At 46.1% G+C, this 131,272-nt stretch overlaps 3 protein-coding genes across 4 annotated transcripts in view; 1 reads left to right on the top strand and 2 right to left on the bottom strand.

The window, feature by feature from the left end:
- LOC119466345 (D-amino-acid oxidase) overlaps positions 1–8,929 on the bottom strand; it is a 43,175-nt gene extending 34,246 nt beyond the window's left edge. The window contains exon 1 of one of the 2 annotated variants that reach the window (XM_049657288.1): positions 8,721–8,929. The gene's annotated coding sequence lies outside the window, so the exon portion shown is untranslated. The remainder of the gene's footprint in view (positions 1–8,720) is intronic. The other variant, XM_037726852.2, reaches the window with a different exon arrangement.
- Positions 8,930–18,074: 9,145 nt separating this feature from the next.
- LOC119466346 (protein aveugle-like) lies at positions 18,075–40,077 on the top strand. The gene is made up of 6 exons (XM_037726855.2): positions 18,075–18,327; positions 18,413–18,481; positions 22,462–22,629; positions 26,682–26,748; positions 31,908–31,984; positions 39,979–40,077. Exons 2-6 carry the CDS (start codon positions 18,454–18,456, stop codon positions 40,008–40,010), a joined length of 372 nt encoding a protein of 123 aa, XP_037582783.1. The 5' UTR covers positions 18,075–18,327; positions 18,413–18,453; the 3' UTR covers positions 40,011–40,077.
- A 4,285-nt stretch (positions 40,078–44,362) lies between these two features.
- On the bottom strand, positions 44,363–96,685 carry LOC119466348 (uncharacterized peptidase C1-like protein F26E4.3). The gene is given in 13 exon segments (XM_037726856.2): positions 44,363–45,634; positions 46,323–46,365; positions 47,670–47,793; positions 50,600–50,645; positions 52,962–53,124; positions 59,612–59,765; positions 61,613–61,754; positions 69,676–69,693; positions 69,695–69,767; positions 72,798–72,902; positions 74,675–74,738; positions 93,417–93,717; positions 96,547–96,685. Coding segments are annotated over 12 exon segments (1,440 nt in total). The 5' UTR covers positions 93,709–93,717; positions 96,547–96,685; the 3' UTR covers positions 44,363–45,418.
- Positions 96,686–131,272: the final 34,587 nt, after the last annotated feature.

Below are 131,272 nucleotides of genomic sequence, written 5' to 3' on the forward strand. Positions count from 1 at the left end.
GTGGAAACTTTTCCTATGATAAAGACAGCTTTTGGTGATAATTGTTTATCAGAACGTCAAGTTTACTGGGGGCACAAGGTCTTTTTAGAAGGCTGTGAAGAGGTCAGCGATGAAGCCCGCGATGTACCGCCATCAATGACCATCACCGACGAAAATGTGACGCGCGCGAGATATCTTTTGTACTTAGACCCTCGTTTGAGTGTCCGTTTACTGGCACAGACAGTAAACATTCCAAAAAGTACCGTTCACGAGATTTTGACGAAAAATTTTCAGATGCGAAAAGTGTGCACGAGGATCTTGCGCAAAATGTCAATAGACGACCAACAATCGAGCCGAGTTGAAACGTGCCAGGAGGTTTAGGACTTGTGCGAAAGTGACCCCCACGTTTTGGACAATGTCATCACATGCAGGTGACAAGACTTGGGTGTTTGAATACGACCCCGAAACAAAAAGGCAAAGTGCCAAGTGGCACAGCTCGGCGTCCCCTCGCCCCAAGAAGGCCAGAATTAGCAAGTCAAAGGTCAAGACCATGCTGATTGTGTTCTTTGACATCAGTGGCCTTGTCCACCATGAGTTTGTACCCCATGGCACAACCGTGAACGCCAAATTCTACGTGAAAGTGCTCAAGCGACTCAAACGAAGGATTCATCGCACCCGGCCTGATATCGGGGGCGATTGGAAACTTCACCATGACAACGCACCATGCAGCCTGCACCGCCTTCCTCGTGACCCGCTTCCTGGCCGATTGAAAGATGCCAACGGTTCCCCAGCCATCCTACAGTCCTGACGTGGCTCTCCCAGGCTTCTTCTTCTTTCTGCACTTGAAAATTCTCATGAAAGGACGTCATTTTGCGACAGTTGGCAAAGTCGAAAAGGCTTGCACCAAGGCTCTAAAGGACATTCCTAAGGAGGCCTGCCGTGACGCCTTCGATGGTTGGAAATCTCGCTAGAGGCAATGTAACGACGCAGGAGGAGCCTATTTTGAAACATTTTGTTGTGTTGTACCGATCTGATCAATAATTTCTTTTTAATTGACTCACTGACATTACGTTTCGGACAAACCCTGTATAAATAATAAAAACCAACAGATATAGTAAGAACTACGCACTGGCAACATTTTTTAACTGTAGCACTCATTGTGATCACAGTTACACGTTGACATTATCCAGTACGATCACAGTACCGTTCGTACACTACAAGTTTTTCATTGTAACTTCGCAGTTTTATTGCCGTACATTAAGCATAGTAAGGTCAAAGCCGCTGGAGCCGTTTATCTGAGTGGGCGTTCTCGCGGAGCGGGGCGAAATCTCGAGCAGCGGCTGCGAAGTGGGGAGCGTAACGTCAGCGGCCAACGCCAGCGCGCGGGCCAAGGATGGCGTCGCGTGGGAAACAAAACATGAAGACGCTGGCTCGCGCTCTCGTCTACTACACCACATAGTTCTTCTTGTAGGTGGCATCGTGAGTCTTCATACACGGTGATTCGCATATCGTAAACAACCAGCGTAGTGGTTGCCGCGTTGGAGCTCCAAAGCAAACGAAGGTGTCTCAGCCGAACACAAAAAATCTCCTTAAGGAAAACACGGTGTCCTAATAGAACTCCAAAGACGGGCCCGTGCCTACGCATTTATAACGAACCTGCAACAGATCATACCAAATTTTATTTTAAGAAACAATACAGGCTAGATATACCGGGTGTTCAAAATTAAGCATTATGGTTTTCTTAAAATTAGGCTCTGGCAGGCACGCGAAGGCCACCTGCGCATATAAGTTATGTGGCGAACCACATCGCCAGCGCAGTTATGAAGAAGAGAAGACGACGAAGAGGTTAGAGGGAAGAATGTAGTAATAAATGGGTTCTACGTACAGTACCCTAGTGAAATCTTTACATTGGCGCAGTCGAAAGCAGGAACCTGTGAAGAAGAAGATGAACGTCGTGTTCAACGAGGGACGAACCACCATCAACGGCTACAGAGCAAGTGACGAACAACATGTCAGGCCACTGGAGGACGTCACCACGCCTGATGTTCTGCGGAGCGTTCCAAGTGCCTCCGGGTTTACGGCTGACGACCCCGTCACTAAAGGTATCGTTCCTGCCTGCAATGAACAAGACGAGTCCGAAACTTGTTTTAAAGGAGCCATCTCAGCTCGCGAAACTGAACCAGCTGTAGTGCCGCTGGACAATGATATAACTGTTACGAACGCACTACTTGAGCTTCAGCAATGCCAGATGAGGCAACAGCAGCAGCTGGTAGATCTTCTTGTTGCGCTATCAAGATCTAGAAGCAAGAGAGAACAGCCTTTCTTGAAACCAGACATATTTGATGGAAATTCGTCCGGTGTACATACCTGGCTTCGTTTTTATGAGTACGCTTGCTCCAGGAACCAATGGTTGACTGACGAGGATCGCATACAGAACATGCGGATATTTCTGTGTGGCAATGCGCGGAAATGGTACGATCTTCGGTTCACTTCACAGTTGAGCGAATCGTGGGATGAATGGAAAGAAAGTTTCTCTCGAGCATTTAAAAAGAATCCCGTGGAACTTTGGAATAACGCCATATTCTACAGACAGAAGGCAGTTAACATCAGAGAATATGTGTTTGAAAAATGGCATTTAATTTGTACAGCCGAGCCGAAACTTCCAGAATCGTCTGTTATCGCCCTCATTATACACGGTATGACAAGAGAGTGCCAGAAACAAGTTCTAGCTAGGTCGCCAAGCACAATGGACCAATTGCTTGAGTCACTGGCGTACATTATGACCCCAGATTTTAATGTACCATCAAATAAGACAAGGGTAACAACTCGAGACCAAGCGATAACTACACATGATGCTCGGTACCCCTTCAGCAGTCATACCTCCGAAAGTCAAGGCACCACCGAACCTCACCATTACGCTGAAGAAACGGTGTTCCTTGTTAAATCAGGCGTTTTAATAGTGCCGATGCTTATAAACAGCAGAAACATGTCAGTATTAATTGACACTGGTGCTTCCGTAAGCCTAATTAATGAAAATATTGTGGATTCCTCCAGCATCATTTCCGGGAAGTCTATTCGTGTGTGTAGCTACGATGGTTCATCTCGGGAATATCATAAATGGACAAAAACAGCTCTTGAGTTCCAAGGTCAGAAGTTCAAGGTGGAAGCACTCGTCGTGTCAGCTGTGGACTTCGACTTTCTTTTATCGCGGCCCGATATGAGGAGCATGAAGATTAACATATTATGGAATGACGAGGTGACCATTGGACAACGTGAGCAAGATACGTCTTGGACTGAAACACCCGACGAACGAAAGCTATCTTGCGCGGAAGACGTGCCGTTGAAGTTCCCCGAGCTAATATGCATTGGGCCATATCCCGAAGCCACAACAGCGATTGAGGTGCCGTTCTTGTTGCGCGACAGCACAGTCGTCAGAAAAAAGCCATATAGCCTCAGCCATGAAAAGAAAGTATGGTTAAGGCAAGAACTTCAAGGCATGTTAGAGGCAGGGATCATTAGGCCATCGACATCATCTTTTGCTTCCCCTATTACCATTGTACCGAAGGAAGATGGATCATTCCGACTGTGCACTGATTACCGAATGATAAACAAGCAGACTGATCTTTTTCCATACCCGATGCCTAGGATAGATGATATCATTGATGAGACTGGAGGATGCGAATGGTTTTCACGTATAGACTTATGCAAGGGGTACTGGCAAGTGCCATTAAAAGAAGAAACTAAGAAAGTCACTGCCTTTGTCACACCATTCGACATCTACGAGTATAATCAGTTACCATTTGGCTGGAAGAATTCTGGGTCGTGGTTCCAAAAGATGATGAACGAAACACTGAGCAAATTCATTGGAAACTTTTGCAATGTGTATGTGGATGATATCATCGTCTACTCCAGGACAAAGGAAAACCATGAGGAGCATTTGTGTAAAGTACTTCAGGCTCTAGGCGCCGCAAGACTTAAAATTAACATGAAGAAAAGTGAGTTTTTTTGCAATAAGGTGGTTTTCCTCGGTAGGGTGTTTGACGGTAAAACAAAAAGCACCAAGGAAGAGAGTGTGCAACGCATCAAGAAGATGGTGAAGCCGTATGATGTTCATTCCCTCCGAGTGTTTTTGGGACTGGCGGGCCATTTCCGCGCATTCATAAGAGACTATGCCAGAAAGACGAAATGTCTCACTGCACTGACCCAAAAGGGCGTGCCATTTATGTGGTCAGAAGAATGCGAGAATTGCTACACCGAGCTTGTCCGCATCATTTCATCAGACCCTGTATTAATGCTCCCTGACTTTAAGTTGCCCTTTGAGCTATATACCGACGCATCTTATTATGGAGCAGGTGCCATACTCTATCAGCGTGATGCAACAGAACGCCAAGGAAAAGAACTGAGGGTGGTAGGTTACTACTCTTGCACTTTTACGAAAACACAAGAAAATTATGCAACTACGGAGAAGGAAGCACTGGCAGTGGTGATGGCCTTGCGATATTTCAGAAGCTACTTGGAAGGAAACCACTTCAAGCTGTTCACAGACAACCAGGCGTTGACGTACCTGTTAGAGCTATCGCAGCCGAAGGGCAGAATAGCTCGATGGGTTAGCGAAGTAAAATTCAGCTTTGACGTCATACATCGCCCGGGACAGAAACATCAAGATGCCGATGCCCTATCTCGACTCCACGTGCCGCACGAAACCCCAACTAGAAATGTAAACCTGTTACAGCTTTGGGAAGGCACCCAGGAGATGGAAGTAAGAAATGGAAAATTGCACGTTCCGGAGACCAAAGTGCCGACAGTCCTGAAGCTTTACCACACCAGTCCAGAGTCAGGAGGGCACGACGGATTTTGGAAGACATACCACAAAATAGCCCAGCGATTCACTTGGAAAAACATGAAAGAAGACATCACAAATTATGTGAAGACTTGTCATCAGTGCCAGCTTGTTAAAGCCAAGTACAAGCCTAGAGGCAACAGGATGGTCTTGCCAGAGTATTCCGATATCCCATTCGAGGTTGTTCATCTTGATTTCGCTGAAGTCAAAAAGAAGGGGGAGGGAGTTAAGAAGACGCAAGCATTCCTTGTCGCCGTAGACGAGTGCACGCGTTTTGTCGCCGCCAAAGCTGGGAAAGAGGACGCAAACTGCGTGATATCATTGCTGGAACGAGAACTCTTCAAGAACGTCAGAGTCGTCGTCGCAGACAATGGCCCAGCCTTTAAAAGCGAGAAAGTAAGACTTTGGGCTGAGAAAAGAAATATCACCCTTCGTTTCCCAGCACCTTACCATCCGGAAGCGAATTCCCTTGCAGAGCGAATGATAAGGGACTTGAAGATGTACATACGATTATACCCCGAATTCAAAGGCGGCTGGAAATGCGCCTTAGAAGGAGCCGTAGCGCATCACAACAGATCGTATACAGCGGGCCTGGGATGCAGCCCACATTTTGCGGCGTTTGGCACGAGTTCATGGCTGCCAGCTGATCACGAATTGGGTTTAGTGAAACTAATTGATCTGAAGGAACATCCCAAGACTTCTCAGCAGCGACAAAGATATAGAGTGACAATGAAAAAGAATTTTGACCGCAGACACAGCACAAAAATGCCGGAGATTGAACCAGATTCCTGGGTTCTGGTTCGAAAGGGACTTGATTCGAAAACGCCCTTTACAGGACCTTACTATGTCGTCAAGACAGCCAGACAGCAAGGACTCCTGAAGACAATATACTACCAAGGACCCAGTAAAAAAGTTGAAAAGGCTTCAATTGGGAATGTGCTGCCGTATTATCCTCGTGGGGACCAAGATAGCCGATTGGGAGTGTGTGGCGAACCACATCGCCAGCGCAGTTATGAAGAAGAGAAGACGACGAAGAGGTTAGAGGGAAGAATGTAGTAATAAATGGGTTCTACGTACAGTACCCTAGTGAAATCTTTACAAGTTATGTGGCCAGGGGGACACAAAGTGAGATGATAATTATCGCTGTCAGCAGCCGAATTGACTAAAATTGAATAATTAACTTTTTATTCACTGCAGTAAGAAACACGACTGCCTCTAAGTTTTCAATACAAACATACCCACTTACTGCAGTCGACAAAAAATAATTGTTCAATTTTAGTTAATTGGGCTGCTCACAGTGATTATTATCATCTCACTTTGTGCCCCCCTGGCTACATAATTTATTTGCAAAGGAGGTCTTCGCGTGCCTCGCCGTGCCTAATTTTAAGAAAAACATAAAGCTTAGTTTTGAACACCATGTATTATCAGGTACAGCCGCCAAGCAAATGGCTGTATTGGGTAACATCCTTTTCCTATAAGCTCGGAGAAACCGATATCTGGCTTCGCCACAGGTCTTCTTCCTCTTTCTGGGGTTTTACGTGCCAAAACCAGTTCTGATTATGAGGCACGCCGTAGTGGAAGGCTCCGAATTAATTTTGGCCACCTGGGGTTCTTTAACGTGCACTACAACGCAAGCACACGGGCGTTTTTGCATTTCGCCTCCATCGAAATGCGGCCGCCGCGGCCGGGATTTGATCCCGCGATCTCGTGCTCAGCAGCGCAACGCCTGAGCTGACTGAGCCACCACGGTGGGCTACAGGTGTTGCTCTAGACGTATAAAACGCGGGTTTATCGTGAGCAGAAACGGTGAATTTAGGTAAGAAAGGCTACTATCATCATCATCATCATCATCATTGACAGAAGCTGACCCCCCCCCTCAGAAAAAACCTGGATCCGCCCCTGGAACCCCCCCCCCTTCTATCCAGTGCCTTGCGTGCGGTGGAAGACGGCGCGCTAACTCCCTTGCACGCGCGAGATTGAGCCACCATCCTCGACTCACCCTCGCACGCTTTCACAGGCACCCGCATCATACGGGGAGTGAGCGTGGAGTGGGCTGGTCGTCACCGTCGAACATGGTGTCGGTACCAATGTGGCATCCGCGCCGTGTGCTCGCGAGATCCAGCGCCGTGTACTCGCGAGCTGAACCTGCAACCTCCACCAAAAATCTTACGGGGAGATTAAATTTATAAACACGGACTGGAAAGACGGCACAGCCCTGCAGCTAACGCCAAGGTCGTTGTAGTCGCCTTCAACAAGGTAAGCATGAGCACAGCGCCTGCCAACACCGTTGTCATCGTCTTTGGGTCGTCCCAATATGTCAGTATTCACTTAATTGAGGAAACGCAAGAGTGTCTCCGTAAATTTTTTTTTCGCTGCAATAGAACGCAATAGGACCAAAGGCCGCCGTCTGACTAGTGTCAACGTACTCGACGGCACGCGTTTCGCCATCATCGTCCTTTTGTCACCCTTTGTCGTTAAGCTCTGATGCCCACGCTAGGGTGGCTAGAAGGCCACGCCGTGTTTGGTCGTTCGATGCCCACAGTGTTGCCGATGTCGGCTTGCACATTCTCTTAATCGACCTTAGGTGCATGCGCGTGTTGAGCATCTTCTTGCGGCTTTATTTTTCATCCCGGCGTTTTGACGTAAGTGGTGTTCCACTTCAGAGGCATCAGAAGTTCGTCGTGTCCATTGTTATAAGCTCGCGCTGGCACAGGTAATTGCGGTTGGGTCGGCATCAATTCGTGTGATGAACTGAAATCGAAGCTCTTCGCTAACTTCATCGAACAGAACTATTTGCACCGTGTTTGCAGAAAATTAACCGAATAGCGCCATTATACGTTCACAAAATGACATTTACACTTAGTGATTCGACATGTGTGCGTTTCTTCTAATGAATGCTCATCTCACTCTGGTGACATATTTAAATTAATTCACTTTAATAAGTGCCGCGCGTATTATGCACATTATCTGGGGCAGTTTCCCGTATACATTTTGCTTGATTGAACACCGAACACAAACCAACAAAATAGAGTGAGCATGTTTAGGTGAACAAAAAACATCGTTTCCTCATGATCAGCGCTTCCACGAAAATCACTTTCCTTTCTTCGAAGTCAACCATCGAAATTTTAGATTGCGACATTTCCTCAATTGCGTGCATTGGAGTTAGATACATGATCGTCGTTTGCACGTGGCAATCGTAAACAAAGAACGCGCCAGGGCTCCTATAAGCGGCATTGAAGAAAGAAACCGTCGGCGTTCGTTGACCTCAGCCTCAATTCTCGGTGGAGAGGAAAAAAGAGTAGGGCGATAGCGGCGCTCCGCCAGTTGGTGTTGCCTTCTTGAAAAATGTTATACAGATGCAAAGACAGGGTTCGAAATAAAGAATATGCACATACAAAACAGGATGTTGTTGAACTCTCACTTTCAGAAACAAGGCGCCTGTCTGTGTCAGTCACGACGCAGTCACGCGCGTATGCAGGCGCGACAGATTAGCCCTTCGCCTACATTTAAACTATATTCCCACCAACAATTGCAAACGACATGCGTCGTCTTAGTCGACAATGTCAGGCGAAAAGCCATCTCCAGCATCTCCGACTATGTCAGGCGAAAAACATTTCCAGCATCTCATTAAAGCATGTTTCTCTCTCTCTCTCTGTTTGACGTTGCAATGCTAGCAATGGTGCGACGGTGGCTATAATTGCGGTGGAACATGCAGGCTAAATGCGCAGCTTAATTCGTAGCATGTGCAAGAAACAACATGTAAATAACAATGAGGTGTCACCTCGCTTCTTATACCGCTCCTTTGTTATACGCTACGAAACAGCGGTCACAATGTTAAAGCACTATATATAGCTGTTCTAGTGCTAGAACAGTGGCCCATTGCGAGGCGGCATGCGTGCACGTATACCTGTCTCGAAGTGCGTTGCAGTAATAGGGCCTCCTCGTCTCGTCCCCGGGAACCAGGCCTTTGTGCTGCGTATGTGTATGCAAACGAGATAGCTGGACGCGCAGCACGGCGCGTGCTTGGTCGTTGGCGATCTCCCAAGAGAAGCGTTGCTGTCTGAGAGAACGAACGGCCAAGCGGTTGCCCACTGTTTGGGGTGAAGGAAGAGAGTGTCGGCTTTCCTCGGAGAGAGAGATATACAATCGCCAGATTCAGCGGAGTCTGCGAAATTCTTGCTCGCCCTCTTATCACCCCCCCCCCCCCCCCGCCATGCCTCTTGAACGCTATCTTTTCTTCATCTCACGTTTTGTTCCCTTTGCTACCTGGCACAGCTCTTCTGAAATGCTCTTCATTTGACGCTCTCTCTTTCTCTCTCTCGACCTACGTCAAGAACGGCTCTTGTTCTCTTCTCGCCTCTTTTATTTTGTTCTATCTCTTCCCCTATCTGTGCGCGTCCACACAGCGATCACGTTCGTGTAGCACTGCGAACAGACTGGAGAGCTAGACGCTGGAATTTGATATCGTGGCTCTCAATAGACAACAGATGCGCGGAGGAGATGACAGAGTGATCAGAGCGTCGAAGAGCGCCTCTCAAAGTGCAAAGGAAGAACAGTTGTAAGTCGTATGCCGAAAACTTACTAGGAGAAGTTAGGCATTATTCGCTAGTGAAAACAGAGACGATTATACTCTGTGATATTAAAAATATAACCTCGCGCTGAAGTGTGATATTACGTACTCCTCTATTTTATTTTTCGTTTTTTTTTTTTCGTGTCATTTGCATCACTCATGGCAGCTTATCTCATATAAAGTCCAAAGTACGATAAAAGCACGTCAGGCGAGGGTGATAGATTGTCGAAATAAGACAGGCAATTTCCTGAGGTTTAACAGGAAATAAAACATATAATGACGTTTCGGGACCACTGCTCGTCCCTTGTTCACAAGGACGCTAAGCGTGAAAGGGGGATGCTTATTTATGCGTAAGGTGGCACAGAGTGCGTGTGTTTATCTCGGCGTGATAACCCCACGTCCGGTACGTTAATCGCGTGTTTAATCGATCAGATAAGGGAAGATTCTAAGAGAAGCCGCGATGATAGGCGCTTCTCCTTCACGATTGCACTCGTAGCATTACAATAAGTGATGTGGTTAGTAATGGGACGATCCGCCAAGGCGCTCGAGTTTGCATTGCCTTTTTTGACATCGCTGCGCTGCTATAAATCCTTCTTTTTAAATTACTTTTTTCATATAAAATGTATATGCACAGCCAGAAGGAAGCACTTCCTTCCAACTCCTCCACCTGATCTCAAAAACCAAGTATAATGATAAATGTATACAGGAATAGGCCTGCTAAACGGTCGCGGGATCAAATCCCGACCACGGCGGCCGCATTTCGATGGGGGCGAAATGCGAAAACACCTGTGTACTTAAATTTAGGTTCACGTTGAAGAAACCCAGGTGGTCCAAATTTCCGGAGTCCCCCAGTACGGCGTGCCTCATTATCAGATCGTGGTTTTGGCACGTAAAACCCCATAATTTAATTTTTTAGGCCTGCTAAGCGCTTGGAATGCAGGATATAAGCAATAACAAAAGCACATAGATATTTATTTATTTAAAATTTCTTTACAGGCCTCGTATGAGCCATTGGGTAATAGGGCGTCACAGTAAGGACTAAATAAGTGTAACAAATTTAATATACATTCATGATTATAGACTGTATAATAATGTATGCACAACTTCTTATGCAACTATTACAGCATCGCATAAAGATAATAGGAGAGGGTAATGTACATATTAGAGAAAAGGCAAAAGATACAGTTCATTCAGCAAACAAAATAACAATTTACACAAATAGCCCTTCCAACGCCATAGGAATATCTAACTCTAATGGTCAACCGTTTATCCTTCCTGCGCATTACGTGGCCTGCCCAGCTCCATTTTTTTCGCTTAATGTCAACTAGAATACCGGTTATCCCTGTTCGTTCTCTGATCCACACCTCTCTCTTCCTATGTCTTAACGTTGGGCCTAACATTTTTCATTCGATCGCTCTTTGTGCGGTTCTTAACTTCTCGAGCTTCGTTGTTAACCTCCAAGTTTCGGCCCCATATGTTAGCACCGGTAGAATTCAATGATTGTACCCTTTTCTTTTCAACGACAGTGGTAAGGTCCCAGTCAGGATTTGGCAATGCCTGCCGTATGCACTCCGAACTCAATTTTATTCTTCTGTAAATTTCTTTCTCGTGATCAGGGTCCCCTGTCAGTAATTGACCTAGATATACGTACTCCTTTACAGACTCAAGAGGCTGACTGGCGATCCTGAACTCTTCTTCCCTTGCCAGGCTATTGAACATCATGTTTGTCTTCTGCATGTTAATCTTCAACCCCACTCTTACACTTTCTTGGTTAAGGTCCTCGATCATTTGCTGTAATTCGTCTCCATTGTTGCTGAATAGGACAATGTCATCAGCAAATCGGAGGTTGCTGAGATATTCACCGTTGATCCTCATTCCTAAGATTTCCCAGTCTAAGAGCTTGAATACTTCTTCTAAGCATGCAGTGAATAGCATTGGAGATATTGTCTCCTTGCCTTACTCCTTTCTTGATAGGTAAATTTCTACTTTTCTTGTGGAGCACCAAGGTAGCTGTGGAATCCGTGTAGATATTTTCCAAGATATCCATGTATGCCTCCTGTATTCCTTGATTACGCAATGTCTCTATGACTGCTGCTATCTCTACTGAATAAATGCATTTTCATAATCTATGAAAGCCATATAGAGAGGTTGATTGTAGTTCGCGGATTTCTCGATTACCTGATTGATGACATGGATATGATCCATCGTAGAATATCCCTTCCTGAACTTGACCAGCCTGTTCTCTTGGCTGTCTGAAGTCAAGTGTTGCCCTGATTCTATTGGAAATTATCTTGGTGAATATTTTATATAATACTGAAAGCAAGCTAATGGGTCTATAATTCTTCATTTCTATCACGTCTCCCTTCTCATGGATTAGTATAATGTTGGCGTTCTTCCAGCTCTTTGGTACACATGAAGTTGTGAGGCATTGCGTATAAAGGGCCGCAAGCTTTTCAAGCATGATATCTCCTCCATCTTTAATATAATCGACTGTTATTCCATCTTCTCCAGCAGCTTTTCCCCTGGTCATGTCTTGCAAGGCCCTTCTAACTTCATCGCTAGTTATTCTTCTTCTTTCTAAGGTTTTACGTGCCAAAGCCAGTTCCGATTATGAGGCACACCGTAGTGGAGGGCTGCGGATTAATTTTGACCACATAGGGTTCCTTAACGTGCACTACAACGCAAACACACGGGCGTTTTTGCATTTAGCCTCCATCGAAATGCGGCCGCCGCGGCCGAGATTCGATCCCGCGACCTCGTGCTCAGCAGCGCAACGCCTAGCGGAATGAGCTACCGCGGCGGGTATCGCTAGTTATAGAAGGAGCCTCTGTATCCTGTTCATCACTACTTCGAATGAAACTAGCTTGGCTGCTTTCATAAACGCACTGGTGAAGTAAAGATAGGAGTGAAAAATGAGAAGGCATTTTGAAGCATTAGCACATACATTCTATATTGTAGTAACGTGATGGTTTCAGGAAAGTTTTGGTACGAGATTAGTGCCTAAGTACTTGTATGAAGTAACTGGAAAGATGAGATTATTATTAATGTGATAAAGGAAATTAGATATGAGTGTTTACGACTGAAAGTCATTACTTTGCATTTAGAGGAATTTAGATTCATTAACCAAGTGTTTCACCAATCCAAAATAAGCTGAAGGTCGTTTTGAAGGAGGTGGTAGTCATCGAGACTGGTTACAGCGCGGTAAATAGTGCACTCGTGTGCGAACATTCGCACTCTCGTTGCTAAGTTATTAGGAACATCATCAACGTATATTAAAAAGAGTAGCGGCCCAAGAACGCTACCTTGTGGCACGCTGGAGGTGACATAGGAAGGGTATGAAGAAATATTGTTAACCATTGTAAAATGTCGGTGATTAGAAAGAAAGCTTGAGCCAAGTTAGAGGTCAGTGAATGTAATCTTAGGGCGGTTAACTTTGAAATCAGGTGACAATGCGCTACGCGATCAAGCGCTTTGGAAAAGTCAAAGAAGGTGCTATCAATCCGCAGATTGCGGTACATGTCAAAATGTAAGTCAGTTGTGAGTTCTAAAAAGCTGTGTCGCACATGACAAACCTTTCCTGAACCCGTGCTGAATAGTGAAAAAAAAAAAAGTTGTTTGATTCCAGATGGTTGTATATATGAGAGGCAATTTCTAACATTTTACAACAAATGCATGTTAGTGAGATTGACCGGTAGTTATCTGGTGAATACCTGTCGTCGTTTTTGAATATGGGAACTACATTCGCAGTCTTCCAATCTGACGGGAGCTGTCTTGAAGTTAGTGACTGTCCGCGGATGTGATATAATATTTTGCTAGAAGTCCTAACGGTATCCTTTATATAGTATTTTGGAATTGATCTCATCGACGTCCCAAGAATTAGACAACTTAAGATGGTTTACAGGAGATACAATGCTGTCTATGGTAATGTCGATGGGTGTCATGTACTGATAGTCCAAGTCGGGAACATCAGGTAGGGCTGAGTGATCTTCTGTACTAAAGATAATGAAAAAATTGGAGGACGCTTAAGATTCGCTTTTAAGAGTGCAACGCGATAGCATTCTAATATCCCTGACTGCTTCTCACGCTTCCCGACAACTGCAGCTTGTGCAACCGTAACACTGCATTGCGATTCGTGCTGTTGGAAGCGATTCTTCAAATGGGCGGCTGCTCCACCGCTCACGTATGTTCATAGTCCTCAATGTGCGCCTTGATTTTTCTCGAAGCCAAGCAAGCATGTGCGGAGTCGTGGCAGATGCCGTCGCTAAACAGGGCATAGTACCGTGTCGACTTTCTTGACGATGCAGAGCAAGCGAAGAATGCTAATTTGAGCGCTTTGCCAATGTTACGATTGTACTTCATCCCGGCGTACGAAGGACCAATTTTCCGCAAAGTAGAAGTGGAAAACAATGGAATCCTTTTCACAACACTGTTTTTCTTCGCGTTTGGAATTCGCTTACGTGCGCCTTATGTAGTTATGAGGAACCCATTTCATGGTCACATTTTGAAACTCCTTTGGGAATGCTAGAGGCATTTTAAAGTCTCAGTTAAGATTTCTTGTGTGTGAAAAAAGAAATGTTTTGGAAATGTTGTCGCAGTTCCACGGTGTGTAAGGATTTTTATGCCTAATATAAAAATTTCTGTTAAAATTAAAAGTAATCGCTACCCGTTTTGCGACTCTCCCCATCTGAACATAATCAGCTGGCTCATCCACTGGAGTGGCATTATCGCGCTTTCCCACTAGGCTGGTGCATCGTTCATATACACGGGGAGCATTCCAGATAGCAGATGCAATTAGAGATCAATGTCATAAATAGCTTCCCCCGACTAGTCTTAAAAAATTTGCTGTGCGCGCTCTTGTATGATTGCTGCCTCAACGTACCGGTATGTAGTAGGAATACGGATGCAGGAGCCCTGAAAACTCAAGCTCAACTCAGTTTATGGCTAAAGAGAGGCAAGAAAGACACAATCTGAGTCGCTCTTCTTTACCACAACACAAAGAATGAGTTCAGAGCTCAATATGAGTGTGATTTTATTTTATTGTTAGAACGAAACACATCGTTGGGATGACCATGCATTGGTTTTATTTAAAGTAAGGTCAATTTTCTCACTTAAAATGAAAGTAACGCAACATGTTTTTGCAGTACTAGGCTTACCAGTACTGGGTGTGTATTCAGGCGCGGATCCAGGGGGGATGTCCGGATGTCCTGACCCCCCCCCTCAGATTTCTGCATAGCCCACTCGCTGACAGGGGGATAACCCTGTCACAAAAAAGTATGGCCACCAGCATTCTCAAAATTATTTTTCGTGAGTACCAGTGGTATCAGCCATGTAGACGTAAAGCTAGCTCGCTCACAAGCTTAGTTGTACTCCGTAGGGGTGTGGTGTCGCGAAGTTGCCGCAGTTACGTTTTTCTCATGAACACCTTGGACCTCCTGGCGCCTGGATGTCCGCGCGAGCGCCTTCGCGCCTGATCAACTTAGTTCCCCATTGGGGTGTCATCGGTTGCCTCATTGGCTGTCATCAATTCCGCGACCAACTTGCTTAATGAAAGAGATCTCTCGCTGAAGTGTTCATATATAAATAATAACAACTAACAGCTAAACTAAGAACTACGCATAGGCAACTTATTTTTAACTGTAGCACTCATTGTGATCACAGTTACACGTTGACAATATCCAGTACGAGCACAGTACCGTTCGTACGCTACAAGTTTTTCATTGTAACTTCGCAGTTTTATTGTCGTACATTAAGCATAGGAGGCTCAAGCCCACCGGATCCGTTTATCTGAGTGGGCGTTCTCGCGGAGCGGGGCGAAGCCTCGAGCAGCGGCTGCGAAGTGGGGGAGCGTGACGTCAGCGGCCACCGCCAGCGCGCGGGCCTAGGATGGCGTCGCGTGATTAGAGAAACGGGAGCAGATGCGCGCCTTGTGTAAAAGGATGACGTCGCGTGGGAAACAAAACATGAAGACGCTGGCTCGCGCTCTCGGCTACTATGCCACATCGTTCTTCTTGTAGGTGGCGTCGTGAGTCTTCATACGCGGTAATTCGCATATCGTAAACAACCAGCGTAGTGGTTGCCGCATTGGAGCGCAGTCCTCCAATGCAAACTAAGGTGTCTCAGCCGAACACAAAGAATCTTCTTAAGGAAATCAAGGTGTCCCAACAGAACTCCAAAGACGGACCCGTGCTTACGCATTTATAACGAACCTGCGACAGATCATCCCAAATTTTATTTTAAGAAACAATACAGGCTAGATATACCTGGTGTTCAAAATTAAGCTTTATGGTTTTCTTAAAATTAGGCACTGGGAGGCACGTGGAGACCAGCTGCGCAAATAAGTTGTGTGGCCAGGGGGACACAAAGTGAGATAATTATCGCTGTCAGCAGCCGAATTAACCAAAATTGAATAATTAACTTTTTATTGACTGCAGTAAGTGTGTATGTTTGTATTCAAAAGTTAGAGGCAGTCGTGTTTCTACACAGTTTCACTTGGAAGAATTCTTCTAGTATGTCTATGCTCTGAGATATCGAACTCCAAATTTTAATTGTCGTTCGCATGATTACGCATGCAAGAGAGCGAGGATCGGCGCAAAGCTCCTCCCTGATGTGACGCGGCTGTTGGGTGCGGCGTTAAGTCTGACAACGCGGCGGAGGCATTGGCAAAGACAATAACTGCCCCCCATCCCCTCACGGCTGGCGAAAAAAAAAAAAAATATCGAGGAACCTCTAACCGCTGTCGTAACACGCCACCGCGCAGCCTGTAAAGATGGCGGCAGCTGCCATGCCGAGATAATGGCGCGAGCGGAGAAGCCAGAGGGCAGTGCGCGTGCGTAATGGTGACTAGACGACCGGGCATGGTCCTTGTTTGGGCTACGCAAATAAAGTGACTGCTGATTTCCAAGTATTGTAAGTTTTATTGAAATCAAAAGCAACAACTGCATCATCAACAGCAGAAACCTTTTTAGCTATGCTAACGAATATTTAATACTGCCGCTTTAAGTTTGGTGTTGTCATGCACAAATATCATGACGACACTTCACCCATCAAGATGTCAATGCCCTAAAAATGTTCGAAATGCCTCCCTTCCACAGCAACGCAAAGCATAAACCGCTCTCGCGTCGGACTCGATAACTCTGCGCAGTACGACAATTGAAATTTGGAGTCGGATGTCTCGGAGAACGAACACGCTAGAATAATTCTTCCGACTGATACTGTGTAGAAACACGACTGCCTCTAAGTTTTCAATACAAACATACCCACTTACTGCAGTCGACAAAAATAATTGTTCAATTTTAGTTAATTGGGCTGCTCACAGCGATAATTATCATCTCACTTTGTGCCCCCCTGGCCACATAACTTATTTGCACAGGTGGTCTTCGCGTGCCTCCCAGTGCCTAATTTTAAGAAAACCATAAAGCTTAGTTTTGAACACCCTGTATTATCAGGCACAGCCGCCAAGCACATGGCTGTATTGGGTAACGTCCTTTTCCTATAAGCTCGGAGAAACCGATACCTGGCTTCGCTATAGGGCTTCTTCCTCTTTGTGGGGTTTTACGTGACAAAACCAGTTCTGATTATGAGGCACGCCGTAGTGGACGACTCTGGATTAATTTTGACCCCCTGGGGTTCTTTAACGGGCACTACAACGCAAGCACACGGGCGTTTTTGCATTTCGCCTCCATCGAAATGCGGCCGCCACGGCCGGGATTCGATCGCGCGATCTCGTGCTCAGCAGCGCAACGCCTGAGCTGACTGAGGCACCACGGCGGGCTACAGGTGTTGCTCGAGCCGTATAAAACGCGGGTTTATGGTGAGCAGAAACGGTAAATTTCGGTAAATGAGAAAGCCTACTATCATCATCATTGACAGAAGCTGACCCCCCCCTCAGAAAAAACCTGGATCCGCCCCTGTGTGTATTATATATAAAATTTTCATAAAGATTGGTGATGTTTATTTTTTAAACGTATCGAAAAAGTTCTAAATTACGCTGTTTTTGCAATTGTGGCTTTCTTTATTTTATAACGAAATAAATACGTGGTGTAGTCCCATTTCTTTTTTTGTTTGCGAGAAACCTTTTGAAAATTTGTCACAAATATTTTTCAGCTTCATCGCCTTAGCTAAATTGCCCCCCCCCCCCCCCCCCCGCCCCCAATAAAAAGAAAAGAAAAAGAAACTGATTTCGGGGTCAGGCAGAGGCAGTTGATCAAAAGCCACTTTGGAAATTTTTCAAAAACATACTGTGAGTGACATAAGTTTAGCTTCCCGTGAGCCAATAGTACTAGTGGTGTAAATTTACCGAAAAAAATTGGCGGGGTACAATGCGTTAATTTTAGAGTGTTTCGAATCTGTAAAATCCACCTGTAGTGAAATAAGAATCATTTTCAAGACATCCGTGCAAATTTTCACAAAACGAAGGTTGATTCCTTCCTATAGAGACATTTTCGCACTTTATATAAATATTTCGCTTTATATAAATATATATATATATTTATATATTATGTAAATATATAGCCGGGACCACTGATCTCCAGATCAGTGGCCGGGACCCCGTTTCTATGCCCAACGCCTCCTAAATAGACTTTTAGGAGGCGTTGCTGTGCCCTGAACACCCTGCTGGCGCTTCGGTCACCATGTTTTAATATGTCGACTTGAGCCCTCTGTTTTCGTGCATGCCCTCATATGCCTCATAACCAGCACTTTTTTCCGCCTCGCAACAATATTTTACCAGCTCGAGTTGAATATATCCCGTACAAAGTGCGCGGCGAAAGGCGCAACCAAAGATTTAACTAAACTTCATGTTCAAAAATGGCGCTCTCGGCGTCAAAATAACGTGAACGCTCTCGTCTCCCGTCACAATAGCTTCGGCTCCCTTTTGTTTACAAGCTGACAGTCCTCGGCCGCTTGTTGCTGTGCCGCTGTTTCGTGAGTTTTCGTCACGGTAAGTGGGTCAAAATTTGAGCGCCGTCGTCGCCAGCGTGTGCGCTACCAGTTGTGCATAGCCAACCAGCTTGCCATTTTTGCAGCGAACCTCCATATGCTCAAGTAGCTTCCCCGGGAGGGAGTCATGGCGAAACATCGGCAGCCCGAGCCGAGTAAGTACGCGGTGTCGTTTGTGGTTGAAGGCGTGCAAGTGTTCTCGGCTGGAGAGAACCTGTTTAACTATAGAGGCTCTCTAGTTTTCTAAGCGATAAACTTGTTGTTGAGTTGGTTCTGCAAGTAGTTACCGCTTAGGGGGCATCGTAAAACTGGCCGAGCCGGCAATAATACACAAATTGTTGTGTTTGCTTGGATACGACGACTCGCGTACACCGATAACGTCACTCATTTCTGCTCTTCCTGAATATATACACCGCCCGGCTTAAGCAGCGTGATTAGGATCGATGTATTTCCAAGAGTCGGCCCAATTTATGTGTTTTTTGGGCTGTTTTCATCCTCTTCTGACCTACGTACGTGTGAACAGGTAGTGGTGACAACTTGTTATTTGTACTTCAAACAAAGCGCGATCTCTCGTTTTGCTTAGCGTGGAAACCGTAGAGGCCAGCAGTTGTTGCCGTATGTGGTACACCTCAATACTATTGGCTTGCTGTTCACTGAACTTTTTTCCACTAAAAGTTGGATTTCAGCAGCTTTTAAAGCATGACGCTGAGCTTCTTATCACTTTTCTTTTTTTTTTTTTTCAATTTTATTAATTGGAGACATGGCATGGAAAATTTCTTGACCAAGGCATTTCTCAAAGTGTGACGATTCTCTGAAAAATGCTTCAGAAACACTAGCTGACAACAGAACCCCGATTGCCCCCTCCCTTCTTTTCCCTCCACTACCTGTTTCACTCTCTCTCTTTACTTACTTACAGACTGAAATTTGGGCTTTTCACCGTGGCATCAGGTGAAACAAGCTTTCATCGAACCCTTCACTACTACAGACAAACCATCCAGTGAAAGGGTTCTTATTATTTTAGTAGACGCTGATAGGACTGCAGGACAGGAATTCAAGCTACAATCCACAGTAATTAGAGTGTAAGGTTCTTCATAGACAAGAGGCATACTTGTACAAAAAGGAAGCCAAGGGATTGGGTGGTGCAGTGCTATGCATAATATGGAAAGGCTCACAGTGTGTAGCAGTGGTGTAGGCAAAAAGAGCAGACGAGCACTGTCATTGTTCACTACTTTGATGGATGTTCATCTGCAAGAAACATGATAACTCCTAGTATTGGTATTGTGACTCACGGAAGCTCGCCTCACTGGTATTTGTTTTGATCGCAGCAACTATACCTGCAAGCTCATTTATGCACATCACGCCATAAGGATTGACATCTCATCTGCCTAAACCAGCACTAATGGCAGCGTTCATAACATTACATCCAGCAATTTGGTGGCATTATGCAGATTTCTGAAAGCGTTTCATGGCGTACGTTTTGAACACAAAGGGAGCAGCTGTTTACGCGGGACAACTGGGAAACCCACCGTGGTTGCTTAGTTGCTATGGTGTTGGGCTGCTAAGCACGAGGTCGCGAAATTGAATCCCACTTGAAAAAGCATTTAGTGTGTAAGTAATGGGTCCTATCCTTCAACTCATTTACCAGGTTTTTCACCTTGCTTGGTTAGTTTGGCAGCCACCCTACTGTCATTATTGTGGGGATCAGCAACTTGGCATGATGGATATTGACACAAAGGGCCAATAGAAGCAAAAGCGATGTCACTAGTTGAAATTAGTGAGACATACCGGAATCTTTGGCTGTTAAGTGACAAAGACTCTGTCTTGTTCTCTTAATTGTTATAGCAGTGACCATGATGACAACAGGAAGACAACAGTGTGCATGAATCATCACTGGACAGAAGTGTTCAGAGGAAAATGAAGACGAATGGGGTCAACAGTGGTAGAACAAGCAATGTCGCTGGAGGCAACATTTTGACGCATAGACTTGTCCTCGCTGCCGCAGAAGACAACTTCCTTTCAACAACCATTATTCAGTACCCTTACACTTGTTGGGATGACTGCACCATTGATCTATCGCTGAAGTCTCACCTTTTGATATCCCCCGTTTTAGCACTTGGCGACAAATTACAAAAAGCAACCTGTCACATATGCGCCACCTTGCCCTTGCATAGGTGTTCCTGTTAGCCCAAAATTCCGGCTTCTATTTAAGAGGAAAGTGGCTCAGAAAAACAAGACTCAAGGCTCGTTACTTTCCGTGCTTAGTAAAATAATCATGCTGCTGACCATCTGCACAAACATAATTCAATTTTCGCAATATTTTCAGCGTTGAGTTCAGTTTGCGGCCACAGTGTCTGTGTTTTGATGGTTTCGATAATGAGAGAGCTGATTTATCCAAGATTTTAGTACCCAATGAGGAGTCTGAGCTGGAAAAATCTGGAGCTGGTCATTAGATTGCCCTGCACAACCCAGATGTAGCTGTATATGTCATCAGCTTCATCATTATCAGCCTATTTTTATGTCCACTGCAGGACGAAGGCCTTTCCCAGCGATCTCCAATTACCCCTGTCTTGTGCTAGCTGATTCCAACTTCCACTAGCGAATTTCTCAATTTCATCACCCCGCCTAGTTTTCTGCTCTCCTTGACCGCACTTCTTTTCCTTTGGCACACATTCTGCAACTCTAATAGTCCACCTGCCTATGCCTGCCCTATGCATTACATGGCTGCCCAGCTCCATTTTTATTGCAATAGCAATTATATGGACACTCAAAAGCAGATTTCTGCCGTCGGCGTCGCCGTCGCCGTGAGGTTCCGTATGACGTCAATGGAGATGCAATCGTCGCCGCGCGCCGAACGCTGTATGTGCGAGTGAAAGGGCGCGAGGGACGCGCGCTTTCACGGGTGAACGCACGGCGGAGAACAAACGCGCGTTCTGCTCTGTGCTCCCTTAAGGGCTGCAGAAGTAGGCGTCTCTTTCCTCCTCTACAATCACCATATATGTAGAGCAAACGTGCCTTCTTCCGACGCACGAAAGGCCGTGGGGGGGAGGGGGAGGGAAGGGAGGCGACGTTTAGCTGCGGCACCAAGTGCGTATTTATATCAGAGGCTCCGGCAACAGTCACCAACGCCGCACGCATTTTGAGCGAACGCGGGCAAAACGCCGACGGCGTCGACAACAGTTCTGCGTGTTGCCGGTGCTGCTGCATGTCCAAGTTTATACAGCTGATAAAGCTGCTGTCATTACTCCGTATAGCTCTCTTCAAATTTGCTATCGCAATTGATGCTTCACCTTTCAGGTGAAACTGCGACAACTTTTTTTTTTCTTTAAATGTCAATTAGAATATCGGCTATCCCCGTTTGCTCTCTGATCCGCACTGCGTTTTCCTGTCTCTTAACATTACGCCTAACATTTTTCGTTCCATTGCTATTTGTTGCAGTTCTTGCTCTCGAGCGTCCTTGTTAACCTCGTTTTCTGACCCATATGTTAGCACCAGTAGAATTCAATTGTATGTTTTCCTTTTTAACGACAGTGGTAAGCTTCCAGTCAAGATTTGGTAATGCCTGCCGTATGCACTCCAACCCATTTTTATTTTTCAGTAAATTTCCTTCTCATGATCAGGGTCCCCTGTGAGTAATTGACCTAGATAAAAGTACTGCTGCATAGACTGTAGAGACAGTAAACGTAAAGATCATTAAGTAGGTGTGTCATGTTTGCTTACCTAATCAAGTTCTCTGTAAATTCGCCAGCTGTAGTAAGTTTTGCTATGGAGAATTCCTATACCTTGGGAGGCTTTTCCATCTGCTGTCCTCCTGGTAAGCTCAGATGGTAGGGCAACTGCTCTATATAAGCAGTTCTCCTGTGTTCCATTCATGGCTCAGAACAAATTTTTGTGCAACTTTATAATTTTTGCATCATAGAGAACCAGCTCACCATCATGAGATTCTTTTGCCTTACCAACTCAGCCAGCTTACTGTTTTTTTTTTTTTTTTATAATGGCTTGCTTTTTAAGGACGCTGAAATCTGTTGCCTTGTAGAATTCTTCAACCCAGTGGATGGCGATACCTTTACTTATAAGCCATAGGATGACGTGACACTGCCTCACATGCTGATGCCTTCTGTCTCGTTCACTTTCCCAGCGGCGCCACCCTCACCGGCAACAGTAGAAAAGGAGGCTCAGCGGAAGCGGACTCGGCCTCTGCCCGTCTTTTTCTGGGAGACCGTGCACGTTATGAAGTGGATGAAACGTGTCTGCATCAACCATTATACCTCATACTCAACGCTCTTCCTTGATCATGAGATTACAGGTGGGCTTCTTTTTTCTTTTCTTCTTCCTTTTGACCACACAAGCACAACAAAAAAAAAGAGAAAGAATACATGATAGAGAGGGGGATGTAACGAGCCATGCTATTAAATACAGTAGAACCCCGCTGTTACGTTTTTCACGGGACCGTAAAAAAAAAAAACGTAAGAGCCAGGAAACGTAAGAGCCGAGAAATGGGAAAAATTGAAAAATGAGAGCAGTGGTGCTTGGCACACAATTTTATTTCAGTGCTAGCGCTTGAAAAAATCGTGAAGCGTTGCCTGGCGCATTTTCTCACGCCCCAGCAGCACGAGGCGTTTTTCGAGAAGCTGCAGTGCCGTGTGGCACTCGACATCGTCGCTTGAGCTCACGTACCTTCTGAGCAAATCTAGTGCCGTTACGGCCGACGAGGAGGTTGGATCCAGCAGCTGCTCCTTTTCCCCCTCCTCCTCCTCAACTTCGTCTTCACTGCTGCACACATCGGCACACTCGGCCACGATTTCGTCCACAGATAAAACCTCGGAGGTGACAACGGCGTCATCAATAGAAACGTAATCACTGTACGCGATTCCATCACCAACAGTTTGCATCGCTGTGCAGAGTTCGTCGCAGTCTGCGAAGGCTTCATCTCCAACGGCTTCTTCGGTGCCGTCTACACGCGCGCTGAAGCACTTCGCGAAGCAGTGCTGAACCGTACTTGCAGTGACAGCGCTCCACGCCGAAGCTAAATAGTGCATGGCATCTATGATTGTGATGCCTGTCGGCTGTTTGCCACGCTCCACATTGGCCAGAGATTGCTTTACAATGCATTTCCGGTAGAAGTGCTTTACGTTTTTGATTATGCCAGCGTCCAAGGGCTGAAGGTGGCTTGTGGTGTTGGCGGGCAGAAAAACCACCTTGATATTTCGTAGCGACTTGGTCTGTTTCGGATGCGCGGAGCAGTTGTCTAGAAAAAGAATTACTTTCCTGTCCTGGCAGCCCATCTTCGAGTCCATATAAGACAAAAACTCTTCAAAAAGCGAGCATGTCATCCAGGCCTTGCTATTGTTCCTGTAGTGGCAGGGCAGGTGGCGAATATTCTTGAAGCAGCGTGGGTTCCGAAATTTGCCGATAACCCAGGGTTTCATCAGTTCGGAGCCATCTGAGTTGCAGCACAGCAGCACTGTTAAGCGTTCCTTGCTGCATTTTCCTCCGTGGCAAGCCTCACCTTTTAGGCTCAGTGTCTTGGATGGCTGCACTTTGAAGAAAAGGCCTGCTTCATCGGCATTGAAGATATCCCTGGGTGCGTAGCCGCTGATAACGGACGCCACGGTCTCTTTCCAGGCGTCAACGGTTGCTGTGTCGACGCTAGCAGCCTCTCCATTGACCGTCCGGTAGCATATTCCATGCCTCTTCTTGAATTGGTCGATCCATCCGTTTGACGCAGAAAACTGTCAATGCCCAGCTTGTCGGCAATCTCAATTGCTTTTTCTCGCAAGATGGTGCCGTCAAAGTTGACTCCTGCGGCCCTCGCTTGTTTAAACCACTTGAATACGGCTTCATCAAGCGGCGTGTGCTCCGCACCCCGGGCTTGCTTGCATCCGCCGGCAAAGTTTCTGGCGTTTTCTTCAATTTCGCTCCTTCTTGCAACAATGGTATTGAGAGTTGAAGGCGTTAGTCCTAGTTCCTTCGCTAAACACACCCTCTTCCGCGTCGGATTTTCTTCCACAGTGCGGAGGATATTCAGCTTCTCTTGCAGCGAAAATGCTTTTCGTTTTCTTGATGCCATCCTGGTGGTAGACTATGCTTCCACGGCAGTCAAACAAAGACGGCGCAGACTGGAGCCAAAAACTTGTTTCTGCACGTCCGTGCGGCCTGAACCGAAGGAGATGAGCGACGGAGCAAGGGAGCCACTACACACAGTCAGCCACGTTGATAAGCAGGAGCGTTTGGCGCAGCGGCAGGCAGACAACTTGGAGCGTCGGAGTTATAATGTCGAAGCGGAAGAACGACGTTAGCACAACCACCTCATGCGACGACTCGCAACACAAAGGCTGCGCGAGATAACTGCGGGAAGCAAGGACGGACCACTTGGACGCGATGACGATGAGTCCACGCCAACGCGACAGCTCTCTGGGCATCAGAAACGAATCTCGAAGGCCCTGCTTTTATATGCGTGCGCCGAAACAAATTTTAATGCTAAAAACTCGCCACCTATAAATAGTAAATACTGATCTCGAAGGCCATAATTTTGCTGGCGGGAGCCGGAAACGTAATGGGCGTCGCCCATTGTGCGGCTAATCCTACAGTCAAGTCAAGCTACGTGAAAAGTCAATATGGCCGTCGGCACTAGCCGTTTAGAGTGTCGATTCGCGACGTAACATGCGGGAACGTTCCCACACTTGCGACGTAACAGCGGGGTTCCTAATGCATTGGGTTCTATGGGAGCTGTGCCGGGACCGGCCGAAAACGACGTAACAGCCAGGAAAACGCAGCACCCAGGAACGTAACAGCGGGGTTCTACTGTATTGTGAAAATAATTTTAACACAGTATTACTGAAAACGAAGTTGGTCGCAGTTAATGTTGTGGACTTGCTGAGTGACGGGCTGCACATTTTTCTCTATTGGTGTTTTCACGAAAGCGGCATTATCGATGAATTCTGCATGCACGTATGTGTTGCCTATCAGCTCTTGGGACAAACTGATGGGGGTGAGCCACCACTGTCTGTCGCAAGCCACATGATCAAGCCTTCGGTTATTTAATGCTCACAGTGTAAATCACTTAACATTCAGTATTTTTGTCACCAAAGCGTTACCCACCATGGTGGCTTAGCAGCCATGGTGTTGTGCTGCTAAGCACGAGATCGCGGGATCAAATCCCAGGCACAGCGGCTGCATTTTGATGGGGGCGAAATGCAGAGACGCCCGTGTCCCAGGCATTGGGGGAACGTTAAAGATCCCCAGGTGGTCAAAATCAATCTGGAGTCTCCCATTACAGCGGGCCTCATAGTCAAACTGTGGTTTTGACACATAACACCCCAAGATTCATTCATTCACCACAGCATGATGTCAGTTAAACTCATATACTTTGATGCACTCTGTTCTCATGTGATAGTAAATGGTGATGTCTGTTTATTAAGTGAAGCATGGACAATAGTTGCCAGACAGCCTTGTAAAGGCAGCCTATAAAATAAAAGAAAAATTGGGGACAGATGGGTGGGAGAGATCGGTCTGCCTGCAGTCAGCACGTTCCTCATGTAACCTTGTTTGTCAGATTTCGGAGCCCTCAGTGTCATTATTATCTCTGTTCAGGGTCTCTCTGTGCAGGTTATAAAGCAGGGGCTGTCTCAGTGGAATGTAGGATGCAGTGACCATATTGTATACCTAATAAACGTGGTTGAAGGCACAATGACTGACATGACAGTGCAGCAAGGCAGACAGTGCAAACCCTTTCAGCTCATGATTACTGCTGCTATGCATGCTTTCCTTCATTATACACTGCAAATAGTGTGCCTCTGCGCATGAGCTGGGATCAGGCGATTCATGCAAACATTGTGCCGTGCAAACTTGTCACGTAAAAAGTGTAAAGGATGTCTTTTACTCGGAGAGCTGTGCCTCTCTATAACCTGTAGACCTGCAAACTTGACATCAGAATGCTGCAAGAAATGCAAACAAAATTGAAAAGCCTTGGAGGACCAGATTGTCGAAACCAGGGCTTGGATTAAGCACATAGGAAAGAGCGACACACACTGCTCTTTCCTCTGTGCTTTTTTCCAAGTATGGATCCTCCATAATCTTAACTGTGCTACACGAGCTAGCCCAAGTTTCTACCTTATTCATTAGTTTGCCTAAGAGTTCACATTGGTCACAGCAAGAAATATTAGAATGACAGAATGCATTCTTTAGTTGTAAAGACAGGGCTTAGACAGGAATAGGCATAGGCATAGCGACAGTGAATCGGGAAAGGGCCAGACAAACTTGTTAGCAAAAATCATGAACCAGCTATCAAGTAGTGTGGCTTTTGCAGATACTAAACTGCGCACACATGTGCTTAGACTGTCTGCCCTTGCATTGCAGGCAGATCACTGGTACGACTGAACGATGTCAGCCTTGAAAAGATGGGTATCAAGGATGCCAATCATCGGTAAGCACGTTGTATCTGTTTTTGTTACTCTAGTGGTCCACAAGACGCTGGAGTGTGTGCAGGTCTCTGATGCTTTTGAATAGTACAGTCGAACCCACTTATAACAATATTCAAGTGCCATGAAATTTCCATTGTTATAACCTAGTTGCATGAAAAAAATCAGAATTGGGATTGCAGAGCTGTTGTGAGAAAACTGTAATAGCGGGGAGGCCAGTGCCTCTCCTCACCACCTTCCTCCATCCCGCTGCTGATCGCGTGTAACAAGTCACGGCTGTCGGTGTGCAAGAATGGCACTGCTATAGTAAAACCTCATTAATTCGGATTTCACGGGACCAAAAAAATGTCCGAATTAACCGAATGTCGAATTACCAAGGGTATCAAGAAAACAATAAACAAATGCTTTCTACGTCAACACGCTATTATTTACTGAATGAATCAGCAGAATCTCGTTTCTATTTTGCACAAAAGCAGCGTGGACACTGTACTTCTCGTCATCTCCTGACTGATTATCTCGCAGCGCTGAAGGCCTCGCGACGCCTTTCATAGCGCGGCCGCGGCGCGCGTCTTCATCTGAGACACGTTTTTGACTACTGCATGCACATCCCAATTATTTTTTTCGGCAGTGTCGCCAGGTCGCCGCCCATCGCGATGTAGACGGTGCTCTCAATCCTCGACAGCTTTGTGCTGAGTCAAACCGAAACTACCGTTTACCGCAACTGCAGCCGCTGTCAACGCAATCATGGAAGGCGACCTTTCGGTTCTGAAGGCGCACAGCCGATGCGTGCACCGAGTCAAAACGAAACTACCGTTTGCCGCTGTCGACGGTTGACAATGCAGAGAAGAATGGAAAACAGCGCGCGGTGGCGTGCAACGCCGCAAACGTCTTTTTTTCTTTTCAAGGAGTTCGCATTCCATTCCCTTTCAGCACGGTCACCCAGTAGCCAGAGTTCATCGTTATAACCGATACTGCGGCATGGGGGCATTGTAGTTAACGGATTGTTTCACCATAGAAAACATACAAAAGCTGACGGTGCAGCAGCTTCTCATTATTATAACCGATATATTGTTAAAACCGGTATCGTTATAAATGGTTTCGACTGTATTTTACAGGTTTCTTTCTCGAGGCTTTAAATGTCCTACAGATTCTGCTGTCTTTAAAACGAGGTGATGTGTCTGTTTAGCCTATCAAGCACCCAGACCTGTAATTCAAGTCCAGTGGAAATAAAGGAAAGAAAGCAAGGCTGCTTTCTTTCCTTTAGTTCTTTCCTTTAAAGAAAGCAAGCAAACCATGCTAGCTTTATTGGGTGACTGTCCAAGGTTGTTCAACTTGTCTCTGTATCTGAATAAATGGCAAGTGTTAAAGAAGCATGCAGTGATGAGATTTAGTGCCAGTATACCTTTTTCATTTTCCACACGTGGCTGGAAATGTTTTGGAAGGGTGCCGGGGCTTTCTCCAGTTGATTGGTGTACCTGCCCCATCTTCTTCTTTCGGGGGTTTTACGTGCCAAAACCAGTTCTGATTAGGAGGTACGCTGTAGTGGAGGGCTCCGGATTAATTTTGACCACCTGGGGTTCGGGGTTCTTTAACATGCACTACAACGCAAGCACACGGGCGGTTTAGCATTTCGCCTCCATTGAAATGCGGCCGCCGTGGCCGGGATTCGATCCCGCGATCTCGTGCTCAGCAGCGCAACGCCTTAGCTGACTAAGCCACCCCGGCGGGTTGCCTGCCCCCATGTTGAGTGTGCGTCGGTTGTGCATTTCATAGATCCAAATAGTTATTCATGAATTCTCTGGTAGCAGCATGTCGTTAGTGGCCATGTAGCAGTGCTACAAGTGCACTTGCTAAAAGTCACTAAATTTGCCCATCTGACTCCTTTATTACTAAGTAATTCAGTGGTCTCCCTTTACATATGCGATTAGAAATTATATTTTCTTTTAGATAACAAAGTAAGCCTGGGCGTCACCCGTGGTCTTGGTCAAAAAGAAAGATGGTAGCTTGCGCTTCTGCATCGATTACCGCAAATTAAACCAGGTCATGAAGAAAGACATCCACCCCTGCCACACATAGACGACTCGCTGGACAGGCTGCGGCATGCGCATTATTTTTCATCAGTGGACCTACGAAGCGGGTATTGGCAGATAAAGGTTGATGAGAGAAATCGTGAGAAGACTGCCTTCGTGACCCCCGCCGGTCTTTACGAATTTAAGGTACTTCCTTTCGGTTTGTGCTCAGCGCCAGCCACTTTTCACCGTCTAATGGACACTGTACTATCAGGCCTGAAATAGCAAACGTGCTTGGTCTATCTCGACGACATCATAGTGTTCTCGGCTACATTCGAGGAGCACTTAAGCTGGTTACTCACTGTTCTTCAAGCCATACGCTCGGCTGGCCTGATGTTAAAGCCCGAGAAATGTCATTTTGGCTTCAGTGAACTGTGCTTCCTTGGCCACATCGTCAATCACGAGGGTGTACGACCTGACCCAGCCAAAATAGATGCTGTGGCAAAGTTCCCCACACCGCCCGACAAAAAGGCAGTGAGGCGCTTGTTGGGGCTGTGCACCTATTACTGCCGGTTTATTGAGAACTTCTCATGTATTTCTGCACTGTTAACCCACCTTAAGCGATACGATGTTCCCTTTCTGTGGGGTGAAAATGAGCAAGTAGCATTTAGCAGACTACGCCAACGCCTGAAAACACCTCCAGTTCTTGCACACTTCGACCAGGAAGCTCCTACAGCACTTCACACCGATGCAAGCAATGTTGGTCTGGCTACCGTACTGGTGCAGTGGCAAGACGGTTCTGAAAAAGTAATTGCCTATGCCAGCCAAACTCTCTCTCGTGCAGAGGAAAACTACTCGACTACCGAAAAGGAATGCCTTGCCGTGGTGTGGGCGGTTATCGAATTTCGCCCGTATTTGTACGGCCATTCGTTCAAGGTTCTCAGCGATCATCATTCTCTTTGTTGGCAGACTAACTTGAAAAACCCATCTGGCTGTCTGGCGCGCCGGAGTCGAGTTCAGGAGTTCGACATGACAATAATTTGCAAATCAGGGAAGAGGCACACCGACGCCGACTGCCTCTCGCGGTCACCCGTCGAGCCTGCAGGTACCGATGACATGGACGCTGCATTTTTGGGAGTGGTCGACGCCGTCACCATTTCACAGGAGCAGTGCCATGACCCAGAGCTGCTCCCACTCGTTAATTTCTTGGAAGGCCGAAGTAAAGATGTCTCGCGACTCTATGCCAGGGGACTGCCGTCGTTGTCTGCGGAACGATGTTCTCTATCAGATTAACTTTTCTGCCAGCGGCTGCATGTACCTGCTTGTCGTACCAGCATCACTTCGAAAAGAAGTACTAAAAGCATGCCACGATGAAGCCACCTCAGGTCATCTAGGCTACACAAGAACATTATCCTGACTCCGATGCAAGTACTATTGGCCAAAGCTGCCCGCTGCTGTGAAACATCACGTACAAACATTTGCCGACTGCCAAAGACACAAAGCACCTCCCGGCAAGCCTGCAGGTCTCTTACATCCAGTCGAGGTACCAGGACAGCCTTTCACCCAAGTTGGTATGGATTTCCTGAGCCCATTTCCATTTTCTACAGCCAGCAACAGATGGATTATTGTCGCCATCGATTACCTGACGCACTATACTAAGACTAAAGCTATGCAGCGGGGCGTAGCAGCCGAAGCAGCTCATTTTTTCATCCAAAACGTCGTCCTTAGGCACGGTGCCCCAACAGTAGTCATCACAGACAGGGGAACTGCCTTCACTGCAGAACTTCTTGACTTGGTTCTCAGACTCAGTGGTACAAGTCACCGGAAAACAACTGCATATCATCCCCAGACCAACTGACTAATCGAGTGCCTTAATAAGACCCTCGCAGACATGCTGTGCATGTGCGTCGACGTGAAACATAAGAACTGGGATTGGAGTTCCCCTTACGTAACCTTCGCATACAATACCGCTCGACAAGAAACTACTCGAATTACACCGTTTAGCTTAGTCCACGGTCGCGAAGCCACAATGACATTGGATGCCATGTTGCCGCACGAGTGTGACAACATACCTACCGACGTTGACAAAGTTACTCAGCGCGCTGAAGAAGCCAGACAGCTTGTCCGCATACGTATCCGCCATCAGCAAGACCAAGATGCAAAATGGTACGATCTTCGACACAGGTCCGTTCTCTACACTCCTGGTGACAAAGCATGGGTTTGGATACCCATACGCCGTCGCGTTACCCGCCGTGGTTGCTCAGTGGCTATGGTGTTGGGCTGCTGAGCACGAGGTCGCGGGATCGAATCCCGGCCACTGCGGCCGCATTTCGATGGGGGCGAAATCCGAAAACACCCGTGTACTTAACACCCGTGTACTTAGATTTAGGTGCACGTTAAAGAACCCCAGGTGGTCCAAATTTCCGGAGTCCCCCACTACGGTGTGCCTCATAATCAGATTGGGGTTTTGGCTCGTAAAACCCCATAATTAAATTTTTTTTTATACGCTGTCGTGGACTTTCCGAAAAACTGCTAAGACAGTACTTTGGCCAAACAGAGTGATCCGACGCCTGAGTGACGTGAGCTACGAGGTCGTTCCTGACAGTAACAATAGCTCCAGTCACCACAAGCACTTACCCTAAATGGTGCATGTGGTGCGGATGAAGCCGTACCTGTCGAACTAACTTTCATTCGTTTTGTTGTTAGTTGGTTTTTGTTTTCTTACTATGTCCCTTTGTACACCACCCTCATATGCTTAAGTTGCGCGTGTACTCCGATGAAGAAGAGGACAATGCGGGTATCAAGGCGCTGGGAAGAAGAAGTCGCGGTAGCACTCAGTATTAAAAAGGCGACCTGCTGCTGTTCCTCTTGATCAGTGCTCTGTGACCTCTGTTTTTGACATTGCGACAACATGATTAATCGCATACTTTACTTTTTCAGGAGACTAATCATTCTATTGGTTGCCTGCAAGTTAGGACAGCACAGTATTAGTAGCATTTTTCATAGCGAGAAATGTTTTTTGTTTTTCCACTAATGGAAAAATATGCTGTCCCAATCGATAATTGCTCAGTGTGTGATGAATTGTAAACATAGGAAGGAAAAAAATTACTGCTTTGTACTAACGTGCACTGCTTTTATTCTCTTCTTGCTTTCAGGGATGAACTGTACCGTGAAATTCTGAAGCTCAAGCTGAAAAGCAACATTTTGGAAATGAGGGACCTTGAAAGCAAAGGTAGATGATGTTATAGTAGTTTCTTTCTTTTACTTGTTAATGCAGCACATTCGCTACTGCTTGTTGCTGGAAATAAGCTTACATATTGAATGTGGCGGCAAAGCGGTCAGTTTTGTTAAGGGCACTTGGTAGGCCAACTTCACGGCAAGTTTCACTGCACCGTCGCTGCTGCCAAGAATTCCAATAGTAGTAGTTCTCGGTGGGCTAAAGGCAGCTTTGGCAAGAAGCATGTTGTGTTTGTACCTTGACAAACACGCGCAGCCCTCGAGATGAGAAGGCATGGAGGTGAGAATAAAAGGATTCTAAAATAAAACTAAGCAAAATAAAAGGCACATATAACCCGCACCCAACTTCTTCCTAAAATTCGGGGGTAAAATCAACAGTGCAATTCTTGTCGGAGTTCCCCTCAGTGTCGCTTTGAAGCCAAGTACAGCGGGATATCGACGAGGACGAATTTTGTCATGGCTCTGGCATATTGAACACTCGAAGCTGGCTGACCGATATTCATGTAGTGTATTTATTTTAATATAAAGTCAGGTTTTTTTTTCCAGAATCCTTAGCCGTGAAGTCACCCCCTGCTTTATATGCAAAACTGATAGCTCCAGTTACTGTTTCAATATGGCAGCAGCAACACGAAATTTCTGGCAACACAGATCTTGGGCACATATAACCCGCACCAAGATCAGAAATATGTAACAGTAAATGAATGGTGCAAGTTATATGTGAATTTGGCCTTGAGGTGGGACGTAACGGCAGTGCATGTTTTGCCTTAGTTGTACACAGTGTGCCGCGTGCTGCCATAAAGGCACATTATCAGGGAAAATTTTCATGTAACCCACACGGATTATTCAAATTACTCTACGGGCTTCCGATTATTCGATATTTCGGGCAGTCCCAGCCGAGTCTGAATAATCTGTAGGCTACCGTATAGCGCCTTATACTAGTGTGGATACCTAAGTTTTGTTTTTTGGGGTGCCCCAACTGCATCCTTGCCTTAAAGTTGTGACCACCTTACAATCGAATAAATACGGTAACTTGTTCATAATGAACTGAACGTTGTATATTTCAGACTCGGGGTGTCCGCTCCCAGTGCCATAAAGCCTCTAGCATGCCTCACATACAGTGTTCATAGGATATATTACTGCTCTTATTTTTTTTTCCCTGCTTTTTCTGTCCAAGCATGCATGTGAGAATGCTCAGAGGTGTGCCAGGAAAGTATCAAAGATGTGTCACAGCGACATCCTAATGAGTCCTATCAACATCCTACAATCGAATCTCATTAATTCGAACACGCTTAATTCGAACTGCCGGTTTATTCGAACTGACGCAGTGGTCCCGTCAAAGTTATGTGTATTTCAATAAACGAAAACGCTCGGTAATTCGAACACAAAAGCATTTGCGACGGTTACTTCGAACATACCGCAGACTGACAATGCTCCCAGCAGCGCGCCGAATAACGCGGCGGCGCCTCCGACCGGCATTACTCGACACCGCCATAGAGCAAAAGCTTAGGAGAGACCCCTTAATGCAGCGGCGGAGGCCCAGTCCGGCCAACGAAACTGCCCACGCCGGCAAACGCTCGCTTCCCGATAATGACACACAACGAAACTTCAGGGAGCGGGTTAAGCTGGTCGGACCCACGCCGGCAAACACTCGCTTCCCGATAACGGCAGAAAACGAAACTTCAGGGAGTGGGCTAATCTGCGCCGGCCGGCTGTACCGGCGGCGGGCGCGCATGGAGACAGTCGAAGGGGAGGGAGCTGCGAGAGAGCTGGGAAAGAGGGCGAGGGGTGCCACCGAAGCGGCGGAGTTGCCGAGGCCAAATCTGCTTCCCTGCCGCTTTCCTCCCTCACCTTCGACGGCCTCCGCGCGCGCCCGCCCGTCGCCATTCAGCGCCGTTCTCTCCTTGAAGTAGTTTCGTTTGCTGCCGTGATCGGGAACCGAGCGTTGGCCGGCGTGGGCGGTTGCGCGCCGCGATATTTCACGACTCGCACTGTTCGTTCATCGTGCTATGGTGCCACCGAAGCGGCGGAGTTGCCGAGGCCAAATCTGCTTCCCTGCCGCTTTCCTCCCTCACCTTCGACGGCCTCCGCGCGCGCCTCGCCCCGTCGCCATTCAGCGCCGTTCTCTCCTTGAAGTAGTTTCGTTTGCTGCCGTGATCGGGAACCGAGCGTTGGCCGGCGTGGGCGGTTGCGCGCCGCGATATTTCACGACTCGCACTGTTCGTTCATCGTGCTATGGTGCTCGAATACGTCAAAAATATGTCCTTTCTTTAATTTGAACAAATTTCCGGGCCCCTTCGAGTTCGAATTATCGAGATTCAATTGTATCATATTGAATTTTTCCCGGCCCACAATGGGGCCCAAATAAGAAAAATGACATTCAAGTCCATGACGTCACACTAGCCCTGATGTTTCGGCACATACTTTATTAAGCTGAACTGACACCTTTGTATCCTCTTCTAATAATCCACTTATTACCCTGAAATTCAAGAAAATTGAGTTTTGAAAGAATATTTAATCAGACTAAACTGATTTAGTGTTTCTCTTTATAGTGCCCCTTTAAGGTTCCTTAACTTGGTCAGTTTTGCACAGCACAGCCATTAGCATGTCATAGTAGGCTCGCTGCTGCCATCCGGGTGTACTGTGATGAATCGCTTATCTTGCTCCCAGTTCCTATGAGGAAATGATTGCATAAACTAAAAAGAACACTGAACTATATTTCGTTTCTCTGTGTGCGCTCTCATGGAAATCTTACACCTGCTCCAAACACAACAGTAGGTGCTCCAAAAGTATATTTGGCCTGCTCCAATGGCTGCTCCAAAACACTGAAGGGCATTCCCACCACTAAGCAGAGGTTTTACACCAATTAATGGAATACATCTTCATTTACACAATGCACTTGCTCCTTAGTCACCATGTTCCACTAGTTTACTGTTTGGACAAAAAAAGAGTTGGCATACCGTTAGCAGTCTTGGTTTGGTACTCTAAGATTTTGGAGTCATGATCATTACATTATGAGATAGAGCAGGGTTCATTTAGGTAAGTTTCTTTGTTATTTTCAGGCTTACTATGGTATATTAAATATAGAAGCTTCAGTCTCAGTTTTCTGCGTCTGACGATCATTGATTCCCAACAAAGTTTGTCTTTCAATGCCATGCAACTCCTTCCGTACCACCCTAAGACAAACCTGGCAGCTCAGTTTTGTATTTTTGCTCTAGAGCAGTTATGAGTAAGTTCAGCAGGATCCCACCAAAGTTGTCTGAATGCAAGTTGTAGCAAGTTACAAGAATATAGTGAAGTAAATCCAAAATGTTCCTTGCTGATTTCAGCATGTAACGAATATATGCTTGTACGCAGCAACAAATAACAAGAATAATGAAGTTATTTCCATGTCGCATCAACTTAGTTATGACAAGGCTTGGCTGACTGGGAAAAGCCAGTGACTCCTGTGACACCCAGTGGACTCCTGTGACACCCAGTGGTCCTGGTAACTTTGAGAGGCTTGACTTCTGGTTCCTGCACTTGCAGTAGTGCTATGCACTTGTGTCAATGTGTTGACGACATATGTTGTGCAGTGCTGCCAGTCCAACCAGATAGTTATGTTGGAGTAACGCTAAAGAGAAGCACTAAGTCAGTTTGCACTTAGAACATATTATTTTAAAAGTCTATGTTTATATTAATCTTCTGACAGGAGGTTGATTACTAGAGGAGGAAATGAAGGTTGAACTTTACATTTACGTTTCTCGAGTTTCGTCCTGCTACATCAACATCACACCATGGATGACTTTCTCGCTATGAAGCCGTTGTAGTGCATTAAAAGTTGTCTAATGTTGCTAAGTTCATTTGGCTCCTATAGCATAGAATATAATTGATCTTTAGTGGTGAAGAAAAACATGGTTTCCGGCAGACACCCTCAAATTTTATGTGTTGAGCTGGTGTGGTAACTTCAAAGTGTGGCCGCCATTCGTCTTTTGTTTGTGGGTCTTCTGTATCTCGTTAAGCCTCCTCTTAGTGTAACAGTGGCTCTTTAGGTATTGTTGAAGGGAAATTTACCACTGAAACAGGTCAGCTTATTTCACTATTTAGTATACCTTTAACCCTTTCGCAACTGAGCACTCTCTGCAAAAATGACCCAAATATACCGATTGTTTTTATCCATACAAAAAAACATATGCGCAATGAAAGAGCACAAAAAAGCTAAAACTGTTTATTTCAGGTGAATGCGTTGAAAAAAAAAGATATCCTGAAAAGTTAAATAAACTGAAAGCTTGCTTAGTGCAGTACTAACAAAAATTTTAATGCGGAGCTTCAAAATTCAAAGGTTAGCTGGAAAGGTGTGTGCTTTGCACCGAACTAAAGCGATACTGGCACTCCGATGAATGCCCATATCACTTTGCTTTGACCATTCTAATTGTCAGCCTCCGTGTGGTTCACTTCAAAGCGTTCACAGCGCCATGCTGCAGTTCTAGCACCAGGTCCTGGTTTCCTTTCGAGTGCTTGTCTTCCAATCACCTGAGGATCCTTTTGAGCACATGAAGCATCTCCTTGTCGGCACTTGACTTTTAGCAGTTGGCGGAATGTACTTGGGAAGTGGCGAGCGACAAGCCATGACATAAGTGTCTGAGAATTTGCATCCTGTCTGCAAAGTTGACGCCGAGAGTTATCGTCTGTGAGAGCGTCTAAGAGATGACAGTGTCATTTTGGAAAGCAGCCTGTACAAAAGATTTGCTGCTCTGTTGTGTCACCTGTCATGCAACATCTAAAGAAACACATGGAGGGAAGCTCAGCCAACGTATGCGCGGTGATGCCGAACTTGTGTTTGCAGGTTTCAGTTTGGATGGGTCCAGCTCGTCCTCTGTAAGAGCGTTACAAATTTCTACGACGAGCCTGGCTCATCCTTGGTAGGGAAAGGGTTAACACAACGGCATGGATTTGCATTCGGCTAAATCATTGATACCGGCAGCAGTACCGGTGATAGAGTTGTAGGAAATGGAGTGATGCACTCAGTCCCCATTCATCTATAAAATATATATTCAGAATGTGTAGACCACTCAAAGAAAGCTCAAGTTAGTTGCCAACTGTAGACCATCAGTGGGAAACATGGCAATCAAGTGCAAGGCACTCACAGGTTGTCAAATAACCCTCTCCCCTTGCCTAGACATTCATGTACAGTCGAGTCCCGCTACAATGAAATTCACGGGACATGCAAAAAATTTCGTTGTGGCGGAACTTCATTGGCGAGAAATTGGTATGTATATACATGCGCCAAATGGCAAAGCCGCGAACGAAACGAAGCCATTGTCCGGGAAATGTTCGCGATGGCATGGGGGCAAAGGTTGAGACGTACCGAAGGCAGTCGATAAAGTGTCAGCTTCACGAGAGAATGCATTTCGCGCCGCTGTTACAGCATTTTTCGCACATTGCGGCCGACGCCTAACCCAACGCCCGTGCCCGGCCGATCGCAAAACACTCATTTTGCTGCACATGCACCGTCGCAATGAAGTGATTTGAATTATCACAATTTCACTGCATGTTTATGACAAAGTCGGCAAGCTTGGAAAGCTTGCGCTTACCGGCAGTTTTATTTCCAGAAGTCGATCAGCCTGGATTTCTTACGCTTCATGGCAAGCAAAGCCGTTACACGAGTCTCACAGTTTGTTGAAAGAGCCATGGCAATGTTATTGTCGTGGGCTCTGATAACGTTTAAGACAAGGTCAAAAGGATTCAATATTTTCAAAGCAGTCACCAAAGTCGGTGTGTCTAGCGGGTTGTCATTTTCCCCAGACGACGAGACGTTGGCATCATGTTGACAAAAGTGGCTGCGGTGTGGCCGCCGTATTTTGAAAGCAATCTGCGCCGTGCACAAAGTGCGTGCCTGGGCGGGCCTTGTCTTCAAAGCGATCTGCGATGTAGGCAAAGTGCAACTAGTGCCGGTAGGGTCGTGTGCGCTGTGCTTTCGACGTTTAGTTCGCGTTGAAACGGGAGACGGCACGGAGGTCAATTCGCTCGCTGCTATTGCCCCGCCTCCTCACTCCAGCGTGTTGAAACCGAGTTTCCGCGGTCAAGCAAGATGTTTTCATGTTTAGCTGTGCGCGCGTGACACCGTGCTTAGTAATTTAGTTTGTGCAGTCTCGCGCAGGCGCATGACGACCACGCGTGGCTATGAATTGCAGTGGCATAAATCGGTACTTTGAACTTGATTTCGTTTGCGAAAACCTTGTTCAAACTGATATACGAACGTCACAGCTTTGGAAGGGCCTTCTAATTTGACTACTCGGCAGTTCCAACTTCAATTCAGTCCCAGTTTCGTTCTCGAAAAGTTTGTAGAAGCAGAATCACCGAATAAAACGCCTTCATTATGGAGAGACTTTTTTTGTATTACTTTCTATGGGCATCTGATGGGGAATCGTAAAATCTTCGTTGTGGCGGAAATTTCGTTGTAGCGGCATTCGTTGTTGGGGGATTCGACTGTAGAGCAGTAGTGCTTGTGGTGGGAGTAGTTCTCATGGAGAGGGCTGGAAATGTTTTGTCAATAAATTCTGCATTTATATAGGAGCGCATGTAGTTGGCATTTCCAGTTTCACATTGCATTCGGAAGCTTTTAGGAGTTGCTTATTATGGCTCTGGCTGTTAGGCTGGGCATGTGTGCAGAGCAAGCTTTTACTGCCTTTTGCTAAAACCTTTGGTAACCTTACCTAAAGGCTTCTAAACCTTACCCAAAGACACTACCCAAAGGCTTCTCCCTCCTTCTGCAGTGGGCATATTCCTTTGGCTGAAGTTCCTTTGTGCTAGAAGGCTGTTAAACCTTTAACTCACAAGCTCTGTTGTGAAAAATATCATGAAACTTCTCATTCTTTTTAGCTTTATTATCTGTATTGTTTATTCCTTGTATTCAATGGATGCCTTGGGTAAAACATCAAGGAAGAGTTTTTATCAATGTACAGTATCCGTTATACATAACCCAAACACTTCTTTAATGCACTGTTTCACTTCTTCTGCAGAGTGTGCTGAAGAATTCTGGTTTGGGGGACTCGAATGTGCTAGCCTAATGTGTCTTGCTTACAGCATTCAGTCTTTGTTCGTTACAGCCTGTGTTTATTAAATCTGAGCTTATACAGATGTGTCTTCATTGTTCGGTTAAATACCTGCTGTGTTGGCTCAGTGGTCATGGCTTTGTGCTGTTGAGCACAAGATCGCGGGTTCGATTCCCAGTGACAGCAGCCGCTTTCTGTGGGATACGGAATGCAAAAGCACTCATGTATTGTGCTTCAAGTGCATGTCTAAAAACCTCAGGTGATCAGAATTGAAATGGAGGCCTCCACTGCGCAGTGGAGGCCTCCATCGGAAAGCCGCTGTACAGTTTCTGGATGTTAAATCCCACAGTTTAACTTACTTTGTTTAGATTGAGTCGGACAGCAGCTGTGCATACAGGTTTGCAATAATATTCTTTTTGTTTATGGCAACAAATGCAACCTACAGAATGACGTGTGGGTGCCCAAAGCCAGCAGTTGTCAGTGAAACGAGCCGATTAGACGATGCCAACAGTATTGTTGTATATGTGTACAGGGATGAATGAGTACAGGATGAGTATTGTACGAGTACAGCTCAAGCTTGAGGGTCGAAGAATTGAGGAACTTTGAAGGGTCAGAATAATTTTGGGGCTCTCAAACTGCAGCATCCCTCACAAGCTTGGTGGTATAGCTTCTAAGTGTTAAAAGACAGTGAACCTAATCGGAAAAGTGTCTTGCACACTGAAAGTCATTATTGTGAATTCACAACTAATAAAAAAATTTCATGATTTCTGCACCTTCTTAGCAGCACATAGAAAATGAAGGCCCTATAAGAAAGAGCCGTCAAAGAGCCGTGCTGCTAATGCTGCACGTTGTGTTAAATCAATTAGCAACCTGGTGCTTGCTTGCCTGTCTGTACCTAATATAGCCGTGGGACCCACTTGCACACTCTAATTTATTTTTTGATGTTGCTTTCTTGCAGGCACTGAGTTTTCGACTGTAGGAATGAGCTGAACACACATTCTGAAGACACATACTGAAGACTCTTACTCAGGTTCATTATAAATGCTATTTCATGAGACTCTGTGGCTTCATTGTCATACGTAGGTCATACATTGCCACCAGGAAGCCATCTAAAATTGGGATGATGTGTGAGATGCACAGATGGATGTGGACACAAGAAGCAACAATAGACACACCACTCTTACTTTCAACAACCGGTGTCTGTTGCTATGTGTCTTAGTTTTGAGCTACAGTTCATCCTCACTCAAAATGACTGATCAACAACCAGACACGGTGGCATAGCCATGGGGTGGCACAGCGGGCAAAATAGGGGCGTGTGTTACAATTGAGAGCACTGCATCTTTAATTTCTGTCCATGAAAATCAGATGCACGTTACAATAGATGATGTGTTTTAATTGAGCAAATACAGTAATGGAAGCACTTCAAAGCCAGTGTCACTTGTAGCATGACTTCATGGTTTTAAGCATGGTGTGAAGCTGTGTCATTGTAATGTGAGCTGGCAATTGAATGGTATCACAAATCCCTTGTGGGCCAAGATTTGGACTATGTCATACAACACCAACCGGCTTGTGGGGTACCAAGCCAGTGCAGTTTTACCAAGGACAAGTTTGTGCAAGACTGTTAAATGTGAATCATGCACAAGCAGTGACCTATTGCAGTAGCAGTATACAGTATACCGCACAAAGAGCAATGGAACGAAAAATATTAGGCCTAACGTTAAGAGACATGAAGAGAGCGGTGTGGATAAGAGAGCAAATGGGGATAACCGATATTCTAGTTGACATTAAGCGGAAAAAGTCGAGCTGGGCAGGCCATGTAATGCGTAGAATGGATAACTGGTGGACCATTAGAGTTACAGAATGGATACCAAGAAAAGGGAAGCGCAGTCGAGGATGGCAGAAAACTAGGTGGAGTGATGAAGTTAGGAAATTCACAGGCGCAAGTTGGAATCAGCTAGCGCAAGACAGGGGTAATTGGAGATCGCAGAAAGAGGCCTTCGTCCTGCAGTGGACATAGATATAGGCTGATAATGATGATGATGCAGTAGAACCTCGTTGATATGTTTTGGAAAAAAAATGCAAGAAAGAAACGTACTAACCAGGAAAACGTATGATTGCAAGTCACGAAAAAATTGACAGACTCAACTGTAGTTGACATCTACGAAAAGCGAAGCGTTGTGTGAATCATTGCTGCACGAGATGTCGGCGCAAACCGAGCTAGTGGGGCTTGAGCAGCCCTGAGACCCGCGTTGTCCTTTTTATGGCTTCAGCAAGCTTACCTTTGCACTCCTCAAATTTGGCCTGCGTCAGCAGCTTCTTCAAGTGGAGCATTTTGGCAGGAAGTTTTGACATGCACACTCAGCACAAACCATCGCGGCACGAGATGCGAATGTGCGCCAAGCTGGTAGGGCCTTAGCATCCCGAGACGCAAATTGTCGTTTTCCAATTGCGTAATGTTTTAAGACGGCGACAGGAAATATAAACAAAATTGAACTCGTGGACATCACGATGCTGCCAGAGCAATACATGACGCTCCCTTTGCGCTACCTGCAGTAGGGAACGGTGGTGCATTTGAGTTATTGCCTATTAAAAGTGTGCGGTACGCTACCAACGGCACTACAGCCCATGCATTGTGAAACAGATAAGTGAAGATGCTTGCCACAATAGGATTGCTGGCGTTAGCTGGGAATGTGGTGTGCGATGACCCGAGAGGAGATTTGCTGGTACCGGAATAAGAAACTTAGTGCGCTCCAACTTTTTCACGTGAGATGGGCAGGCGAGTATTGCAGGGAAGCTGCTGCGACGAGTGGCTGCTGTTCTCAATCGTGTGCGCCTCGCGCCTTTTCTTGTTTACATGGCGTCTAGCGGCCGGAAAAAGTATCATACGATCGCAGTTTGGCGATCTATTGAACGTTGGTGCCAAAAGATCGTGTTTTCTGGGAATGTATGAACCGGTAAAAAATAAGTGCATCTGTATTGAGTCATTTTTTGTGTTCTCGAGCAAAAACGCTGGCCCCGGGAAATAGTGCGTAACAGGATTGTAACAGCGGCATTCTACAGTAATTGTTCATTGCTTCTGTAATGATTTGTGCTCTTTTGAACTGACTGTTGATGATGTCAGCAGATACAACCACAGGAAATAGCAACTTTTAACATTGATGCTTCTCAAACATTTAAGCCTCTTAGCTGTACTAAGCAGGAACTACAAATGGCATAAGAACATATGGGCATTATACTAAAAAAATAGCTGATTTGAGAGATCCTGATTCATTTGCTCGTTCCTGTCCCTTATATGTCATATGAAGCAGTCGAAAAGTGTTTATTTTCATCTAATAATATCCTGTGAAAAACATCAAAAAAAGAATTTATTGTGGTTTCGTTTAACCAGACTAGTGTGAGAAGTGCCATTTCGATTTTTTTTTCAGTGCTTCTACAGCAATAGCCATTTATAATATAATATGAAGTGACAGTGGAAGGTTGCGAGTCTGGATGCAGCAATACGACAGTCTGTCTTTGACAGAACCACTATCATTTTAAATGAAAGGCATTCTATTTAAGGAAAACTGTCAATGTAGGAAAGCATTCCAAATTGTAACTGAATGGCAGCTAAGTTTGTTTCGCTCATTGGTGTTCACTATGGTCTTTAAAATTACAAGAGAAGAAAATAGGTAAATTGCACAATTGGTCACGCTACTGGACAAAAAGCAGCTTCATGTCATGAGGTATGCACTATTTCGCTTGTCACTTGCACTCATGAACAGTTGGGCTAGATTTGTTTGTTTATGAAACGATAATTACAGCAGTATTATACAGGGTGTCCCAACTATCATGCACCATGATTTAAAAAAATGTCACAGTTTCGCCCTAAGGGCGAAGCAATGAATGCGATAGCAACACAGCAATGTCATACGAAGTAAGGTGAGCGGCTTTGGTAGCAATATGAATTGTAGTAAACATGAGCTGATTAAGTAAGGAGGTGTGCTGCGGCGTAAGTAGACCGACATGACGAGAGACTCGATGACCACGAGAAGGCGCGTGTGAAACGGTGGTGTTGATGAGAAGCGCTTCCCGTGGGCAGCGCGTGCGAAGGGACACATCTGTAGCGCTGCACTGCTGATCCGGGCAGCATTGCATGTGTAGCGTGCGTTGGAAAATGTGGCCCGACTATTACTAACTGAATGAACAAGCGTGGTGTGAGCGCGCACAAACAAACATGAATAGCTCACACTGAATGACTGCAGACAACGACCGTCAAAACTGGCAGCAAGCGGATACGCCGCAGCGGCGAACGTACGTGCGGTCTATCGCTTCAACGGAAACTGAGCGCATAAAGGTCAGAGCCGTGTGGAGATAAGAGACGGTGCGAGCGAGCGACGATCGCGGTTGTTGGCAGCGTAGAAGTGCGCGCCCCCCCCTCTCCCTCCGGCGCTGGCTTACCGCTTCCTTGCTTGCGCGTGGGAGAGATAAGAAACTGTGCGGACGAGCGACGAGCGCGGTTGTTGGCAGAGAAGTGCCCCCCCCCCCCCCCTGCTCCCTCCGGCGCTGGCTTTCCGCTTCCTTGCTTGCGCGTGGGAGATTGAGTGCGTTCGCTCTCCGTGATAGCGCGTGTCCCCGCACGCTTCCGCTGGGGCATACGGCGCGCGGCGAAGATTTTATCTATACGGAACCTCACGGCGACGGCAACGGCGACGCCGACGGCAGAAATCCGGTTGAAGTGTCCATATAATTGCTATCGCAATAAAATATGCAAATGCCACGTAGCTCGACCGAACCAAATGAATGTTTTTTTGCCGTCAGTTAGAGATACTAAGCTTACTTTTTACATTCCATTTAATTACATAATTAGCCTTAATTAATTAACTTCTCAAATAATATAATTAGTTGAAAAGTGTCAATGAGAAACTCATAGAGCAACATGAAAAACTCCCGATATAGCTTTCTGTTGCTCAATACGTGCTACGTAATAGTTCTTTTCCGAGCGTGAAAGAAGCCCGCGAATACACGCAAAATTACCCTGGTTCTGTTCAGCTACATGGCATTTGCATATTTTTAAATCTTGGTGCATGATAGTTGGGACACCCTGTATATTGCGCATAATTAATCAAGTCGGTGATTACAAGAGAAGTCAAAAGTAGAGTCAAAATTCACATCCTTCATTTGTGGCTCATTTCATTATTTATTCAAGAAAGTTAATTACGAGACAAATATGTGCTGTATTTGGCCTTCAGAGGAACCGATTAATGTTTCAATGACAGGGAGGTCCTGTAAGGGTGGCATTCAAGTGCATGTTCACCCGTGTTTGTAGAACAAGCGAACATTAAAAACTCGAGAGCACAGTAGAACACTTTTGCAATGGCAGTGTGTTGGCAGTGATGCATTTATTGAACTACGAGAAATGTTTACAGCTCGTAAAACAGGCCTGAGGCCAGGATGTAAACAATGCAAACACTCTTGAAACACCAAATGTCAGCATAAACTGACAAGAATAAAATTTGTGACGTCTTGTAAATAAACGAAGCAAGAAAACATTGTGGTAATAATACATAGAATTCAAATGCATTTCCTGAAAAACCAAAAAAAGCAAACTACATGAGAGGGTTCCAGTGTCATGTTACCAGAAGGCAGTGACCCTGATTGTGAACACATTGTATTCTTTAATGCACAAGTACATGTAAGGCATACTTTCTAGTGTGACCTTGTTGTATAGCATGGAGAATGAAGTAGTAGATGGTTGACAAGGTTGAAACTATTAGCAAAATAAAACTCACAATGGTACACTCTTTGTTACAGTATGTGGCCATATTAGATGTAACAAGTTTATTGCGCGTATGTGGATGTGCTGTCTTAAAGCAGAAATTCAACAACATTGAGAACTCTCTGCAGCCTTGTCAGAATCAAATGGCACGGAGGCTGGCTGGAGGGCATAAACCATGCAGATGGTTTCAACCTAATGTGTCGGAGCAGCATGTTGTTCGGCAGCGCCCAGTGTCATGAAAATGCAGTCTCGTTGTTTGAAGCCACCATAACTCGGTCTACTTCATCTGATTTTGTACAAGGCGTCTGTCTAGGGACACATGGCTTGCATTTCATACATAGAATGAGAAGCTTTGGCGCATGAAGGTGCAACATTTAAATTTGAGAAAGATCCTTGCAAAGCAATTCCAGGCACAGTGTATTTAAATAACCTAATGCCATTGTTCCGCCAAGTGGCATGTTTCTGTCGCATTGTAACGTTTTCTCATGTTTGTGTGGTAGTTCAGACTTTAGAATGCATGTGCAATGATTTACGGTCAGTTCTGATGAAGTGTACATATGCGCACTCCGGCCCTGGTTTAGTGGGAAACGGAGGCACGTAAAGGTGTGCATGCACCGCGATGGTAGAGGTTGGGTGGTGGGGTTTAGCTGAGCTCGTTAGGCGGGTAGCCAGGGTAGCCGCCGGGGTATCCGTCATACTCTCGCTCCCGTTGCTGTGACCCCTGCTGCCGGTAGTAGGAGGCGTAGCTGCGGCCCCATACGGCCAGCACGAAGGACTCGATCTGGCTTTCGTCCTCACCCCGCACAATGCGGAAGTAGCCGTTCTCGCCCCAGGCATGGCCCCACGAGTTGGCGCAGAGCTGCGTACCGATGGAGCCGCGATTAGAAGATATAGTCTGACGCGCTAGCTCGATCGCACTTAATTAATGTGAAGCAGCAAGCAGAAGCGTGGTTTTCACTAAGGTTAGAGAGATGCGCCTAACGAGCCGCCAGGAACTTTGGTACTTGCACAGTGTGCCTAAGGCGGCCCCTGTCGTGTCTTATTTGCACTGTACCTATAGTCATAGTGCAAGTGCAGAACTGTTTAGTCATATCTAATAATACTCGCTTTTCTGTTATGCGGCGTTTTCCATATTCACGGAGCATTGAAAGTTCGCTGCAACATGGCTGCTCAGGACCTGTATTTTGTAGCAAAGTCATAAATGGAAGGTGAAAAAGATGGAAAATGAAATTGGGGGGGGGGGGGGGGGGGTATTTAGAAAACACAGTCCTTGCTGCCCAATTATAGGTAAGAGTTTATTTTCCTCTGATTCTATTAATGTCTTGTCACGCAGTCTGACATTGTGACTGATACTGGTGACTGCGAAAACCTGACTTGTGCAAGCCAATGACAAATTATACAAAAAATAATCAGGCAAGCGTAAAATTTTTAAAAATTAAACAAAATACGGCCCCTGTCTGTTCTCATTATTCTTATAGGTGGTTATACTGCACCATGGCAGCCTGAAATAAATAAGAAACGAAGGGTGAAATAGTAGAGCCACTTACCCAGTACTTGATCGGACGGTACTGAGACCTGTCGACTCCCCACCTGAAACATGAAAGTAGCTGCAATGTGTGCTGTTGCAATTTCAAAGGGCTCTTTGAGAGCCCGTGGAAAAAGGAGTAATTAGGGTGCGACACCACAAACCCTTCATTTTGGCAAGAAAGGGAGTAGTTTTCAAACCTTATAAAGAGCAGCACTGTTCACGAGCTTTCAGGGACCCCACGTAGTGCAGAGTTTTGGACAAATTTTGCTCTATTGCAGTTCCACATCAAGGAAAGTTAGAACAACTTGTTCACCTTGATTTCTGTTCATGGAGAGTACATTTGTATGATAAAAGTAATGAAAAGTTATTGGAAGTATAACATAATTAGTACAGTAATTAGTCATTAGTTTTACAAACCATCCACGACAGCAAAGTTGTTCCAGCATATCAAGCTACACTACTTATACAATGTGTCCCACATAACTTGGGCCAAAATTTAAGCATATGCAAGTGTCACGTAGCTGGACAGAACCAGGGTACTAATGTTGTCTGCAGTGGCGCACCGACGGGGGTGGGGGAGTTTCGGGTGTTGTAGCCCCCCCCACACGCGTCCAGCCCCACCACTTCAACGTGTACCTTCAGTGCTCTGTTCACATTGTCATTACAATTCAGGAGTTGGCTTGAGATCGAATTTCCCCGATTAACAAAAACACTCTATCGCTGTCTTGTATTTATTCATTCACTCTTAACTTACTTTGAGTAAAACGCTGAACAAATAAACATCATCATCATCCTTGGTGCCATTAAATTATTATAATTATTAGGCATTTTATTTGCTGTTGGATTCCTCTGGCTAAATCAAGGCAATTGCATACTATGCAAAGTGCTTGCTTCCCCCCCCCCCCCCCCCAAAAAAAGTCAACCCCCCCCCCTGGCAGAGATCCTGGGTGCGTTACTGGTTGTCTGCTGTTGCTTGGAGCAAGTCAGACTATTTCTTGTATTTCACCTAATTCCATAATTAAGTAGTAATAGTTAATCAATAGCTCAATATTATATTCAGAGCAAATGGATGAATGATCATATTGCAGACCATTCTGAACATCTTCCGACCCAGCTTTCTGTTGCTGAATACCTGTTACATAGAAGTTGTTTCCAAGCCGGAAAGAAAGCCCACAAAATACAAAAGAAGTGCCGTGCTGACTAGTCGTGCAGCACTTTCGTCAGTCGAGCGACCTGTAGCTTTCGCCACCCTGCATCGAGTTGTTGAGACGGGCTGGTTTTCTTTGTTTATCTGCTTGATAGCGGCCCACGCAGTCTTAACTTATAATTGTTTCCAAGGCGGGGGCTCGGAGACTAGTATACTGACCCGAGAATGCGGACCGAATGCCACCCACTCCTGCGGAACTCGGTTGGCAGGGACTCCGAGATGCGTGTGTGTTTGTAGACGCCCGAGCGGTACAGGAAGAGGTCCTCCTTCACCAGGATCAGTGCTGCGAACATGTGAAGAGAGTCGGAAAGGAGTCGCCACATCAGCAGACATTGGCAAAAATGATTACTGGCAACTCCTCTCTGTGGTACACTCTAATAACTGTTTACACACTTTGGAGCATTTATTTGTCCCGCAATAATCATTGTCATCTATTGTGTGTGCATTTTCTTTAACACAGCGTGCCAGGTACTTCTAAGTCACGAACGGCATGTGTTATCAGATGATATAGTGTTTTTGACAGGAAACTAGTGAGCACCGAGTGTAAAGAAAGGAAATTGATGTTTGCTAATTGGTTGCGAACGGAGAACAATTGCGTACATGGCATGCATGGCCTGCTAGCTGCTCCTGGCCCACACCAGGGGGCGCGTTGAAGTTATCATCCAATCACTGAACTCGGCAGCGAGATCAAAGCCTTTCAGTATTTTTCGAAGATTCAGTGGTTTTGAGTAATACTTATCACAAGTGCCACCTGGAAAAAAGGCACGCAAAATTAAATAAATCATTTTGCCACTAGTGCAACACAAGATGAGTATGGCTTTTTTTTCACTTGCGAAAAAAAATAGTATATTGTTATGTTGAACGTTACAGGGCAACCCGGTAAATGAAGGAGTGAACAAGTGAACTCTTTTTTTTTTTTGGACTCTCGCCTCTCGGCACTGGGTTTTAGCCATAGCGACCTGTTTGACGCATGTTTGATTCTATTTAAGTGACAAAACGTATACCGTGCTAATTCTTACTTTCCTTACTATTCCTATTGTAAATTTTTCTACATTCCTCCGTTGTACATGGCTCAATGAATCTTTATTTAGATTAAAATATAATCGACCATCTAACTGGTCTCACTTATCGATTATGCTCTACTGTTTTGTTCAGTTTTACACTTTCAAGTAAATTTTTCTGAACTCGTCAACTGTGCATACAACCACACGATTCTTGGCCCATCAACCATAGTGGGTACGAGCCAATGTGTTTGAAATGTGCGTCATCTTCATCATAAACCAAGCGTTCGGAGGGATGGTCGACTGTCTTCTCTCATTACAATACATTTGATGTTTATTGTAGTGTTTTATGGTATTTTTACACGCATAGTATATGTACAGTCAACGTCCGATTTTTTGGACTCCCTAGGCGGCGTGAAAACGTTCCGAAAAATCGCGCAGTCCGCAAAAAGTGAATGCATACCTTTTACTGCCCGCAATGACTCTAATCTCCAGAGGCACACCCGAAATAGCTCGAAAGGACTGCCAGTACACTTATTAGGTTTATCGGTGCTCGTACTGTGACAGGAGGTGGCCGCTGCACACGTGTATAGTTTATGGAAACATACTATGTCCCGTGACAGTGGCCCCCTTTCCACTGTTGGTATGCTTCACCGCAATACTTCGCGTGTGCTTCACCGCGGAGCACTACTGTATTGAGGCGAAGCTGACTTGGGAACCGGCATTATACAACGCGCCGTGCATTCCAAGTTTCGAAGCCATTGGACGACGATTACAAAGGCAGAGTCGGTGCCATTGCTATCAACGGCGAATGGTCTCTGTGAAAAACACAGAACCGAACAGAAAGAAGCTTGGTAGCGAACGTCGAAGTAGCTAGGCCTAGCGTTGCCGCGATGGTGGCTACGGCAGTCAGCGGATCTGCGTGCGAGAGCGCCAGTTCGAGGCGGCGAGATAATCAAAATTGCGGTGGTGGTGGCTTTGATTAGTGCCGTTTCTGACCTGCGGTCATGGCATGAAATCCGGAAAATCGGACGGCGAAGGCTTTCTGCATCCGAAATTTCAGACGTTCTTATACATTGACTCTATGAGGTGTGGGGCAGTGCCACGAAGGCGTCCGAATTATCGGGCATGTTTGAAAAATCGGGCGTCCGGAAAATTGGTCGTTGACTGTAATGTATAATATTGTTCAATATTTATGTTCCAGTAACATGCAGTGCAAATTAAGTTCTTTCCTACCTACGGTCGCCTTTATTCATTAGTGTTTCAACAGCACATGTGCGATGTATAATTGAAAATACTCTGTATGCTGCGAGTTTTCGTTTAGACAAGAGAACGTGATTGATTTCTGCACCACCTTTGGTAGAAGCTTGCATACGGCTTGGTTTCTTGCTGCTTTAACACAAGCTATGCGAATAGCCGTATTATGTGCTAGAAATACCAGACTTAAAACGCAGGCTGCAATCTGTGGGACCGGTTCAAGGTGCTTGGCTAGGTTAAGCTGCTTTCAAAGAGGCTGCCAGAGCACGTTTGGTTGAGTGCGAGAAATGTGATGGGTGTTCGTCACGATGGCAGTCATTGCTCAAAAAATGATAAAATAGTGCGGAAAGAAAAAAAGACAGGTTGTGCTGTAAAAGTAAAGACAAACACTTTCTGCATGATTAGTGACGTGACCCTGTTCCTTACATTTACCGAGCGACTTGCTTTTCTGCACAGCATGGGACGAACCCATCTAGCACTAGTCAGCAAAATTCGCAACAATATTCTTTGATGTAGCTTAACTTACAGAAGTTGAAAGCGTGCACGTGCAATACAGACCCCAGGGTACACTCTTAAAAAGCTTTTAGTTGTTAGTAAGCGCCATCTGTCATTGGCTGGCCACTTTTGATATGGAAAACTTTCTGGATACGCTTTCATAGTGTATGCGGCTACGCACTGGGATTGTGGGCACTCATTATGTACCCTTTTATATCTTCATCAAGCGGCCATGGGCTAATGTGATGTTGCATCTCTGTTTAGGAATAGTTCTATTGCAAGAACAGAACTTCTTTGTGAATACTGGTTCTGCTTCTCTGATAAAGGCATGCTTACCTTGGACAGGGCCGTTGGCGTAGATCTCCTGCATAATGTCTTCCTCCTGTAACAGCCACAAGGATGAATGTTACTGCCACGATACTGAATTACGTTGGTCCGATAACGTGTCTTTTGTACTCAATTGCCACGCATACATTTATATTTATTGTCGATGTACCGAATACTGGGAGCACGGGAGGACACGAACACAATCGCGGAGCGCTTTATGCGGTTCTGCACATCCCTCGAATTGGTTTGCCATCAAAATATTGGTACAGATAATGTTTAATTCATTGGGTGAGCATACAGCTAGTATATTTTATGAAGTGAAAGATGTTCATGCACTTCGTTTCTCTGTTAAGAATGCGTGCAGCAGTTCAGGTTCAGAACTTATTCTTGAACTTTCTCGAAATGTAAGATGTGTAATTCTGGCCTATGCATGTTGCTTTTTGGGAATCTCGCGCTCCGATCCAGGTTGGCTGTTTTCAGTTTTTGACTGGTAATCATAACCGATGCACTAGTATTACAATTATTAAATATTCTCTAAGTGGGAAATTCATGCCTTAAATGCAGACAGGGTGTAAAGCTCGACCTGCATTTCGCAATCTTGATATTGTCACGTAGTAGTGACGCTGAAGTAAACAGTCGTAAAACTGTGTATGACAAAACTGATTCTTTATTGGGCGAACCTGTGCCCACAAAAGCAAGCTACACTCGAAGCACAACGAAAGCGGCGAATACAGTCGGCGATCGTCGAAAATTTGATCAGCGGTGAAACCGCCTGGCTTTTATACATGAGTCATCGAATGTTCCAGATTAATCCCTGGTACCCGCAGTGTCTTCTAGAAAGTTCTAGACAATTCGCGTCAGTCATATAATCAGATAGCATAAGCGTCGGTGAAAACAGGCAACGGAAAGAAGCATCGATAACATTCGAGAAGCTTCCCACGCAGGCGCGTCCTGCGCCGAGCAATAACATTTAAGATTTGTTAGCCGGTGGAAAGCGGCCACCGGTGAAAGATAAACATGTATACGTGTCAATATACATGTAGATATAGAAAAGTAGCTTTTGCTGTCCTATTTTGTACACACTCCAAATTTATCACACTAGCAATTTCTTAACTGCCATTTATTTCCCAACACCGTGTGATAATGAACAAGACTACTCCGAATAGTGTTAAAACTTCCCAGTCAGATGCAGAGCTGCGATTATTTCAAGGCATCACTGAGGTGTGTTGAAGTTTTGTGCCTCTTTTAATGCAATTCGCATTTGGGGCACTCCACACACTTTCCAGTGATTTTATTTCTGTCTATCTATCTAGATATCTAATCCTTTTACTGCCAACTTGGGTAACTGAGTGAGTAGTCTATGGTCTAATGGGTAGAGCATTGCGCTGCTGTGCGAACTGTTGTGCCAACTTGGGTAACTGAGTATGTGCCACTCGCTAGGTGTCACTCTTCAATGGAACAAAAAAAAAAAAAAACTCGCCCAGTTTACTATTCTTCAATTAACCTCTTGGATGCCAATTTGAATCACTGGGTATATTCCACAGGGAATGTGGCGCCATTCGATGAACTTTGGCACCAACTTGGGTCACGGGTTATGTGCTACTGGGTATGTGCCGCTCTTGAATTATAAAAAAAAATTATTTAAGATCTCTCTGGTGCTGAGTGGAATCAAACCCGCGTCATATATATTCAGGCAATGTTGTCTAAATACAGATGCACACGTGCGGACTTCGCGGCCGCGCCACTAGATGGCGTGAGTTGTCTAAGGGAAGCATGAGGAACCCGGCTGCATACACACCTCATACATGACACATCTTTGTAGTGGCAGTATGATGTGTTGCTGCATTGTCTCAATGCTAATCGCATCATCATTAACATTCGTCGTGGAATTTTTATCGTAATTATTGTGTACTTTACGAGCGTCACGTGTTCCCTTGTGTTTTGTAATACGCATCCAGAAATAATGTTTCATGGCGGTGCAAGTGTTTGTAGCAAACAATCAAATAAGCTTTCCCACTTTAATACAACATGGTACGGCTCAATTGAAGAAAGCGCATGCGCACAGCAGGAGGGAATATACCTCGTGACAAGCCTGAAACACCCCGCTGCGTAGCAGGTAAATTTTATTTGGTGGTGTTGGCCCCTTCCTAAGCGTGTAGACACTTGTGCTGTTCATCGTACCACATTTTAGCGACACCCTGCAGCATGAGTGGCTCATATAAGCTCCGCCCCCAAGTGCGAGCAGCGCCCCCTCGTATTCCCTTAACCGCACTGTTTATTCATCCATTTATTCATCCCGTGTATGTACCCACAGTGTTTGTACCGTTTCAGGCGCATCGCAGGAGACTCGCAAGACATTCGGTATACTCACGTTAGCGGGTACCCTGTAAGGCGGAGTAGAGAAGTACTTCTGGTCCGTCCTTCCCGTGGGGCATTGCGCGTCTTCGGTAGGGACGCGTCGCCGGGGAATGCGGCAGGTGGCGCTGGCGTTGTTTCGCGCGCCTTCATACGGGTAGCACTCCTCGGCAACACCACTGCATGAAGGGAACGGCTACACATGTCGCGCTGCAGAATTATGATTCTCTATGCTCAGTTGCTTCAAAGCAAACAGTTGTTGCTGCTATCAATTTTAGTTCTTAACTATCGCTCGACCAGCAGGACAAAATTATCAATTGATTGATTTATTGGATTTAACGTTCTTGAGCAACACTGAGATACTATGTATAAGACGCATAGCAGAGGGCTCCGGATTAATTTTATTGCGATAGAAATTATATGAACACTTCAACCGGATTTCTGCCGTCGCCGTCGCCGTGAGGTTCCGTATAAAGTCCAAGGGCGATAAAATCGTCGCCGCGTGCCGTATGCGCGAGCGAAAGCGCGCGGGGGACGCGCGCTATCACGGAGAGCAAACGCACGGCGGAAAGCAAACGCGACCGTCGCGCGAAAGGCCAAGGGGGTATGGGAGGGAGGGAAGCGGGGCGACGCTGTGCTCCGGCACCAAAGGCGTATCTTGCAGCCGGGCGTAAGGGGAACTTGGCACTCAAACTCTCACGCGAAAGAAAGAAAGCGGAAAGGCAGTGCGGGAGGAAGGGGGGGGGGGGCGCAGCTTCTACTCTGCCAACAACTGCGCTCGTACTTTGCCCGCGGCTGTGGCGGTCGCCCGCACCATCTGTTATCTCCACACGGCTCTGACCTTTGTATGCACTGTGCATTCGCCGCTCAGTTTCCGTTGAAGCGATAGACCGCACGATCCTTCGCCCGCTGCGGCGGCTGTGCTTGCTGCCAGCGTTTTGACAGTCGTTGTCTGCGGTCATTCAGTGTGATCTATTCATGTTTGCTTGTTCGCTGACATTAATTACGTTAGTAAGCGAATGTGTCCAAGTTTATGCAGCCAATAAAACTACTATCCCTACTCCGAATAGCTCTCTACTAATTTCCTTTCGCAATTGATGCTTCGCCTTTCGGGCGAAACTGCGGCATTTTTTTCACCATGTGGAGTTCTTAACGTGCTCTCAAATAAGAACTTGGGATAGTACAGAGTGGGTACGTGAATGTGAAATTGTGAAATGCTCTATAGCGAAGACTGCTACAATGAAATTACGTGTACAACGAAGCAGTTTAGGCGTCCCCGACGGCTTATCTATTGTTTTACAACGTACGCACTTAGCGGCGCCATCGCTTGCCCTCCACAGCTGTCGCTGAGCTATGATGCAAAAGGGAAACGCCGGTCCCCAAAGGCGTTTAACTGCGTTTGACGTTACTGCGAAATTAAAAAATAAAATAATTCAGCATTACATTTCGATTAGCAACAATAAATCTCTTAGGTAAGTGAGATAAGGTTCATAGAACGGCAGGGAGGTTGACCAGGCTTATCCCGGTTGGGTACCCTGCACTGGGCAAGGAGGAGTGAACGACGGGAAGAAGGGTGGGGAGGTATGCACGCACAACATACGCACAAGCGTTCATCGTTCAGTCTGCCACAGGCGGCCATATAAGCTGGTAGACATCTAGAAGCGCAGCATCGCTTTTGTGGTTTTGCACATAGCAGACGCACGAGGCCACGGCCCCAGGATCTTCTGTTCTTTAAAGGGCCTCTCATCTGTAGTTTCCCTGAAGCAGTCGGAAGGGCACGCCTCTGATCTTCATATGATGGGCAGCTACGCAGCAGCTGCTTGAGAGTTTCTTCTGTGCAACGTGTGTAACATTTGACACTGTCCGCAAATACCAGCAGGAATGAATAGGTGTTTGTGAAAGCAGCAGCTACTCTAGGGCGACAAAGTAAAGTATCTTCACCAGTAAGCGCGGGTATGACCTATACTTTCAAAGTGGGTTCGTTTGGTGTAGGCGCCGCTTAGTGTATACCGGTGAACTTCATTAATGTTAGAAGGGATGGCGGGGCTAAAATTGCAATTTTTGCCAGAAATACGAATTTTCTCATTTTCTGTTTTGGACTTCTCAGCATATAAAGAAGCTCTTCACCAAGTTTGGTCATTATCTGTGCGATATAACAGAAGGAAATGAGCTATTTTCACCCGGCAGTTGCATGTGTTTTGGCATGTTTTGAGATCTTTGAATCAGTTTTTCTCAACTTTCACTTTTTGACCAAATTGGACTTTTAGGAGAACTATGGTTCCGAAACTGCAAAGGCGAAAACTGTTTGTAAGATTGTTTATAGGCTGAAAATGTTTGAGAAACAAAACTATGGAAAATGTTTGAGGAAAAATTTCTCAATTGCTTTTACAGACAAAGTAGTATAGATTTCTGGAAAACAGTAACAAAAAGAAAAACTTAGTTTTCAAGTGATGCTGTTTCTACTGACGAAGACATAAATGTGCAAGCAGCTGTCCCTATCGTGTAATATAGAACATCCAGATATTTATTCTGAAAATTTAATCGAATAATTTTAAATATCTGTATAGTTTTCCTAAGCTAGGCTCATTTGCTCAATGGGACAAGCATATCTTTCTTTTTCTATTTGTGCTAGGGTAATCAAATGTACCACATGTTTTAATGACAAGAAGACAAAGCCTCCTGTCGAATTTTGTTAAAAGTAGCATGTCAGTTCCAAAGTTGAAACTTTGGAGGAGTGCTGAACAACGGGACAATGAAAGACAGCTGTTAACTTTCAGCCTTGCATGCCCCCCCCCCCCCCCCCCCCCCCCCTTAACGTGGATAAAACACTTAGTGGCTCAGTGTTGCAATGGACAAATTCGTGGTTGCGTGCACGTAGAGCCTTCGGGGCACGGACCATCGTCGTGACGAAGAAAATCGCTGAAGTGGGCTTCGCCGCATTAAGTCAGTTATTGCGGTAAAGTAACCTTTAAAGAACGTATTGCTTAGGCAAGCGCAAAAACGTTCATAATCGTGTAAATGTTCGAACGTACAAGACTGTTTCTCGCGACACTCCAAAGGGCGTCGCTGCACGCCTTATATAAGGCTAATAGTTTTATTTGGAACTTGACTGTCGCTATTAGGAAGTTGCTTATTTAGCGTGCAAATGTGGTGCTGCCAAATTAGCTAATCCGAGCTCTTTTTTTCTCGGTTTAGCCAGCTATAGTTGGGATGTAATCCAACAACAAAAATTAGGTACACCGTGAGTACATCGTGCCGCATTCGGAAATCGTCAATTATCTGATGTTTCGAACCGCGTTAGGAAAATGTATGCGTCTCCGGAAAAAGAGACTTCATTTTTTAAAGGGATACGGACACAAAATCAGAAAATTTTACAGTTATGCTGAAAATGAATCCTATGTGTGATTACACCGAAAAGAAGTAGTCACTTAGCTCATTTTTGAGCCGATGGCTTTATTTTTGGCGTTTTTGTGAGTGCGCGCCTCTCTGCCCGACCCGCGGGAGTTGGAAGGCGTGACGTCACGACACCCTCGTCGGATAGCCAGCCGGCCGGCCGCGGTCATTCGAAGCGTGCTGACGCCGCCATCGCGAGCATGGATTCGAGTTCTAGTGCCTCTACCAGCGATGGGTACACGTATGAAGACGAGGACCATTCCAATTTGGCAAGAAATATTACCGCTTACGGTTACGAGCCTTCCGCGTCAAGCGACGAAGAAGAGCAGGCGGCCGCGGAAGTGCCGGTCAGGTTTTCGCGAACCGTAGCGCGAAGATTTCGCTCTGCAAAAGACACTTGTGCAAGAATTATTTGTTATTTCTTCTGTAAACTTGCTTTCTCAAGAGCGCACGCAGGCGAGGCAGCTGCGCGGGGTACTTCAGCAGTGCGTGGATGACTGTTTATGCCGCCGGCGTGAGCAACTGCTGTGAGGTATCAGTACCTCCGAGACTCCCACGTTCACTTCGCCAGCCGCCCAACAAATGGCAGCACCTGTCTGGCGTTCTCCCCAGTTTTCCCCCGCTTTTATCCTGTGGAGAAGCAGAGCTGTGTGTGTGTCTGTCGCGCGCGCCAGCCTTAATTGTATTGTTTTACTATGCTTTGCAAACATTTTTAAAGACATCACGGCCTTCGTGCCCAGCCTCGGGCATCTCGCCCCAGCCTCGCCCTCACATTGCTCAAGAAGGCTGCAAGTGAACGAAAACAGCACCGACATCTTTTCGCCTCCTCTTTGCAAACGCGCCGCTGATCATTTCTGCCTTGCGTTTTCGCGAGAAGACCGATGGCGCAGCGTCAGGCTTTAGGCGTTGCCTTTGAGTGGCATGCCGAGGCTTTTAAGCACAGCCTCATCGTCACATAATTATCGTCGACGAAGTGGTCCGCGCAACTGAAGTCATTTTTTAGAGGTCTCCAGGCTGGGCGTGATGGCTGACAGGCTGGTATCCAAAGTTTACGCACGTTCTCGTCTCTGGAAAACGTGTGCGACGGCGTGTCACGACCGACGATGATGTTATAACAGCAATGTCTGGGCATTTCCTCCCGCCGCGACGAACGCGTCGATACCAAGCGGCGACCGCGGGAAGGCGCATGTAAGACGCACCACCTGCGCGGAGCGCCGACGGGGATAATGTTTAGGACGGACCACGTGCAAAGATCGCGGAAAGGGGTTAAACAAACGCTGCAAGGGACCGGAACCCCCGGAAACATTGCGACAGCTTTGGCCGACCTTGGCCGCGCGCGCGCGCGCGGGTGGGTGTTATGACGTCAAATTTCAGCTTCTGCCGGCGGCCGCTTGGAAGCAAGGTGCAACAGAAAATCGCAAAAAAAAAAGATGTTTCTCGTTCTTTTTTTTTTTTTTGAGAGCAGCTTGTTGTATTCGTCATTTTCAACAGTTAAACTTTTGTTGCGACGCAAAAAACCACCCGCCAACTTTTGTGTCCGTATCCCTTTAAGCTTCGTAGTACTTCGACGCTTCCTGTGAAGACGCGGCAGAAGACGCGCCATGTTGGCCGTTCAAATTTCAGCTTCTGCCGGCGGCCGCTTGGAGGCAAGATGCAACAGAAAATAGCAAAAAAAATGATGTTTCTCGTTCTTTTTTTTTTTTTTTTTTTTGAGAGCAGCTTGTTGTATTCGTCATTTTCAACAGTTCAAGTTTTGTTCCGATGCAAAAAACCACCCGCCAATATTTGTGTCCGTATCCCTTTAAGCTTCGTAGTACTTCAACGCTTCCTGTGAAGACGCGGCAGAAGACATGCCATGTTGGCAGTTCAAATTTCAGCTTCTGCCGGCGGCCGCTTGAAGGCAAGGTGCAACAGAAAATTGCAAAAAAATGATGTTTCTCGTTCTATTTTTTTTTTGAGAGCAGCTTGTTGTATTCGTCATTTTCAACAGTTCAACTTTTGTGCCGATGCAAAAAACCACCCGCCAACTTTAGTGTCCGTATCCCTTTAAGCTTCGTCGTACTTCGACGCTTCCTGTGGAGACGCGGCAGAAGACGCGGCAGAAGACGCGCCATGTTGGCTTAGTTGCTATGATGTTGCCCTGCTAAGCACGAGGTCGCGGGTTTGCGATTCCTGGCCCTGGCATTTTCATGGGGGCCTTCGTGTAGTGTGCATCGGGTGCGAACCCCAGATGGTCTAAACTAATCCGGAGTCTCCCACCGTGGCGGGCTTCATAATGAAAATTTTCAACGCGGCAGAAGGTTAGAGGATTATGTTCCCTGGGAGGGTCGGTGGATGGGTCGCAAGCTATTTAACATTAAAAATGAAGCCTGAAATCAATCCAGTCACCATCAGGGGGCGCTGCCGCGCAGCCATGCGCGCGCTATGGTAGTTATGCATTTCACCCAGACTCCGAGAGTGTGGGCGTCTGTTCACGTATTTCGGATGCCACAATGGATGAAGGCTGACGAACTTGTGGAAACGATTAAACCCAGCCTTCAGGACCCGAACACCAGAAGAAAAGTAGACGGGCACACGCTGGGGCGTCCGTCTACGTGTGTCCGTCTACTTCTCTTCTGGTGTTCGCGTCCTGAAGGCTGGGTTTAATCGTTTCCACAAGTATGTACCAACAGGCCCAGCAACAGACTCACTCTTCTAAGGCTGACGAAGTCAGACGACGTTGTGTGCGTATACCAAAGAAGCTGCTCTCGAGAACACGCGGTATCCGGTGTGATAAATGCTGCCTGGTCACGGCGAAAGACTTTATAGCTGGATAAATCGCTGAAATTCGCACCGCACCCTCCTCATCCATTTTTTTAAAGCGAAGTTTCCTTTAGATAATCTGCACCGTCATTGCGTGGTGGTTGTCTGGCATATCTCGAGTGCCTCACGCACAGCGCGGCACTCGATAAATCGACAGCATTTCCCTGTCGATTTCGAGGGACATTCCTCCCTTGCTCCATGGAAAACGAATCACACTTCGTTGCTCGCACGCCGTGGACGTGTGATGCACAGTAGCGCCGTGCCGCGGAGCTACCGGCAGATAAGGCCAAGCGGGTCCATGGGTCCACCGCTGGGAATGGATACGTTGCCTTCGCATTTACAGCCATAATTTGGCTAAAAAAATTGGGGCAAAGGGGCTGATTCGCCCTCGTAGTTGAAGGGTAACCGGCGTTCAAGGCAACTGTGAGTGTCACTCTCTTTGCAAGTTGGGACAATGGGAATTATACGCACCCGTAGTTGACGAGGAACCTCCAGCCGCGGTCAGCGTGTCCACCTTGGCAGACGACTCGGCGTCCTCCGTTGAGGCAGGACATAAGGTCTTGCGGGGACACTTCCACCTTGTCCACGCCTCGGGACTGGATCGACAGCCGATCGGAAGCCACAGCTGCGAAATGGCAGCAGAGACGAGTCTACTGTGAAAATGACCTCGAGGATTCATTGGAGCGACAGACCTGACGAATGCAAGACGGAACACCGGCTAGCCCGGTCTGGCAGAAACGAAGTTGTAAATGCGCGCGGAAACTTACGATATAATTATAGTACGCTCAACCGCGACTAATCTATGCACCAGAAAGTTGGAGGTAACAAAGAAACCTCAGAGTAAACTGAAGATCGCCTAGAACGCATATATATATATATATATATATATATATATATATATATATATATATATATATATATATAAAGGGACGTCTCTGCACTTTAGAGGGACTGCCAACCGATTTTTAAGGCCCTCGTTTTTTTATCATTATCATCAGCCTAAATTTATGTCCACTGCAGGACGAAGGCCTCACCCTGCGATCTCCAATTACCTCTGTCTTGCGCTAGCTGATTCCAACTTGCGCCTGCGAATTTTCTAACTTCATCACTCCACCTAGTTTTCTACCGTCCTCGACCGCGCTTCTCTTCTCTTGGAATCAATTCTGTTTTTTTTTTTTTTTTTAATGGCGCAACGCAAAGCTCACCCTCGGTTGTGTTTAGACCTAGTGCGGTTATTTCCCAAAGCGCGTGGATATTTCGTAAGCAGAATTTTTCAATCTGAGAAGCCTCTAAAAAGGTAGGAGTCCCTCCTCCAGCAACGCTAAGAAGTGAGAGCGATGCCGATAGCCTGGCATGCGAATTGTGAAGCCGCCCATTGTTCTGCTTGCACAGGAGTGAGTTCAGCTGTGGTTAATCACCTATATTTTGACATTTTCAATCATTTTTGAAAATAAAAAGCTGGTAGATTAAGTTTGCGTTGTTGTACTAGACCTTTCTTGTGTTTGCATCGTGTTTTTCCCCAAGTACGCGCCTACGTCATGTGTGGCTGGCCCCTGGCGTCGTTATTCTGTCGATAAACGAGCCAAGCCAAGTCATCGAAAACGAAACCATGCTTTTGCACATGACGCCAATTTTCTGCTCACTACATGGCTTATCTGCACATTGTAACTTAGAAAAAACTTAGAAGTGTACTGCATTTCAATATTAATAAAAAGACCAGGAACCGCGTACACTAGTAGAAGGTCACGTGGTAGAGCTCTTATGCATCTTCATGTTTTTGCCGCGTGGGGCGCCAAATGTCATTTTTCGCGACTTTTACTAAAGAATTAAAAATATAAATTCACGTTTAATGAGAAAAACAGGGCTCGTTTTAGCCAATACGGTAGACAATCTTTCCATCAGCGGGGTTACTCAATTCACGTTCTGAGGGATTGTCTGTCCCTTTAAACTGTGTGCTATTTTCGCGCATACGGCTTCACATGCAGTAGTGCACGCGAAAACCAAGAACGATAAAAAGACAGATACACAGCATATGCGCCTCCTATGGGGCTCGCAAAGGGGGCCTTATTCATGAACCGCCTAGCTTTAGTCAATACTATTCTGCAAGAAGCTGAGGAGTCGATATTATGAGAGAGAAGTGGACATTACATGCATTGGCATGTAATGTTATGTGTAGATCCGATAACCGGCGCTCTAATTAGAGTAGCAAAACTGTGTTCAGGGGTTGCGAAAAAAGCAGTCTAGGGTGGCAGAGGAGTGCGATTAGACGATTCGCGGGCATGGAGTAGAAGGTCCATGTATCAAGAACACGAAGCCTTTGTTCCAGCCTCCTCTTGAATTTTGAAGGAATAACAAGGTTTATTCGCTAACTTATTCACTGAACGGCTAGAATTAGCTGTAATTGGAGATCCCTCGAAGATGCCTTCGGGTTGGGATCAGCATAAAAATGTGTGCTTGACGATGAGTGTATACCTGCAGTGGAGAATGCCCAAGACGAGGCGCAGTCCCCTTGGTCCCGCACCCCGTGCACCAGGCCCGGCCATCGGATGCGAGCGTCGAACTCCTCGGGCAGCTGCTCGCGCTTCTTCAGGTGCAGCTCGCTCATCTCGACAGTCTGCCAGCGAGGAAAAATAGAATAGAATAAAATAGATTTTAAGTAGTTTACATTACAGACCTATTCAGTCGGCATAAGCGGTGTGGCTTGAGTGCGTGACTGGGCAGTTCGGCACAGGAGTGCACTGATCCAGCAAAACAAAACAAAATAGAAAGAGATACAGAATAAAAACATAACGCTTACACGCTTATGCATTAAATACGCTTATACATTGAAGAAAATAAACGCTCATACAACGCGCATACAATGAATAATACGTGCAAGTATGTGTAGGCGAATGCAGAGAACAAAAGCAAGAACCGGCTCGGATGACAATAAAAGGTGGTGTTTAGAAATGTGTGGATTGCACCGAAGTTCTCAAGAAGGTCTCCCTGTTACGCGGTGGTGGGTGGGCATGCATACTGTGTAGTTTATTAAAGTAAGAGGGAATATAAAAAGTGCGAGTTCTTCGACCATAGTTTGTAAAAATCCGGAGAACATATTGCTCTATTCTTCTTAGGGGTCGTGTTCGACATTATGGATTTCAAAAGCAGTAGAAATTTAGTTTCTTTCAACGACATCGAGAATATATTTTTTGCCAACATCATATACAGAGACACGCATATCCTCCTCAGACCAGAAGACCAGTTCGAGTACGTTGAACTGGTACGTTGTCAACGTGAACCTCCTCCCCCTCTAGTGCGTGTTTAAACGCTAAGCATTGGTTAAATGCGGAAGGCAACGTGTCTATGGAGAAAGTAAGACGTCTAGTCACGCTGCTTGTCCTAGAAGCCCCCTTTTCTTTGCCTAAACACAGAGATGCAATTGTATCTTCGCATGGTAGGTTGGCATGTCGATGCTACTTTCTGGCTTTTAATGACAACTCGCGGCTCTCGGAGCACACTACGCGGGTGCCTTTCGTCGTCCGTGACGACACAATGGTCTATAGATCAAACTAACACCAATTAAAGTTATGAGATTTTACGTGCCAAAACCACCATCTGATTTTGAGGCACGCCGTAGTGGGAGAATCCGGATTAATTTGGACCAACTGGGGTTCTTTAACGTGCACCTAAATCCAAGTACACTGGTGTTTTCTGCATTTCGCCCCCATCGAAATGCGGCCGCCGTGGGATTCGATCCCGCGACCTCGTGCTCAGCAGCCCAATATCATAAACACTGAACAACCACGGCAGGTCAACCAACACCAATTATCACCGAAGCTAGCTTACGGCAAGAATATGCATGGGCCACTTCCACAGACACACAGAGAGAAAAAAAAACTATTTAATGAAACGCAGAGAATTCTGCCGGCGTGTGTAAAGTCAGCCACATGCTACTCTGCATGTAGGAGGAGAGGGACTCAAAGACCCTTATAAAGAGGGAGAGAGGGCGGGAAAAAAATGAAAAGGTGTGAAAAAGATGGACTTGGCATTTGCATGTGAAATTATGTTCACTATGTTGCATTCAAAATAAAGGCTGCGTAAAAATTAAGTTTGGTCATTCGAGTGTCCATTTATATAGCATTTCCTAGAGCCGATCAAGCATGCCAATATGCCGAAGATAAGCAAACTACAGGCTATTCTGCATGCATCCGAATTTAAATCCGGGCCTGATATATTACGTAATAGTTTCGAAGTTAATTTTGAAAAGAGTTCAACGTCATGTGCAAGTAAATGTTCAAGGGGTCGCATAACGTTACACAGACGCTCAAGCGAGGGCTGCCGCCAGGTCGCAAAGAAATCAACTCAAGCGTTCGGCACGGATAGACTACGCGCTGTCACCAAAACAATTCTGTCAAAAAGAAGAAAAAATGTGGTTGATCCCTCTTATATAGGAATCGGTATAGAACACGAAAGTGAAACGTGTCTTCACAGAAGTAGTGTAATGTTTATTGCACATTGATATATAATGTCTATTGGTGTTTTGTGGCTAAAGCGCCCTTAGGCGTTGATGCACCCACGCTGACGCCTGGTGGCACGTCTCCTCCATCACGACTACCAACGTCGATGACCATGAGCAACCGTCGTGCATATGGAAGCTGCACTACGCTGCACACGCTAGCACAACGCGAAAGACGAAGCACGTAACTGACACACTAATACAACGCGCAAGACAAAGCACGTAACTGAATCGTCACCGAGTCAAATCAGCGCGTACAGCGCGTCGTAATTGCAGCCTCCGCGATCAACTTCAGAAACATTTTCAGAGCTAATTGCGGAGGCCACGCTCCGCTGTGCTGAGTACGGTGAACGCCACCTAGGTGGCGTTGGTAGTGGTTCTTCATGCCAGCGTCCCTTCGAATGCTGGCATCGAGGCGTCGTAGTGCTGAGACCACCGAAGCGTTCACTGTCGGTGCGCGTTAGTGTCATAATGCAGTACTTCTCTTTTCTGCTCGTAGGCGGCGGCACCGCCCCGAGCAAGAGCGCGGGTACACGGAGGAGTGTTAGATATATAAGGCGCGTCTGTGTAGCTCTCTGCAAATGCGTTTGTGGCGCAATGGGTTAAACGCTCGGCGATCTGTCGTCGCGGACCGAGAGGTCGTGGGTTCGATTTCCAAATTTTGCATGTTTGTGGAACTTTTTCTTCTGGTTTCTTTCTTTGTATTATGTTCGTGTACATTGTAAGAACGTCATTCCGTATTTCCGTATGACGTATTTCCGTGACGGAAATACGTCAGTGAAGTCTTGGTGGACCCCGGCATAAAACACTTTTGTGTTAAAAATTACTTCATCTCCCGCTAAAGGGAACCATGTGTGGATGCGAAGCAGCGGGGAGATGGTTAGCTTGAGCGGGAGATGGTTTCCGCGGCAGCGGCCCTAGCGCTCATCGCGGCGCTGCACAGGAGAGAGAATGAGGCGCGCGCGCTCCGTCATTTTCATACCGCGGAACTACCGTGGCGCCCCCAGCGGAGTATGCAGCTGTCGCACCACCTGTCGTGCGCGCCGCTCCGGATTCCCAGAGGAGAGAAAGGGGGGCGCGCAGGAGAGGAGAGAGGGGGAGGGGACGCGCATGCGCTGTGGGGGTGTGGGATGCCGCGGGAGGGACGGACAAAGCCCCCGCCATAAGCTGCTTCGCATCTAAAAAACGAAGGCGCGGAGATCTGTCGGCAAGTGACATCACTAATTTCCATGACTGTGTGTGCACATATTCTGCTTTGTATTCGTCATTGCGTTTCGTTCTCCCGCCCCACTCATCGGTTCACGTGATAGATGGAATAAGCAGTTGACCTGGCCGCCGTAGCGCATATGGCTATGGTGTTGGGCTCCTGAACACTACGTCGTGGGGGGTTCGATCCCCGCGCGCTCGGCAAATGTAGATATTAGACAGTTTTAGCAGAGCGTTCACGAGGAGGGGGCCGTTCTACTCCGGCGGCCGCGCGGGTGCCGTATCTTGAAAGCGATCTGCGACGTGAAAAAAGTGCGCGCCAGCGCGAGCCTCATCTGCAAAGCGATCTGCGATGTGGACAAAGTGCAACTAGTGCCGGTAGCTACGCATGCGCTGTAGAGCACTGCACGGGCCGATTTTTTCAGCCCGGGCTTGGCCCGGGTCCGTTTTTACGTTGGGCTGCCCGCCCGAGCCCGACCAATAGTTTTATGGCGAGACCCGGGCCCGGACATAATCTACGTCACCCACCCGGCCCGACCCGCCACCCCTTTGCCTTAGGCCCGAGCCCGGCCCGAGATCACCGAGCGGCATTTAAAAAAAAAAAAAAAAAAAAGCCGGCAAATGCCACGCCCTGTGGGAGTCGATGTTATGCGAAGCAGTTGCGGGGAGCCTCCCCAGTTAACGAAACGACCTTTAGAGCACCAATACATAGGCGGCCCTTTCATCACCTACATTACACGCATGTCATGACATTCATGTCATGAGTCCTCAGGAGTCCATTTAGCAACACCTAAAAAACCTTAAGGCGAAAGCCTTAGTCATGCTCATGACTATGGCTTCCACCATCAACCTTTATCCTTTTCATTCCCTTAGTACCACATCGAACCCATTCCATTGGTTTTTGAGTGCTAATCTTTTTCGCTGAGTCACTCTCATTTTAGGTGAGTCATGGTCATGATCGACTATGACTTCTACCACAATCTTTTAGTGGTTTCTTCACTTTGTGCCCACGCCCGAAACCATTTCAGTGGTTTTTGAGTGTTAATGTTTTTTCGCTGAATCATTATCATTTTTGCTGAGTCATGCCCATGGTTATGACTTCTACCATAATCCTTCAGTGTTTCCTTCACTTATTGCCCACGTTAGAACCCATTTCAGTGTTAATCTTTTTCGCTGGGTCATTGTCATGACCTACATGACACGCACGTCATGACATACCTATCACTTCGTCATACACTCCGGTCATACTATGTCAATTTTGGTACCTACCAAGGTAACGAAACGACGAGAGCACCAAGACGTAGGCGGCTGTTTCATGACCTACATGACAGGCATGTCATGACATTCATGACATCATTTATGTTCGTCATATACTCTTGTCATAGTATGCCAATTTTGGTGCATGCCAAGTTAACGAAACGACCATGAGAGCGCAAATATGTAGGCGACTGGATAGATAGATAGATAGATAGATAGATAGATAGATAGATAGATAGATACTGTCAAACTAGCAAATATTCGCCAAGGAATGCTTCGCATTTAACATAAAGAAGAGAATGAAAGGAATTTATTCTTAAGGCATAAATACATGTGATATGTGATTATGAACACCATTTGAGCGGCCTGAACGCAAATACCAGTGCGCGAAGGAGTACGAATGACCCTGCCGAGCAGTATCGCCAGCAGTTTCCAACGGCGCGACCCTGATGCGGCGCAATCCACTTCTATCGCCACGCCGCCACAGTATTTTTCCACGTCGGGCGCCTCATTGCAAAGCATGCGCCGCGCCGCCCCAGCCAACGTTACTAGATTACCTAGTAACGGTGGCCCCAGCCGCTCATCCCACTCAACCGTATTCTAGTACTAGCCGAAGCGCAGCCACGACCGGTCGTGAGCGCAGCGCATGGATGGAGTAAATGGAGAAAGCTTCTCGTTCCTCTTTCCATGGTGCAGTGTAATGCGCTGCTGCTAGGCGGCCGGTTGAGAACATGCGTGCAATCATGGATGGACGCAGTGCCATATTTCAGCCGCGTGACGAATTATCTTACCAGTCATCGTTTTACCAATTCGCCTTTGAAGAATCAGCAAGTCGCGAACGCGCTTGTACCGCGCTGAAAGCATTAATTACATTGATTTAGGTAAGGAATACAAGGGCATCCGTTGGTTTGAGGTGACTTCGGTCTTTCTGGACTTTTAAAACAGCTCAAAATACGACAGAAAAAGAAAATAGAAGTACACAGGAGTAGCACTGTTAGCTTCCAGCTGCGCCGGGGCAACAGGTTTTTCAGAGTTGAGACGCGCGAGGATAACTCGCTGCACGTTACAAGCACATGCCGTGCCCGAGCCCGGCCCGAGCCCGGGAAAAAACTGCCCTACCCGGCCAGGCTCGTGCTTTTGGGTAAGCCCATGCAGTGCTCTAATGCGCTATGCTTTCGACCTTTATTTCGTGTTGAAGCGAGATGCGGTACGAAGGTCACTTCGCTTGCTGCTGCCGCGCCTCCTCACTCCAGCGTTTTGACAACGAGCTTCCGCGGTCATCGTGCGAGATGTTTTCATGTTGACCTGTGCAAGCGTGACACCGTGCTTGTTAATTTAGTTCGTAATCGAATGTTTACAAGCTTATGCGGCCGATAAAACTACTGTCCTTAGTTGGTATAGCTGTCTATCAATTTGCGTTTGCAATGGATGCTTCGCCTTTCGGGCGAGACTGCGACATTTTTTATTATTGCGATAGCAATTATATGTACACTCCAAGCGTATTTCTGCCGTCGGCGTCGCCGTCACCATGAGGTTCCGTATAGAGTCCAACAGCAATGAAATCATCGCCGCGCGCCGTATTCTGTATGTGCGCGAGGGACGCACGCTTTCACGGGGAGCGAACGCACGGCGGAGAGCAAACGCGACTTCTTCCGTCGCGCGAAAGGCCGTAGGGGGACGGGAGGCGACGTTTACCTGCGGCACCAAATGCGTATTTTATTGCGATAGCAATTATATGGACACTCAAAAGCAGATTTCTGCCGTCGGCGTCGCCGTCGCCATTGCCGTCGCCGTGAGGTTCCGTATGACGTCATTTGGAGAAGAAATCGTCGCCGCGCGCCGAACGCTGTATGTGCGAGTGAAAGGGCGCGAGGGGCGCGTCTTTCACGAGGAGTGAACGCACGGCGGAGAACAAACGCGCGTTCTGCGCCGTGCTCGCTTAAGGGCTGCAGAAGTAGGCGTCTCTTTTCTCCTTTACAATCACCATATATGTAGAGCAAACGCGCCTTCTTCAGACGCGTGAGAGGCCGTGGGGGAGGGGGAGGGAAGGGAGGCGACGTTTAGCTGCGGCACCAAGTGCCTATTTATATCAGAGGCTCCAGCAACAGTCACCAACGCCGCACGCATTTTGAGCTAACGCGGGCAAAACGCCGATGGCGTCGACAACAGTTCTGCATGTTGTTGCTACCAAAGCCGCTCACCTTATTTCGTATGACATTGCTGTGTTGCTATCGCATTCATTGCTTCGCCCTTAGGGCGAAACTGTGACACTTTTTATATAGAAACATTGCGAGGCGAGAAGGTGGTAAAGACTTCCGACACTGCTCGACGATTGTCCCGTTCTGATCTCGTCGAAAACCTCGGAGCCGCCCCAAGAGGCACCGGCAACAGTCACGCTACCAACGCCACGCGCGTTCGGTGCGAATGCGGGTAAAACGCCGACGGCGTCGACAACAGTTTGCGTGTTGCTGGTGCTGCTGCATGTCCAAGTTTATACAGCTGATAAAACTAATATCCTTAATCCGTATAGCTCTCTACTAATTTGCTATCGCAATTCATGCTTCGCCTTTCGGGTGAAACTATCACATTTTTAGGAGCGAAGCTCCTTAGGCTCTCACGATGTCCGCTGTCGCCGTTGTCGTCGTAGCTCCCCGACGCGCGCGCAGCGCGCATACCGACCGCGCACAGGTGTTGCGCTGCGCCGGCGCCGCTCCGAAACCCCTCTCCGAGCAAGCGCACGACGTCATGCGCAAAACCGTTCGCCGGGCGCACGCAGCGCGCATACCGACCGCGCGCAGGTGTTACGCCGGCGCCGCGATGCTGTCGATACACTTAGCACTGCAGTATGGAGGAGCGCGAACGTAAGCGCAAACGTCGTGACTCTGATCCTACACTTCGAGAACGAGATGCGGCAGCCCAAACGGCAACGCCGCGAAGCCAACCCTGAGCTACGAGCACGAGAAGCAGCAGCACGCCGGCAACGGCAGCAAGAAGCGAAAGCTCGAGCAGCAGCCGTAATCGTCCAAGGAGCTTCGCTCCATCATCGGCGTTCACTTTGTGGATCGGCTGCCAATTTTTTCTTATTACTAGGCTTTAAGGCTGTCACGTGACTCTCCCTCCTAGATTTGTTCCTCCCTCCATGTTTTTGTAGGAAACTCTATGGCTGCGCCGCATAAGGATCACGCGATGCCGATGTCTAGCCGATCACAAATCTAGGTTCTTGGATGCATGTGGCCTTCGGAAATGGCGTCGGAGTACGTCAACCAGTGTTTAGTTTTCGTACCTAAGAATTTCAGAGAGTACAAAAGAGAAAAAAAGAAAGATGCCCTCAGGCAAAACATGATATCAAGACTGGCGGCCAGCTAACTTCTTGCTCAACTTGAGTAAAGGGGAGAGGAGGTTTGCTCGAAATGCCTATGTGACAAGTTCTCTGCCTTTCATTAAGACCACTCTGAATTTTGCTTTTTTAAACTACTGGTGGGGGCCTCTTTCATGTGGAGACCATAGACGCGCATGCGCAGACCATAACCGCGAGTAATTCATTTAAGACTAATAAAAACGTATTGTCTCAGCTTACCGGTCTCTCTGGTTGGTGGGGTGCCTAGCCTGTAGCGGATGCCTTCGTCCAGAAGCTTGCCTTGGAAGAACGAATAGTTTGTTGCCTGCCACCTGCGAGAGGTCGAGAACACTCGGGTCACTTCGCGTCGTCGCACTCGCTCTGGAAGTGCGACGCAACTCCAAGTGACGTGCGAAAACAGATTGGAGTTCAGTGCGCATGCGGGCCCTTCCGGCCGGTACCATGGTGTAACACGTGACACCCGTTCACCTCTCCGCTTTTCCGCTTTACCTGTGTTCAAAACAGCCTTGAGGGTAATAGTGCCATCGGGGACTGTCACAGCGAAAGTTAGGAATGGCTTGAGGGATACGTCTCGTCAACCCAGATGCTATAAGTGGAATATTTATATCGTCGAAGTAATACTCAGCGTATCAGGGTTGTTAAACACGGACAGAAAAAAAAAAGGATTACGACAAAATCGCTGAACTTGCAACTAAGCTTATGCGAAAAGAGAACGGAAGAACATCTATCCGTGCACATATCAGTCAAATCATCTCAGTACGCGCGCCAAAGGACACTGATAATCTCTTTGCAGCTGTGGGTATTCAAGAGGTGATCAAAGAGCGAAGAGATGATCCATGTTCCTTCGCGCATGTTGTGCCGGGATCATTTGACTGGTATGCGTATGAGTATATATGTTCCGTTGTTCGTTTACAAATAAGCATAGTTGCGAATTCAGCGCTTGATTCAGCTTTCATTTTCGGTCCGTGTTTAACCTTGTCGCGCTGAGGACTAATTACTTCCGCGATGAACATCAACCCGATAGCCCAACTAGCCATTCTGCGTCATGCAGAATATTTCTATTTCGAGCTCCCTGCCTCGTGGTATTGTGGGCTACACGGGCTTGTCATGGTAAAAAAAAAAAGAAAAACAACGAAATAGATGTTTCTCACTATACAGTACAGCGGCTCAATTGTGCCCATTAAGGACTGCTGCTACAGGCATGGGGCAGATAACCGATGGATCATTAGAGTTACAGAATTGGTGCAAAGAGAAGGGAAACGCAGTCGAGGACGAAGTAAAATTAGGTGGGGTTGATTTAATCAGGAAATCTGCAGGCGCCAGTTGGAATCAACTTCGCGCAAGACAGGAGTAATTGGAGATCGCTGGAAGAGGCCGTCGTCGTGCAGTGGGCATTAAAATAGGCTGACTATGATGATTATGATGAAGTCCACATGCATTCTTTGCGGCAGCGGTGGCGTCGTGAAAATAGTCGTAGCACAACTATCCCTCCAACCCCACCTCAGTACGTATGGGACCCATAAAAAAGAATGCCTTACTTTAGAGACTATACTTGATCTTCTTAAGCTACTTGGAAGTTATATCCCAACCGCCGACGGTTTTATTTTTAGCTTCCGGACCTTCTTTGCTAAATTTTTCTTTTTCCTCCGTCCAGCGGGCCGAGGAAGCCGTCAGAGCTCAAGGGCTCGTGGCCGACGCGTAGGCAGGGGTATTCGCCCAAATCCCCGAATTACTCGCCGGACTATCAATAAAGTTATCGTTCTTCTTCTTCCTGCAGTGTTTGTTGTAACATGAAATTGATCGATAAGCCTGAAATATAAACCTGAAACATGAGCGTTATGGCCGTCGGCGTTTGGAGCGACGTCGTGGCGATTCCTTTTAGGCAAACGTTGCTGCTTCACAAGCACGTTGCATAGAGCGGAAGACGGTTTGGCACATGAGACGCCGAGAACAACGGGGGTTCGAGTCACGACGCGGTGTAACAATGCCGTGCCAAGTGACAGCGCTAACGGATGACTCTTGGAGGATGCGTGGTGTCGACAAGTTGTCCTTCGTCAAGCGAGGCCTAATTGTTCTTGTTCGTTTGAAGTGACTTTGGGCGGTACCGGAATATGCGCTGATAGACGTAGGCAATGAGTAAAGTTCTCATAAGCACACACACGGTAGCGCATAAGCTAGCAATTGAACTTTGTTGCATTTTCCGAGCGTTCATGTGTCTGAATCGCAGCAAAGCCTCGTGACGCTCCTCTGTCGGTCTTTATGCTAGATTTAGGAAATAAATGTTTTTAGGCGACAGGCAAGACAGATGCTGTACCGACACGCGTGGGACCTTCAATACTAATTATGGTTTTTGCCGCGCGCGATGATCTCTCGCTATGTCTATGGGAACTGATTATGATACACTCTGGAAGAAAAGAAAAAAAAAAGGACTCATCCTTTTGCCATTGCAATGCAGTGACAGGTGAATCGCTTTGACTGTGGATTATGAACTTAATTTCAACTAGTTCGTGTAGATTATTCATGGCGTCAAACAGAACACAAAGTATAGACGTCCAATTGCACGACTCGCAGTTGAGTTGCGAGTAGTGCAGCTCAATTACAAATCGATTAAAAACTCGATTGCGCTACTCGCTATTAAGTTGTGCAACTCAGTTGCAACTTACTGTGTTCCGCGGGGCGCCTAAAACGGATTGATATTCTCATGAAAAACAGACATACTTTTATCTGTCCATCTTTCACCGCATCTATAACAATGTGATTTCGTCGTGCGAAATTTGAGATAGTGTTTTATGTGAAGACGCATATAAGCGTCCACCCTTGACTCAGTTGGTTCGTGGTGGACTATTATAGAATTAAGAACGGCTGCTCATGACATGGTTGAAATTCTGGAAGACCAGCGCTCAGGCGAAGTGAATCGCAAAGAGTGACACGCATGCATTATAATGGTTCTTGTCAGCGCTCCAACTCGGTTTGGAGTTAAAAAAAAAGTCTGCCCTAACCTAACCTAACGTCGGGTTAGGTCAGGTTAGGTTAGGTTAGTGCTTCCAGAGCAGTCGGAGTATTCAACGATCGAATTTCTGTGGGTCGTCGGTCGCGCGTCCAGGTTAAAGGAGTAGGAGCGCATCCGAGCTCTCCGGGCTGGAGCGTGGCGCCCTGAATGAACCAGGCGAGCATGTTCCGAGCGCTCGATTTTGACCAACCGAATGTAGACCGCACCGCGAGAGCGCTCTAGAACGCTCGAAAGCGACCACTCGAATGTAACTTTAGGTTCGACAAGATGACGCACCGACCGTGAGTATGAGGGCAAGCAGGCAGGCAGGCGCGGCCGGAAATGGGCTCACCCGAAGTTGCCGTTGTTGATTTGCCTAATCAGCTCCTGCCTGTTGATGCACACTCGGTCTTCGCACTGGAGCTGGGCGTGGCGATCCGACACGTTGCGGCAGGTGCTGTCGAACAGAAAGAACGACAGGCGCAAATCACGGATGAATGGAACAGAGAGTGCGACTTGTCGTGGGTCTCTCACTTCACTTATCTATAGTAAACGACTGCACAGTGTAGCATGTCTTCTATACGAGTGAAATACTCACCTTCCCTTTCCTTTGCCCGAAATGGTTGCTTTTCACTTGATTACGATACACAGGCTGTTCAAAGTTAAGCTTTACGGAATTTTTAAAAATCGCCTGTGGCAGGTAGCATAATTCTTATCGTTGAGCTGGGTTATTTGAAGAGGCGGACATTAGAAGCACGAGAAATCTAAACACATATTCAAATAATTAACAAAAACTACTAATTAACTTCTTAGTTAATTACTTTACGGCACATGTTGCAATTTATGAATCGCAGCCGGTGAGCTCGTCAGGCGTATCCACTTGGAAAGAATTTCCAGAATGACACCAGTTTGGAGATATGTGCCATCAAACTCGCCGTAAAAATGCACTGTTGTTCCACTTACTTTTTTACCAAAATGCTGTGTTATACATTGAAGTGCAAAAGTAACTGGAACGCCCATATATTTCGTCCCACACTTTGGGAATTAATATCTCGAAACTGGTGTCATCCTGGAAATTCATTTCAAGTGGATGCGTCTTGCAATATCACCGGATACAATTCGTAAATTGCAATATGTGTCGTAAAGTAAATAACTAAGAAGTTCATTAGTCAATTTTTGTTAATTAGTTGAATATATATTTCGATTTCTCGTGCTACTAATGTCCGCCTCAACGAATAACCCAGCTGAACGATAAGAATTATGCTACCTGCCACAGGAGATTTTTAAAAATTCCGTAAAGCGTTATTTTGAACATCCGGTATAGCTTCCTATATTTTTATAGGAGGCTATGATCCGCATGTATGTATGTATGTATGTATGTATGTATGTATGTATGTATGTATGTATGTATGTATGTATGTATGTATGTATGTATGTATGTATGTATGTATGTATGTATGTATGTATGTAGTGTATGTATGTATGTATGTATGTATGTATGTATGTATGTATGTATGTATGTATGTATGTATGTATGTATGTATGTATCATAAGAAGCCAACAAACAATGACACCAAGCTCAGCATAGGGGAAATTAAGTTCAGTTCTTAATTGAAATAAAGAAATGATAAATAAATGCAAATGAAAGCGGATGAATATACAACTGGCCGCAGGTGCGATACGAACCCACGTCTGGTACGTGGTACCAGTACCAGTACGTGGTAAGAGTATCGTACGCGCTTGTGCTTCCGAAGATAAGCGGATGAGATATTGTACATCTTCTTGCCGTGTTGGCTGTACAACAAATGGCGGTCTGGATGTCAGTGCATACCTCCTAAATGTTGATTTTAGCGTGCTCTTGGTAACGCTGAGTAACTGCCGTTGAACTTATAGTCGGGAGTAAAAAAAATAATGAAGAGTTTTAGCGTGTCCGGTATTCCGACAAAGTTTAGCCAGATTGCCGGAGACGTAAACGTTACCGGAATACCGGACACGCTAAAACTCCCTAATCTGTTCTACACGCGTAATCACAACTGCCTACAGGCTACTGTATGCATACGGCGCTATGCAACGTTATAAATCATCACAAGCAGCACGGAGGTCAAGGAAAGCAGTGTTCTTCATCTGCAGAAATATTTGTTGGGAGAAAACAAAGTCTGCATTGGAGCGGAGCATGAATCAGAAACGTTTGCAGAAGTCGAAAGGGGGGGGGGGGGGGTGCTCTCTTACCATCTGTTGCAGTCGACGTTGACCGTCTGGCCCACGTAGTACCGCGCACCGTCGACAACACACTCTGCACAGTGAAACAAAGAGGCAATATAATCGTACTGTGACACGGACGCTGTGGTTGATGAGATGAAAAGTGGAAGAGGAAGTAACACGTGTCTGCCTTAAGACGGCGTCAAGAGTTTATGGACCACGCAATCTGACAAAAGTATCAATATTTCCGTAGCCTGGGCACGCAACCAGCTATTCGTATTTACAGCCTGTATATATGCGAATACATGTATAATGTTGCACAGTTTGATGGCTAAGGTCACACACTTCTAGGAAGTTGAACGTTTTCTTTTATACCTAGGTGCAGCATTTTCGACGTTTCTACCGAAAAAAAATCTATTTGCCCCATAATTAACTCCCATATTCAATAATCCCATATGAAGCATCGGACCGCATATAAAAAGTCGTAAAGGTTCCCACTTGCATTGGACATGGGATATAATATGGGTTTGTTTGGTGGGGACCGACTACATACTTTAAGCGTCTGACTTTGCTTGCCTGACACGGCGTTATACAGTCCCTAAAAAGCAGCCCGGGCCTAACTCTGCGCTCGTGTCGCAATTCTTTCTCGTCCCTTGTGTACCGCGCTTTTCTTCGCCGGTATTGAACCACGCCTGGACAGGGTGAAGCCCATCCTGTTAACTTGCCGGAGAAAAAATAAAGTTTTTGCATACCTACCTCCCCCACTATATACGGCGTGTCTCATAATCATATAGTGGTTTGAGCATGAAAAGCCCCAAAATTTTATTAGGTGCGTAAGCATTTCTATGCCTACCCAAGGAGAAACCTGTCCCTACGTCACTTAAGACGAATGCAATGGCTCATACCCCAATGAGCAATGGCTCATACCCCCGTACGCAAGCGAAAAATGCAACGTCTCATATCCCCGTAAGACTGAGGCTACAAGCGCTCAGCAAAGAGAAGCGAACAGTGCACACATTCACTGAAATCGCCCGTACAACCCACAGAACAGCATACGTTTCGATAAAGAACAAGCTGAAAACAAACATCCGAGCCATCAATAAAGCATTGCATACCCCCTCAACAGTTGTGGTGGTTTTGCAACAGCTTAGCTGGACATCCACTTTCACAGGATGATAACGACCGATAAAGGTTGATAAGGGACAGATCCATTCCGTTAAGGGCCACAACAACCGATAAGGGTTGATAAGCGTCGGATGTAGACCGATAAGGTTGATAGCGGCCGATAAAGCTTGATAAGTGTTTATGGCGGTCGGATCAAGTTTGACAAGATCGATAATGACACGGTGCTGCGTGGAGATGATCAAGTGGCACAATGCTTACGCATACTTAGACGACTCCAGTGGAGCTTCTGCGTGAATTTTCTGTTCAGCTCCGTTCTCAACAATTATGCAGAGAAGGAAATCGAGATCAAACTTCACCTCAGCAAGCCAGAGCCGGCACAGGAGCGTGACGTCACTGATTTTGGAATATAATTTCGCATTCGAGTCGTTTTGTCACAGGAAGGGTTCTCGAAATTTGCTGGCTTCAGTCTTTGTTTCCTCTTGACAACAATGCAGCCCTGCTCGCAGCGATATATTTACAAGCCTTCCGGTGCTCAGAGCGGATATGCCATTTTGCCCTCAGCAACAGGGAGGGCAGACATAGCTGCGAAATGTACGCACACTCGTAGTCGAACGTATAGGCAGGACGGTTGCGGTCAGACAGGGAGCCAGAACATGATAACGGGGTCACCAAAGAAACCCAGTGCTCGCTTTGCATAGTTCGTTTCTCTCGGCAATTTCTGGGTCCCATTACTACCGATGGCTATCTCAAATCTTACTTCCTATACAGCGCGCACTTCTCGTTCGATAATACTACGCCCGTCCGTACACTGTGGGCGTCGGAAGCAGACGGCGTGCCTAGTTCCTGTTGCGACGGCTGCAGTCGTCTGCTAATTGTCGCCTGCTACATCGCGATAAAAAAAAACCGCGCGACGTGGCTGTTGGCAACAAGAGCGGCTTGGGCACGTGCTGCGACCAGCGAACGGAACAACGCACTTGCAACGCCGGCGCGCGCGATAGGGCGCGATCGGGCACCACGGCAAAGCGTTCATTCATTACAGGCTTCCGCCCTCTCGTCCTACAAGTCTGCTTCGCTGCAAATGCGCCTCACACAGGCAAGCAGGCTGTCCTAATCCATTGACAAGAATTGCAAGGAACCACGTCACAGCAGCGCCACTTCATTCACCCTCTTACGCAATGATAGAGTTCAATTAAGTGAAATGTACAGGGACACGAGAAGAGTACACACTGTAGTATATCACTTGAAATGCAAGCGAAACACTGAAATGTCGACGACGCGGAACCAGCTACCGGAAGAACACTTACTATGACATGACCACGCATTCTCATTAAAAGACACAAGCGGCCACAAATGGAATCTTTTTCCAGCCAATCGCAAGGTTCAAATGTGCGACTAGAGAACGAAAAAGCGATCATCTATATATCTGAAGGCACTCAGATGGGAAGCGACTCAGAAAACAGAGATTCTGCTAGTCCCTCCATGAGGACCATCAACGTCCTAGCAAAGACTGGTAGTCTATGACGGAGGACGCTTCATTACGGTATAGTTAACTTTTACTGGCTGAATTCGCGAGAGAAGCCCAAGCTAATTTCACTTAAGGCTTACCCAGAACAACAATACATTTCGCCAACTTTTCTCCTTGGGTCCTACTCACCCAAATTGAGTATGCAAGACTTTCGCACGACGCGATTCTCTATACGCGTTCCAACAATGTTGGTGCTTCATAGATCGCACGAGCTCCCGCTGTGCTCGGTGTCATGATTCACGGAGTTACTTGGGTCAGTCATCAGTAGGAGATCCACTTTATTGCTGCCAGTGAGAGAAAAAGAGAAACGTGATGGGAAAGGCAGGGAGGTTAACCCGAAAAAATTCTGGTTTGCTACCCTGCACTAGGGGAAGGGAAAGGCGAAATGAAAGGCGGAAATAATAGGAAAGAGAAAAAGCAGTCACGAAAAAAAAATTCAAGGAATAAAAAAAAAGGAAGTTGGAAACGTCTGTGAGCACTATAGTCTGTCAGATAGTCCACTCGATCGCAAAAACTTCAAGACTGCCTTGACTGACTTGTTGTGTGACGACTGTATAGCCCGGCGTTCCAGAACTGTCTGCTCCGAAAGCGGCCAATGGTCAAGACGCGCCAGCGCGGTCGCGAGTGACTGCCTATGTGCGCTGTATTGGGGACAGTGACACAGTACGTGCTCGATGGTTTCCTCGTCGCCGCAGTGGTCACACGCAGCACTATCCTCCCATCCGATGCGGAAAGCAATTGCTGCCAGTGGTGCAGGTTTGGCGCCATGTTGAAAATCGTAAGTTTAACAAAGCGGACAACGAACAACGCGGAATCAGCATTATTTATTGCTGCTTTGTCGCAGCAGACCTTGGTCACTAGGAGTCGCTTTGGTCTGTAACATCCACACAGTCTGATGAACTGACTCCACTTCGAATGTTGACGGTGTTTGGACGTGGCAGCGCAATCTGGTTCGTGTATGCGGAGTTTAACAACAGAAACTTTGCGCAGATCTCCATTTTACCGGTACCTTGCCGAACAGCGCTCTGGCCATAAATAAATCCAAATTCTTTATTTCTGCCTTGTAAAGATACAGACATCGGAGGCGCAGAAAAAGCTGTCAGAAACAGCTTGGCAAAGCCACAGCCCCGTTTCGCTTGACAGCGGCTTCACCGCAAGGCTTTTAAAACAAAGGTAATTGCAGTGTAATAACAGTTATACAATAATGAGCAAGTATAATAGAAATCATAACAAGATTATACAATATTTAGACTATTCACAAAAAAGGAAAAAGGAACCTACATGGTAACATACATAGCACGCAAAGCACTGTTTGACGCACTGAAGAGATCAAAATTATTATTTACATAAGCATTTAAGAGGGAAGGCAGAATGAATTGCAGGCTTTCTCTACAAGAATTTATTCGAGGGGTCGGCACTACCCAATTCTCCGCATACCTTGTCTTGTAGGTTGCTTCTCAGGCGCGCAAATCAGCAAGGTAACGTATGTGATTTACGTTTCTCCGTGTTTCAATTTAAACCGGACACTCAAGCGGTATTTTTACAAGTTGTGGATCTTAAGATAGCACACTACTTTCTGAAAGAGATCCGCGCTCGGTGAGCCCCAGGGGACATTGTGAACATGACGAAAGAGTTTCTTCTGCAAAATGTAGATACGCTGAAGACAGCTAATTGTGGCTGTGCCCCACACTAGGTGACAATAGTTTAAATAGGAGTAGAAAAGGAAATTATAGAGGAGTAATTTTACTGGCCTTGGAAGAACGTATCTGAGCCGACCTACGACACCAGTTATTTGAGCCAATGTCGTTTTGATATGATCCACGTGATGTTCCCAAGACACACAGGAGGAAAAAACTACTCCGACACATTTAAATTGCTCAACCACATTTAAACGGGTATTATATTCGTGTATTTATTTACGTACCTCACATGCTCCGTGGTTGCAGTGTTAGGTGACGGCGAAATACAAAGTAGTTATAAAAGGAACAATAGCACCTCCGTACACAATATTTAACGAAATGAGAACTGAAGATCTAACACGGCTAGCGCGAAGAGAAGCTAAACCGAATGAAATGAAAAGAAATGAAAACAGGGTGCAACGTTACAAAATCCTCAATAAAACAAAGAAATTATAATAATAGTAAAATGACTAACCAACAAGGATATGTTTTCACTAGAAGGCACACAGGAATGCTGTCAGCGCGCCGCGAAACCTTTCAATGACGTAACCGAAGCGACGTGTGCGGTTGCATGTGCCTCAATGTCATCGGTTGTATTGTCTGCTGCATGACAGACGGCATGGCGTGATCTATGCCAGCCTTATGTGCGCGTTATGTTACGTTCCGACTACCATTCGTTTCTGTTTAACGTTGTTTAACGTGAGAATATGTGGGCGGCAGCGTTCCAATGGCGCTGTTCTCGTATAAACGTGCTCGCATGCAGCTTTCCTTATTGTTTTTTGTTTTCTGTGTGTGCACTGACCTGGTATATAACGAATGAGTTGAGATGGCTCGGAATGGCTCCGTGCGTGTATATTTAAAAGGAATAGACCCCCGAATTAAGTACACGAGAGAATAGAGAATGGGCACACCATGGGTAGCACTGCCGGAGTCTGCAAGATTGATTAGCATGTCAGTCAATTAAATGTATTATCTCACCTATACAAGGTGCTTATTTTTTTAGACTATAAAGATTTGTTAAAATCTATGAGCGTTGGGCACTTTCTACTCTTCCCCAATACTCGTATTAGTCCAAGTAGCTATCCCATCAATGAAACATTTATTCAACTGATCAATTCTGCTGAAAATTTTCTTCTCATTATCAGGGTCCCCCGTGATTTACTGGCCTGGATAAGCGTACTCTCGCACAGGTTCTAGTGTATGACTGCTAATCATTCTTGTTCTCTTGCTAGGGTAGTAAACACTGCCTTTGTCTTCTGCATATTATTAGTCAACCCTGCTCTTACACTTTACCCGCCGTTGTGGCGCAGTGGCTTTGGCGTTGAGCTGCTAAGGGCGCGGGATGAAATCCCGACCGCAGTGGCCGCATTTCAATGCGGACGAATTGCAAAAAAAAAAAAAAAACACCCGTGTATTGTGCATTGGGTGCACGTTAAAGAACCCCAGACGGTCAAAATTAACCCGGAGTCCCCCATTACTGACTGTCTCATAATCATATCATGGTTCTGGCCTGTAAAACCCCATTTTTTTTTACTCTTACACTTTTTCCGCTAAGATCCTCAGTCATTTGTTGCAGTTCATCCCTAGAGTAGTTGCTGAACAGGATAATGTTATCAGCAAACAGAAGGTTGTTGAAATATTCACCGTCGCTCCTCGCTCCTAATCCTTCCCAGTCTAATAGCTTGAATACTTCTAAGCATGCACTGAATAGCTTTAAAGAGGTTGTGTCTCCTTGCCTGACCTCTTTCTTGACATGTATTTTTCCGCTTTTCTTGTGGAGAATTAATGTAGCTGTAAAGTCTAGATACATAATCGCTAAGATATTCGCGTTATGCTTCATTTACTCATTGATTACACGATGACTGCTGGTACCTCTACTGACTGAAAGGTATCTTCATAATCTCTGATATCAATATAGAGAGTTTCCTTGCACTCCGCAGATTTCTCTTTTACCCGATTGGTGACATATGTAATCTATCGTAGAATATGTTCTCTGGGTGTACTGAACTCAAGTGTTGCCCTCATTCTTGGAGAATATTTTATACAATGCTAAAAGCAAGCTAATGGGCGTGCAATTATTTAATTTCTTTAACATTTTAAACGTTAAAGACGCGTTAAGGAGTGGCCTGCCTAACTATATTTCTTCCTCTTCAGGCCAACTGGAACATTGACTACCCCTCCCCCCCCCCCCCCCCCCCTATGTTGAACAAGAAAGAAGTCGACGCAGATTAGTCGGGGCAGTATTCCTTGACATTAAGGGCGCCTATGACAATGTTCTGCATTACGCGATCCTTGATGCGCTTGACGATTTAGGCATTTGTGGCCGACTATATAATTGGATCGTTAGTTATCTCAATGGCCGTACCGTATATATGTCGACAAGCGATGGAGACACCGGTCACTATAATATTCAATGTGGTGTTCCCCAAGGAGGAGTTCTCAGTCCGACTCTCTTCAATGTGACATTGATTGGACTTGCGTCTGAGCTTCCCAACACAGTAAAGATTAGCGCATATGCCGACGACATATGCATATGGGCATCTGGAGCTACGCGCCCGCAACTGCGTGCGCGTTTGCAACGTGCATTGATAATTACAGCCACGTACTTACGACGTCAAGGCCTCACACTTTCAACTGAAAAATGTGCAGTGCTTGCCTTCACGCGCAAACAAATGACTAAATATCCGATAGTCGTTAAAGGAACATCGATACCTTGCGTAACACGCCACAAGTTCCTTGGTGTAACCATCGACCGTGATCTATCCTGGTCAAGGCACGTCACTGCACTGAAGTCAAAACTGAAGATTTTTGTCCTTGTGCTTCGGGTGGTGGCAGGAGCAAGATGGGGCCCGTCGGAATCGTCTCTTCTTCAATTGTACCAAGCCCTGTTCGTAGGCTATATAAGATACAGCATGCCGGTGCTCTCGAACATGAAACCCAGCTGTGTGCGGACGTTAGAGAGCAAACAAGCTCAAGGATTGCGCACGTGCTTGGGCCTACCACGCCGCACCTCAACGAATGGAACGATTGCGGAAGCTCGGGCTTGTCCCATCAAAGTATATATGCTCAGCGAACCTCTTCGAGTGCACCTACGCTTGTTGACCCGACATAGGCAACATCCCCTATCAGCACTCCCTGCCACACACCCAAACTGCAGTTTTTCAAGAACTATATTGCGTCATGAGAACATTCTGCCGTTTAGATTCTCTTCCCCATGCATTCCTAGTGCACCTCCGTGGGTCCTGCCTACACCGCTTGTTAAACTTCAAATCCCTGGGATTACGAGGAAGTCCTGTGTTTCATCCATTGGCCTTAAGCAACTTACCCTATCGCACATTTTTACAGCATACAGTAGTACTTCTCACGTGTATACCGATGGCTCTGTTACCCCATGTGCCTCCGCCGCAGCCTTTGTCATCCCGCAAATGCCCATCGCTCGACGGTTTAAATTAGACCACAAGTCCACTTCAACTGCAGCAGAACTTGTTGCTATCCGCGAGGCAATACGATTCCTTGCAAGAGAGCCTCCTCGCATATGGACTTTATTTTGCGACGCCAAACCCGCTCTTCAAGCCATTGAGTGCTTTATGAGACAAGGCCCTTATTATATTTTAGCTCTGGAAATCGCAGAGCTTCTCGACATTGCGACCAAATGCGGCCACCACGTCACCTTTCAGTGGATACCTGCACACTGTGGCGTGATAGGAAATGAACAAGCAGACGCTGAAGCTAAAATAGCTGTAAATAATGCGCCACAAGTAAGCATCGCGTTCTCCCGAACAGACACGAATGCCCTGCTTCGGTGCGTTATGCGGAACTCTACACTTGAGTACTGGACTAATCCTGATCGACGACACAAGCGACTGCACAAATGGGACCCAGAAATGAAATTCCGCATGCCTCGTAAACTGAAGAGGAGCATAACAAGTATATGCTACACCGGATTCGTCTTGGTGTTGCACTCACGAGGCGTTATGCACATATCATCGGCTGCAGTGACACTGGTCCCAACTGCGATCACTGCCCAGTGCCAGAAACACTTGAGCACATATTTTGCTCATGCCCAGTGTACGCGCGAGAACGGCAGAGCGTCATTTCTACTATTCAGCGAGTGACTAAAAGACCAATGTCTGACGAGGTTGTCTTAGGTTCTTGGCCTGACACCAACAGCGCAGCTGTGGTCATCGAAGCGACTATAGCCTTCGTTCAAGCCACTGGACTCCATGCACGGCTCCAGTATGACCTCAACGGGATGGACATGCACATACGCACCTCCTAATCTTATCATCATCATTCATCGCTCTTTTTATCCTCCTCTCCCCTTCCCCAGTGTAGAGTAGCAGGCCAGAGCAAACTAACGCTCAAGCCGACCTCTCTGCCTTTCTTCAAATAAACCTCTCTCTCTCTCTCTTGACTACCCCCGTTTACTTTCTAACAAAGCCCACTGCCTTCCTTTATCTTATCGTCACGTCATTTGTTCTTTGGTCCATCGCTCGCTGCGTGGTTCCTTCCGCTCTTATGAGCGAAAGGTTCGAAACCCGCGTTTCGAAACCTTCGGAGGTTTGAAACCCTCAGAGTGGAAGGTTCGGAACCCTCATATTCCGCGTTCGTGCACTACAACTTTCTCTACGAACCCCCAGAACTTCAATAAAGGCTCTGAAGACAACCACTACGGGATTTAAAGACACCATGGAGACACCCTAACATCGGCCGCGTACACAAACAGCTTTCTTCTGCCACTTACGCCGAACCATAAGTCGTTATTGCGATATCTGTAGCTCTGTATACTCGATAGAACACATTTTACTATGATGTAGAGCGCACAGCGATGAATACGCCACGCACGAGACAAATGTGGCCACACTTCATCAAACTTTTTGACCCTGAAATAATGTTAGACCTGTGACACTCTCCATAAGCGCAACGTCAAGCATTTGATTTCTTGTTCGATTACCTTGAATCGACTGGCTGCCTTTCAGAACTCCAGCTGTCATTCGGACTATAATGCATAGTAATAAAACCAGCAGAGAAATCAAGATGGAGACTCGGAGTCTCCATCTGATCAACATTCTGACTAGCCGGACTCAACAGTTAAGTCGAGATATGAAGCTATGTATATTTGTCTCTTTTTTGACGTTCTTCTGTCCTCCTCCTTATATGGCCGTTCTCCCCCCTCTTCTCCTGATTTGCAGAACAGCATGTAGGCGAACACATATGCGCCGGCAAACCTCTCTGCTTTTGAATGAAGAGCTCTTCCGCAAACTGACGCCACACTTTCTTTTTCCGGTATATTCGCAAGCTGCTGCTCATGATCTCGTCGTTCCTCTGACGTGCGCTTGAACCCGTTCTTCTTATTAGCCCTCGGATTTCTTTCTCAGGTGCCAACTTTGATATTGCACTGACTCATGACTTGCGGCTAAACGTGCGTGATTAGAACCCTAAATTTACGCTCGGTTTCCCGCTTCTCGATCCAGGTGCGTTCATGTAGTCTCTTCGCGGGCTGTTGACCTTCGGGCTCAAGCGCTTTTCGAGAGAGAGAAAAAAAGTTTTGCTCTTTCCACGTGAGCAGGTGGATTCTCGCACTACGACTTTTGGTAAGCTTTCTTTTCTTGTGACCCACTCGCTTGCACTCATTTGTCAGATCGTTCGTTCTCTTTGACAAATTGAGAGGCAGCTATATTTATGTTTACGCTTGTCCCTTCATCATATGGCCTCTTTCGGGCTTTAGATTGCTCGAGATATAACCCCCCCTCCCTTGCATTTTTTTTATTTATGTGAGACTCGCAGCTTTTACGCACTTCTGTTTTTTACATTCGAGACCTTCCTTCCGTCGCAGACCCTGTGCAGCCTTGCAGGCTATTTACTACTGCGTCGCCACTCCGAGGGTCCCCTCGCTTTGACACAACGCGCTCATCTCAGGCAGCCCCGTGGAGTGAATGCCCCGCGTCGTATGGGCTTCTTTCACTCAAGTCGGTGGTGCAGCGTTCACAGCCGCGCCCCAAGAAGGCATATTCCCTGCCTCGCTTTGGTGGTTCTACCTAAGCTGTCATCTGCGAGTTGCATTCGACAATTTTCGGAAAAAAAGAAAGAAAAGCTGCAAGACCGCTTGCCGTTCCTTAGCGGTTATGTTGTAAGTTTGAAGTTTATTCTGGTAAAATGCATGTACAAAGGTTGGTATGATATCGTGCAGAAGGAGGTCCTATAGTGAAAACACTGTAGGGGGACCTCCTATAATATGTTACATGAAATGTATATCTAATAAATAGCCAAAAAGGATAATAACAAAAACTGTTACAATAAAATACCAGCAGTGACACAATTATTCAATCAATAATTATTGTTCCAATGTTCCTTCCGTAAATTTTCCCTGCTTACGAGTTCATATCGGATCCAAAGGCACTGACGCCACAAAGGTATCATCAATGTCGCCGTTTGTGTTTCTAATATTAACTCATCGTACAAGTTTTTAATAAAAGCGAGTATCCAAAACCTGCTACAAAGTAGCGTTGTGTGCGGCTTTCTACAAACATGCCTGGGGGTTACGAGCATAGCTGTGCTCTAGGCGTTTGAAAATGCGCGTACTGCGGGGTCAGGGGTCAGATAAGTATGAATGGATACAATAATTTCTATGATTGCTTACAGAAAGATTTGACGTTCACGCTAATGTACAGTATAACATATATCCCACGAAGTATGAGCTAAATTGTAGGTTTCTCCTTATATGTTCGTGGTATGTTTGGGTAGAGTGCCAACCTATTCCCCGTCTTTCCTTTTCTCTTATCTCTCATTCTCTCTGCCAATGCGTTTAATGGGATGAAATTTCCTGCACTCATCTGATTTTCTCGTGTTTCTGGGGTTAGTCATTGTGATCGGGTTAACGTTGCTCTTAATTGTAGGCTCAAAAGGTTCCGATACTTGCGCCAAATGGTCAGTTTAAGGTGTGAGGCCAAGTGAAAATTGTAATTTTTTTTCCAAATGTCAATTTTTTGTTTTCTGCTTTGTTAGATCAGGAATTTATTCTACATCATTTTGCTGAAAAAAGTATCTTCCTATGCAGTTTCTTTCAAAAGATACATAAAAAAATGTAAACCCACCCGGCGTTTACGAAACCGAAACTGAAAGTGCCAGTTTTCTGTGGAACAGAAAAAATGCCCTGGTTTGCAGTTATTTGCTGGTTATTTAAGAATCGTATCACGTAAAAAGTGTAGCAATGCCATTATAGCATTTTCAACATTTTATTTATGAATTAAAATAATAAACACCTCACCAGGTGGACGTGCAATCTTTTGCACGTGTTGTTTACATTATGGAGGCTGCACGCGCGCTAAAGGAGAACCGGATCGTGTGACGGATGTGTTTACTCTCTGTCGCTTACTTTTTCTTACTGGCAGCCACAAAATGGGGAAGTTTAGAGCGCAAAGACGCCCAAAATTAAAGTTTGTTGGCAATCAGTACAAGGCGACGGACCTGGAGACGTACAGCAAATACCTGTAATACTGAAAAGCAGGCTAGAAAAAAAAGGAAGCCGAGGTGCAACACGAGCAAAATCAGACAAGGGCAAGACCCAAGACAAAACTGGCTACAAATATAGGGGATTTTAGCTCTCCTGATCATCTTATGTAAGCGCTATGCTTTGCAATCTTTTTGTTGATTTTCTCAGAACTCATCTTTTTACGATTTCTTCAAACGCAAACATTCATAACTTTTTCCCTAATAAAGATTTTTTTGTGAAACTTGGCACAATTCTTTCTCACGTTATTGGGTGCAATGAACCTCAGCAAGTAAAATCGTGCCCCAAGTTTTGATATGGAGGCCGTTTACACCAAGGCGCACCCATTGGAAGCACACATGTTTTTGGTTATTTCAACACTATGCTTTGATAATTGATCTGATCTCGATAATTTTGGTTCATTGCACAGATCAAAGCCTCTCCTATATCACTGCCAAAAATTGTGTTTTTTTATCGAGTTAAATTAGAGTTATGACTGTTGGCGTGAGACCCACATTTAATCAAATTTTTCAAATAATAAAAATAGGAGTCCTACTCCTAAAACGCGTGACCGTGTTTGCTGCATCACCATATAGTGCCGCTACTGACACGTGACATTAGAGAGCTTTAGATGTGGATGCCCAAGCGTTGGAAGACGCAAACCGCTGGCCGTGCAAAAGAACGCGCAGGGAGAACAAAGCGGGTGAAGGGCCCGCAATGGAGTTCGCGTCCCCCTACGCTTGGGCGTTGCTTGGGTAATCTATTCTAGTAAAGCTCTTTATTGATTAACCTGTTTTTCAGCCCTCGTATTGCCATCGCGGAGATATTTGGAGATCAAATTCTTAGAATCGGGCAGGGTGCTTTAAGGCTGTTATGTTGTCCCTGTTACATATATTGTTTGAGTCCAGGTGAATGCAGCTCCATATCTTCCCTGCGGAACGCATACATTCCTGTGTTATTCTTGGATTGTCTTCAATGGCCTTTGTATTTCGGCTGTCTAGTATTCACAATAAGGTTGCAGTCTCCATATCATGCGGGATTAGTAGTATTTTTGATCGACACATTTGGCATTCAAAACAGAGATTCGGAAACTGCACCTTTTCGAAGTGTGGAAAATGTATTTGTTTTCAAAGGTGAGAAAACAGCTGCTCGTCACAAAGGGCGTTTAACTTCAATTACCCAAAGCAGGAAAAAAAAGTGCAGTACCAGACAAGCAAGTACAACCTGGGCAGCGAACATTGCCGATCAAATGCAAAATGTCATCGATGTCGACCACAGTAAACCACTAAAGGACAGTTTCGAAATAAATTGGAGTTGAGAGTGCCACCAAGCGTGCAATTTACGAACACGTCCGCTTCAAGCCCTACGAAACGTGGGTAACTTGTTACCCGAGAAGATGAAGAGTCGTGGACATAATTTGGTCGAGGCGCTTGCTGAGCAAGTTCCCGAGGAGCACGGCATGCTTTGGTTCTTTTCTAACTCAGAAAAAAATATCTTATTTATATAGTGTATGACAGAAATAACTTGACAAATGTTCTTTCAAAGCGATGCTTCATTTGCGCACTTTCTCCGGGTTTGAATTGGCTGCCTGTCCTCGGGGTCGGTCGCCATGTCACCGAATATATTTGTGGGGTATCTATGCAATTACTTCGTGTGGGGAGCTGAGGAGGTATATATGCAAATGTTATATAAAAGTACCCCTTGTATTACACAGAACAAGGTTATATAAATGTACCCCTTGTATCCATATACACAGAATTCTCATCTGCCTAACAAAAATATGTTCCTGCATAAAACCTGAACTTGTAATGTCAGCTCACAGGCGGTCCTAAAGCGCGCCGATCTGTTAACGCAATGGTGAAATTTAATTAACAATTTTTTTATTTCTTTCATTTAGCCACTGCGTATGTGCCCGTTCTTGGCCAACCCTCGAGAACGGACATGTCCCTCAACGATTCCTACATAAAACCTGAATATATAATATTGGCTTTACAGATATCTCCATTGCACTTATTCTCATTTTCCGTGCTCCTAAATATTCTGAGGCCGGCTTTATGCATGTTTCAGCCCTTGAGAACGGATAAAAAAAACGCAATTTTTAATCAGGAACGACCAGTTAAAAATCTTGTCTCAACAGCTGTCTGAAGAGGTGATGAGACACGTGCAGGTGCCCATAACACATGTGTGGTCATCTTTACACCCTTTCAGCTTACTTGACCGACAAGAGGCAAGAGATAGCGTGGCGACGAAATCATTTCCACGAAAGACTGAATCGGTTCTCGACCACCGCACGGCCGTGCACGTAGGCCACCACGTGACCTGCGCGTGTCATCGAGTGCTTTGAACCTTGCTGTGTTGCGCCTCGACTACGCATATGGCGCGAGCATGGCTGGAGTGTTCCGTGCGCGTCCAACATCGCCGTGTTTCGTATATAGTCCATCTCCGTCGGCGTCTTTGATAATGTGTGTACGGGTTCTTTGTGCTTCGGGTGAGAAGAGCTCGATAAGCCTCAAGTGTGGTGGCACACTGACCCAGCGCTGTTTGATTGCGGGCTCGTGCGACTTAGGAAGGGGAAGTCGGCTTGCTGCTGGATACAGACGTCACCAGTCGTCTGCAGTCAAGGTCGGCGCCCTCAGAAACGCTCTACCCAGACATAGCAGTCTGCTTATCGCTTTTTCTTACGCCACTAACAGAAGAGGGGTCAAAATATTGATCTGGTGAGTGCCGGATGTGTGGTTTATATTAAGAAACGTAAATGTGGGTTGTATACCTATATGAGTTGATGTTACGCCTGTCCTGAACTTAGTGTAGTGAAGCGTTATTTCTATATACAGAGTGCCGTGCGGTGAAGACATGTCCTACCGTTCGTACTCACTACGCGCGGCTCCACAAAAGTCGCTTGAGCGTTGCGGTAATTCCGATTGGGAGGACTGAAAAGAAACCGTGCATTGTGACTGCGGTGCTCAACGAAGAGACGTCGCAGACGTTGACGGCGATGGAAGCCTTTGGTTTACGTTTAAGAGCATTGTAAAGTAGAGGCGCATGTGCACTGTTTGCATCGGCCTAGGGCATCCTAGGGTGGGACATGATTATCAATTGTTCTACTAATATGAAATGGATCCCCGCTTAGAGCACAGAGAAAACGAGACGAACCACCTCTTGCACGAGGAGGCCCACGACACTGATTTCTCAGTATACACCTAGAACGTTTATGAACAAACACATACAAGTTGGCCGCTTCCTTGGAAGCCCATACCGACCCGCGCCATCGTGCGCGGGTCGGTAGTAATTAGCGCATTAAGTCACATGTCCAGGGACTTACAGTCGCGTAAGATAGGAAGAACTATAGTTCCATCGAAGTCAAACTAAAGAACGCGACGTCACTACAACAGAGGAGACGCCATTCTCATATCCGCCATTCCTCCGGAGCCCATTGAACAAGCGAATCCTCAGAAGGGGCTACCGGGCGAGCGAGCGGCATGCCCACGACGCATTATCGTGCCGTGCTCCTGACAAACACTGCTATCACGACCCGATGCCTGCCAAGTATTATCGTGATCTGTTGGTCCTCCACCGTTCCTTTAGCGAGCTCTCCTCGAGCGCGTCTTCCGCGTCGGCCAAAGCAAACGTTCGCTTACTTGCCCCGCTCTCGACGTCCGGTAGCAATCTGCGAGCATCGTCGAGGAGCTCTCGGACCACATTGCGCCTTCTGTCCCCGCTAGTTGCGCAGCGTTCCTAACTTGCGGTTAGCATTGTCTGGTTAACCCAGACATCGGACTGTTGGGAAAGTGACTCCTTTGTAAAAACAGCAAGTGGGTTTATATATGTCGCACCAGGGCAGATTCAGTGACTGATAGCTTCGTGCTGCTGAGCACCGAGGTCGCGGGTGTGACTCGTGGGCGCGGTGGCCGCATGTCGCTGGGAGCGAATAGTAAAACTTATCGTGTGCCGTGCTTTGGGTAAACGGTAAAGAACGCTAAAGGAATTAGTCGAGGGATCTCTTCTACGGCGTTCTCAATGCCTCACTGCGCAGTTTCTGGAAGTTAAGCCCCGCAATATTGTACCGCGAAGGCGTGGCAGCAATGATCAGGTTGAATGACTTTTGTCTTGCGAACGACTGCTTTTCGTTTGAACAAGTAACGGTGGTTCAGTGTTGAGCATTAGTGGCTAATGTCTCAAGACTGTATTCTGACGCGGACTGACACATCGAATTTAGGTACTCAGGGTTACGTTTACAGCTACATATCTACAGGGTTGGGTAAAACAATATAGCTGAACAGCAGCTCGCGCAGTTTTCCCCGACACTTCGTCGTTTTCGCATTGCACAGAGAGTCGGCACCGTCATGGTCATCACGAACAAGCGCTCCATGACAATGTCTTTCTGGCGTCGTCTCCCGGGGTCCAAGAAGCCGCGGTGACTTCTCAGTCGCCGCGGCTGGACCGTGTCAGGTCACCGAAGCTACAACCTTGACCTTCCGTGGTCGCGTATTACACTGTCATTGGGATTGGCGCACTGACGTATGGGCATTTGCGGGTCAGCATGACGTAACGAGCTGGACTCCCGCGCGCGATAGTCGCGTCCAGATAGATAGGCAGTACGAAAAGGCTCGTGCAGCGACATTAGAGTGCGCGTGGAAATGCACACACACACGTGTGTGTGTGTGTGTGTGTGTGTGTGTGTGTGTGTGTGTGTGTGTGTGTGTGTGTGTGTGTGTGTGTGTGTGTGTGTGTGTGTGTGTGTGTGTGTGTGTGTGTGTGTGTGTGTGTGTGTGTGTGAACAATCCACGTGAAGATAAGCGTTCGTGAAGCGGTTAATTAAATGCTATAAAGCTGTTCATCTTCTGCAAAGCGTGTTGCAGCATAGTGATTCCGTGCCTGTCAGTGAAATCAGCAAGGCGCGAAAACCCCCCATCACGCAACCCACGTGGCCGCGTATTACACAGTCATTGGGATTGGCCCATTCTTTACCCCGCCTCCTTCGCGATCAAGCCTGTTTGCTATTGCGCCGTCTCAGGGACTGATCCACCTTACTCGGCAAGACGCATACCAAGCACATGCACCGAACGCCAGGAAAGAAGTTGAAAGCTTCGCTTTGGTAAAGAAATTGTGTGATTGAAGGAGTTAAACTGAGGATATTTAGGTTGTCGGTAATTGTTTCATTGCGTAATTTTGTAGAAAACAGAACCGGCCACCGGCACATCTGTAGGGATAGCACCGATGGGGCTACGTATAGGCCAATTTGTTGTATGAGTGCTTTATTTGTCACAGACAATTAGGGAATGAACCCCAGACAAAAAAAGCTACAAAAAATACAGCTTGAGGACGTCAGAGGCCCAGAAAACAAATACAGGCATATATTATACAAGGGCGGCACGCAGACACAATTTATGCCAGCAGGCACTGGCGAAATACTATTTCAAAAGGACACAACGTGTGATATGAAATAATGGAGAGTTGGAGGCCTACAACAAAGTTGAGCAGAAGAAAAATGAATACGAGCGCTGTCCAGCGTGGAAGGTATTGGGCAAGACAGGAGCAGCCACGGTCAGCAAAGTGCGGGAGGGTTCGCCGACAAAGCTTGGCTATAAAAACAAAAAGGAACCCAGATGGGCAACAGTGATCCGGTCCCTACACCTCCCACAATTTGTGTGTTTCTTTGGGACTTCAAACGGGGGCCCACCCTTGATGAACGTGTCAATGCTAAGCAGGGTTGGGCGCCGTGCAGGAGACCACGTGGAAAACTGAGTAATAGTTGCGACACTCCTGACACGGAAAGCATGGTTCAGGCGCGCCTCTTGAACAAGACATTTACTGTGTCTGCGGCGGTGAACCGAACACCGTTTAGCAAACGCCTCCATCGACGGTCGCAGTGCCGAAACAAACGTATCTTCATGTAAGCAGGTAGAACGACGTCTGTCGTTAAGTCCGCATCACGTGTGCCAGCTCCGCAATCTTTCTCTTCCAATAAGGCCCGACGGCTGGAAATAAAAGTCGACGGTTGAGGAACTACCACGACACGGCAACAAGTTGCTTGAACGCACTCTTGCGTGATACATGTCTCCGCTGTGCAACGACCTCGTACGGACGGCTTTTCCTCCGCCCGGATGGACTTTGTTGACTGAGTGGGTTTAATATCCCCCACCACAGAGAAAGAAAACGAAAAACTCACGGACAATGGCAGACATCGTTTTGTGGAAAACTCCAGAATAACTTTGAACATATGGTGTTCGTTGACGAGAATTCAGTGCTTGGTGCGTCAGCGTCTTTTGAATTCCTCTCTTTTTTTTTTAAGCAGGCGACCGCAGCGGCAGGGAATCGAACAGACGACCTCGTGCTCCGCCAGCAGAACGCCATCAGTAAACGACAGGAGTCTTGCATATGATATGAACTTTTTTTGCGTGAAGTGGTACGCGGTACGATTTCTGTGACGCGTTACCGTATTCTCCACGATTCCGTGTGTCGTCCGCTAAAGCATGCAAACATTTTAATCTATATTTACCCACACGTACGAGCTCCCTGCTCTTGGCGCGCTGGCAACAAACTTATAACAAACCTTTTTACACAATGACATCTTCATTTAAATCTTCTTACCTGTCCTTTTATTTCTCTTTCATGAACTACTCGTACTATATCGTGACAGTGTTAGTGCATTGCATTTGTTACATAACAGTAGACTTTACTTATTTCAGCGTATGCTAAGTCGCTGTCAAACAGGTGCCTTAAATCTATCTATCTATCTATCTATCTATCTATCTATCTATCTATCTATCTATCTATCTATCTATCTATCTATCTATCTATCTATCTATCTATCTATCTATCTATCTATCTATCTATCTATCTATCTATCTATCTATCTATCTATCTATCTATCTATCTATCTATCTATCTATCTATCTATCTATCTATCTATCGCGACAGATCTCCCCATGCACGGGTGTGCACGTAACTCACCGAGTTGGACCACTTGTGGCGGGGGCTCGATGATACCCTTGCACACTCTCGGGTAGTCGGGGCAGCAGTCCCCGTTGCCCGGCCGCTCGCAGAAGACGTCGCAGTAGCACACCGTCCCCAGGATGGGAACCGAGCAGTCGTCCATGCGGCCGCGACAGCAGGGGTCCCTGCGGGCAGCACAGAAGTCGCCCACCAGATCGGGATCGATGGCCAGTGTGGAGGTCACCAGACACCAGAGCAGGACACACGGGACGAGCGGAACAACGGGCCGCGTCGTTCTTCTAGAAGACATCGTTCCGACCTGTCGTGAAAGCAGAGTTGTCGATGACCTGGTGTGTTTATGGCTGATGTCGAGTTAACCGTGTGCGGAGTGGTTTACCACTCTTTTTGTCTAACTGAAGCCGCAGACAGCCGTTTGATTGCCAACACCTTTTATCAACCACCTTTCCAGCTAATAATATCACGTGTATGGCGGCTATGGTTTATATTACGCCATTGCGAAGAGGATTCAAGATTGTACTCCATTGTTATGTCGATTTTTGACCGTGAGTGATCGGCGCAGTCTTTAAAAATATACAAACAGCTTGCCCTGCGGCGTATGAAAGCATCCTAATGAAAGCGTGTGCGCTCTTGTGATGTAAGAATTGAAGTAATTGGTTATATTAGTCAATATTCATTTATAAGTCAACGCGTACGACTGCACTACACCGTACTGGTGTCCCTATAGTTAAAGTCTTCTCTTCCTCCTCTCCTTAAGACCTGTGGCGACATCTCCCGACTGGCATTAAGATCCTCATGGGGATCGCTTTTCGTCTCCTTCCTAACTTCGATAACTCAAACTGAATGGGTAATTACCAATTGTGTACTCTCGAGAATAACGTTTTTTTTTTCTTTTTTATGGCTAGTACCGCTATGAGTACAGTACGCAAGGCTTTTCCTTTGTACTTGTCGAAGAACGGGATCAGACGTTCGATACTACCTGCCGAAATACTGTGGCGCGTCTTTGTTTGAGCGCATGTTGACACGGCCGAAACAGGCAACGGGTGCGAACGACAGTATAACCAGAACTTCTTGAGACGCCGACAGTGGCATCACAGGTGTGGTCAGTCCTCGTTTAGTGCGCGTAGTTAAACGGCCACGGAACCCTTGAGGATAACGTGGTGAAATACAAATTAATACTGTTTCGAAGCGTTTGTGCATGAACGAGGCGACAGTTCAGCATTTCTGCTTTGCAGCGCCAAGTGGACGAGATAGAGAAACAAACGCTCTAAAAAAGCACCTCGGTACAATGAAAGAAAATGTTTGTTCAATATTTGTCGTGTTTAACGAAGGTGTCTGTCGCGGGTGCCATCTCCTTAATGGCCATTTGGCTCGCAGAAAGAAAATATCTCGATAGTCTATAAAAAGCACGCTGTTCAAATGTATGTGCATCTCACCAGATGAAACAGAACATTTATCAAATTCACAGAAGGTTTTAACTTTGACATAGACAAAAAGGATAGGTCAGTAAGAAGGCAAAGCTATCTGCTGGAAGTCTACAAAAAGCGCACAGACTGTATACATTCATTGATATGAAAATATAAAAAGACGTTCGAATGTTCTCCACTGCAATCCGACGCTTAACCTTAACTTATCCGTAAAGTCCCATCCCTCCCGTTTGTAAGCAAGTCTAGCCTGAGCACTAGAACCAGCACGAACAGTTCGTACTGCTGAGATTAGCATAAACGGCAGTTCGTGCAAATGACATCATGATGCATGGGTAAGTAGCACTTCTTTCAGTGTTTTTCACTCGAACAAAAAAAAATGCTTACAGTAATGTGCATTTACCACAATGCAGTCTAGCACTAGCCTTAAAGAAATGAGTTCAAACCCGCAAGCTCAGTGTGGTCGCCGCACCGCATCAATGCGGAGTAATTTGCTAGAAATGCACTAACTATTCCTCGACTTAGGCTCATGCTAGAGGAATAGGTTAAATTATTGTCCGGCTACAACAAACAATCTAAAATCTCGAAAGATAGCAAACCTAACATGTAGAGTAAATAAAGAAAACCGACGAGTTGTGCAGACCTTCAATGTGCGGCCAAAGGTAATCAAAGGAAAAATGTTTTAATCTCTAGAAAATGTTTGCGGTCAGTAAGTAAAGACAAGAAAACTTTCCTAATTAATTTAGCGACGGGGGTGCAGTGACATTAGGGGATAAGTAAAATTCGGGGATAAATTGTCATAGCGGGACAGGCGCAGAAATCTATAAACTCCTTCGCCGCCCAACTATCGATAACGTTCGTGTTGAGTCAGCTAAAGCAATTCTTTCTCAGTTTTCCTTCGAAGCACGGGAGTCACCCGTCGTAAGCTTATTCTCGTTTTCTTTTTTCGTAAATGCTGCAGCACTTCTTTGCGTGACGCCAGCTGCTTTCGTTAGACTGGCTAGCCATATATAAATTGGCTTGATTGTGCACGAACGTAGAATAAGAAAGTGATAAATTATCGCCAAGAACATTATACATCTGTTACACTGGCACTGCGCGATTATGCTGCACAACACTTTTGCACTGACCGCAAGACAGAGAAGAAAGAAAAGAGAAAAACACGTTTCATAAATTTACTCCGCCAATTCACAAAATCCTGACACTAAATGTATCGTCACAAAATATGATATACATTTTTTTCGCGATGTTTTAAATTGGGAAGATACACGTAGGCACCACACTTTCGCAGGCACCGCCCTCATACTCGCCGTCGTAGCTAGCCAATATTCTACGGAGCACCGGAACGAACCGCCACAACTGTCACGCCCAAATCTAGTCACAAGAGATATATGCAAAGCTATGAATTTTGTCATACGGCCGGAATGCTGTGGCTTTCTCGTGAATAGTCATGGGTATGAATTCTGGAACCGCTTGTCGTCACTCATTTACATCATTTTACAGCCGTCACTGCGGCTGCTTCCATAGACTGGAGGAATTATGTGCTGCGATCACATTTCATAATTCCGGCAGAAATAAACAAAAAAAAAAAGGGGGGGGGGGGGAATCGTGCCAAAACGAAAGGCAAGCTGCATTGAAGGGAAGGCTTCGAGTATTTCACGGTATATAGCTAGCTGATGAAATCGCGGTGGCGAACATACACTTGCCTTTGAGGGTTCGCCTTGGTGGGGATTATAGTACGCGTGAGCGTGCTCGGTTCACCTACGGTGCCGGGGGGTTAGCCGCAGCCTCTGCCTCCTGTTGGGCCCGGCGCTCTTGTGCGGGAGCTCGGCTAGCAGCGCAAGGTGTCAGTGCGAGGGAGAGGGTGGACGCGCCGCGATTCGCGCACGAGGGAGAGAGAGAGAGATGGACTGCAGCCGGAGGAGAGGAAGCTGCTCCGGGCCGTGATTGTTGTTTCCGAGGCTTCGAGCAGGGGGCCGAGAGAGAGAGAGAGAGAGAGAGCTCGCAATCTCCGAAACCGGGAAGGGAAACACTGTTTTGATTTCGTTTTTTCGCTTTTCAGCGTCGCTCTTTCTTCGCTCCGTGCGATCTTCGCCGGCGTAAGCAGCACTTCTCTCTCTCTCTTTTCGTTCTCTCCCCACTTTGGCATTAGCGACTGAATGCGAGAAGTGTCGAGCCAGACTGTCAGGCGCTGACTCGGGCTCCTTTGGCGCTGCGCCCCCCAAAACAGCAATACGCATCCGTCAGACATTTATTGAGCTTTCGGGAGTACTGGAGATGTCGCAGGAGATAATAATAATAATTTTAATAATAATAATAATAATAATAATAATAATAATAATAATAATAATAAGAAGAAGAAGAAGAAGAAGAAGAAGAAGAAGAAGAAGAAGAAGAACAAAAGAGATGTGCACCGGCCTGTCGAATGTCGTAATTCCTTTCGCTTCATTAAATTTCTTTCCTGCAATCACCGTTCGCTACAGGTGGTTCCTAGTGAGAACGTGGGTGATGCATTGTTTAGACTATTGCCGAATATCGAATAGACAAAAAGAAAGAAAGGAATAGCAATGCCATCGTTACATTATTCTCGTCTCGGACACCTGTGACGTTCTCAAGTCATTTGCTGCTGCGTAAAACGGTGACCGGCATGACAACGAAGACGATGATGTTACGACGACCAAAAGGGCGATGACAACGACGACACTTCGTCCTTGAGTGACGTCTATGTAAGTGTCGCTTAGATAAGGGATAGAACGAAATCCTCGCTGCAAACGACCACGCGCTTCACTCGGTCGAACATGCCTGTCTTTAAAGTTGACGCTGCGGCAATCTAATTTTCAGTTCATCGATACTAACCAGTTCATATGTGTCACGTCCTATCTCCGTATCTCTGTAATAAACGCTTCCTACCTGGGAGCTCGTCCTCTTCTCAGGAGGGCAAGTTAGCCTTGTCGAAATCCATGGTTGCAGGCGGCTGAGGCATCCCTTGCTCACCCGCTGCTAATCCATCCAAATATCTATCTTCCAGTGGCTGCTTGACTTTTTGTTTCTGGGGAGTGAGGGGAGGGGGAGAGGGTTAATTAACTGAACTTAAGGTGACGTTGGGGACGTTGCGGTTACTGTAGGCGAAGTTTTCTAGCCTTCTGCTCTGACATAATTGTGCTGAAAACGCTTAACGTGACAGAAGCAACGATGAGAAAAAATACAGTGACATCAGGTCTAAAACTCAAGTGTAAAGCAAACACTGCTCAATGGCTCCTGGGCACTCGCAAGTGCTCCTGGGCACTCGCAAGTGAGACGTCATGAGTTTTACATTACAAGGACACACGCTGACACAGACAGAAGTGTGACGAGAAAGATGTATATAATTTTGTGGGAGAAAGGGGGAGAGGTCGGCGGCCTGAATGAGGTTCCTTTGGGCTGCTGCTCCCCGCTGAGCAAGGGGTTTCAGTGAACGACAGAGACAGGACAGGTAGATGAAGGTGATGATGGGAGCGGCTGTACAGTCTACTGTTTATGTGCAACACACATGTGGACGCTGCAAGATATGTCTACCTTGGACCTGGGGGGGGGGGGGGGGGAGGGTTGAGGCTACGGGAACGTAGCCAGAACACCGTCTATGGCGTACACGATTTACACAGTTGTGGGACGGCCGCGGAAGTGGCACGCAAACACGAAGACGCTATAGAAAATACGGAAACCAGATTCTGTGTGATTCCAGAAGACGTACAGGGAGATGAAAGGTGCCCTTATTCGTTTGCTAACGACCTAATAAATCTAAACGAACTAATAAGTGCAAACTAATAGCGTAAGCTTACCCGCTTTAGACGCTCGTTTACTTAATCCCTATATAATTATGATATCCGTCCGCGTGGCGCAATCGCCAGTTGTAAATATTTTCTGAATGAGTATTTGTTATCGTTATTGCGTCCTCGATGTATACTGTGTACCATTTGAGCGAAGAAGTGTGACATCGCAGCGTCCAATTTTCTTGGACAACATCGTCTAGATCAGATGTGGGAGGCGCAAGACTTTTGAAGAAGTCGAACGACGGTACGCTGAAATCAATACAGAGCGAGAAAGCAGAACTGCCAGGAAATCGAAGTTCAGTACTCTTAAGAACACGTCCACAATTGTGTTACACTAAAGGAGCCATAAATATCTGTGGCATACAGGGTGATGTCGGTTGCAAACCAGGGTCACCGACAAGAGGAGACCGAAGAACGTTTAACAAGGCCTGCTGCTGGGCTAGTTGGCTTATGGTATATAATAGGGTGTCCCAGATAACTGGTTAGCCAGCCGTTTAACAACAACAAAAAAAAATAAACAAATACGATGGAAGAAACGCGCTTAAGACCTACGGTATGCGATCGTCAGACCTCTGATGAGGTCTGATCTTGCACCGTGATTCTTTAATCTGTTTTTTTTTTTAACTGTTTGGATAACGCTAGCAGGAACACATGGTATAGTAAAGTGCTTGCTGTTCTTCAGTCTTGTCCGTGTCTTTTTTGCGCTCTTTTAGTTTTACTATATAGGGAGAACGTCTCCCAAGGGCTCGGCTCTTTCAACTGCGGCACAAAGCTCGACGCCGACTTTGTCTGCGACCCGAGCCCGTGCCATCAAAATCGATATGCCACGACAGGCCTCGTCCAAGAAGAAATAGGCCCATAGGGTCAGTCGCGGATCGTCACGTTATATCCTAAACTGCGCTCGTTAATGAACGTCATCCGTGCGCTTTTAGGCAACCAGCTCTCTACGTCGGCTCAAAGTGTTATGCACGTACTCGATACGCTGAGTGCAATGATGGCATCCTTCCAGTACAGGAACGCTCCTCAAGTTTACGTCCTTTCGTGAACAGAAGACAGGCCATCACAAAACTAACTCTACGCAGAATATTGTGCGCTTCATTCCACGTGCGGCATATGCAAACGACTGAAACTTTCAAGCGTGATTGTTCTTTTTTTATTTTGCGCCCGCGTTGCACTCGCCCCTCTCTTGCTGCAAGGTGCATTGCTGCAAGGTGCAGAGCTACAAGCTCTTATTTGACCTTATGTTTTGTCAGTACGCGTTGTGGCAAATATACTTCGTTTATTGAAAAAAGCCAGCTCCGTACGTGGCCATAGAGAGTTCTGTCGAGAGTTTGTGAGGCAAAAGAGTAAGAATGCCTCAACGGGACATAGCGACGAATACAGCTTGAAATTGTTTCTCACGAATGAGTGTCGCACGTGGTGATCTGTTGAAGAAATGATTCAGTATTCAGGTTTTTAATGCCTTCTTGCCGTTCTTTTTCTTTTTCCTTTTTATGTTCTTTTTTTTTTGTTCTCACACTTTTTGTTCTTTTCCTCTTTCTTTTTCAGGCGTGCACGAAATGTGCGTTGGTATACAGTGTCCCTGTGTCTGCTGCAGACCGCAAGTCCGCTCAGAGCTCGATGTTTTCGCATTCCTCGTGCCGGCATTTGGTGGGCGCGTGCCTCGGGAGGAATTTGAAGCGGGCAGGCCGCGGAAACTTCCCTTTCTTGCCTGCTTTCGTCTTGGACAAGAGCCGCTGCTGCAAATCTCTCCAGTACGGGGGCATCACCACGAGCGTGCCCGTCATGCCGTGACGATGGAATCCTCGATGCCAGGCATGCAGAAACGGAGAGCAAGAATGTGGCTGGGAGCGTAAATGGTTGCGAATTCAATTCGATTCAATTTATTTATTTCATAAAGCATGAAGACATTTAAATATGAAAAATCTACATAAGCATGTCTCAGCGTCCAAGCACCTTGATGGCAATCGAGACCACCTGTTAATGCTTATACAAACAGAAAAAATAAATGTTGTTACAGCAGAAATCAATGTGATGCGTACGCGATATACTATAGAGATGTAAGTGTTAATACAAAAACAAACAAGAAAACTTGACTGCGAGAATAGAACTACTACGTAAGAATATATTCGAAATCAAGCTTACACATGCTTCAAGAAAGCGCGCAACTCGAAGTTAGGTGAACCAATGGCAGAACATTCTTTCAGGTTTGTTGGTCAAGCATTTACTAATGAAGATGGAGCGAAATCAGCGATGAATCTCCCATAATTTTGTTGTTGTTGTTCTTGGTTTACGCAATGAGAAATTTTTCTATGAGGCGTGTCTCGTATAAGCGACGTGTAGGAGGCGATTTTCATTAATCAGGGCTATTGGGAGCTTTTCAGCAAAGAATTTAAAAAATAAAAAACTGAGGGAGCATCTGGTTTATTCATGAAGTGGTAGTATGTTATGAGCACAATTGACCAGGAAGAACTAGTTGTAGGTTACTTAAAGGTCACGATTCGTATGCACCCGCCGTGGTTGCTCAGTGGCTGTGGTGTTGGGTTGCTGAGCACGAGGTCGCGGGATCGAATCCCGGCCACGGCGGCCGCATTTCGATGGGGGCGAAATGCGAAAACACCCGTGTACTTAAATTTAGGTGCACGTTAAAGAACCCCAGGTGGTCCAAATTTCCGGAGTCCCCCACTACAGCGTGCCTCATAATCAGATCGTGGTTTTGGCACGTAAAACCCCATAATTTAATTATTTTTTTTACGATTCGTATGGCCTGTTGTCGAATGTGCTGCAATGGGGGAAATTGAGTAGGGTAAGTGTCGTGCCCATGAACAGCTCCCATAATAAAATAAGTATGAATGAAAGCTTTATAAAGCGATAAAACTGATTAAATGTCAAAGTATGACCCAGCTTTTAATAAATACTAATGCCGCTTCATTAGTGAGGCTACAAACATTGTAATATTTTCGATGCGTATCCAGTTTTACCTCCTGAATGGTAGCATTGTCAGAGGCAAAAATATATTAGTCATTACAAATACGAATAGATGGACTGCCAGAAATGTACTTAATGTGTAAATAAAAAAATCGTTGGCCCTTCCACTCCGTGAAGATGGATGATAAGCGAAGCTCGTCTCTTTGTATGCCTATAACCATCCCCTTTGCCATCAAGTTTATGTTTACTGGAATGGGCCCTTGTGATTGACGAGATGTGCATTGTGTGGATACTGGTGACATCAACGAAGACAAGTTGGCAGTGAAACACATGTTTATTGTACATCGGAAACTTCACCGGGCAATTTTTTGCAAGTGAGCAGAGTTGCCTTGTGATTGGTGTTGTATACTCCAAGGGGTTCGGTCATCTCGATGTCACACATGTCGCTTGCAAATGTCAAATCTACGCATGGACAATTAGTGGCTCATACCCCCTTAATTAAGCAATGGCTTAATTACGAAGACAGAAGAGAAATTCTTCGCTTGATCGATGAGCGGCAACGGAGCCAGCTGTGGAAGAAGACGACGATGCTCGAGCCATTGCTGGTGGTGATAGTTCCTTGCCCCATCATTTCTTCGTTCTTCGGTCAGTGTTCCTTCGGTCTGCCCCGTTCTGCCTGGTTCTACGAACTGTGAGCTCTTGGGGTTTCGGCTAAGTGTCGGGCGGATTTATTTCCCTGATTGTGGGTGCTAAGTATCGTTTTGAGAGAAATTTAATTTTTATATAGTCAGATAGTGCCACAGATGTCGACAAATTCTCCAGGGGATGGCCCGGGGCGATCTCCGCCTTGGTCGGCCTCCCTACCACCTGATCAAATGCCTCTTGAAGCTTTCTTCCGTAGCGGGGTGAGCAGCATTCCTGTGGCGCTGGTGCCTTTGCATGGAGGAACCATCCGGCTAAACAACCCAAAGGCAGTGCAGGCGCAGCTTCAGGCGGCCACGCATCACTACTTGCACATTACCGATGTACGACAGTTTGGCAGGGGTGGGATTGTTTGCCGATCGCCAGACCAGGCGTGCGTGTATGACCTACTTAAGTGCTCATCATTTGGATCATTGCAAGTAAGTGCCTTCATCCCTCCGCATCTTGCCTGTACCAAGGGAATAGTTCGTGGTGTGGACTCGAATTTAAGTCCGGCAGAGACCCTGGAAAAGCTCTCCGCGGCTGGGGCAATTTCTGTTTACCGGTGCAACAGACTAGTGGACAATGCACGTGTACCCACAGAATCAGTAATTGCCACGTTTGCGGGTACATCTTGCCCCACTGAGATAAAGATCTGGCCTCTGATCTTCAGAGTGGATCCGCTTGCCTCGCGCCCATTACAATGCCGCAATTGTTGGCGCTTCGGACATAGCATAGGCGGTTGTAAATCTAGCCTTCGCTGCTGTACATGCGGGGAGAGCCATTCCGCTAGTGACTGCTCGGCTCAATCGGACACGTGTTGCCTTTGCGATGGAGCCCACAAGGCTGATTATTCTAACTGCCCTGCTAGAAATCAAGAAATTCAAATCCTGGAAGTTATGGACAAAAGGCGTTGCTCACGCCGAGATGCCATTGTGGCCGTAAAGGAAAGAGCTCATGGATATGCGAGTGTGACAGCACGACACCAGGCTGTCGTTGATGGAACCCTGTCAGAGGTAATCGCACAAGCGATTGAAAAGTCTATGGCTAAAATCATGGAGCGTATTGTAGAAAGCGTCACGGAATGTTTTAATGGCCTTGTATCCTCACAACTAGTGCAATTATTACCGACTGCTACTGCTCAACCAATGCACTCTGAAATGAATGCTACTACACCTCACGCTCAGGAAGATGAGGTTATTGCAACATCTCTCATAAAACAAGTTAGGCCTATTCCAGGTTCCTCAAGCAAAGACACTACTAGCTCAGTCAATTCTGATTCACAGGATACCTCAAACATGGAAATTGATGTGAGGGCTCAGAAAAGGAGGTTTTCTCCACTGGAGAATACCACTTTACGCTCAATTAGTAAATCTAAGAAAATCCTCTCTGAAGTCAACTCAAAATCTAATATTTTGGAGGAGGCAGTTGCCTCTGCGGTGCTCTCATCACCGGAAGGTAGATGAGGGTACTACAGTGGAACTGCAGATCAATATTCGCTGCTTCTACCGATTTAAACGTTCTGTCTTATCAACTTTGTCCAGATATAATTCTACTGCAAGAAACTTGGTTATCTCCTGAAAAATTATTTTGTTTACGTGATTTTAGATCGTTTCGCCTAGATCGTCCGTCTAAAGGAGGGGGCTTATTAATTATGGTATCAAGCAAGTTTTGCCACAGGGCAAATATATCATTCCAGCTGATGTCTCCAGAATGTGAAATTTTAGCGGTAGAAATTACTCTCCCTGGCAGTAGGCCCTTCTCGTTGGCTAATGTATATTTTCCTTCGGGTGTTCAGGATACACGCCCACTAGACTTAGTTCTGGCAAAATGCGGTAAAGAAATTGTATTGGCTGGAGACTTCAACTCACATCATATATCCTGGGGAGTCAGATCAGACCAGTGTGGTAAGCGTCTGTGGGACTGGGCAACAAGTAATAATTTTCTATGTCAAAATTCGGGATCAGTTACATTTCTTCGCGGACAGTTTAGATCTGTGCTGGATCTTACATTTTCGGGTCCAGGTCTTTCCATATCAGCATGGGAAACAGTGAATGTTGGGACAAATAGTGATCACGTTCCAATTAAGTTTGAAGTCATAGGTTCGCAGTCCGCCGTGGAGGCTCGAATCCACTCATTTGTGGATTACAATAGATTTAAAAAATGTTTGCAGACCACTTTCAAATCAACAATTGAAAATCATGCATTGAACGCTGAGGATATTTGCTCAATCTTAGAGACTTCGCGCAAAAGATCAGAATTCCAGTTAAAAGCTAGCAAGAACAGTACTTCTACGCGTTGGTGGAATGACGACTGCTCGCGGGATTACAAGCGACGGAAAGCTGCGTGGAAACAACTCATGCAGAACCAGTCTCCGAGAAACTGGAATAACTATAAATTTATGGCTGGAACGTTTAAAAGAACGGTATCTAAGGCAAAAGATGATTACAATGTTCGTCATTTTGAATTTCTTTCAAAGTCAAATAATAAGCGTGCACTGTTTCGGTTTTTAAGATCACAAAAATTTATTCCGCGTCCCTTGAACTTGGAGTCAATAGTTTTAACCAAGAGTGATAAAGTAGAATCTCTAGAGGTAATTGCGAGAGGTTTGGAGGTCCGATTCTCGACCTGTTTTCCCTCCTCTCCTCAAAGACAGGGCACATTTGAAGATTTCGAAGAGATTTCTTTGTCGGAATTGTCGGAGGCTGTTTCATGTTTACCAGCTGCAGCCCCAGGTCCTGATGGACTCACTACTAAGATGCTTAAACTTCTATTTGACATCGCTCCTAACGTTCTGTTAGATACTGTAAATCACTCAATACAATATGCTTGGATCCCTCCTGTGTGGAGAATCGCGAAGGTGATTCCACTGCTCAAAGACCAAAACAAAGGGTATGTACTAGACAATATTCGGCCGATCTCTCTAACATCAAATTTTGTAAAATTAATAGAAAGGTTATTATACACCCGCATGATTGAATTTGTGACAACAAGAGAATTATTGAGCCCCTGTCAAATTGGATTTAGGCCAGGGATGTCAATCTGGTGCGCACACGTCGACCTAGAAAGCAGAATTCAATTGGCTCGCTACCACAACCAATGTGCAGCTCTAGTTACATTAGACATTTCAAAAGCATACGATAGTGTGGAATACCCTATTTTAACAGAAAGGATGCAGGAAATTAGATTACCTGATTACTTCGTAACGTGGACTGCTGAGTTCTTGCAGGGCAGGGAGTTTTACTGTGCGCAAAGTGGAATTGCATCAGGAAAATTCAGACAAACACGCGGGGTTCCACAAGGCTCAGTGTTATCTCCGCTTTTGTTTAATATCTTGCTAAGCTCCATTCCTTGTCATCAGAATATATGCACGTACGTTTACGCTGATGATATAGCGTTTTTTGCTTCGGCAAATGATATTCAGGCACTGTACGAGTACTTACAGGAATACTTATGCGAGTTGGAAGCTTGGCTGGATAGTATTCACTTGTCTCTTAATGTAAATAAGAGCGCTGTTCTTGTCTTTCCGGTACAAGACCCATTTACGATATCCCTTTCGTACCGCCATTCCACTATTCCACAAGTGGAAAAAGTCAGATACCTAGGAATTGTTTATGATGGAAACCTTAACTGGCGTCTACATATTGAAAATATAACCTCAAAAGCTTCCCGTGCAATGGGGATATTGAAAAGGATTAGCAATAATCGATGGGGCATGCGCAGGGACACACTTTTAATGATTTACCGCATGTATATCCGGCCAATACTAGAGTTCGGCTGTGTGTTATTCTCTGGCTCCCCTGCTTATAAACTACGTCCACTACTTTTGCTGGAAAGGGAAGCACTTCGTTTATGTCTGGGGCTGCCAAAGTTTGTAGCAAACGCCGTGCTCTACAAGGAATCACGACTTCCTTCCCTAGAAATGAGATTTAAAATACTCACTGTTCAAACATTCATAAGGCTCTATGAATCACCAATAAGAAGATCCCAGTCGATATTTATTGGTCAACCCGCTTTATTTTTTGGAGTCCCGTGGCCTCGGTTTCACACGCCACAGGTGAATAAAACAGAATCGTTATTAAGTCCGTTAAATGTACGATTAAATGATATAATCACGGTAAGCAGCATCCAAAATTCATTGGTTATTACTTATGATAACATATACCCCAACCATGCGAAGCAACTTCCCTGGCATATTCTTAACGGCTTACTCCAAGATCACTTGGACAAGCTCCAAACAAACGTAATTATAGCCACAGATGCTTCGCAGAGTGAGGAAAAAGCCGGGGTTGGAATTTTTTCATCTGCATTAGATTGGTCTTTTTCTGTTCGACTCCCCGACTATACTCCAATATTCCTAGCGGAATTCCTAGCTGTTGTCTTAGCTTTGCGTAAGCTACAGCCTCCCACAACAACCGCGGTAGTATTAACAGACTCTCTATCCTTGTGCACCTCACTTACTGCTCCTGGCGAGTCGCATATAGTAAAAAATTTGCACTCATTGGTTCCAAGTCATTTGCGGAATTTGCGATTAGTATGGGTACCTGGTCACAAAGGCATATTTATGAATGAAGCGGCAGATAGCCTGGCAAAGGCTTCTATTACAGGCCCTGTGTGTTCCCTTCTTCCAACGACAGGTTTCATAACGTCTGCCAGGTTTAGAAGATACACCCTTATGGCATCAAAATCAGATCTAACATCATCCTCCGAACTGCACCACTTACAATTCCCTTGGAGCAGGAACTTTTGCAAATCCAGACAAACAGAAGTGGCATTAACAAGACTGCGATGTCGAGTCCCCCGCCTAAATTTCTACATGCACCGATCTGGTCTGGCGATCTCCCCTTTGTGCCATTTCTGTAACGAATTCGAAACGATCGACCATTACTTACTGGACTGCCGGCGTTTCTCCTCCCTAAGAAAAAGAACATTGCAAATTGCAATGCGACAGCTCGGCCTGCCATTGAACTCTCCGGAACTGCTGTCTTTCGGAGCTTCTGTGCTTGGACACTCACACAGGAATGTATGCATCGCCATAGAGAAATTCATTGTTGAATCAAACCGGTTCCATTGTTAATCATATTAATCCATTTATCATTACCTTATTCCCTCTTGTACTAGTATGCCTACTTTTTATATATTTATTGTCCACTGAATTGTATTAGAATTTATTCGCTTTATTATATTTACCAAAATTAGACATTTGCTAAATTTATTCACTTAGCACGTATATAAAATCTGCCCGACTCTTGGCCGATCCCCGTGAGTGGGTATGCGCCAAAGAAAAGGTCATCATCATCATCATCATCTTTTCTGCGAACAGACAGGGACGTTCAGGCTAGATAAAGACAAGCTTCGCTTGTGAAAAGTAAGCAAGTGTTACACGTTTGTAAAACGTGAAGGCGAAAGCCTGCCAGCTGTGGAAGAAGACGACGACGAACGCGCAAACAGTGGTACGAGCGCGTCACCACGTGACGTGTGCAATCGGGCACGCACTCGGCACACCTTTAGTGAACCACCACCGTGGAAAAAGCAGCCGTGGCTTTAGGGAAGCGTGGTCAGCTCGCACCGCGGAGGTCAGGGTTTGATTCCCACCGTGTCCAAAATTTACTTTGCTTAGAGGAACCTCCCTGAGAAATGTGACGTCAATTCGAACATTTTTAGACGTGTTTTTACTCTTTGCGGCGTCGGCCATTTTTCGCCATGGCACAGTTTCGCCAGGGACACTGCAAGGTCACCGCCAACATAGACACCTACGGCTTTCCTCTTAATAACGTAAAGTTAGACTTCTTAGTATCAAAAAATCCAGGAGCATACATCTCACGACGAATGCCGACGTTAATTCGATTAGCATTGAAGAAACGCGCCATATTGCCATCACCGAGATGCGTCCTGCATGAGACGCGTATGCAGCCGCGTTCATCTCTCACGCTTCCACTGCGTCGGCGCGAAATTATACAGATTGCTTTCAATCGTGCAAGTAACTGCGGATGTTAAAGTTAGGCCAATTACTAGATTGAAGTCTAGTGTCTGAAACATTAGGCACATGCAGTGAACAATCGAATCGAATGCTTTTTGAAAGGAACAAGAAATCTACCAGCAGCTATTGCAGTTTTTCATATGTTGTCTGTTAAATATATTATTGCTAGCTCAGTAGAATACCTTGGCAGAAACCTAAACTGAAGTTTATAAAGAATGGTAAATTGTGGGAAATGTTTACCTTAATGAGTAACGATTATTTTTTTCAACACTTTTGCTGAAGTATAGCAATTGAACAGTAGTTCGATATGAGGCATTTGTCACACTTTTTAGAAACCGGGATTAGTATGCATGGCTTTTTTGAGGCGGCCGGGAGGATGTGTGTTTCAATGATGGGTTGATGTTGTATGAAAACGTCTCACAGAATAAATGTGCCATCAATTTTATATGAGCAGAGTGAAAGCCGTCTTGTCCGGCAGTCGTGTTTGATGTTATTGAGAATAGTGCCTATTTGTTCTAGTGAAACAGGTTGAAAAAGGAAGGTGTCAGGCGGAACGGTTCATGGGCCGACCTGCACAGAGAATAATTTTTTTTAATGCATTTGCAACGTCCGATGGCTTACCGTAGGTGTTATTTGAGAAATTCTTCTGTATGATTGTATTAGACGCGGCTCTATCCAGGAAGGAATTAATTTCATTCCACTGCTGTTACAGATTATTGTCAGCGTTTTATTCTTGTTCTCATAATGTCCTTTTTTATTTTGTTAAGTCTTCCTAACCCGTGTCCCGTGCACTGGGGGCACGTTAAACATCCCCTGATATCAAAATTAATCCAGGGTCCCCCACTACAGCGTGCTTCGTAATCAAATCGTGGTTTTGGCACGTCAAACCCCAGAATTAATTCGTCTTCCTAAAGTATTACAGTAGGGCTTCTATAGAATTGCATAAAGTGGAATGTTGTCGCTGTTTTTTGTTCTGTTTTTTTTTCATAAAGTTTATATTTCTTTCGAAGAAATTAAGCCAATACACCAGTGGTCATCTACGGGTTATACACGACCAAAAACTTATTACTGCGATAGCAATTACATACGGACGCTCAAAGCGCATTTTTGTCGTTGCCGTTGGCGTTGTCATGCTGTCCCGCTATTGACGACGCATGCGCGGTCCGCACGTGGTAGATTGGAAGGATTGGAAACGAAGTTCGGTTGGTTCCAAAGGCGACGAAGACGCCAAGTGGACGACCGTCATGCAGTGCACTGCAGTCAATCGGCTCTGCCGGAGCCAGAGCAGCGTTCCGGTTTCGACTGCTTTGCGTGTACGTTGTGCGCGCACGCGTTGGCGTTACAGCTGCGCAGCTGTGTGCATCTTACACAGCGATGAATGTCAGACTAAACTTACGTAAGGGTTTCTTTGGACGCTGGCCAGCGCCGACGGTTTTCCTTCGGTCTCGTTTCCTGCGCGCGGCACCTGCAACGCTACTGTCACGTTCCTCATCACGCCAGCGTTCGGAGGTGCCTTCAGCGCAACGTTAGACCTTGCTATCGCTGTCGGTGTTTCGCCTCCGGGTGAAGCTAGCAGTTTTGTTTGTTTGTTTGTTTGTTTGTTTGTTTGTTTGTTTGTTTGTTTGCTTGTGGGGGGGGGGGGAGTATTGCTGGCAGTGAGTGTGCTAGTTATATCACAAATTAACCAATTTTATTTTTTTTCGTACGCTACGCCTGTCATTTTCTTCATATGTTGTTTTCCTTCGTTCATTTAATCTCTATGCTGTCCTAATCTCGCATTTCATCTTCTATGCTGTCATCTTCTTTCCTAGCACTTGTATGCTCCTATCCGCCGTGGTGGCTTAGGGGCTTTAAGTTCTGCTGCTCAGCGCAAGGTTTCGGGTTCAATTCTCGGCCGCAGTCAGATCAGACACTGATTAATGACAGGACGCCTCCGTACCGAGTCTTGGGTTGACCGCACGAGTAGTAACATCATTTAGTAAAAAAAAAAAGAATCTGGAGCTATAGAGTAAATAGTTAATATTTGTTACCACCTTTCTGTACTGCAGTGATAAAACAACGTGTCCATCTATGGCACACACTCACACACACCAAAGAACTTCATATTCGATGCCGTATGCTTGTTTTGATGCCGCATGCTTGTTTTGATGCATTGCAGCACAGATGGCTGTCGCTTGACTTTCACATTTATTCGATCAAAAAAAAAAAAAAGAGAGAGAGAGAGAGATAACCTTACTGCCTTGATTTTGTCGTCAGCGTAGTTTACCACTTTTTCATTTCAATGTTTGCCCATCAGCCCATCGTTAATGGTAAATGCGTATGTTTATTCCTATAATAGCCATAAGGAAGGCGTATCGTTAGGCACCACGAATCCAGGTGCCATTCTTCCGCGGCCTCGCGAGATGGATGACCACTTCCTTGCCCGTGGCGAACGCTAAGCACATATGATGCCAAGGCACAACTGTAGCAGATGAACCACGGTTACCCATGAATGCAGGAGCCAATAGCACGGACCGGTTTGAGCGAATGGGTCCATGGGCAGCTGTTGTGGCCAAGCGTGCGATGCCGCAAGAGTAAGTGGCGCCCCCACGCGTAGCCTCCGCAACACCACATCTCCTGACCGCGATGATTCTGGCCGTTTAAACCATGCGGCGCGGAAGGGAATACGTTTGCGGATAAAGAAATAGTCCTGAAGCCGTACTGAACCAACAAGCCCAGCTTAGCACTCTTGTATAGCCCTGAGGGTTCTTCATGAATGTCGTTCCATGTTTTTTTTTTTTTTTCTTCTCTCAAATCGACTGTCCTTGCACGACCAAACTGCCACGTTCAGTGCCGTTTGGCTGCACGAAATGTGTGCGTCGTCGCGGAAGCGGCTCTCGAAACACACCGAACAACCCAGAACCTTGAAAAACATTGTTGAGGTTGAAATCTGGTGGGGTGACAATTAAAAAAAAATAATTCCAGCAATACCAGTCGCAAGAACGACTGTTTTTGATGCGACAGATCATTTTGGAATTGCTTTTATGGTTGCCGAATGAGAACGTTTCTACGCTTTGGATACATTTGGAGCAGGGAAGTCTGATCGGGCCTCAAGTCAAAGTTTATTCATGTCATTGCTTGTACACAACGTGAGACCATAAAATAAAGAGGAGAGAGAGAACCCGCTACCAGGTGGTGCATTTTCTGCACTGCTATTGTAGATTCGCATATGAAGCGTCTTGTTAACATTACTGTAGAGAAATCTGGGACGGCAAATGTTAACACACTATGGAATTATGAGCAGTACACGTATTTGCCGATGATCTGGCATGGAATATCCCGAAAAAGCTTGTTGTAGCTTCTTTTAATCTCAAAGGCGGTTCATTCTTGCGTGTTAGTTGATAAAGTTTATTTAGAGCAGTTGGACGGTTTGCGTTCACAACGATTTCAAATAATCGCGTAGTGTCCTGCACTCATTTCCATTCTTTTCTCTTTAGGTGCGTTTCCCCATGTCCCCTTGTAGGGTAAGAAACCGCACCTCCTTTTGGTTAACCTCCCCGCCTTTGCCTGCGTGTCGCAAAATCTAGATTATGCACGGTGAGTAACACACCACCTTACTTTATAAGTAATTATCTCTCAAATATTTATATGCATTTGTTATGTTCGCAAAAAAAACGCGGTAATGACAGAAATCAGGCTATAAATCGGACTAATTGACTAACCAATTTCATTGCAGGAGAGCACTGCCTCCTTTAGAAACGTTACAGTGATAATTCACTTAGTCGTCTGAAGCCAGAAGGATGATATTTAGGCAAATCAATGAACTTCCCATCATTTTCACGCTGGACGACTAGCCCATATTGGCATCTCGCGCAGATACTGACGTCACATTTACCTCTAGCGTTCTTAGTACGAAGCTCTACGGCTTAGCAGACGTCGTGGACGTGAAGATGCGGCATTACGAATTCGATGAACCTTGAGTGACGCGGTCGATGAAGCTTGGGTGCAATGGTCGAGAACAACAAACTGCTCAACTGGACGACAATAAAGCGGTCAATCATCTGCGGCAGACTGTCCGACGCGCCGATATCTTAGTACGCCACGGGAGCGCTGACCTGCCTGGAAATAGCCCTCGAGTTCTTCGACTATTATCGCCGAAAAAAAAAAAAAAGATGAGAAAAGAAAAGAAGCGGCAGTTCTTTGAGAGGCTGCAGGAAGAATAAGTGGGGTACGCGCGCATAGTTGCAGAGTCGAGTCGGCGCACATATGTACGTCACTGGAAATGGCAATGCCCTCCATTTCGTCACGTTCGGCTCTCACGTGCGGTCGTTGAGACGCTGACTTTGTGAGAAGATCTGCACTGCGTGGGCCTGTGAACTCCCTTGTATTTCAAAATTTGGCCTCTTTTCGTCTGTATCAACAGCTTTGCAGCCATAGCCACAAAACCCGTCCTCCTCGCTGCCACAGATAGCCAAGACGTTGTGTGACCCTCGAAGCAACTGGGTTTGTTTGTAGGGTCCGAAGTAGGGGCTCTCACCAAGAACAGGCCGCAGTTGGCGTGCGCAACACGCTATTGAATACCTGAAGTTTACAAACTGGCACGAAGTGTGCTGCATAGGGAACGAAACTCATCATCATCATCATCATCATCATCATCATCATCATCATCAGCTTATATTTATGTCCACTGCAGGACGAAGGCCTCTCCCTGCGATCTCCAATTACCCCTGTCTTGCGCTAGCGTATTCCAACTCGGGCCTGCGAATTTCCTAACTTCATGATCCCACCTGACTTTCTGCCGTCCTCGACTGCGCTTCCCTTCTCTTGGTATCCATTCTGTAACCCTGATGGTCCACCGGTTATCCATCCTACGCATTACGTGGCCTGCCCAGCTCCATTTCTTCCGCTTAATGTTAACTAGAATATCGGCTATCATCATTTGTTCTCTGATCCACACCGCTCTCTTCCGGTCACATAACGTTACTCTTAGGATTTTTCGTTCCATCGCTCTTTGTGCGGTCCTTAACTTGTTCTCGAGCTTCTTTGTTAACCTCCAAGTTTCTGCCCTATATGTTAGCACCGGTAGAATGCAATGATTGTACACTTTTCTTTTCAACGACAGTGGTAAGCTCCCAGTCAAGATTTGGCAATGCCTGCCGTATGCACTCCAACCCAATTTTATTCTTCTGTAAATTTCGTTCTCGTGATCAGGGTCCCCTGTGAGTAATTGACCTAGGTAAACGTACTCCTTTAAAGACTCTAGAGGCTGACTGGCGATCCTGAATTTTTGTTCCCTTGCCAGGCTATTGAACATTATCTTTGTCTTCTGCATATTCATCTTCAACCCAATTCTTACACTTTCTCAATTAAGGTCCTCAATCATTTGTTGTAATTCGCCTCCATTGTTGCTCAATGGGACAATGTCATCTGCAAACCGAAGGTTGCTGAGATATTCGCCGTCGATCCTCACTCCTAAGCCTTCCCAGTCTAACAGCTTGAATACTTCTTCTAAGCATGCAGTGAATAGCATTGGAGAGATTGTGTCTCCTTGCCTGACCCCTTTCTTGATAGGTAACTTTCTACTTTTCTTGTGGAGAACCAAGGTAGCTGTGGAATCCTTCTAGATATTTGCTAAGATATTCATGTATGCCTCCTGTACTGCTTGATTACGCAATGCCTCTATGATTGCTGGTATCTCTACTGAATCAAATGCCTTTTCATAATCTATGAAAGCCATATAGAGAGGTTGATTGTACTCCGCAGATTTCTCGATTACCTGATTGATGACATGGATATGGTCCATCGTAGAATATCCCTTCCTGAAGTCAGCCTGTTCTCTTGGTTGGCTGAAGTCAAGTGTTGCCCTGATTCTATTAGAGGTTATCTTGGTGAATATTTTATATAATACTGAAAGCAAGCTAATGGGTCTATAATTCTTCAATGCTTCAACGTCTCCCTTCTTATGGATAAGTATAATGTTGGCGTTCTTCCAGCTCTCTGGTATTCTTGAAGTTGTGAGGCATTGCGTATAAAAGGCCGCAAGCTTTTAAAGCATGATATCTCCTCCATCTTTGATTAAATCTACTGTTATTCCATCTTCTCCAGCAGCTTTTCCCCTGGTCACGTCTTTCAAGGCCCTTCTAACTTCATCGCTAGTTATAGAAGGAGCTTCTGTATCCGGTTCATCACTATTTTGAATGAAAGTAGCTTGGCTGTTTTGGGAACTGTACAGGTCAGTATGAAATTCTTCCGCTGCTTTTACTATGTCATCCAAATTGCTGATGATATTACCATGCTTATCTTTCAGTGCATACATCTTGCCTTGTCCTATGCCAAGCTTTCTTCTTACTGATATCATGCTGCGTCCATATTTTACGGCTTCCTCAATCTTTCTCACGTTATAATTTCGAATATCTCTTACTTTCTTCTTGATGATCAGTTTTGACAGTTCAGCGAATTCTATCTGATCTCTCGAGTTGGACACTTTCATGTTTTGTCGTTTCTTAATTAGGTCCTTTGTTTCTTGGGAGAGCTTACCTAGTGGTTGCCTTGGTGCCCTACCTCCCACTTCAAATGCTGCTTCTGAGATCAGCCTAGTTACGGTTTCATCCATTACCTCTATGTTACCTTCATCTTCCTGTTCTAAAGCTGCATATTTGTTTGCGAGCACCAGCCTGAATTGGTCTGCTTTCACCCTTACTGCGTCTAGGTTGGCCTGTTTCCTCTTGACTAATTTCACTCTTTCTCTCTTCAAATTGAGAGAAATCCTATACCTCACTAACCTATGGTCACTGCACTTTACCGTACCTAACACTTCTACATTCTGCAGTGTGATTGGACCAGCACAAAGTATGAAATCTATTTCATTCCTTGTTTCTCCATTAGGGCTTTTTCAGGTCCACTTCCTGTTGGTGCGCTTCCTGAAGAATGTGTTCATTATTCGGAGCCTATTCTTTTCCGTGAATTCTACCAACATCTCTCCTCTTGCATTCCTAGAATCGATGCCGTAGTTTCCAATTGCTTGCTTGCCAACCTGCTTTTTGCCCACTTTTGCATTGAAGTCGCCCATGACTACAGTATACTGAGTTTGCACCTTTCTCATTGCTAATTCCACATCTTCATAAAGCTGTTCTATTTCTTCATCATCGTGACTGGAAGTTGGGGCCTATAGGCTTGTACTACCTTCATTTTGTACCTGCTATTCAGCTTTATTACGACGACTGCTACCCTCTCACTATTGCTGTAGAATTCATCAATGTTGCCCGCTATGTTGTTATGAACTAGAAATCCTACTCCGGATTCTCTCTTATCTGGAAGCCATCTGTAGCAGAGGACGTGGCCGTTAGTCAGCACTGTGTAAGCCTCACCAGTTCTTCTAACCTCACTAAGGCCAATAATATCCCAGGCAATGCCTGATAATTCCTCAAATAGTCCTGCTAAGCTAGCCTCATTCGAGAGGGTGCGCGTGTTGAACGTTGCCAGGTTCAGTTTCCATTGGCGGCCTGTCCGGACCCAGAGATTCTTAGCACCCTCTACAACGTCGCACGTCTGACCGCCGCCTTGGAGAGGTGATCCGCAGCCACTGGGGACAGAGGGCCATGGGTTAATTGTCGGAGTCATGAGGAAGGTAGTGGCCGAATACTGCACCAGGGAGGCCAATTCCTGTTCTGGTGAGGGAGTGACTTTGATGAAGCGTAGTGGGCATGCCTAGTTTGGTTGCAACTGAACTAGTATAGCCCCACTAGCTCTCGGCAATATATTTTTTTTTGCCGGTGTCAGGCACCACTCTATGCCTGAAAATGTAGTGGAATGGAGCAGGATTCGAACTTAGGACCTTCAGATTTGAAGTGGGGTGTTTTACCTCTGCTCCACGCCACCACCAGGAACGAAATTAGCACTACATAAATAACTTGCCAGGGAATCATCACTGACTGCTTAATTATTCATTTACAGTACCTTACAGACTCCCAATTGGAGCGTAGTGTAAGGGAAAGGGGGAGGGGGTTACATGGCTAATCATATATATGGTGGCAAATAAACCTGCTGGCGGCTAGCTGAATAACCTTGGGCCCGGAAGTTTCGTGCCTCACGCGTACGCGCTTGCTGCGATAGTCCGTGTAGCACCCACGATGCCTCGGCCATGCGTGCTCTGAGATGCGGAGAACACCACGTGGCCAGTCTGCCACCTCAGTCGACGCAGAATCGTCATGTGGTAGCGAGTGCCTATTCGTCATTCTGGTGGACAGTCGATGACTTGTCGTCGATGCAGACACCCTGCAACGTTCGTTTACATTTCTCAATGTAACATTTCCCATAACAGTGCCAGCGTCTCTGTTACGGTTCAGGACTCCGCATTTAAATGTATCACCTATACACGTACGGCATTGCGTCATCAAACCGCATGGCACCGCGGAGTAACTGGGAGATCTTGCTTCCAAGAATGGCGCTCCGGCTTTAACTTCTGAAAAGTCTTTTTAATGCGTTAGAGGTACGTCCCGCACTCTCCGGGGGCTATGCATCTATTTATCTATGTTTATATCCAACCATTTTTCCACCTACTTGGATCACTGGATAGTTCATAGTCGAATGGGTAGCGCATCGGGCTGCTGTGCTGAGGTAACAGGGTTCGAAACCAACTGTCGGAACAACTTGGGTCACTCAGTATGTGGCAAGGTGTGCATATGTGTCGCCCAACATGGGTCACAGTAAATGCGGGACTAGGTAAAAACCACTGTTTGAAGAAATTCTCTTTAACAGCTACTTGGAGCAATGGCTATGTGCCACTCGTTTTGTGCTGGTCTTCAATGAACCTCTATGGTGCCAACTTTGGTCACAGTGTAGGTCGCAGCAGGCGTGTGCCGCTCATCAATGTACGTATTTGATATCATCTGGAGTATAATTAGGTATGTCCCACTTGTATGTGCTGCTCTACAATGCCGAAAAAAAATCCCTTATACTTCTTCGATGCTGAGCTGAATCGAACCCACGTCGCAAGGGTTGCTCATAGAGAGCAACCCGACGAAATTAGTAGGCTGCACCACAAATGCAATGGGTCTGTGTCGTTTTGAAATGAACGCCTTTCACGGCAACGCTTTAGCGAGCGGCGTCATGAATGCACTGTATATGCGCCGCGCTTCAATGAAAATTTGGGTCACAGAGTGTGTGCCACTGAGTGTCGTGCAAACGAGGGAACCATTCTCTGCGTTTGCAGGCACCGGCGTGCCGCGCTTCTTGTCTCGGAGGCCACGCGCGGACTGCTCGGCAGTGCCACTAGATGGCGCAGCGTGTGCAGAAAGAAGTGCGAGGGAGGAGCCCGGTTGCCGCATGACGCGTTTATCGGCGTTCGCACGCACCGGTGCGCCATGCATTTCGGAGTCCACGCATTTCCTTATGGCGCCAAGTGTTACTAGCGAAGCACGAAAGAGGAGTTCTGCTGCAGTACACGTCTCACGCATAACTTGCTTCGACGAAGGCAATACGTTGTGTCACTATACAGATTCAATGCTATCGCACAACCGTCAACAGTCATCACGGGATGAATTCCGCCGCTTTCTCTCTTTTTTTTACTTAAAAACAGGAGATAATCAAGGGATATAGTACAGGTGACGTAATTATTGGATTTTATTCTTTCACGGGCAGGAATCCTCCATGAATTAAGTTATAGATAGGTACCCAAATCCTGCAGCCAAAGAGAAAGGTCCATTCAACGGTCGCAAAAATTGTGCCGCCTCCGGACTTTCGGTGACCGTGTGAAGCATCTGTCAGAGTGACAATAATCGATGGAAGACGTCGCAAATTATCTTGCAAAATGCCAGCTGAAACCCGGGTCAAACTAATTTTGCTTTCAGGAGAAATGTCGTATAACTGAATAGCAAGCACCAACCGGCCCTACCTAAGCTGTGCGCAGGCGGGAACCGGAAGTACGCACGTTCAAGAGGTCAAGCAACAGCTGCACAAATATAATTTATTTCCTATGAAATTATGGCCAAATAACACAACAAATTACTCAGAAAAAAACTCCGTTGCGGAACGTTTTAGCTAAAAATGTTAAATTCGTAGCGAACGCATGCAGAGGCAAGTGGAACCGGCACAACGTATAAAGAGCTGGTGATCGACGACAATATAGAACGTTCTCAGCAGACTTAGGAAATTCTACAGGCATAAGCGCAATGCGTATCGTTGCAAAAGAATGTCGGAAAATCTGCTTCTGTTACAGAAAAATACTCTTTCGCTTAGCGACATGTAAATGGGTCGAGGTAAACCGTTACATATTAGACAATCGATTAAGACAGCATGCTTTGCAGTGTCGCATACTCTAGTGACACTAAGAGTAACCAAATCGGCGTGTTGCTATGGCGTAGTGCGAGTTGGATGCTGCTCCCTAAATCAGTGATGGGCATGTCAGGTGTAGCTGCTGGTCTGAATTCATGACTTTTCTTGAAAGCTCACATTATCATTTCTTTTAATTATTACTACGTCAAAATAAGTAGCCGGCCTCATTTCAAGGTGAATAGGTTATTTCCTCTATCCTTATTTCAATAAAAAGGTGACTTAATATGTAAGAAGTCTATGAGCGCAGATATGAAGAATCTTGCTAAATTTGATTTTTTTAATCACCTTGCAGCCAGATTTTGGCTCGCCAGAGACTTGGAGAGAGAGAGAGAGAGAGAGAGAGAGAACATTTATTATGGGGAACCACAGTCCAAAAGTTATTTGCAGGGTTCGCTGTGCATTCTTTCACGTGGAAAAGATCACTCTCTTTTTACCTCGTTAAACAAGTAAATAACTCGCATAGTTCAAAGAAACCACCTTTTCAAACTCCAGAGCCTCCACAGCTTACGGCACCTTGTGGTATTTCAAATTACTCTCACTGCGCTTTACGGCTTTAAGACGTCGCACAAATATTTTAGCAACAATTCGTTCAGCCACTGACTCTTGCTGCTGCAGGTTGCTGCGTGACTCTAAATCGTTATGATGTCTGACCGTCCATCGATTCTGATTTCAATATACATACAAGCGATCTCTATATATATGATAGACACATGAGTGTGAGGAGTACGCGAAGAAAGCATCAACACTGAAAGTACCAATCGTAGGTTTATAAGATTAATAGTAGGGCTCTGCTTTTCGACGTCATCGTTTTGAAGAAAACACGGTGGCGTTTAAATGATCGCGTTATGAGTCACACGAGTACACCTGAAGGCACGTGAGATACGCCGTAGGGGGGAGCTTATCATTAATTTTGAACACCTAAGGTAATTCGTTAACATGATAATACGTGTTCCTTCACATTTCACCCTCGTTAAAAGGCGGCCGTCGTCGCCGGGAATCGAACGCGTGACCTTCTACTTCGCGGCAAGACGCCGAGGTATCGTAGCTGACTAGAAAGGGCGCGCTAACAACTCCGAGACAGTTAAACTGCGTACTCCCACCTGGCGCCTATTGCGCGTTCTTCGTGGCCCGGCTGTCAGTCGCGCCACGACCGTGACATTCGGAGGTGACGGCCAAAAAAAAAATGTCTCCTGAAATAAATGCCCCCGCGCTCTCTGACGAAGGAACCCGTGCCCATTTCCTCATCGCCTATATTTATCTATTTACAAACACTGCCGCCTTTCCCTCCGTGTATTGCAAGAATCGGCGAAGAGACCCGAAAGCAAGAGCGTGGGACCCGAAAGCTTTGCAGACAGCGGTTTCCTTGGAATCGTGCCTTGGGACGGCATGCCCCTCCCCCCCCCCCCCCTCCCCACTCACCATCTACCCTTCTCCATTCCAGGGTTAGCGCGCAACTATCGGGAGACACACCGCGAGCCGTCAGGTGGGAGCGTGCCAGCATTCGACGCGGTGTTCCTTCGTTTACTGCTTTTGCGTAACTATAACGTCTCGACGGTCGCCCGTCTGCTGTTGCACGTCGCAAGGTTAAAGGAGAAAAGGCGTGCTGCCACTGCCTCGGTTGCGTCAGTCCACGGCTGGCCATTGTAGCGTGGCGCGTCTCGGGGCCTGGCAGCGGAGCGTGACGGAACTACGCTGCCGTCACTGTTGACATGGGCAAATGTGATGGTCGTGCACGCAGTGCGACGTGCACAATCAAGTTGGCGGAGCTTGCTAAGGCAACCTGATTAAGTTTCGTATACAAGTCTGGAAGGTGCCTGTCTGTCCGCCCGCCTAGCCCAGACTGCCTGCTTGGCCTTCGTTTGTTTGTGTGTTTTTGTTTGTTTGTTGATACAGTAGTTGAAATACAGTAGTCTTAACGAGTGATAATAATTTCTTCTGCATCATTTCATAGCTAACAGCACGCTGCATTCAGGACGTTTCACATTGACATAAACGAACGCAACACAAAACATCGGCAAGTACTGCTCAGCGTTATTGAATGAATAACTGAGAACACTGTTTTACCATAGTAAACAAATGCGCAATGTATTAAGAGAGGAGATGCTAACTAAGAAAATCAGAAAGAACTTTACATTCTCTGTATCTCTAGGGCAGAAACTATATTTGAAAGCATCATTTCATGTCATTAGTAGTGCAATATACATGCTTTCCAATGCCTGAAGCGCTCATTCGGTAACAAGTGGAAGAAGTCAGATCTGCTAATTTCACATGCATTATAAATAATGAAAAAATGGAGGACGCTTAAGCTTCGCCTTTAAGAGTGGAACGCGATAGCGTTATCGGGCCCCGTTCTGATCGCATTTTTCTTTGAGTAGGCTTCATTGCAACACAGAACGTGGGAAAGCCAGCCTACAAAGACCAAGCTTACACCAATCCCCTTAAAGCCGGCTTTACATTTAAACACAAATGTATTGCTGGGAAGACGTTTTTTCAGGGACAATATAAGTCGTCTTATATTAAAATGTGAAGGCCCTAGGGCCTTTTTAAAATTATTTTATTAATTCTATGATATTGCCCCGACGCGCGCGTGTCCGAAACGCATTAGGCTGGCTAAGTCCTAATTTTACCTGCCGAAGATGCGAGCGCCATCTGGATAAGATTTTCGCAAGTTAACTACCCGAGTGCATTGCTGTTGGTATGGTAGAAATGCTGGAAAAGGGGTTTGTGTTTGAGTTTCCTCATAACAGAATTATGTTTTCTCGTACATTCAAATTACAATCCGACGCCACTATGTCTGTAGGTTGTGGTTAAGTCGTACTTTACCATTTTTCTGACGGATTTCACTGTAAGAAATTCAATTTTTGTTCACTAACACCTTGGGCCACGCGGAGGGCCGGCGCGGTCGGAGTGGTTCGGGTTGATTTTCTCCGCCACGGACGACGACACCGACGCCGGCGCCGACGCCGAATTTTCTGCGACACGGAGCCCTTAACTCTATCGCGCTAAAAGCCGGCAGATCGCACGCCCTGCCGGAATCGATGTTATGCGAAGCAGAGTGCGAGGAGCCGACCAAGTTAATGAAACGACCATGAAAGCACAAAGATGTAGGCCGCTGTTTCATGACCTACATGACACGCACGTCATGACATTCATGTCATGACCTATCATTTATGTCCGAACCCATTTCAGTGGTTTTTGAGTGTTAAATCATTTTTCGCTGAGTCATTGTCATTTTTGCTGAGTCATGCTCATGACTATGACTTATATCATCATCCTTTAGTGTTTCTTTCACGTAGTACCCATGTCCGAACCCATTCCAGTGGTTTTTGAGTGTTAATCATTTTTCGCTGAGTCGCTGAGACAGAGAAGTCACTCTCAGGGCGGGAGACCTCGTTTCGGACTCGGTTAGGTTGGGTTTCAGAGGGACGCCACAGGCGTCTGTCATTTCCCCGACCCTGTTTAACCTTACCGTGATCGGTCTGTCGAGGGGACTCTCCGAAGTCGAGGGTATTAATCACACAATCTATGCAGACGGCGTCACTATTTGGTGTACCGGCTGCAGTGACGGACGGGTGGAGGCTGCGTTGCAGGAAGCCATCGAGATCACGGAAGAATATCTTATGCCGACGGGCCTTCGGTGTTCCCCTCGGAAATCAGAACTGCTCATTTACAGGCCCAGACGAAGGGGGCCCAAACGGAAGGGTTGGAAGCCTGTAGAGGACGTCGACATCACTCTACGGACAAGTGAAGGCGGTGTCATCCTCAGGGTGGACTCCCTCCGGGTCCTGGTAATGACGATCGAATCCAACGGCTCCAATAACCTGACGGTGTCTAAAATAGCTAAGAAAATGGACAATACCATCACTCACACGGAGAGTTGCCAACCGGCAGCAGGGTCTTGGAGAGGACAATCTTATAAGCTGTAATTCGTCGCCATTGTTGCTAAATAGGACAATGTCATCTGCAAACCGAAGGTTGCTGAGATATTCGCCGTTGATCCTCATCTTAAGCCTTCCCAGTCTATGAGCTTGAATACTTCTAAGCATGCAGTGAATAGCATTGGACAGATTGTGTCTCCTTGCCTGACCCCTATCTTGATATGTATTTTCCCACTTTTTTGTGGAGAATTAAGGTAGCTGTGGAGTCTGTAGATACTTCCCTATATATTGAGGTATGCCTCCTGTACTCCTTGATTACGCAATATCTCCATTACTGCTGGTACCTATACTGAATCAAATGCATTTTCATAACCTATGAAAGCCATATAGAGATGTTTATTGTACTCCGTAAATTTCTCATTTACCTGATCGCGATTACATGGAAGTCATCGATTGTATAACATCCCTTCCTGAAGCCAGCCTGTTCTCATGAGTTACTGAAGTTATCGTAACCTTACTATGCACCAATTCACCCAAAAAAACACCCTACTTATGAATTTCGATTCTTAAATAATTATGGCGCTTTGAAACAAAACGCTCAATGAAATGTGCTGACAAACTTGAAAATAGATCTCATGTCGGCTCTCTGTGCTCTCCTTTGATTTACAAATGATGTTGACTTCATCAAAAGAATATTGCAGACAGTCAAGTACGCTTTCATGACCCACGGGAGAAAATTTCAGTATCTGAATTTAGGAATGTATATGAAAATAGCTGGGGGGACATAATTAAAAGACAAAGGAACCATCTAATTAATTATAATTTGGACAGTTGTTTGTGTAGCTAGGTAAAGAACCTGACTCTAAAATTAGATCTAGAATTAAATCAATTGTTGCGCACACTTTGTGCATTCATTTAAAACCTGTGTTAGGTCGCAACAAATTTTAATTCCTAGAAATATTTGCCTACTATCAAAGCCATTCTGTCAGGCAAATGACAGTTCCAATCGATGCCCGGGAGATTAATGTCACCTATAAGCACGATGTTGCCGTACTGTTTTCTTTTAGGATCCAAAGTTTTGCAGACGTAGCATCTGTTTAGACACCTCTCCAATGAAGACACTAAAATGGCATAAATGAGCTTTAATCCAGGAACCAGGATAGCCCAGGATAGCCCCGCTTTCTACTCTTCCTGTTTGGTCCTTCCTAATTATCCTATAACCTCGTTTAATGTCACTTCAGCATCAGGTATGCCGGTTTGTAGCCACGTTTCCGGAGCAACAATCATGTCAGGTCCATATTGCAAAACAAGTGTTTATAATGCCTTTGTTTTATTCAACGTGATTCGCGCATTTGCATTAACTCAAAATAGTTAACGTAAATGCGAAAACCACGTTGACATCACGTTGTTCCCGCGGTTCGCATTAGTCATTTGTTATTTTTGACGCGTTGGCACCCCACATATACCTTTGATTACTTTCTTCATTCCAGGCATGAAGTGTGTTATTCACCTTCAGTTCATCAAAGACAAGCTTCACCTTATTGCCATGCCTCCTTTTCTCTTCACCCAAGCTTCATAACTATTTTCTTTATTCTACAATTATTCTTGAAAAATTCTTATTAATACTAAACTTTGTGCCTTTACGAATACTTGCTTCGTCCCTCTAATCTGCTATACCCTCATTATTACCGGTCGGGTCTTGTCATTCAACCTCATGTCTAATTAACCTATGTGTTCTTTCAGTTGAACTTGTACATTCAAAGTAGCACCGATGATCTCGTCATTTACTTTTCTTAGCAATGCTTCTTCATGTTCTTTGTCGTACTCAGCAAACGTCTCTAATTATCAGATTATTGCGCCGGAAACAATTATCCATCTCATCTAATCGATTAAGCAGTCTGACTTCTGCGTTTCGTTACTAACTTTTGATGCAAAAGTTTCCGGTTCAGTGAGCCCGTTCTGAGTTTCGTCAATGCCTTCATTTTTCATTTCGATAGAGCAAAGTCATTTTTGCGTATTTAAGTTATTGGCTTCGAATGAGTCATGGTTTGCTTGAAGCACCGTTAGTTTACAAAGTATTTCGTTTTGATTGTGCATTAATTCCTGTACATCTGCTCTGTTACGAGACCTGGATGTCCTTCAACATCACCCGGAAATTTAAGCAACAGGCTCGCCACGCGAAAACCATCCAGTAAACAGACAAGCAATGTTCGTGGACACCGCATCCCTGCCATACCTGGGTGGTCACTCTAAAAACCGTATTTTCTGCCACTAACCTGCACAAAGAGTGGCAGGCTGGATGTCACCTTCACAGCGGTGTTGCCGTGTCTACTGAAGTCCACTAACGCCGGGAGGCGATCGGGCTCACATTATGTAGCCTGCGGTCGGTCCGTCCTAGGCATTCGTCCTCACGTGATCGTGCTGGGAGAATGTGCGCAGAAGATATCTGCGTGAAGTAGTTCCGCAGGGTAGCTATGAGGAAACAGCGGTTTCCAGGAAGCGCTACGGAAGTTGGAGGGTGCCACTAAAATATGCTGACACCATTCGGTATGGGGAAATCACTAAAATTGCACTGGCATTTTGAACAACACACGCACGTGTGTTATTGTTCAAAATGCAGTTCAAATCCGCGCGTCCGTGTATCAACGTTTGCTTTAGCACAATGCGTACCGCCCAGCCTGGCCCTTGGCCACGTGCGCTGCGCAAAGAGCGTGCGCTCCTACGCTCTGGAAGGTCATTGCCCGTTCGGTGCAGAAGCTGGACACACGTGTCTCAAGAATTAAGACCACTGACTTCGTTGACGCGAAGGCGCTGCATGTGCTACTGAAAGCTGTTTTCGCCGCTCGCAACGCAGTGTGTTACGGCGCTGCTGTTGGCAAGCGAAGTTTCAGCGCTGGTTGCTCATAGTACACCTGTCCCCGAATGTTTCTTTAAAGGGACTGTGCACGCTCAAAGGAGGAAGGTAAATCGGCGTCCCTGTGAGATGAATGAACAAAATCGTGCGGTGACCATCATTTCCATGCAGGCACATGCAGATACTAGCGCCAGATTTCCCTGTAGCTTTATACATATGAAACTGTACTGTGCTGGATGTCTGCAAAAATACACGGTGTCCCAGCTAACTTACACCAAGCAGTTCAACGAAAAAAAAAAGTTTAAAGAACACGGTGAAAGATACAAGTATAAGACCTACGGTGTTCGGTAGTCAGACCTCTGACGAACGAATACCTCTATAGGTATTAAAATCGTGTTCTGCACCCTGTTTCATTTTTAGCAGTGGGGCTGTTTAAGCCAACCGTAATGTGTGCCGCGAGCCGCAAAACCTCGCCGAGCTATGACGTCACCGCGTTGCCTAGCAACCCCATACCAGCTGTGCGATAGCTTCGCAAGACTCCGCGCCTAGACACTGCACGCAGCGCGTCTGCTCCGCTTGCCATAAACGTTCCGTGTAGCAGGTGTGAAGGCGGGGTTGCTAGTGAGCGGGCGGTAGTACCAGCCATGTGGAGACCGAGGAAGAAACGCACTCCCGAGGAAGTGCCGCTTTCCGGGAATCACGGCGCTTGGCCAAACAAGAATACAATCGCCGGCGGCGAGCTGATCCTGCAAAGAGAACCTAGGAAGCCTTAGCCAAGCGACGGCGGAGTCGAAGATCCCGAATACGCCGATCAAGAAAGGGAACGAAGGCGGATCGGTATGAGGAACGTGCGCGAAAACCCAGACTATATATATATATATATATATATATATATATATATATATATATATATATATAGTCTGGGATACGAGCTCGGCGTCGTGATGCCTCGGCTTCTCTGTATACAGAGAAGCCGAGGCATCACGACGCCGAGCTCGTAAGTCCATAGCAGGAGCGTATAGCCGTCTCGAGCACCAAAAACCTAGCACAACCTTGCAAAAACTTCGTAAAACTGCAAGAACTACGTGATCGTCACTCCGCTGTTCTTAAGCCTTGCGTGTCTTAGCGCAAGCTTTTTGTTGTTATTGTTGTTGTTTTTTTTTTTCAATCTTATTTTTCGTTGGAGATCTTGGCTTAAGTTAGCTAGGACACCCTATATACATATGTCTTTATGCCCTATGTAGTAAGCAACACACAAAAAAAAAAGCTCAAGGAGAATAAGTAAAGACACAACGCCCCCTCCCCCCCCCCCTTTTTCTTTTTACCGGTGGGCCTAGCCAGGTGACGTCGAGTTTACTCGCGTCTATTGTGGACCGCATAAAGTTCACACACTCACTCAGTCGCCGGCACAGTGTTCGCAGCCGTTGCCTTCTTATATCATATTAATGTGAACTGATGGCGTGAAGCTCAGGCTTTCCACAACTTTTCTCCCAACAGCACTAGACGACATGCATGATGCAGTTTACAGGTTTGCATGATACAGGTTACGGAATTATTACCAGTCAATTCTCACGGTATGTTAAATTACCGTAATTCACGGCGATTACATAATCATAATCATCAGCCTATATTTATGTCCACTGCCGGACGAAGGCCTCTCCCTGTGATCTCCAATTACGCCGGTCTTGCGCTAGCTGATCCCAACTTCCGCCTGCACTTTTCCTAACTTCATCACCCCACCTAGTTTTCTGCCGTCCTCGACTGCACTTCCCTTCTCTTGATATCCATTCTGTAACTCTAATGGTCCACCGGTTATTCATCCTAGGGATTACATGGCCTGCCCAGCTCCATTTTTTCCTCCTAATGTCAGCTAGAATATCGGCTATCCCCGTTTGCTCTCTGATCCACACTGCTCTCTTCCTCTCTCTTAACGTTAGGCCTAACATTTTTCGTTCCATCGCTTTTTGTGCGGTCCTTAACTTGTTCTCGAGCTTCTTAGTTGACCTCCAAGTTTCTGTCCCATATGTTAGCACCGGTAGATTGCGATTACATAAATTGGTCAAAATACGAATAACTCTCGTATGACGTGTGTTCTTAAAAACATTTCCAATTTAATCGGAGAGCAGTATGCAAAGCATTAGCGTGCATGGTGAAACCCTGCGCGGAGCCGCCAAGCCACCATGTTAGGTTAGGATGTTCATTTAAGTTTAAAAAATTTGATTCTGGTATTTTACGTACCGAAACCACGCTGTGATTACGAGGCACACCGTAGTGGGGGACTCCGGGTTATTTTTGACCATCTGGAGTTTTTGCATTTCGCCCCCATCGAAATGCGGTCGCCGCAGCCGGGATTCGATCCCGCAACCTCGGACTTAGCAGCGCCACACCAAAAGCCACTACGTCACCACGGCGGGTATTGAAGTTGTATAAGCATTATATGGACGGGTAAACTTTCAGTTGACGTTCAAACAGTGTGTTCAGACTCGGCGCAACTGTGTATACAAGCACCTCCCCGAGAGCTGGGGGAAGCTTCAAGAAGAAGCTAACGAGCAAAATACTAATTAAGCAGTTAAGTTCAGCTAAAACGCCAGACAATTACTTCATTACGGCAAAATGAACCGTTCCGTGTCTTGCGAGCCCGCCGCTCCGACTGTGCATTGCTTTGTTTGAAGGTCTCCGAAACATGGCGAGAAGCGCTGGAAGTGTGCCCAAAGCTCACTCTGTTAATTAACGCCTGTGGAGTCGTCGTTCGCAGATGAACTCTGAACAGCGGCGACAGGGACGCGCAGCGCCTGTGCTTATTAGCAAAAGACACGCGCGGCAGATGACGCCACGTCGTCTTTAAAACAAAAAAGCAAAAAAAAAAAAACTAAGATGGCTCATTAGCAAGTTCGACCAAAAGGCGAAAGGAAGGCTGTAGCGTTGTACAGTGCTTCGCCTTTGTCTTCCGTATCTTTTGGCACTTTAGATACGGGGCCATCAGCGTGTGAAGATGGCGAACCGCTCCAGGCCGCAGTAACCTCACGCATTGTGAAAGGCCCGTTAGTCCGGGGCTATGCTCAGCGATGCCGTTATGTGAACAGCTGTTAATATTGCAGGCCCAGCTAAAGACTGCGTGACGAGTTTTGCGCGGACGTTGTTCAGCTAGATCTACTTTTCCTGCTGCGCAATGTGAAGACGCGCATACGCACGCACAAAAAAAAAAGAGCTGCGAATAGCCTAATCTTTAGTCTCAGAAAGATTCGTTAGATGCGTGTTTGAGCCTTGCGTGGGCTTAGACGCTTGAATAACAGCCTCTGCTGACTTCGATGTGATCTCTTAGTGTGTCTCCGTACCTTTTCCTACTCACGTCAAGCTGTTTTAATATCATCCGGTTGTGCAACTATTATCCTCAACGTGCGAAGGTAACCGTAATAAGTGTCAGATGCAGAGCACGTTTCTGAAAGAGTAAGGATCTTGACACAAGCCACCCTGGCTCCTTGAATAGCAGCTGAGATGTCCTTTTATGTGCGTTTATTCCACTACTGTACTGTTCCAGCTGAGGCACAAAAGGCTGCCAGTTTATAAAACGGATAAAAACCTACGGAAGCACAGAAGTGCCCGATGAAGAAGACCCAGTTTATACTTGCTGTCTTGTGCTTCTGCCAACGAGCACAAAAGTTATGCGGTAGAGCACTATGATCTGGCTAGCTGTTTGTGCCCTGTCATCACCACCACGGCAGCGGTACCCGTTCCGTGCATTAGCTGCTACATCCAAATCGCAAGTACGTCGCGGTATCTGAACACTTCTGCCTACATCTTGCAGGGTGCGCGTCAGAGGATGCAGCGCCAACACACCGGTGTACGCCTCCGACTGCAGGCGATCGCCTTGGCGTGCCATTCACCCTTCATGAACTTAATGCGGGCGATCTCTCCATCCACGCGTATACGAGCTCACCTATACCTAATATGGCGTCACTTGCTCAGTCCTTTCCGATCTCGGATCAATAGAGTTTATTTTAAATAAAGTTATTTAGCGCAAACAGCTGCAAACATTAAGTACCACCAATCCCTGTAAACATTTGAACTAAACAAAACTGTTCTGCCTAGATGTGGACAGTCTGAGAGAATTGAAGTCTGTGCAAGCATTTCGCATTTCATAGCATGCATTACTATTAAAAAGAAACGACCATGTCCACCCCACAAAAAAAGTCAGGCTTCAGCCTTCCGCCAAAGTAATGCTTAATTCTATACGACCAGGTTTCTTTGCCAAATCCCCCCCCCCCTCCGAAATATTCCGTGGTTCCTGGGTGTGTCGGGACCTTGCCGGACGCTGCAGAATTTTTATAAACAATGCAGTACCAGTAAGAGCCACATCTGTTTCGAGTAAATCATATATCGCGACATAAGATACGAGTATGTGCTCACAATGTACCCCTAGGCATCTTAAAAACGCACAATCCTCTTAGTGGAATGACTTATGATATTCCGAGGTTGCTTTGAATTTCTGCAATTTCTTATATTCGGGCAACCCCGCTTTTGGGCCACTGCGCGGTTGTGTGCCCATGATTGGAAAAAATCTTCTGGAATGACCATGTGGCACAGTGACACAAGGGGATTAAAAGCCTAAAATGCATTTAAATAACGCCGTGTCGTCCTTGTATTTGCATACACCTATCCTCATCATTCTTCTCTCGACAAGCATCAAACATCGCTGCTTCGGCGTTTCACGGTGTCAATTCGCCTGAGTGCGTGTCCGCATTTTGGCATAGCTTGAGACCGGTGTTATGCATATGCGGAATCATTGCACGAAATTAGGGTTGGGACCAGTGTGAGGTACGAACATAAACATTCCTTGAGGTTGCACGTCGCAAAAGATAAAAAACAAAGACAGTCGTGCCTATTGCATTTGCGTGAATAGAATTTAATTGACAATTTCACTAAAGCTTCGGTTCACATAAATTACAAAATATCCGTTGGACTTGCATAATGTTCTGATTAGTTCTGGTTGTTTTACCTACCTGCCTCTTCAACAAAAATGAGAGCAAACGGATGCGCAGTGTGGATCAGAGGAGTCCTGGCACGGTTCTTTGCAGGTTACTTGCCACAGCTAATGCCGTGGAGAGAGAGAGAGAGAAAGGATGCATAGAAAGAGAGGGAGGTTAAGCAGAGGTAGTTCTGGTTGGCTACCCCGCACGGGAGGAATGAGTAGGGGGATAAATGAGATGGACAATTTAACTGGCAGTAATGCGTGGTCGTACCTATTTAGACATTTAGCAAAATAAAAGAGCGCAACAAAGTACAGAGACAACGCTGAACAACACAAGCGCTCATTGAGCGCTTGTGTTGTTCAGTATTGTCTCTGTACTTTTTTGCGCTCTTTTATTTTACTAAATACCTTGTACAAACTAGCCTAGCAGCAAACTTTAAGCTACCTAGACATCTTCTCGGGCATTATTCGTTGGACCTCTGTAGCCGTACACTATCATGAATAAAATTTGATTCTGTTTGCATTTGAATGTCATTTTCCCTCACACATAATTCCTGCCTAGTAACGTCGCCTTATGGCATTGTGCCCCTGCTAGACTGCTTCTCAAAATCTTTGCTATTCCGTGTATCGGATACAGGTCAAGCATTGAAGACCAAGATTTGCAGGTATACCGGAGGTTTCCGTGACAACAAAACATCTCATTGAAAAAAAAAATACGGTAAAATCGACGCGAAAAATTATCCACTGAAAAAAGCCAGTGAAAATTCATCAGGAATAATCTATTCACTGAAGGTCACCGAGTATTAGGGTGGAAGTGGAAACAAAAAAAAAAATGGTAGGTCGAATTTATGGCAAATGAAAACTGAAAACATAGAACCCTAGCTGTACGCAAGACCTCTGGCTTATCGGATTTTCCTCCGTAGCGGGTAAACCCAATTATTCAATTAAAAAACACCGCCCAAGTACTCCGCACAGATGGCTAACCAGCGAAGCTGAAACGTGCGGCCCCGGTGTTTAGCAGT

This window comes from Dermacentor silvarum, chromosome 10 (assembly GCF_013339745.2).
Source record: "Dermacentor silvarum isolate Dsil-2018 chromosome 10, BIME_Dsil_1.4, whole genome shotgun sequence".
NCBI classification, from domain to species: Eukaryota; Metazoa; Arthropoda; class Arachnida; order Ixodida; family Ixodidae; genus Dermacentor; species Dermacentor silvarum.

Bases quoted from the DNA above. Each gene is read 5' to 3' on its own strand.
- LOC119466346 (XM_037726855.2), top strand. From the start codon at position 18,454: ATGGCGAAACATCGGCAGCCCGAGCCGA. The intron at 22,630-26,681 runs GTGGGCTTCTTT...CTTGCATTGCAG, and splicing joins CCTTGATCATGAGATTACAG to GCAGATCACTGGTACGACTG. The intron at 31,985-39,978 runs GTAGATGATGTT...GCTTTCTTGCAG, and splicing joins GAGGGACCTTGAAAGCAAAG to GCACTGAGTTTTCGACTGTA.